Source organism: Rhinolophus sinicus, linkage group LG07 (assembly GCF_036562045.2).
Source record: "Rhinolophus sinicus isolate RSC01 linkage group LG07, ASM3656204v1, whole genome shotgun sequence".
NCBI classification, from domain to species: domain Eukaryota; kingdom Metazoa; phylum Chordata; class Mammalia; order Chiroptera; family Rhinolophidae; genus Rhinolophus; species Rhinolophus sinicus.
This window is the reverse complement of record NC_133757.1, coordinates 80057617-80196546: the sequence shown is the minus strand read 5'-3', so window position 1 is coordinate 80196546 and position 138930 is coordinate 80057617. Positions and strand designations below refer to the sequence as shown.

General features: G+C 50.5%; 6 protein-coding genes and 1 pseudogene across 13 annotated transcripts; 6 read left to right on the top strand and 1 right to left on the bottom strand.

Moving 5' to 3' along the window:
• Positions 1–9964: 9964 nt before the first annotated feature.
• Positions 9965–10906, top strand: LOC109449968 (olfactory receptor 1f45; annotated as a pseudogene).
• Positions 10907–22349: 11443 nt separating this feature from the next.
• Positions 22350–43697, top strand: TPM4 (tropomyosin 4). Of its 4 annotated transcripts, none has more exons than XM_019737003.2 (9): positions 22350–22545; positions 27489–27614; positions 31754–31887; positions 34339–34456; positions 35023–35093; positions 36045–36120; positions 38080–38142; positions 38225–38294; positions 39300–39551. In XM_019737003.2, exons 1-9 carry the CDS (start codon positions 22432–22434, stop codon positions 39380–39382), a joined length of 855 nt encoding a protein of 284 aa, XP_019592562.1. In that variant the 5' UTR covers positions 22350–22431; the 3' UTR covers positions 39383–39551. The 4 variants fall into 4 exon arrangements, with proteins under 4 accessions (XP_019592562.1, XP_019592561.1, XP_019592563.1 ...); XM_019737002.2 differs by lacking the exon at positions 39300–39551 and adding an exon at positions 42374–43697 and having other exon boundaries at positions 22352–22545; XM_019737004.2 differs by lacking the exons at positions 22350–22545; positions 27489–27614; positions 39300–39551 and adding exons at positions 27847–28121; positions 42374–43697.
• Positions 43698–46636: 2939 nt separating this feature from the next.
• RAB8A (RAB8A, member RAS oncogene family) lies at positions 46637–65655 on the top strand. Its single transcript, XM_019737019.2, has 8 exons — positions 46637–46818; positions 51367–51427; positions 53322–53382; positions 56983–57060; positions 58503–58592; positions 59174–59239; positions 60626–60676; positions 64359–65655. Exons 1-8 carry the CDS (start codon positions 46695–46697, stop codon positions 64449–64451), a joined length of 624 nt encoding a protein of 207 aa, XP_019592578.1. The 5' UTR covers positions 46637–46694; the 3' UTR covers positions 64452–65655.
• A 2785-nt stretch (positions 65656–68440) lies between these two features.
• On the top strand, positions 68441–77497 carry HSH2D (hematopoietic SH2 domain containing). Of its 4 annotated transcripts, none has more exons than XM_074337993.1 (8): positions 68441–69240; positions 69697–69807; positions 70192–70260; positions 71524–71670; positions 73659–73748; positions 74750–74915; positions 75463–75597; positions 76805–77497. In XM_074337993.1, exons 4-8 carry the CDS (start codon positions 71546–71548, stop codon positions 77369–77371), a joined length of 1083 nt encoding a protein of 360 aa, XP_074194094.1. In that variant the 5' UTR covers positions 68441–69240; positions 69697–69807; positions 70192–70260; positions 71524–71545; the 3' UTR covers positions 77372–77497. The 4 variants fall into 4 exon arrangements, with proteins under 4 accessions (XP_074194094.1, XP_074194095.1, XP_019592642.2 ...); XM_074337994.1 differs by having other exon boundaries at positions 69697–69824; XM_019737083.2 differs by lacking the exon at positions 69697–69807 and having other exon boundaries at positions 68443–69240.
• Positions 77498–78886: 1389 nt separating this feature from the next.
• CIB3 (calcium and integrin binding family member 3) lies at positions 78887–84473 on the bottom strand. 2 transcript variants are annotated; one of them, XM_019736878.2, is made up of 6 exons: positions 84339–84473; positions 84112–84146; positions 82307–82418; positions 81192–81339; positions 80177–80372; positions 78887–79010 (listed from the first exon to the last, which is right to left on the bottom strand). In XM_019736878.2, exons 1-6 carry the CDS (start codon positions 84387–84389, stop codon positions 78989–78991), a joined length of 564 nt encoding a protein of 187 aa, XP_019592437.1. In that variant the 5' UTR covers positions 84390–84473; the 3' UTR covers positions 78887–78988. The 2 variants fall into 2 exon arrangements, with proteins under 2 accessions (XP_019592437.1, XP_074194097.1); XM_074337996.1 differs by lacking the exon at positions 84112–84146.
• Positions 84474–86369: 1896 nt separating this feature from the next.
• FAM32A (family with sequence similarity 32 member A) lies at positions 86370–91032 on the top strand. The gene is made up of 4 exons (XM_019736879.2): positions 86370–86525; positions 86638–86779; positions 90438–90491; positions 90774–91032. Exons 1-4 carry the CDS (start codon positions 86452–86454, stop codon positions 90840–90842), a joined length of 339 nt encoding a protein of 112 aa, XP_019592438.1. The 5' UTR covers positions 86370–86451; the 3' UTR covers positions 90843–91032.
• A 3556-nt stretch (positions 91033–94588) lies between these two features.
• AP1M1 (adaptor related protein complex 1 subunit mu 1) lies at positions 94589–123121 on the top strand. The gene is made up of 12 exons (XM_019736875.2): positions 94589–94781; positions 100340–100496; positions 101055–101122; positions 102756–102886; positions 103559–103706; positions 112249–112375; positions 113203–113345; positions 113811–113882; positions 114497–114655; positions 121415–121540; positions 122157–122232; positions 122316–123121. The coding sequence occupies exons 1-12, from the start codon at positions 94740–94742 to the stop codon at positions 122336–122338; spliced, it is 1272 nt and encodes a 423-aa protein (XP_019592434.1). The 5' UTR covers positions 94589–94739; the 3' UTR covers positions 122339–123121.
• Positions 123122–138930: the final 15809 nt, after the last annotated feature.

Sequence of the window (138930 nt, the reverse complement as noted above, 5' to 3'; positions counted from 1 at the left end):
ATTGGGCCCTCATTACCCTCTGGCTTAGCATCACATGCTTCATAGACCATGTCACATTATAACTGCGGGGACAGAGCCAGGAGAGCAGTTCCCAGGCTCTCGGCCTCACGTGGAAAGGTGCTGGCTCAGGTAGTAGATAGATGGTCATTAGCTGTGACTAGTTGGCCGTCAGCTGTAACCAATGAGCCATTAACCACTAATATAACTGCTGTGGCTAAGCTAGCAAGCGCGGATTGTGGGTTGCGGATTGCAGAGAGGCGCGGATTGCAGTTAGCACGGCAGATTGCAGTTGGCAAGTGAGGGTGGGTGGCAGAAAAGCGGAGGGCAGGTTGCAGATTGTGTGGCTCCTGCTTCCTGTGTCTCTAACCCAGCCACTAGCGAGAATATAGTGGTATGACTCCCCTATGTATGGCTCTGTGGGTGTTTCCTTTTGGCCTCACCATATCCTGCGTTCTTATGTGGGGAGCGGGAGCTGAGAATCCACATGACACCCTGCATGACAATCATCATAAATTTATGATTTGTGCAAAGATTGGATTTCTGTGTGTCTTCTTCACTCAACTGTGATCTGGGTGAGGGGCGAGATGCTTTCTTCACCTGGCCCAGGGTTTGGCACATAGTAGGTACTCAATAACAATTGCATAAATGAATGAGTGAGTGAGTGAATAAATGAACAGATGCCTGAGCATGTAGACCTGTTCTTGTACAATCTTCCCACTCAATTCAAAATTCATATGATCCCATTACAAAAATGTGAATACTCACAGTCCTCTTTGAAACTCATGCTGGTTGTTTCAGCAACAGTGCCTGTCCTACCAGCCCTCTGTGCCCAGCCCCAATGCTGAGCAGAGAAAGCTCAATACAAGACCCTGCCCTTGAGAAGTTCCAGTGTGGGGTGGAAGCACAGAACTGGACACAGAACTGGACTCCCAGCCCAAAGGTTTCAGGCTGGACCAACGTGAGGTTCCCAGGGTTGGTGAGCAGTGAAGGGAAAACATCCTGGAGAATTGCCTTGGACTTGCCTGGAGAGCAGAGTATGAGGAATCATTAGTCTGGAGGGATGGGAGCATTTCTAGCAGAGAGACTGCATGTGCAAAGGTCCTGAGGCTTGAGAAAGCATGATTTTACGATAGAGAGGGCGTGGGAACTGACTATGGAGGGGACTGGCAAGGCCAACTGAGGCTATGTTATAAATGACCCTGATACCAAGCAAAGGGGTTGGGACTACATTCCACAGCAAGAGACTAGACCAGCATCATCTGTTGTCAAATTGGGGCAGGCAAGTTGTTATAATGGGAGTCAGGGCTGCTAGGAAACCAGTGGAGCAGGCTGTGCAAGGCACTAACCTCAGAGGGGCGCCGTTCACAGACTGCAATGAAAAGGGTGCTTACACGCACACACGCGCACGGGGAAATTATGCCATATAGTGGCGCTTCATGTAAGGAGAAAACTGAAGAACATCCATTCACATTCATTTTTATTTTCCAAAAAAATGTTTTAAAGAATAATAATTAGAGAATGGATAAAAGACTTGTACATTTGAACACTTCATCAAAAAGGGTATACAGATGACAAACAAGTGCATGAAAATATGTTCAACATCATTAGCCATTAGGGAAATGCAAATTAGTGCAACACACCTATTAGAATGGCTAAAATAAAAACACTGACAATACCAAGTGGTGACAAGAGAGCAGCGCAATCAGGACTCTCGTACATTACTACTGGTGGGGATGCAAAATGGTGTGGCCACTCTGAAAACTGGTTTGACAGTTTCTTATAAGTTAAACTTAAACTTCATATAACTCAGCAATCTCATGCCTGGAGAAATGGAAATGTGTGTGCATGAATATTCACTGCAGCTTTATTTATAATAGCTAAAACCTGGAAACAACCCAAATTCCTTCAATAGTTGAATGTCTAAAGAAACAGTAGTCCATCCATACAATGGAATACTACTCAGCAGTTAAAAGGAATGAACTATTGACACATACGACAACCTGGATGGTTCTCGAGGGTCTTGTGCTGAGTATAAAAATCCAATCTCAAAAGGTAGCAAACTATATGATATGATTTACATAACATTCTCACAATGACAGAATCATGGCGGTTATGTTAACCAGATTACAGTCTCCAGGGGTTAAGGAAGTGGGGAATGACTACAAGAGGGCAGCAGGAGGGAGTTTCTTTGGGGTGATGGAACAGTGCTGTGTCCAGATTACGGTGGTTTCATGAATCTACACAAGTGACAAAATTTCATAGAGCATTTCAGAGCAATTGAGTGCATAGAAAAATTGGTGAGCTCCAAATAATGTCATTAGTTAATAGTACTGTGCCAAAGTCAATCCTGGTTTATATAATTATACTATAAATATATAATTATAATATTTTATATAAATATAAAATACTATAAATGTATAATTATATATAATATTTTATATAAATATAAAATACTATAAATATATAATTATATATAATATTTTATATAGATATATAAATATATTATATAATATATAATTATAGCTCTTGTATATATAATTGTAAGTTTTTCTTGGGGGAGGCGGAGTGGAGGATACATAGGATTGCTCCGTACTGTGTTTGCAACATCTATGTGGGTCTAAAATTATTTCAACATTAAATATTTTTTAAAAAATAAAAAGAATGTGTACTTCTCTAACATTTCCTATTTCACTAGGTTGACTCTTCAGCTTTCAGCCTATTTTGATGTGTATAACTCAGTGTCCATGTACCAAGACTAATAGATTTACAGATTTTATTATCCATTTTTTTTCTCAAACCATCATCAGAAATAAACCTGTGACATGAAAGACCACAGGTTGACCCTAATGCCAACCAAAACATGGTGATGGAGACACTTCTACCTCTAAAATGAACTTTGTGTCAGCCACATCGTGAGGGGAAAAAGCGATGACAAAGAAAGCATTGGTGATGAGAAACAACCAAGCATTATTCAACTGTAAAAAACTTATTTGTTATCAGTGTTTCTGTCTGTGACCCTTTACCATGAATTTTGCCCCATGGTACCTTGAAGTATTACTGTGGGGACAAAGCCAGGAGTGCAGTTTCCAGGCTCTCAGCCTCATGTGGCAAGGTGCTGGCTCAGGTAGTAAATGGCCATCAACTGATTGGATGGCCATCAGCTGTGGCTAGTTGGCCATCAGCTGTAACCAGTGAGCCATTGGCCACTAATATAACTGCTGTGGCTATGCTAGCAGCAAATGGGAGCTAGCAAGAAGATGGTGGCTGAGCTAGCAAGAGCAGATTGCAGTTAGCATGGCGGATTGCAGCTAGCAAGTGGAGTTGGTTGGTTGGCAGAGACGTGGACGGCAGGTTGCGGATTATGTGGCTCCTGCTTCCTGTGTCTCCAACTCAGCTGCCAGCGAGACTATAGTGGTATGACTCTCCTATCTATGGCTCCATGGGTGTTCCTTTTTGGCCTCACCATATCCTGCATTCTTATGGGGGAGCGGGACTAGAGACCCTGCATGACAACCCACATGACAATTACCTACTGTTAGGGTGTCGTGCGGAAGACCCTGCTCGCTGCGCCATTTGTCGTGCGGGGCAGCCTGCAGGGTCTCTGGTCCCGCTCCCCACATAAGAACGCAGGATATGGTGAGGCCAAAAAGGAACACCCACGGAGCCATAGATAGGAGAGTCATACCATTATGGTCTCACTGGAGGCTGGGTTGACCGGACGTGCGACCTGCTGTCTGTTTTTCTGCCAACCAACCGACGACTCTCCTCCACTCTCCTCCACTCTCCTCCACTCTCCTCCACTCTCCTCCACTCTCCTCCACTCTCCTCCACTCTCCTCCACTCTCCTCTACTCTCCTCTACTCTCTTCGGCTCTCCTCGGAAATCCTCCGCTCTCCTCCGTAGCCGCAGCAGTTACACCAGCGGCCAATTGGCCAACTGGCCACAGCCGTCGGCCAACCAGCCTCAGCCGACCGCCATCCACTACCCGAGCCAGCACCCCCCTACGTGAGGCTGAGAGCCTGTAAACTACTTTCTGGGGCTCTGTCCCCACATAGGGTTTTTACTGAAACAATCAAGAGTTTATTTCATCCTAATAGCGTCCGTTTTTAAATTTCAATTTGGGAGATCTTTTATAAGCATTTATTACACCATTAAGACAGTGGTGTGATATTTAGCTTTTAAATAAATATAAATGTAGGAGGGGTATGTGCTCAAATATACAGAGGGTGCCAAAAATATATACACATTTCAAGCAAGGAAAAAACTATATTAAAATTGTAATGCTCCATATATATCGATAACAAAAGATAAATACAAGTCATGTGCATACATTTTTTGGCACCCCCAGTATTTACCAGTAGATATTTGAGGTCAAAAAAATTTAGAACATGAAAAGATGCTCAACATCACTAATCATCAGGGAAATGCATATCAAAACACAATGAGATATCACCTCGCACCCAACAGGATGGCTACTGTGGAAAAAACAAATCAGACAACAAGTGTTGCTGAGGATGTGGAGAAACTGGAACCCGTGTGTACTGTTGGTGGGAGTGTAAATTGATACAGCCATTGTGAAAAATAATATGGAGGTTCTTAAAAATATTAAAAATAGAGTGACCATATGACCCAGCAATTTCACTTCTGGGTAGATCCCCAAAAGAATTGAAAGTGAAGTCTTGAAGATATTTTTGTACACCCATGTTCATAACAGCATTATTTATTATAGCTGGAATGTGGGGGCCACCCAGGTGTCCACTGATGGATGATGGGTAAACAAAATGGTCCATCCACACAATGGGATATTATTCAGCCTTAAAAAGGAAAGGAATTCTGCTACAACATATTTCAGGCACTCAAAAAAGCATAGATCATAATTCAAGCTGGAACACAGCTTGTATTCATGACCCAACTCAAGAAATAAAACATTCATGCACATCTCCCTACTCCCGTACTCCGATTCTCCTGTCTCTCTCTTCCTCTCTCCTCCATCCTCCCCCCTTCTCATTCCCTCCCTCCCTGTCTCTGAGATATCAACACCCTACACAACTGTTCATCACTCCCAGGCACAGTTTTCACCTTTCAACATGAGAGGGATCCATGAACAATACATAGAATTGTGTTGAGCGTTTTTAAACTTGACATAAGTGGCATTACTCTGTGCACCTCCTTCTATGGTGGTTTTTCTCCTGTCTAGCATGATGCTTTTAAGATTCATCCAGGTTGATGAGAACAGTTCGACATTTCCTCCATTTCTGTGACTATAGAATTGTTCATGGAGTGGGAGGATCATATTTGATGGATGGACCCCTACGGTGGGTGGACACTTCTCTTTCCAAATGTCCTTGAATGTGCCTCACAGTGCAACTTCAAGAGAGTCCCTCTGTGGAGGAATTGCTGGGTCGGGAAGGGAACCCTGTCTCTGTCACTGTGTCAGAATTCCTATCCCCAGGTTGGGGGATGCATCACTGAAGATGCTTCATGAGTGATCGATGAATTAACAGGGATGTAAAACAGGGTGTATAGACTTCCTGGGCAAAGGAGGAGAGAAACAGGGCAGCAAGCAGAGGGACCCACGGAGAAGGTTCCTTTCCAGGTCAGAAGTCATAGGATAGAGGATTGAGCGGCCACTGTGGACTGAGCGATAGGACAGGGAAAGATTTGAAGTGAAGCTGGAGAGAAGTCCTGAGGGAAGAGCATTAGAAGCAGAGGAAACAGCAGGTGAAAAGGCCCAGAGGTAGAACCAATCTTGGACCAAGGGACCTGTGTGGCTGGGGGACAGCGGTGTGAGTGGAGATTCGGGAGACGAGCAGGGGCTAGACTTTGCAAGATATGGACTTTTTTAAACTTCTTTTTATTTTTTTTTTTAAGTCAAGTTGTTGTCCTTTCAGTCTTAGTTGTGGAGGGCGCAGCTCAGCTCCAGGTCCAGTTGCCGTTGCTAGTTGCAGGGGGCACAGCCCACCATCCCTTGCGGGAGTTGAACCGGCAACCTTGTGGTTCAGAGGACACACTCCAACCAACTGAGCCATCCGGGAGCTCAGTGGCCTCTCAGCTCAAGGTGCTGTGTTCAATTTTAATTGCAGGGGGCGCTGCCCACCATCCCTTGTGGGACTCGAGGAATTGAACTGGCAACCTTGTGGTTGAGAGCCCACTGGCCCATGTGGGAATCGAACCAGCAGCCTTCGGAGTTAGGAGCACGGAGCTCTAACCACCTGAGCCACTGGGCCGGCCCCTAAACTTCTTTTTAAAGATTCCACATACGAGTAGACAATGATATCACGCAGTGTTTGTCTTCCTTTATCTGACTTATCTCACTTAGCGCAAGGCCCTGAAGGCCCATCTGTATTGTCATAAATGGCAGAATTTCCTTCTTTTCATGGCTTAATAATATTCCATTGTGTATATACACCACATTTTCTCAATCCATTCATTCATAGGCAGACACCTTGGTTGTTTCCATGTCTTGGCTATTGTGAATAACGCTGCAATGAACAAGGGGATGATGATATCTCTTTGACATCCTGTTTATTGGATGCATGGTGGCATATATACAGTTTTGAGAAAAATGTTTAAAGTGTTTCATTGGAGTCACATCTTTTTTGAATCATCCAGAAATAACCTAACAAAGAGGCTTGAATGGTACCAAATTAAAACATCCAGCAAGTTTTGCAATTTTTCCAGAAACTCGGAATTACGTGATATCTGTACAACATCCAAGAAAGTCTTCACATAAATATTTTTCGTTGCAATGACATTTCTAACCCACCACCAGAACATCACAAACCTCATTTGATTGTGTTTTAGAGTCAGTAAATTTAATTCTATTTTTTCACTTTTTTCAGATTTTATTTTCGATGTTCTGAAATAAATCACCGCCTCGTGTGACTAACAACAAATCTTGAACTGCTTTCGAAGTCCTGATTTCCACTTTTTAAATAGATTACGGAAACAATTTTAGCAACACCGCTGAAGCTTCGTTGATCATGGTTGAAATTATACCGACTTACAGTCTGACAATTAAGTTCTCAAACTTGTTGCAAACAATGTTGCTAACCTTTTTTGATATCAGAGGGATTATTAATGACAAATTTGTACCAACTGGACAAACAGTTAACCAACTTTACTATTTGGAAGTGCTGAAAAGGCTGCGTGAAAAAGTTAGACGACCTGAACTTTTCGCCAACAATTCATGGCTCTTGCATCACTACAATGTACCAGCTCACAGGGCACTGTCTGTGAGGGAGTTTTTAGCCAGTAAACAAATAACTATATTGGAACACCCTTGCTACTCAGCTGATCTGGTCCCCAATGATGTCTTTCTTTACCCGAAGAGAAAGGAAATATTGAAAGGAAGACATTTTGATGACATTCAGGACATCAAGGGTAATACGATGACAGCTCTGATGGCCATTCCAGAAAAAGAGTTCCAAAATTGCTTTGAAGGGTGGACTAGGTACTGGCATCAGTGCATAGCTTCCCAAAGGGAGTACTTCTAAGGTGACCGTGGTGATAATCAGCAGTGAGGTATGTAGCACTTTTTCTAGGGTGAGTTTGCAAACTTAATTGTCCAACCTCGTATGTAGTTTTCCACAGAGCTGTGCTCTTTTCAGTAAACAGGTTTTGCCATGAGTCTGAGTGGCAACATTAATTCCATATTGATATTACAGTTTTTGAAGTTTTATTAATTATTTCCTATCTGAAAAGTCTCAATTACTTTTAACCATACATTAGAGTATTTTAAAAGTCTTATATTGCTTTCTAAATGCTTTCGGTCTGCTTTGCCAACATTCTTTGACATAAAACAATTTTTTTCTGGAACTTTTTATGATTCAAATGTTGTTGTGTGTTTTTTAAAGATTTTATTGGGGAAGGGGAACAGGACTTTATTGGGGAACAGTGTGTACTTCCAGGCCTTTTTTCCAAGTCAAGTTGTTGTCCTTTCAATCTTAGTTGTGGAGGGTGCCGTTCAGCTTCAAGTTGTTGTCCTTTCCGTCTTAGTTGCAGGGGGCAGCCCACCATCCCTTGCGGGACTCCAGGAATTGAACTGGCAACCTTGTGGTTGAGAGCCAACTGGCCCATGTGGGAATCGAACTGGCAGCCTTCGGAGTTAGGAGCATGGAGCTCTAACCGCCTGAGCCACAGGGCCGGCCCCTTCAAATGTTTTTTAAATGTGACATGGAATTCCTCATTGACTACTACAAATTTCCTTTCTTTGAGCCAAAATGAACAAAACATGATTGCCATTCAGAAGAAATATTTAAGTATCAACAATTCCGACTTTAATGAACGATTTTTGAACAGCATTTGCATCCAGTGTTTATAGCCCCCATTAGCATAAACTACCCACAGTATTACTTTTTAAATTTTGTTTTTTATTCCAAAAAAATATAAATTAATTGCTATATTTTACAGAGAGTCTTGTCCAGCAGGCAAACTGTTCCAAGTTGCTCTGAGTTCTTCAAGTATCATACGTGCCAAGGCTGCAGTTCACTGTAAATATCACTTCTCGTGCTCCCACAAGTACAGCGGAGTGTCAATTGTGATATTTAATAGGATCATTAAAAAGCTTATCCAAGCTTGGTTGCCTTTTCACTCTGGATGTTTTCTTTCGATCAATTATTATAGACTTTTCATTTTATAATTATCAAAGCATTGCACACTTGCCCTCACCTAAAATGTACAATGCACAAACAATAAAAGCCAAAGTAAACCTTAACGATTAACATTTAAAACCAGAACCAATCTTGAAATTTGAGGATAATGACAAACTGGCACCTCCCCGGTGCCAGAGCATTTCATATGCACACAACCACGCTGCTCAGGGATAAGAGCCAAATTGGCAAAAAGTTTTGCAAATGTTTCTCAGATACTCCCAGTTTATCAAAGCTCATTGCAACATTCAACAACAGTTAGCTTGAAATATTGAGCTTACATTACAATTCATATTATTAATTTTGCTGTTCTTTTGGAGGACTATACGTGTATTTTCTAGCCTGTGCCAAGTATTTCTGGATTTTATCAATGGGACAATTGTACTGGTGCATGCTGCATGTATACTAGCCTTGGATTAGCAACAGGAGTCGTGGTTGTTTTTGACAGGCAAGGACAGACAACGTTTTGAGGAATGTTGGGGTCCAATATAGCAGAGCAAGGGGGCAGTAGCTGGAGGGGTATTTGGGACAAAGAAGGGATTCTTTCACAGATGGAAAAGAAATTTTGGAGCCCTGGTGTCTTACTTAGTGTGGGTTCTCACCAAAGCAGGTTTTGAATCAAGGACTTGAGTGCAACGAGTTTATTTAGGAAATAATCCCAGGAGACCCAACGAACATTTGGGGAAGAAATGTGTGAATGAGTAGGTTCCCACTCTGGGCAACTGTGGGGTGATCCTGTTAGGGATCGCTGAGAGAATGTAGAACACGCCTCCCTCAGGAGTGATGAAACTAGGAGAGTCACCCATCAGCGCTGTTCCTCGCTGGGGGTGTCGACTCCCAGCACTTCCATGTAACCCCATCTGTGGGCTGACCCTGCTGCTGGGGCCGTATAAAGCCCTGGGGCATAGAAATACAGGTGGTGGGGTGGCTGGTTAGCTCAGTTGGTTAGAGCATGGTGCTCTTAACACGAAGGCTGCCTGTTCAATCCCCACATGGGTCACTGTGAGCTGTGCCCTCCTTAAAAAAAAAGAAAGAAAGAAATGCAGGTGGTGGAGGTGAGAAACGGTCGGTGTGTCTGGGAGTTGCACCAAACTGCAGGGGACATCCTGCAGGTGGGCTGTGGGCAATGAGTGGTGTGTTCACTGATGGAAATGATGCAGCAGATGGTGGGAGAGTCCTGTTGCAGGAGAGAGTGGGAAAAATCGATGAATATCTGAATGAACGACTTGTGATGAGATTCAGTGTCCAATGAAGGGGCTGCCCTTGGCCAGGACCTCGGACAGCTCCCCCATTTCCTCTCTGATTGATACGGGATGGCCATGGAAGGGGCAAACCTCACCTGGGTCTCTGAGTTCCTCCTCCTGGGCCTCTCAGAAGACCCCAAACACCAGCAGCTGCTGTTCATATTGCTCCTAAGCCTGTACCTGGTCGCAGAGCTAGGAACCCTGCTCATCATCCTGGCCATCGCCACTGACGCCCGGCTCCGCTCTCCCCTGTATTTTTTCCTGGCCAGCCTGGCCTGCATGGATATTTGCTTCACTTCTACCACCATTCCCAAGATGCTGGCCAACCACGTATCAGGGCACAAAGGGATCTCTTATTCCAGCTGCCTCATCAAAATCTTCTTCTTCATCTGGTTTGCTGACATTGACAGCTTCCTGCTCACCATCCTGGCCTATGACCACTATGCAGGCATCTGTCACCCTCTGTACTATGCCGTGTCTGTAACACTGCAGTTCTGTGGCCTCCTGGGGGTGGCATCCTGGGATGCAGGCTTCAGGAATGCCCTGACCCACATGGTATTACCGACCTGCCTCTCATTCTGCACACACCAGGTCCCCCACTTCTTCTGTGACCTCAGCCCTCTGCTGAAACTGGCCTGCTCTGACACCTTTCTCAACAATGCAGTGGGGTACACGGTGGAGCCATGCCCATCATCACCCCCTTTGTGGGAATCTTGGTCCCCTACACACACATCTTTGCTGCTGTGCTGAGGAGCCCGTCCACGACAGGCAAGCGGACGGCTTTCTCCACCTGCGGCTGCATCTCTCTATGGTGTTACTGTTCGGTGGGATGCTCATTGGGGTTTATTTCAGCCCCATGGCCTCCCACACAGCCCGAAGAACATGGCAGCTGCAGTGACGTACGTTGCGCTCACACCCATGTTGAACTCCTTCATCTACAGTCTATGCAACAGCAACGTGAAGGGCACCTTGGGGGCCCTTGTTGGCAGAAAGCCAGTTTTTGTTCGATGACCACAGCACTGGGACGTCTGAGTGTCTGCACAGAGTGCCCGTCTGTCCTGAATCTCCCTCCATGGTCCCGATCTTAGATATTTCCTTCATATCATTCTTGGCTTATTTGCTTATTTCTCCATCCTTCCAATAGCTACTTACTGAGCATCTGTTACATTGTCGGCACTCTTTTAAGGGCTGAGTGTCCAGTAGGAAACAAAATCCCTGGCCTTGTGGTGCTTACACTACAGTGTGAAGAACACATCGTGGAAACCAAAGACACCAGGATTCAACCCCAGTTTGGGTTAAGGTTCAGGGTAAGCACCTAACAAAAAGACCCAAAATGCAAAGGCTCAAAAGTCATAAGATTTTGCTAACTGAACTAGTTATTACTTTGGCAATATAGCTCCTCTGAAAAGCTAAGCAGGCATCTGGTCTAGGTGCTTCTAGTTTTCCATTGCCAGGAACCACATCCAATGTTCTTTTCTAGCCTTAGTTCTTGGGTCTATTTCATTTGCCTCGTTTGCTTCCTTGAACGACCTACATCTTTGTAATTCTCAGCTAATGGGCATCTGAAACCATAGCCTTGTGTGAGAGGTGAGATCTCTGTTTATACTGTTTTTGGGAAGAGGAAGCTGTTGGCTCTTCCAATTTTGTGATGTTTCTAACTGAAAAGTGGCCAATTCTTGTCTAAGGTAATCTTATTCTTGCAATTTCTTGCTACAATCACCAAGGAGCAGCCAACTCACAGTGACATTCTAGCTCTTTCCAATCACGTCTAGAGACACAGGCTCTGTAGATATATGATCTACCTCTCAGGTTATCACAGGTGATGGTATTACCAAATGTTGTTCTTTGGTATAACAAAGGTCACCAGCTTTCTAGCCTGCAATATATGTCCTTACCACCAACCACTAAGCTAATGCAACTAATTTTTCATTTTTGTAATGGCAGCAACCACTTCTGGTTCTAATTTTTGTATTAGAATAAATAAGCAAAGTAGTAGTTTTCTAGGGCTTCTGTAACAAACTACCGCAAACTAGATGGATTAAATAACAGAAACGTGTTCTCTCACAGTTCTGGAGACCAGAAGTCTGAAATTAAGGTGTCAGCAGGTTGGTTCCTTCTGCGGCTATGAGGGAGAATCTGTTCCAGGTGTCTCCCCTAGCTTCTGGTGGTTTGCTAGCCACCTTTGATGTCTGTTGACTTGTAGATATCTGCCTTCATCTTCACAAGGCATCCCCCCTGTGTGCATGTCTGTCTCCAAATGTCCCCTTTTTATAAGGACACCAGTTATCTTTGAATAGAAGCCCACCCTGCTCCAATATGACCTCATCTTAACTATTATATCTGCAACAGTCCTACTTCCAAACAAGGTTACATTCTGAAATACTGGGAATTGGGACTTCAACATATGAATTTGGGAAGGGAACATAATTCAACTCATAACATTTGCTAAAAAGAAAAAAGAAAGACTAAAGGAATAGGACCCAAGCAAGGTGAAAGTTTGTTCCTCGTGTAACAGTCAGAGTTCTAGGTCAGTGGGTGACTGCTCTTTTAAGCCATTTACAGACCCAAGTCCCTATGTCTTATTTCTTGCCTGTCTTCCAGGGCATTATTCTTGTCTATAAGATTGAAATTGTGAACTCTAGATTACAAAAAATATAATCAGAGAGCACAGGGGAGGCAAGTCTGTGATCTTGAAGTGCCACGTTGTGGGGACAGAGCCCCAGAGACATAGAGCTCCAGCACATAGAAAGGTGCTGGCTCAGGTAGTAGATGGCCATCAGCTGTGACTAGTTGGCCATCGGCTGCTACCGGTTAGCCATTAGCCACTGATACAACTGCCGTGGCTAAGTTAGCAAGGTGGTGGTGTAGTGGTATGGCGTCCGGGTGTGGCATGGCATGGCGGAGTGTGGATTATGGATTGCAGAGAGGCGGATTGCAGCTAGCAAGTGAGGTTGGTTGGCAGAGACAAGTGGACAGCGGGTTGCAGATCGTGTGGCTCCTGCTGCCTGTGTCTCAAACCCATCCGCCAGTGAGACTATAGTGGTATGACTCCACTATCTATGGCTCCGTGGGTGTTCCTGTTTGGCCTCACCATGTCCTGCGTTCTTATGTGGGGAGCGGGAGCTGAGACCCCGCCTGTCACCCTGCATGACACACGTACTTCTCACTTTCCACAACAGGTTACACCTAGCTGCAAGAGAGGCCAGGAAACGTGGCATAGGTGGTCAGCTGTGTTGCTAGGCTGTGATTCTGTTATTATAGAAGAAGGAGAGAGCAGATTTTTCTGGAGAGCTAGCAGTCCATGTTCCATCTCTCTAGCTACCAAATACAGGCATACCTCATTTTAACACACTCCACAGATATTGAGTTTTTTACAAATTGAAAGTTTGTGGGAACCCTGTGTCAAGCAAGTCCCTTAGCATCATTTTTCCAAAAGCAATTGCTCACTTCATGTTTCTGTGTCACGTTTTGGTAATGCTTGAAATATTTCAAATGTTTTTATTATTATTATATTTGTTATGGTGATCTGTGATTGGTGATCTTTGAGAAATCATTTATAAGAGAAGAGTCAATCCATGTGGCAAGCTTCATTGTTGTCTTATTTTAAGAAATTGCTAGATTATGTGCACAGAGGAGAAGGTGATATGCACTTAAGAAGAATGTGTGTTCTGTTGTTGTTGGGTGGAATGTTCTACAGATATCTATTAGGTCTAGTGTGTGTTAGAGTTATGCAAGTCTTCCATTCTTGTTGATCTTCTATGTAGGTTTTCTATCCATATTGAAAGTGGGTTGTTGAAGTCTCCAACTATTATTGTTGAATTGTCTTCTCCCTTCAATCTATCAATTTTGGGCTCATTATATATATGTATATATATTTTTTAGTTGCGCTGTCATGGCTGCCTCAATGTCCTGAATCAGTTCAAAACATTTAGCTTTCATGGTTATTTTGACTTTGGGGAAGAGCCAGAAGTCACATGGTGCCAGATCTGGTGAATAAGGTGGGTGAAGACACACCGTAATGTTTTTGTTTGACAGAAATTGCTGTACCAGAAGCGATATGTGACACAGAGTGTTGTCATGATGGACGATGAAGTAAAGACACTCATGAAAGAGGACTTCCAGAACTGCTTCAGAGAGTGGCAAGAACAATGGGATAAGTGTGTTTGAAGTGAGGGGGTGTATTTTGAGGGTGATTAATGGCAATGTGTCTTTTACTATAATACATGTTTTTTATTTAAACATTAAAAAAAAGAAGAAGAAATTGCTACAGCCACCCCAGCCTTCAGCAACCACCACACTGATCAGTCAACAGCCACTAATATTGAGGCAAGACCATCCACCAGCAAAAAGGTTATGACTCTCTGAAGGCTCAGATGATGGTTAGCATTTTTTTCAGTAATACAGTAGTTTTTAATTAAAGTATGGACATTTTTTTTACTCATAATGTTATTGCACACTTAATAGACTAAAGCATAATGTAACATAACTTATATGTACTGGGAAACCAAAAAAATCCGTGTGACTCAGTTTATTGCGATCCTTGTTTTATTGCTGTCGTCCGCAACCAAATCTGCAATAGCTCTAGGGTCTTGTGAATGAAAGCATGCTTCTTTCCACCCATACAATCCACCTATACCCACCTTGAAGGAGACAACCTGAAGTCCCATCCAACCAATGCATTCAGCTTAGAGTCATCAGGGTGGAAAGTTTCTCCCATGATCCAATAATTTATAAATGAAAAGTCCATTTATCTCACACAATATGAGACCAGCTGCTTGTCCTTAATAGAAATCCAATCCCACAGGGCAGGATTTGTTTAAGAATTCCTTGCTACGAAGTGGAATAAATTCTTTGGCTCTCTGGAGGAGAGCCCATTGTCTGTTTTTCACTGTGATCTCTGGTTTTGCCATCTGTAGGGACAGAGTCCCAGAGAGCAGTTTCCAGGCTCTCGGCCTCGCAAGGTGGGGGGGAGGGGTGCTGGCTCAGGTAGTGGATGGCCGTAGGCTGTGATTGGTTGGCCGTTGGCTGTAGCCGGTTGGCCAATTGGCTGATGATGTAATTGCCGTGACTGCGTTGGTTGGTTGGTAGGTTGGTTGGCAGGCAAAAAAGCCGATGGCAGGTTGCGGATCATGTGGCTCCTACTTGGTGTGTCTCACCCAGCCGCCAGCGAGACTATAGTGGTGTGACTCCTCTATCTATGGCTCCGTGGGGGTGCCTTTTTGGCCTCACCATGTCCTGGGTTCTTGTGTGGGGAGTGGGAGCTGACACCCCACGTGACACGCCACGTGACACCCCGCATGACGCCCTGCCTGACACCCCACCTGACACCCCGCGTGGCACCATCGGAGGTGATCTTCCTTGTTATTACCCTCCATGATTATTTCCCTCACATTTGAAGTGAGTATGGTGGTTGAGTCCTGTTTCGGGACTTTACAGCCCTCATAGATTGATTCCTCCATGCAGATTAGAGACCTGGAGAGGATTTTAAGGCTCAAACAGACACAAAGTGGGCTCCTGGTTTCAAGATAATTCTCTAGCACACTTAGTAGGCTATTTGTTTTCATTCCATAACCACGCCCAAAGTTCCTTCATTCCTTGTTACATTCCTTGAATGACTCACGTCTATCACGTTAAGAATGGCTGACTAAGGTAATTTGGTACAAAAGTCTCAGCCTATCCATAGTGATGCCATCCACTGAACTACTTGCAGCAGCCCCCACAGACATTTCCCCATCAGAGCTGAGTCTATGCTGTGGCTGGACCAGTTCTTCATTGTAAGACACACCTCAGCAACAACCATCAGGGAACTTTGAAAAAACAAGGTTTATTACCCACAGGTCCTAGAGGGTACACGGCACACCTGGGGTCCACACAGCAAGGTTGTAGGGGGAGAGAGAAAGAGAGAGAGTAGACCTGGGGCTCCACCTTTATTGGGGTCTGGGTGGGGTGTCTACGGTTTTGTGGGTTTAGTCTTTATTGGCTAATTTAAAGCGTAAGAGAGGGACTTCGGGTGCAGGAAGGGAAAAGCAGGGTCACTTACGCGGTCAGTTATCTAGGTCACCCAGGGCTTTCTGAAAGAGGGATCTTTGTGGGTGGGGGTGGCCTAATTCTTTATCTGGCTGTTCTGCTAGTTAGTATCTGTGTCATACAGCTGGCAAGATGTTTATTCAAGATGGATGAATTATTATTCAGCCATAAAAAAGAAAGAAATCCTGCCATTTGCAATAACGTGGATGGACGTTGAGGGCCTTATACTAAGTGAAATAAGTCAGACAGAGAAAGATAAATACTGTTTGATCTGTTATATGCTTATATGTGTATCTACAGAGAACATATCGGTGGTTGCCAGAGGCAGGGGATGAAAGTTAGGAAAAACGGTAGTCAAAAGGTACAAACTTCCAGTTATGAAATAAGTAAATGATGGGGATATTATGTACAGCATGATGACTTTAGTTAACAATACAGTACTGTATATTGGAGGAGGTCTTAGAAGTTTTTCTCACAAGAAAAAAGTTGTAACTACGTGTGGTGATGGATGTGAAGTAGAGTTATTGTGATGACCATTTGGCAATAGATACAAATGGCGAATCACTGTGTTGTATACCTGAAACTAAAGACAAAGCAAAACAAGTTGAGCTGTTATTTAGGACAGGAGTCAGCCAAATGTGGCCCACCACCAGCTTTTGTAAATAAAGGTTCATTGGAATACAGCAACAATAAAAAAATAATTTAATTTAATTTAGGAATATAGAGGGATTTCTCAGAAAAATAGACTTTTTAATCCAAATAAAGCAGCTTTGTTGGATGCCCAAGATGTGGGTCCTTCCAAAAAGGAGGGGTTCTCAACCAAGAGAATGATTTAACTGCCCCCCTGAGGACATCTGGTAACGTAAGGAAATAGTTTTGGTTGTCATGACTGGGGTGCTATTGGCATCTAGTGGGTAGAGACCAGGGCTGCTGTTCAACATCCTATATGCACAGGACAGCCTGCGACTGTAAAGAATGGCCTGGCCCCAAATGTCAACAGTGCCAAGGTGGAGAAATCAGCCTTAAAGGCTGGCATGCTTTAACTCTTCACCACCCCAATCTGCACTAGGTCAGAAAAGCAGCCGCCGAGATGGGACCTGCACAGGCTACATCCAGAATCCCAGGAGAGACACATGGCTGACAGGTTGCCTCACAGACAGACCAAGTAGATATCAAGAACTAAAGAGGGTCTGGGAGTTCGCCTACTTTCAAGTGGATAATTTAACCTGCCGTGGTTTCCCCAATGCTGACAGAAGATACGAGACTCCTAGGTCAGAGACAAAGGACTTTTATTCGCAGCACAGCAGGCAGCATAAACTTTGTGTTTGCTGGTTCCTCTCAAGTCCCACAGGGACAACGCAAGTGAACCCAGATTGGCAGTGGATGGACGTTGGGTTTGCATCACAGCTGAGGATCTCTGACTTTAGAAACCCCAGTCTTTTCAAGTGGACTGCAAACAAACTCACTCTCCCTTTATCTCAGAGGAGACATTCATCTTTATTATATGGACAGCAAACAAATCTGCCCTCTGTGCCACCGGAAGAAACTCTACTTTCCAAGGCTGTTTGCTATATAAATATCTTTGAAAAGAGAGCTGGAACAAAAGCTGTCCACACCCCTGCTTGTGATGTGAGTTATATGAAAATACTAGAAACTCAGGGAAATTGTCTCCCAGTAGTAATAGCACTGACACCCAATGGGCAGTGGCTGTCATATGCAAGGGTAGTTTGGGCCAGAAGTCACACACATGAGGCTGTTTAGGGTATAATGTAGTGGTTCAGTGTGTAGGCTTGGAGTTAGACAGACTGGGTTCGAGTCCTGGTTCTGCTACTTCTTAGCTGTATGACCTTCAGCAAGTTACTGTACTGTGACCTCTCTGTGCTCCAGCTTCTCCTGCTATAAAATGAAAACAACAATAATCCCCATCTCAGAGTTATTGTGAAAATTAATATATGAACTTATATAAGGTACTTGGAATAGCGCGGGCAGATTGAGGGCCATGTCAGTGTTAATTATAATTATTACTAATTAGCATGATGATGCTGCAAAGCTTGCGGTCCTGCCTGTTTTTCTGCATTTGTGGGCAAGCTGTGTAACCCACACAGTTCCCTTGGAGTCTGTCTCAGAGAATTCGAGGAGGACACCAGAGCCTTTTGCTCACTCCTCCCAACACTGACTTAATAAACAGGGTTGCAGGGCTGGAGCAGTAGTGGTTTCAGGTCCAGGGAATCAGAGGGACTCAGGTTCAAATCCTGCCTTTGCCATGTGCCAGCTGTGTGACTTTGGTGAGCAACTTCCCAGCTGAGGACCTACAAGTACTTCCTGCACATTGTTCTGAGTGAAGGGAAAGTGAATCCCCTATTCCCGCCACTCTACATGCCCCACGTGACCTGCTCAGGTCACACTCTGAGTCATCCTTAACCTGTGTCATTTTGATTGTCATAGTCATATTATTATTCAATGAGCAAGACTCCATTGGGTACAAGCTGAGAACATCGTTGCTCTTTTCCTCGGGCACTCAATAAATTCATTCTGGCCTGGCCGTCTCTCTGAATGCCTCAAACTCCAGGAGAGACGTTGGTGGGGGTGGGCAGGGGCACCCCCATACTCTCCTCTGTCATCTGATCCTTGCAGCCTCATCCAAGGCACACTCAGTCCCTTCCACCTGTGGTCTTCGCATATGTAACACTCATCTCCACCACCCCCACCATCACACCTTTCAGTTCTCCAGGCATACCCCTCAACTGCCACCTCCTCAGGGAAGCCTTCCCTGACTTCCACCCAAGGCTCATTAGGTCCCCTTGTTGCATATTCCATTAACATTTTTATTCAAAACTCTTGGTGCTGCCCAGGTCCCCTCAGCTCCCATTGTTCTCCACTCCACTGCAGTCCTACCCAGGGATTCCTTCTTCCAGCAACGGCAGGTCTTGGGGGGAGGGGGGGATTCTTTTTCTTTTTTTTTTTCCAGCTGTTGAGGAGGGCACAACCACCCAAGCAAAGTCAGGCCAGAAGTGCGGAGGAATCAACAACCGCCGGCCTGCCCAATCAGGGAGCAGCCTTCAAGGAACGAGGATAGGGATTGGTGGATAAATTCCAGCTCCCACACCCCTCAACTCTGAAGACCCTGAAGACCCTGCTCTCTGCTGTCCCCGAGAGGTCCGCGGCGGGACTGCGCCCCAGTTGTCCAGAGTGGTCTGTCTTCATTACTGCGGTTACTGGCCACATTCCCTTGTTTGTCTCACCTCCTACCCCTTACCCGGTGTCTCCTTGAATTACCTCCCAAATAAATTACTTGCCCCCGAATTCTTGTTTCAGCATCTGCTTCGATGGGAGCCCAAACTCAGACACCAGTTTGCCTTATCCTAATGAATTCCGTAATTGTTTGCAGATATTGGGCATCTCTCCCCTCTGGCCTGAGTCATGTCCACCCTAGTGTCTCCAAAACCTGTGCAGTGTCTGGCATGTAGTAGATGCTCAATAAATGACCCTGAGTCTCTTGCCTATGAGGTGGCCAGGATGATAATGAGGAGCTCTGCCCCCACTGGGGTCCTCAGAAGCCCCCAGTTGGAGAGCTACAGTGCAGGAGGGGAGCTTACTGCTCCCAAGCTATAAATGGCAGCCTCCACCTGCCTCTTGCCCCAGGTCACACAGACTGAACAGCTGGGTCAGGGCCCCCAGGGGCCAGGAACCTGAGATGACCTTTCAGGCCTAGCCAGGACTCCTGGTGTGTCCTGAGGCAGGTACACAGAGAGGAGGTAACTCTAGTCCTAAGACTGCAGCAGGGGGGTGGAAGTGGCACAGCTGGTACTAAAGCCATTCCTAGCTCCCCTCTTCCCTCTCAGGCATTAGATTCCTCCTCCGGGAGCTCCCTGAGCAGGAGGCCGGTCCAGGGACAAGGGTCTGCCCTACAAGGCCACAGAGCGAGTGGGCATCTCCTGAGGGAGGGATCCTTTTCGGTGGTGTCAGGCCTGGAATTAGCCACACCACCTGCGATGAGGCAGGTCCCAGGTCCCCCTGGGGGTGTAGGGGTGAGCTGACCTCTGATGACTCAGCCTAAGACAGTCAGGGAATGTTGGGGGGAAGGCATGGTGGGGAGGGATCTTAGGCCCTCTCTCCAGCTCTGTTCTAAAGTCAGCTTGGTCACAGGCTGGGTGACTCTGGGTGGGCCACTCTGGACCTCAGCTTCCTCCTTTATAAAGTGAGAACCAAAACAGTCCCCTGCCCCCTGGGGTTCAGGGAGGCTGAACTGAGATGCTGCAAGTCAAGGGCTCAGAACAGCATCTGGTACATGGTGGGCACTCAGCGAACAGTATTCTATTATCTACCTCTGTACTCCGCACAGCCAGGACATGGGGAGGGGGGTGTAGAACAGAGTTAGGAAGAGTCTGGGCTGGACCTTCTCGGCTCTCCGACATAGAGAGAAGCCAATGTCCTCAGAGCATAAGACAGGTTCCAGAATGTTCTGTTTGCTACCATTTTCACCCCCATGCCTTTGGGTGGGGAGTTCTAACCATGACAAACAGAAGGAAGCTAGCTAGCTTAAGTGGCAGTAAAGGAATCAGGATTGGGCACAGGGAAGCTGAGAACTCTGGATTTTGGCCTGGCCTCCAAGGTCCCCAGTTGCACTGGCCACTGCCCAGTCTCTCTTTATCCCACTCCCTTCCTTGGCTTTGGGCAAGAAACACAGAAACCTCACTACCTCCACCCCATCCCACATAGAAGTCTTGATGCTGGGCTGGGGGTTCAGGGCACTGTCCAGGAAGGCTTCCTGGAGGAGGAGCCACCTGATCTGGGCTTTGAAGGATGAATAGGAGTTTCCTAGTTCAAGAAGTGAGTGTGTGTGTGTGTGTGTGTGTGAGAGAGAGAGAGAGAGAGAGAGAGAGAGAGAGAGAGAGAGAGAGAAAGAGTGACTGTGAGTATTAGGTTGGTGCAAAAGTAATTGCGGTGTTTGCAATTATTTTTAACCTTTTAAACCTCAATTACTTTTACAGCAACCTAATATATAGAGAGGGGGATCGTTCATTTTAATTATCAAGGATTTTCTGATCTTCAGGGGCCCACAGATAAGACCAAGGCACAGTCATGTCCCAAAGCAGCTCCCAGTCTGCAAAAGGCAACCAAATAATAAGAGTAATGGCTCCCACATTCTGAGCATGTGCTGCTGGGCCTCGGCACGGGAAATGCACTCTGTGTTTGTGAAGCGCATGGATGAGCAAACAGATCTTTCGAAAGGCAGTGAATCCTGCCCCAGTTGCTGGAGGAGACAGGGAAGGCACAACGGGCAGAGAGGACCTGGTGCAAAGGCCTAGAGGTGGGAAATGGCAGCCCTGCCTGGGAAGCCGTGGGAGGAACTCTGAGCTCCGAGTGGCGTGAGTAGGAGTCTTGAGTGAGAGGCTGAAGGGCTAAGGCCTCCTGGAGCTGAGGGTGCTGGGGAGTCACAGCAGGATTCTGAGCAGGGGAGAAAGAGGTCGGCATCTGATCTGGGCCTGCCTTGGCCTCTGAGAGTTTCTGAGAGAAAGATGGCTTAAGTCAATATCACCCTAGTGAGCTGGATCCACAGCGGGAAGGGGAGATGGTGACGAGAGAGGGAGACATAAAGACAGAAGGAGCGAGAGGGGAGCCTGGAGAGATAGAGAAGGACAGAGACAAAGAGCTACAGAGAGAGAGAGAGAGGTGGGGAGACAGAGAGAGGGAAATGGAGATAGACACAGAGACATAGAAAGAGACACAGAGACAAAAAAGAGAAATAGAGGCACACAAAGAGAGAAACAGAGAGATGGAGAGAAACACAGATAAAAAGAGAGATGGAGAGAGACATAGAGACAAAAAAGAGATGGAGGGAGACAAATTGAGAAATAGAGACAGAGACAGTTACTGAAAGAGAGATGCAGAGAGACACAGAGACAGAGAGATGGAGAGAGACAGAGACAATCACCAAAACAGACAGAGGGAGAAGATGGTGAGACAGACACTCCAGAAAGAGGTTCCTGTGGCCGTAGCAAGAAATGGGATGGGTCTGACCCCCAGTTCCTGGAAGCAGAGCCCAATGGGGAGGAGTAGGGAGGACAGGAGTCTCGCCAGCTCCCCACACTCCTACTCTGCAGCCCCCTCCTGCCTCCCAAGCAGAGATGGGGAAATCGAGGCCAGCCAGCAGGCAGCAGGGGTCCTCTGGGCCCCACGCTGTGCCGCTCGCTCACTCAGGACCTGTGTCACCAGGTTAAAAATGGAAACGGGTCGGACCTTTTTTTTTTTTCCTTTGAGAAAATCCTAGGCCCAAATAAGGCATGGGCTGTGGGGCCGACGGTGAGCTGGCCAAGTCCTCCTGAGCGAGCGAGTGGCGGCTGGCCCAGCCAGCCTGGGCTTGGGCCTCCTCCAAGACTCGCCCAGGCAGGGCGGCACACCCTTAGGAGGCTATAAGGGCCTCTCCCCCCCGCCCTGCTGCTCACTTGACAAACGCCACTGCAGACCCCACCACAGACCCTGCCACCCGCACCCTTGTCTGCCCAGCCATGGAGGCCATCAAGAAGAAGATGCAAATGCTGAAACTGGACAAGGAGAATGCCATCGACCGGGCCGAGCAGGCTGAGTCGGATAAGAAAGCTGCTGAGGAGAAATGCAAGCAGGTGAGGGGCCACCCATTGGGCCACGCCGTGCAAGGCTCTGGGCTGAGCGTGGGGGTCTCAGAAACCTTGCTACCTGGAAGTTGGCAAGGGGACAGAGGGTGGTAACGCTCCAGCTGAGAAAGAGCGAGGTGGGTCGTTGTTTTCCCTGGGGAGGTCCCTGGGCTGGGAGAGGGAGGGGTGACAGGACCTATCCAACATGGCCAGGGGGAGCCAAGCAAGTGAGAGAGAGATGGGACATGTGTGTGTGCTGGATGTGTGTGTGTGCAAATGTGAGAGTGTGTGTAGGTGTGTTGGAATGAGTGTATCTGTGTGGGGGTGTGTGTACTGGATGGGATGGCAGGGGTATACTGTGGTGTGTGTGTGTGTGTCTACGTGTATTTGTGTGTGTTTGAGCATTTCTGTGTGCACATGTGTTTTGTGTGTGTGTGTGTGTGTGTGTTTCTGCTAGAGAGTGTGGAGGGGTGACAGCGGCTGTGAGAATGAGTGTGTGCAGAGGTATGAGTGTGTGGCTGTTGGAAAGCGGGTGTGAAAGAGTGTGGATGTGTTTGTGAATCCATGTGTGTACATGGTGGTATCAGCGTGGTGTTGTGTGTGTGGGGAGAGGCTGGCTGTGTGCACTTGTGCAAAAGGTGGCATGACTCATGGAATATGCGAGTGTCAGGGTGTTTGTGTGTGTCTTGAGGTGACTATATTGGTGTTGGCCTGTGTGTGCTTGTAGGTGTGTGCTCTTTGGTGTGTGTGTGTGTGCCTGCTGAGGTGAGGGTGGCGGCACAGAGCTGTATGTGTATATGGGTGACCCTGTGCCTATGTGACTGTGAGCCTGTGGGTCCCCACTGGTGACTGCCCTGGGAGGGTGGCCAAGTGTGGGTGTGTGGTGGGGCCAGCTGTGACTGGCTGCAGAGGCAGCTGGGTGAGGGTCTGGAGATTGGGATGAGTGGCGAATCTCATTGAGGCTCTGCCTATCTGGGGTGCTCCTGCTGTCCCTGCCGTAAACCTGGCAGGGCCGCTTGTGGCAGGCAGAGGCCCTGGACACAGAGCTTTAGAGACGAGAGTCTCAGGAGTCTGACAATACGGGGACATTGGGGCGCTAACAGAAGGCCAGTGGCAGAGGTGTGGGCTCGGCATTCCCAAGGCCATGGCTTCGGGCAGAGCAGAAGTCAGTTGTCTGGTTCTGCCAGAGCAGCCAGTGGGAGGAGGGAAGGGGGTCCTGCCCCTTCCATAGTGCCCTGCTCCCCACAGGGCTCATCGATAGCACCCCCCAGGTCAACCATTAAGCCCTTGGTAGCTTTCAGGGTCTCAAATAAGCCCCCGGAGCCGCCCAGGATAGTGACACAATGTGCCCAGCCCTGCCCAGCCTGGGCGCCAGGCCAGCTTGGCAGGTAAAAGCACAAGCTCTGAGCTCAGACTGGCCCCGTTCGCAGCTTGGTCACTGAGCGCCCTGAAACAAACACCTTCACCTCTCTGTGCCTCTGTGGCCTCATGTATGAATTGGGGAAGTGACAGTAGTGCCTCCCTCGCCACCATGAGAGGACTAGAGGTGAATGTGCAGGTGGAGCCCTTGTCCCCACACCTGGCACAAAGTAAGAGCTCCATAAATGACGGGTTTTTTCCTACGCCGTCCTACTTCCCCTTTGGGCTGCCATCCCCCACGTCCTGGGGCTGCCCCGAGTGCCTGTGACACATCCTCATCGGCCAGCTCCACCCCAGTGTTCCCTGGCACATATGCCCCCCCTTCCCTCCCTATGCTCCTCCCTTGCAAACACAGACACCCATCCTATGCTGGCCCTGAGCTGCTGGCTTCCATCCATCATTCAGCCCTCCCCATGAGGGGCTTAGTTAGGGAGTCAGAAAACAGAAACTTGATGGCTCCTATTTTCAGTAAGGTGTGAGTGACTGATGTAGCGTACTCTACCAAGGCAGACACAAGTTCCAAACAGAAGGTTCCCAAAGCCTCCAGCCAACTGGGCAGCCAAGGAAGAAAGGACAGATTCTCGGGGCTTCAGCTGGATTTTCATTCTGTTCTTTTTTTCACACAAAGCCTCCTACTGGGGTGGGTTTCTGCTCAAATCTAGGCTGGATTGTTTTCTAGCTTTGTGACTCAGGGCACGTTGCTGCACAGCCTCTCAGCCCTCAGTGTTCTAATCTGAGGAATGGAGCAAACAATGCCTTCTGATGGCCAGGCATAGGACCCAAGACCCCAGAGGTCCCCAGCAGATGCAGAGCTCCATGGGGCTCATGGCTAGTCCTGCCTGGGAACAGAGGCAGGAGGCGATGAGGGACTGACTCAACTTACCCAGAGTGCCTTGTGCTTCAGAGGAGACCAGAGAGTGTGGGTCTTGGGACCAGCCTGACTCTCAGGGACCCTGTAGCAAGGTCCCGATTCCGGGCCCCATCTGTCCAGTGTGGGAACAGGACTTAGAGATCCACCCTGCCTGTTTCCTGCCCACTCTCCTCCCAGGGCAGTGACATCCGCCACAACTGGTCTTTGACCCCACATCCTGTCTCAGCCCTACCCAAAGCCCCCATTTACAGCGACTAAGTTGTGCAGTCCGTGACCCTCCTAGCTGTTTTACAGGCAGGGAAACTGAGGCCCAGAGAAGGAAGTAGCTTGTCTGAGACACCCCAGAGCCAGGGAAAGGCTCTGCCCACCCAGCAAGGTGTCACACACCAGCACATGCTTCGTGTGTGCAATTCAGAGGGAAAGAAACCAATTTGTGTTAGTCTTATTTATTTTTCATATGGGCTCCAACCACTGAAGGGTTTAGGTTTGTGTCATTGATTCATTCTGAGGACTTCCGTGGTGAGTGTTGGGCCTAGCTCCATGCTGGGCTATGCTGGGGCTTAGCCCCTGGCCCGACTCCCAAGGAGCCCCAGGCTGTGGGAGACAGAGCCAAACATGGAGGGTTACCCCCTGCTATGCCCCCTGCCTCCAGGGTCAGGGCTAGGTGAGGGACGGACAGGGTCTGGAGGGTCCAAGGGGAGTGGCAAGGGCTCTGGCCAGGGCAAACTGCTCAGGGGAGGGGGCACTGGCGGTGGGTGAGGAGGGTCAGTGGGAGGAGGGTATGCTGGGCAGTGGGTATAGCATAGCCAGTGGTCAAGCGAACCAGCTTCAAGTCAGTCTGACAAGGGTTCAAATCTGTATGGCCCGGGGCAAGTCCCTTCCTCATCTGGGGTCTCAGCTTACCCTTCTGTAACATGGGCCTTCAGTAATAGGCTTGGCATGTTCTAAATGCTTCATAGCCCCTGCCCACTTTATTTTAGTCTCCACCCATTGTCCAAACGTTGCCAGAAAATGTTGTCAAAACCCCAATCATCTTTGTACCTCGATGGGGTGCTCATAGACCACTATGTCAAGGCCTCCATTTTGCAGAAGAGGAATTGAGGCTAGGAAAGGGGACAAGGGTCATACAGCTGGGGTTTGGAGTCAGGCTTCTGGGCTCCTTGCCCAGACATCAAGGTCAGGTCCTATAGACCCTGATTTAGGCCTGCTGCTACCCTCTCCCTCCGCAAACCCCCCACCCACTTCGCATTCCCCAGCTCAGTGTGGGACACTCAGGAGCCCCTGGATGGGAGACTGGGTGATATAACCTTGGGACAGGGGCCCTTCTAAGAATTTGCACTTTTAAGAACACACACACACACACACACACACATTTTGCACATCATCTCAGGGGTGACCTAGATCAGATTCCAGCTTGATCTAGAAGCCGTAGGCACAGTCGCTTTTATAACATACCCTCTTTGGGAAGGGAGAGAAGTAAGTCAGAGAGGGATGCAGGAAAGCAGGCCTGGCAGGAGGGCCTGTTTAGAAGTGGGTTCGATTCTGTGCTGTGTGACCTGGGGAAAGTTGGTCTATCTCTCTGGGCTTCCTGCTATGAAGAGGAAACAGGAGGATGAAGCGGGGCCAAGTGGGGGCTGCCTGCCCACCCTGGGAGCATGGACAGGATCAGGGCTCAAACCACCAAAGACATACGAATAAGTCAGATCAAAGCATGAGTTGGACTGACCACCCCAGCCCAGAATGAGAGGCAAGGGAGGGAGGTGCAAACTGTATGTGGCAGAGAAGGCTTCCTGAGCTGACCCTTGACTGATGTGCTGGGGAGCAATAAAGATGGGGAGGTGAAGGGGTGTGTGGTTTGTATCCCATAGACCTGAGCTTCTCAAATTGGGAATGCAAAAAGTGGGGCAAGACTCTCAGGATAAACAAAGATGACTCAAAATTTGGGAAAAGTAGGGGACATTTTTATTAAAATGAATACAAGCCAGATGTCCAAGAATTTAAAAGACTTAACCTGAGCCTCAGAAGAAAGTGGCCTTGGACGGGTAGCTCTCTTTTAGCCAAGCCCCCAAAGTCCAGGAACACTGGGGGTCTGAGTCCTTTAATCTTTCAGGGTATTTTTGTGAGATAGTCTGAGAACTACTCTCTTGGGCAATGGGAAGCCATAGCATGTTCTAGGCAGGGGGAGGACAAACATACACTTGGAAAGGTTCTCTGGCTGCCAGTGTGTGTGTGTGGGGAGGGGCGCAGAACTAGAGGGGGATAGCCTGGGGGCAGAGGGATGGTCTAAGCCTAGAGTATGAGACTCCCCCCTTTTAGTTTAACCCAGATCACCGGGAGGCTGCGCCCCTGAAACTGGGATGCAAAACTGAATGTGTGTTTCTGAGAAACATGTCAGGACTCGTTTCCCCAAAGCTGTGCCCTACTCCCCAAGAGTATTGGGGGACCTTCAGAAAAATAAGCACAGCTCGTCCCAGGACTATGTAAGGATGTGAAAACCATATTAACAGGTAGTAATTGAGTGGTGCAGTGTTGTTATTCCTGTCTTATAGGTGAGGAAACAGGCCGAGAGACAGAGGACCCCTGTGAATGCGGGGGGCGCCCCTGCACCACGAGGACGTGGCCTCCAGACTGACGCGTTCCCCCCCTCCCCCCGTATCCCCAGGTGGAGGAGGAGCTGACGCACCTCCAGAAGAAACTGAAGGGGACGGAGGATGAGCTGGACAAATACTCTGAGGACCTGAAGGACGCGCAGGAGAAGCTAGAGCTGACTGAGAAGAAGGCCTCAGACGTACGTGCGCTGGAATGCGGGAGCCCGCGGCGGGGTCCGGCAGAAGCCTCGGGGAGGGAGGGAGGAAGAGGAGAAGGAGGAGAAGGAGGCGGTGCCTCCCGGCGCTTTCTCCAAATAAGTCCCGAAAAGGGGCACTTTCCAGCAGCTGCGGCCAGCGGTGCCGACGTCAGGCCCTCCCCCAGCGGTGCTGACGTCGGCGGCCGGGCCCGGTGACCTCATCGCCCCGACGGCGGCCGGGCCGGGGGCGGGGAGGGGCGGGGGCGGCCCCGGCGCAGGCAAAGGCTCGGGGGCCGGGGCGCGGCTGCTGCAGCTCTCGCCGGAGCCGAGTCCAGCCGAGCCCAGCGCCCGCTGCGTGCGCCCCCGCGCCTCTGCGCCATGGCCGGCCTCAACTCCCTGGAGGCGGTGAAACGCAAGATCCAGGCGCTGCAGCAGCAGGCGGACGAGGCGGAGGACCGCGCGCAGGGCCTGCAGCGGGAGCTGGACGGCGAGCGCGAGCGGCGCGAGAAAGTGAGAGCCGCGCCCTGGACCCTCGCCCTGGCCCCGCGCGCCCCTCCGGCCTGGCATGACCCCCGGGCCCGCGCGCCCCCGCCCTGCGCGCCCTCCTTTCTTTCCTTCTCTCCGCGCGGGTCGCTTCCCGCGCTCCCGCTCGCCGCCGCCGCTGTCCACCCCCCATTAGCCCGCCTTCGCGCCCTTGGGCCCTACCGCACCCGATCGCGGGCCCGCACCCCCCTCCGGCTCCGGGCCGGTTTCTGAGACCCCTTCCTCCACAGCTCTCCTCCTTCTCGGGTCTGGGACGGGGGAGGGGGTATCGCAGCCGGGTCGGGCGGGGCCAGCTGAGCGGGAAATGGGGGGATGGGGCAGAGGGGTTGGCGATTCCGGAGGGGGTATGGGGTAGGGGGCACCGCACAGCTACCGACTCGAGGCTGGCGCCGGGGTCCGGAGCCGGGAGGACCTGCGGCTGCACCTAGGAGCGGGGAGTGAGAGGTGGAAACGAGCATCCATTGTCTAGGGTTGAACTGGCCGACTTGACTTGGTGCGGGGGAGGGGGGTTGCGTCGCACTTTCTCGCCTCTTCTGCGGCTTCCCGGCTCGCTAAACTTTCCCAGCTGTTCCCAGGGGCGCGGCGGCGACGTGTCTGCTCCCGGCAAGGGGCGGAAGTTCAACCCTGCGCCGCCGGCCTTAAGCTTCCCAGCTGGTCCTACGGGAACCAGGGCCGCGAAAGGGACCCCGCCTTCCTCCAGGAGACCCTCGGAGTGTTAGCACGGGTCCCTCGATCCCCCCGGATCGCTGTGTGCCTTCTCTGCACGTCTCGGGGGCTGAATGAGAAGGGGGCCTCGTTGCCCTCTCTCCATTCCCTGACTGTCCGTGGGGATGGGACAGATGGTGGCAACCTCTGGGGCTGGGGAGAGATCTGGATTGGTACTTAACCCCTAGGAGGAGTCTCCCCATCTGTAAAGTAGGGGTGATAATAATGGCCACTCTAGGATAGCTAGGAGGCTTCCAGGAGTAATACCTCCCGTCATGGCATTTGGCAAATAGTAGTGTTCGATTTTATTTAATGGGGGTAAGGGGGACAAACACATAAGGCTGATTTGCATCCCAGGGGTCTCTGTTCTGGGAGCATGGCAGGGAAGCAGCCATCCAGTGGGGCTTCAAAATGGAGGTTGAGCAGAGTCTTATGGAATAAAGTAGAGTTTTCTAGGACAGGACACTTGGTTGTACGAAGACTCAAAGGCAAGAAAGTTGGGGGAGAGGGTAGGAGCCTAGGGATCCTGAAAGCTGGGTGGGGACCCCAGAAATGAAGAAGATGCCCGGCCAGGTGGAATTGCCATGGGTATGGACAGGTCTGGCCCCACTTTGGGTTTGGCCCAAGTCACAGCCTTTAATTCTGTAAGGGCTGCTCTGACCCCCATGTAAGCCTCCAACAGTAGCTGGTTTGGCCTCTTTCGCGCACGTAACCCTCCCTCTGATCTCATCCCAAGTCATCTCACTGGAGGACAATTACTTCTGCTTAAAAATGGCCCTCAGCCGTGAGCCAAGACAGGAGTGGGATAATCCAGTTGGGAGGAGAGTGTTTTTGGAAAGTTGCAGACTTCTTAAAAAAAAGTTTGCTTTTCAAAGTATGCTTCTCTTGATTAGGAGGGAGAAAGCCTGAAGAAAGTTCCCGGGCAAAGGAATGGAGCCCAGAGGGGAGGAGGGAAACCCTTTCTCAGTCCCTTGTAGAGAAGGCCAAGAGCGGCGTGTGGCAGACTTCTGGGGCTGCCTCCGACAGCTGGTTTCATTTAGATTTTTGTGTGATTAACCGACATCTTCCTGTTCCTTTGCCACATGTATCTAGCAAGCCTCTTTTACCTTATAAGGGAAATCCTTTGTAGAGTGTAGAAGCTTTGATTGCAGGAAGGGGTGGAGCCCAGAATGACTAGCAGTGACTAGCAGTTTTTCAAAAGTATATATATATATATGTCATAGATGAATGCATCTCAGAGCTCTTTCGATTCAAGATAGCTGAAAATGTGCCCAAAGAGTGGTTGTCAGGACTCAGACTCCCCCACATAAAAGCTGCTCACTTTCTTTTTCTTGAAAAAGCTATCTCCTAAATCAAGCACCTCTGTATGGTCTTAAAAATCAATTCCTTGACTGCTGACAGGTGTGGAGTTTCTTGTTGGGGTGATGAAAATATTCTGGAATTGGTGGTGTTGGTTGCACAATTTTGTGAATGTACTTTAAAAACATTGGGGAGAAATTCAGTTCCTGCCCCAGTTGCTGGAGTAGAGTTTAGATTCATGTAATTTAAAAAGAATAAAAGGCACTCATTGGAAGGAGTGGGTGATGTTTCTTAAAAGAGTTCGTCAGTGGTTTTTAGTGGATTTTTTCAAACTGGTGTTTCAGAGGAGGCTGCCATAAGAAACACTTGTGGGAGCTTCCCCATCTGCTGCTAGGATTCAAGCTGAGAAAAGTTGCCTGATTCTCTGTATTTTTCAGCAACTCTGACCTCATTCTATTCTTTTTTTTTTTTTCTGTGTAAAAGAGCAGAAGGAGCAGTTTCCCACTTTTACAGCCTGCTCCCATTCAGAGATTTTTTTTTTTTTGACTTGAAGAAGCCCGTGTAGTTTTACGTGGGCCTTCACTTCTCCCCTTGGTTCACCCATTCTCAATATGAATGTGCCTGGCCTCCAAGCCCTGCAGGATTCAGGGCGCAGGTTCAGCGAGGGAAGAGCCCTGGGCTGGGGCACAAGAGGCCATTCCTTACCAACTCTGACACTGAACAGGACTACTTCGCCTTACTGGGCCTCAGTTTGCCCATCTGTAAATGGGTGGGATATGAGAGGATTAAATGAGGCGAAATCCTGGCCATAAGAGCTGCTCTTTAGTGGGACTTCCACGTGCCAGGTGCAACACCTCACCATTCAATGACAGTCCTCGCAGTGGTGTGGGTGTAAAATAACCAGGACAGGGAAGCTTAGCGTGGTGAAACAACCAGCCCAGCGTCACATGGCTACAAACTGACAAAGCAAGCCAGCTTTGATTCTGGAGTTTTTGCTTTTATGCACCACATTATCGTCCTGGAAAAGCCAGTAACACTGTTCAGACATCTCATGCCTGTAACCAAGATTTGTTTCTTATATCTTTCTGTCTCATCATCTCTTGGCCAAACTTTGTTAAGTATGGGGGTTCCATTTGGGCTGCTTCCTTCCCCCAGTGTACGGCCACCATTTCACTGAAGGTTCCATATTCTTGGCATTTAGCTTGCCAATGAGGTGACTGGGAGGAGACCTCATTATGTGACAGGGTAAGCCGGGTCACCGGTGGCCTTGTTCTCTAGGAATCCATGCAAGGAGAGGTCAGCACCGTCCTTTCAGCATACGGTGTACTTGTCTGTCTTCCATGTTGATTTGACTTCCCATCCTGTACTGGGACACATCATTGAGTGGCAGGTGTTCACTTGACGTTTTGGGGGATGATCATACAGAAATTCACATTCTCCAAAAAAGAGTGTGAATTTTTTACTGCCTAGATTCCTGGGTGGGCTCTGGCAGGGGAGTCGTGTTAGCTGAAGGGGAGGGCAGCGTGTGAATGGGGGACTTCCGCCACTGGCTGGCCTGTTACCTCCTAACCTGGTTTCACCTCTGACCTCCTCAGGCTGAAGGGGATGTGGCAGCTCTCAATCGACGCATCCAGCTTGTTGAGGAGGAGTTGGACAGGGCTCAAGAACGACTGGCCACAGCCCTGCAGAAGCTGGAGGAGGCAGAAAAGGCTGCTGATGAGAGCGAGAGGTAAGGATGCTTCGAACCTAGTGGTATTGGTGATGACTTCTGGGAAATGGGGCTCTAACTGGGTGGCTGACCTCGCATAGCTGTGGTGAGACGACGTGGAATGAACATGTACACATGCAGACAATGTGTGACAGCACCTTATAAACTGTCCCACTGTGTGTAGAGAGGTGTTTGTCGTTGTGGTGGTGATGGAGAAAAACTCCCACCAGGCAGAGGAAGGCAGAAAATATGGGCAAATAAAACTGCAAGTGTGACTTGCAGAGCCTGAAAGCCACTGTGCATCTCATCCATGTTTTCAAGACATCAACTTCCGGGGTGATGTGAGACGGGGGCAGATAAAAACTGGGAATGGGCCATCTGCGTAGATGATTGTTAACAGTGCTGTTGGGCAGGCTTTGGGCAACAGAACAGTGACAGCAGTATGTCAGGGACATGTGCAAACTGACCCCATTGATGTACTTGCAGCTGACGGTGCCCCTTACTTGTGTGGCATGAATGCTGCATTTTGGGCCTCCAGCAAGGTGCTCCATCCTCGGGAGCATGACAGTTCTCTGAAACAGTTCTCTCACATTGTGATTCACAGAAGCAGCCATCTCCATGTGGTGGAAATGGGTTCCTTGTGTGGCAACAGTGTGGGTCAGGCTGGTGGTCATTGCATGTCTGCCACACGATCCCACCGGCAATCTCACTTGACCCATCCCATCATGGTTGTCCAGGATGAACTCCAAAGGATTCATTCCTGATTGTGCTGTGGTGACTGCAAACCAGAGATTAAAAACCAACTGGGAAATCTTGGAGATTGACTCTGGGAGTTGCCCAAGCAGGAAATTTCTTCTCATGCAGTAGAACAGCCTGTGCCGAGGGCACAGACCCCAGGGCAGGCTCTTAGTAGAGGGAGAGAGGGCAGCCACAGGGGAGTGTGAAGGATCCCGTGACACGGTGCTTGTGGCGGGGTTAGCTGCTGCCCCTGTGCACTGTCAGACTAGCCTGGCCAGATGTCTCACTTCCAGGATGGCCCCAGGGCAAACCCCAAAAGCCTGGGAAGGCCCCTCACTGGTATAATGTCACCAGAAGCTTTTGGTGACACTGTTGTTGGCGGCTGATTATTATTATTATTATTTTTTTTTTTTTGGTAAAAGGAATTCTATACCAAGGAGCTGGAGAATCTAGGTTCACGTGCTTCCACGTACTACGTGGCCTTGGGCAGATCACTGATTTCTCCAGGGCCACAGAGGGTTTTCTAAGCTTGCTCACCTGCTGATTTTGAGGCCTTGTACAGGTGCACAGGGTGTTGTGACAGTCAGTTGAGAATGATAGTGACAGCCCGCATGGAAATATTTACTAGACGACAGAAGTATGTGGCCCTCTGCTCTGGGCAGGCACAACACACATCGATACGTTATCCTGGGTCAGCCTCTTCAGAGGTACTGATCCGACCTGGTCCTCTCCAAGCAGTGCAGGCCAGAGTGAGCGCATCTCATGGTCAGCCAGCTGAGTGGTGCCCGACTTCGGATGGATCCACTGCAGGGTCTCCTCCTCCCTCACCTTGTAGGTACCTGTGTCTTACCTGGGCTTTCCACAGCAATTCACATGGTTTTGGTGGTCACTCACTCCTGTTTTTGAAACTTTCCAGTGGTTCCCTGTCCCTTCAGCATAAAACCCTTAGCATGTTATTCAAGTACCTTGCCTGCGGTCTGGCCACCCTGACCTCCTGCCACGTTGTGTCATTCCTCTGGGGCTTTTTTTGTGTAGCTTCCTCACTGAAGAATAACTTTTCCCTTGTTCACTTGTGGCCTCTCTTTTGGAAAGTCTTCCGTGACACATGCACACCCCCTCCCCCACTGCAGCAGAATTCATCTTTCCCATAGCCAAGATGGCCCAGACCTCTAATCACATGGTAGTAACAATTGGAGTACAAGTACACCATTACTACCGTGTTTCCCCGAAAGTAAGACCTAGCCGGACGATTAGCTCTAATGCATCTTTTGGAGCAAAAGTTAACATAAGACCCAGTGTTATGTTATATTAGACCTGGTGTTATATTATAGTAAAATAAGACCGAGTCTTGTATTAATGTTTGCTCCAAAAGACGCATTAGAGCTGATTGTCCGGCTAGGTCTTATTTTCGGGGAAACACGGTCGTTAGAAGTGGTATAGAATGGAAACCGGGCTCTGGAGCCAGACCCCCAGGTTTGGGTCCCAGCTCTGCACTTACTGTGTATGTAACCTTGACCTGCTCACTCAGCCTGTCTGTGAAATGGGGTCCGTGTACCTACTAACTACTTCATGGGGCGTTTGTGAAGTGTGAGGCACTTAGAGCAGTGCATGTGGGCAGCTCCACACTTTCCTCTTTGGAGTCTGGTTCCCGGCAGATGTCCGGGACATTTTTTAGATGCGCAGGTGTGTGATGAGGCGATGCTGTGTACGTAACAACCAGGTTACTCCTTGTAGAGGAATGAAGGTGATAGAAAACCGGGCCATGAAAGATGAGGAGAAGATGGAGATCCAGGAGTTGCAGCTCAAAGAGGCTAAGCACATTGCAGAGGAGGCCGACCGAAAATACGAGGAGGTGAGTGGGGCTGTCAGATGGCGGCAGCAGCAGGAAGTGGGGAGGAAATGGACGTGTGATAGGGAGACCCCAGGGCCGCCCAAAGGAAGCTCCCGGTTAGGTCAGCTGGCCATCTGCATCCACATCTGTTTTTCCAGAGACGCCATTTGGCTGGGAACTTGATCTTCCACAATGCCAAAAGGTCCTGGGGAATTCTGTGACGCTTGTCTGACTTGGTGGGGAAACCAACTGACCAGATCGCTTTTTGTCCTGCAGCTGTGTGTTTCAGCGCAGTTTGGCTAAAATTGGGAATCGTGGTCCCCGGCCGTGGGTCTTGCCAATAAGAGCTCAGTCCCCCGCCTGCCTGCCTCCATAGTCTCAGCTCTTCCTTCCTCTCTCCTGTCTGCCTCACTCCTGGGGCCCAAGAGAGAGAGGTTAGGTGTCGTCCAGGACTGAGGGCAAGCAGCAGCAGAAAGCCCCACGCTGGTAGACAGTCTGAGCACGGCCTTGCTGTCTGTACCGGGAGGGCATCCAACTAGAGGTGGCTGTTGCGGGTCAGTCTCTGACCATCCTTTCTGTCTCTGCAGGTAGCTCGTAAGTTGGTCATCCTGGAGGGCGAGCTGGAGAGGGCGGAGGAGCGTGCCGAGGTGTCTGAACTGTGAGTGGCAGAACAAGACTGAGCGGCCCAGCTCAGCTCCTGGGGCGGGCGGGAGGCAGTTGGTTGACACCAACCAGGGCCTCTGTTCAAGCGGATGGGCATCTGGGACTCATTGCTCGGTCCCTCCTCTTGGCCTCTGGGGCTGACAAAGAGAGATGGTGACTGTCCTTGCTGCGCACATGTTGACTCTTCCCACCAAGGTATTGGGAAGTAAGAGGGAGACAGCTGGTAGCAGAGAAGCCCAGAAGTCTCATTCTCCCAGAGAGGGTATCTCAGGAGGCTGTGCCCTCTTAACAGAAAGCTGACCATGGAAGGCAGACTGCTCCCCACCCACATACCCCTCCCCCCCCAGTGTTTAAATGCTTTGCTCCTGATGTCATTATTTGGCCATGACACGTTTCTGGGGTAGGGGGTGGGGTGAGAAGCCTGACCAGAATCCCACAAGCTCCAGAAAAACAAAACTCCTCTCCCCTGGGCCCTCCAGTGCCATGGAGCATCCCGCATCCCACAGCACTGAGAGGCATCCAGTTTCGCAAATCCATTCGGAGCTTGCTTCCTGGAGTGTCCGGTGTAAACTCTGGTTGCAGTCTCCCAGCCTCCTGCTCTCCATTTCATTGCTGCACCTTCCGGAGTTCAGAGTCGGCCTCATCAATCATAGATTCCGCAAGTCCCTGTTGCCTCAGACTTGGCAGGAGCCCAGGAGCATTCTACAAACCTTCCAAATATCCTCAGCCCGCCTGCCGCGCCTTCGCCTGGCACGATAGGGTTTTGATAAGTACACAGCGCTCAGCTCAGAAAAGGCCATTAACATTCCCCCCCCACCCCACCCCCACCCCCGCATTCCTTGTGGGGGCCCCAGGCAGTGTCGTGCCCTTCTTTGGAAAACTGCTTTTAGGGGAATCGCCTGCTGTAAGGGAGGATAAGACACAAGCATCCTTTGTCTTTGTGCAGAAAATGTGGTGATCTGGAAGAAGAACTCAAGAATGTCACTAACAACCTGAAGTCGCTGGAGGCTGCCTCTGAAAAGGTTGGTTGGCTTGAGTTGGAGGGTGATTGGCTAGACTTGCTTCATTTCTTCCCCCAGGGTACACAGGAGCAGGCTGTGGTGTTCAGCCTCAGTAGCTTTGGTCCCCAGCAGCTGGGTTTTCCCCCACAGAAATAGGTATTCGGTGGATTTCCCTCTTCTGTGGGGTCTTAGCACCGTCTTTGATCTCCACTTCGTATGAGGGTGAAGGTGGAATGTGAGATTGGTGCCTAGTCAGGCTCCTCTTGGGGACATCTGAGCTCAATACTAGAAGTACAGAGCCCTGCTCTCACTTGAATCCCCTGGTTCTGCCAGAAATACCTGCTTGAAGATCATGCAGCAGATATCAGAGGTGGACTCGGGCTTTTTAGTTTGAAACAGTACCCAGAGCAGTCACTACAGGATAGAGTCACATTAGGAGTCTTCCGTGGCTCACCCCGCCGAATTCTCCATCCTCATCGCTTCCTCACGCCCCCCCCCAGTTGCATTGAACTTCGGTTTCCCAAACATTCCGTGTTCTCTCGTCACCTCCAGTTCTTTGAACCTGCTGTCCACTGTAGCCTGGAGTGACCTTTCCTTTTCTCTTTGTTTGATAAACTCCTATTCATGTTTTAGGCCTCAGCGTAACCCTTTTGCTGCAATGCTTGGATGTATCCGAATGAGTATATCTGAAATTTTTATACATAAAAATAATGTCATTTATGTACAAAGCAGCTCAAATCGTTGTTATTAAATGCATAAAATAGTCAAAATATCAACTTTTTGTTTTTTTGTGGATTTCTGACACATTTTGGGGAAAAAACTTTGAAATCAATTAACGCAACAAAATTCAATAGCACTTCTGCTGAGAAGCCTTCCCTGATTGCTCATCTAGGTTAGGCGTTTCTCGGCTGTGTAACCCCACCTATGTCTTTTCCTATCATGATGGTTGATGACATTTATCATGATTACTCAATTGCATGTCTTTCTTGCTAGATAGTACACTTTAAGGACAGGGTCCATATCTGACTGTTAAGAGATGTATCATTAATCCTAGCCTTGTGCCTGGCTTATATTTGATACTAGAATATTTGATGAATAAATACGGTCCAGGTGTTCCCACGGTACCATATGGCCTCTGCTCCTGTGAGAGCTCAGAGCTGAGTGGAAGAGACTGACAAGAGAACAAGGTGCTTTGGGACTTCAACAGGGGGACCTTGGAAAGCTGGGAAAGGTGTCACGAGGCAGTGACCTTTAAAAAGGCCTGATGATGGCCAGGAGCTCAAATTCCAGGGTCAAGTTCCAGCCGAGGCTGGGTCACTTGATAGCCATGTGACCCTAAACACGTTTCCTGACTCTTTACTCATCTGTAAAATGGGATTGAGGGTCTCTCTAGCAACATAGCGAGCAGTTGATAAATGTCAGCTCATATTAATCCAACGTAAGCCTTGAAAGACATACGTAATTTCTTTTTTAAATAACATTTATTAAAACAGTACGAAATCATTTTTTATTTCGTGAAGAAAAATTTTTTTATTAGTTCAGGTGACACGTAATCCTGACAGGGAGTAATGGGGAAAGGAACATTCTGTCTTGGAGGACCCCAACACAGACAAGGGCTGGGAGACCAGAGGGTACACAGAATCTATTGATGTGACTTGGGGAAGTTGGCAGGAAATGGGGTGGAAGCATGGATGGGGAGGACCTTGAGTAGCATGTATTTCCATTCAATCGGCCCACCTACCTCACACTTTTATCTCAAGTTATCCACTCAGGCCTTTGGATCAGTACCGTCTCAGAGGGATCACCCAAAGAGTCTGAGTTTTGCACACATTTCTTCTGCCTGGAAAGGTGCCTGCCTCTACTTTGCTTCTTAGGCGTGTTCAAGCACACGCTTTTCTCCAAGGAGCAGGGAACCGGTGTTCTTTGATGCTTTGCTTTTGTCTCCTTTTTCTAAAAGCAGTGTTTTGGTTTCTCCCACAGTATTCTGAAAAGGAGGATAAATATGAAGAAGAAATTAAACTTCTGTCTGACAAACTGAAAGAGGTGAGTGATCACACCCAGCTGGTCAGGTTTCTCCTGGGGCTGGTCTTGAAGCAATCACAGCGACTCCTGTCTTTTTCTTTAGGCTGAGACCCGTGCTGAATTTGCAGAGAGAACGGTTGCAAAACTGGAAAAGACGATTGACGACCTGGAAGGTATGAAATTACCATGAATTATGTTTGCTCTGCCTCCCCTGTCCGACACATCCACAGAGAGTTGCAGGAGATGTGTGTAGAGGCTGGGTTCGGCTTTGTTTGCCTTAGGATAGTAAAGTGCGTCGTGACGTCATACCTGGAAGTCTGGAGCACTGGAATTGGATAGTGCAAATCAGACTCAGACTTGGGTTGCTATTTTTTGAGAAGTAAACTGACTCTGGTTAATTAGCTCCACGTGTGAGTACAGAGACAAATATGGCTGATTTAAAAAAAAAATCTTTAGAATTGCCTTCTATTTTCCTCATTTCTGAGAGATGCCTTGCATTTTTTAGATGCCTTGCATTTTTTACAGAAGCTCTCTCCCAGAGACCTCAGAGCTTATCACCAGATGAGAAAACGGAAATATAGAGAATGTAGAGACTAAATAAAGACTCCAGTCTGCAAGCCTGGTGCCCACTGAGCCCAGAATTTCTTGTAGAGTTCCAACTTTTTATAAAAATTCTGTCCCGTTTATCTTCATAAAATAATTCGGGAATTGCAGATCTTGGGTTTCATACGGAATCTCTCAAGCTGCCTATTCCACCCAGAAAGGGTGCAAAACTCTCAGATGACTTGTCCCGTGTTTGGTTTGGGAAGTGAGGTTTCCATATAAGGGGAATGCCCCTGGTCCACAGTATGACCTTTGAACCAGGTGACATCATTGAAAATCCGAAACAACGCAGGGTAGGAAACTGGTTAGGAAAAGCTCTGTGCATTTCCTGCCGCCATTCCTAAAGGTTCATTATGGCTAATCCCCTGTAGAACCTCAAACCACTTAGAAATCACTGTCGATCTTTTGTTTTCTCATTTGTTTTCGATAGGATACAGCTTCCTCTTAGTTCATGCTTTGTTTTCTCACTTTCTTTTCTTCCTTTCATTGCTCATCTGTGGCACACCATTCCGACCCTCGTGTTCTGTCCCCTGTACCTCTTCTTCCGAACTCTCCCTGGGACCTCTGCCCTCTAGACGAGCTGTACGCTCAGAAGCTCAAGTACAAGGCTATCAGCGAAGAGCTAGACCATGCTCTCAACGACATGACCTCTCTCTGAGAGGCAGCAGGGGTGCTGCCCTCTGCCCTAGCAATACTGAAGTCTGCCTTCTCACTGTGGTGCCTACGTTCCCTGGGCTTCTAGAAGCTCCTGTTTCCTGCCTCCTGGTTCGATCCTTCCAGCTGCCTTCTGCTGTGTCTGTGACCAAAATAAAAACAGGCGGTCCTCATCTTCATGTCCTCTCATTCTCATTTTCCCCACTTGCCGCTTTTGAGCCCTAGTAGCAATGATGCCCTTGACAGTGGCTGCAATAGAAAGTGGGTGGTTCAAATGGAGAGCTCGTTTCAGAAAGAAAATTATGCCCACGTGATTCTTTTCTGATGATGTGAAAACAAAAGCTAATTTGGCACTAGCTCTCAGACGCAGGGCTAGCTAACTATATATGACACCAGTAGTGGGTTTTCCTTAAATAGGAATTGTTTTGAGTGCATACTCACTCACCTTCTTAAGCAGCTTCATAGCATTGGCAGAACTCGCAGAAACCAGCAGGTTTGTGTCAAAAGAAAGCTACCCTTGAATGGGGTTTGCTCTACGGATTCAAACAGCGGCAGTGGCATTTTGGTCTCTTGAGTCCTCTTTTTCTCCATTTGTTTCTTTGTGTTACACTCTGAGAATGGTGCCTGGGGTTCCCTATGTCTTCACTGTTCATGAAACATCTATCCACCTCTCAGTCCTGAGAGGACGTTCACTCATGAAGCTCATCTCTCTATACCGTGGCCTTAGAAAACTACCCTACACAGAATTAAAGAGCATTAGCTGGAAAGGGAGTGGAAGCTGCTGGAATGCCAGAGAAAGGAGGCGAGGTGATCCTTTCCTGAGTTCCAGTTGCCTGAGACGCTAAACGAACATTTACCTCCCCTCATACTTGAAATTAACTAGTACCGGGAGCCTTGCTTTGGTTGAGAAAAAGCCCATAAAGTTAGCCTGTGGGTGTTTAAAAGTCATGGTTATAGTGACCAAAAGCTCATAGGTTTTTCCAAGAGAGTCCAAATTTTAAACAATCTATCCAGTCTTCCCCTGCGCCCCACCACGGCCACCCCAGATTGTCCCAGAAACACTGACATGTTGATGTCCAAGCCACGCCTTCCAGACTGCCCCTTAAACCTGAAAATGGCATGAAAATCTCCAGTTAGAATCATCAATTTTGGGTCCCTATAGCTTTTCATTCCTTATCCTGTAATTTTTTATTCAGGTGGGGACCTATGTCCCGATTCTTTTTTATATTCATTGCTCCAAAATACACCTCCTCTAAACCACCAAGACCCTTCCACACGCAGCCTCTCCCTGTTCCTAACCGCCACCCACTGGGAACTTTGCACACACCGCTCCCTTCACACATTGCCATGCATCCATCCCTGGAAATATTACAGACTGTGTGGGGGTGGATGTTTTCTGTTCACTCTATGTATTCGTTCCTGGTATTTTTCCAGACATTTGTATAGCCTCCACTCTTTGAAAAATAACTGTAGCCCTGCCGCTCCAGTCATTCTGCGTAACTAAGCACCTAAGTAGAACTTGATTGACAAGAGATTTGGGCAATGGGGATCTACTATGACCTCTTGACAGTCCATGGGTCTGTCACGATTCTCAAGGGCAAATAACACTTTCAGGGCAAGTTATTTTATCTCAGACCTAATAACAAAGTAGATGCCAGGAATCTAGTGGCAAGGTGAGGTCAGGATGTGTGGTTGGGATATCTGAGTTTAGATTCTAGCTCTTCCCCATAAGCTGTGTGTCCTTGAACAAGCCATTTAGCTGCAAAATAAAGGTGGCATCTCAGCTATTGCACAGATTAAATGAGATAGTGGAGAAATTGGCTCACACAGTAGTAGGCACTCAATGACCATATGTCTTTCCAGACTGAACAGGCCTGGGTCACTGTTCTCTCTGATGGAATCCTCCCAGATTAGAGTGGCTTGATTTTCTTTTTTTTTAAGTGCCTCATCAAATAAAAGGTTCAGTAGTTGGAGTCGAAAGGCTGCTCTCTTATGCAGTCACTTTTTTTCTTTCTGAAAATTTCCAAGCTGATCCTATCACATTTTATAAGACAATTTGCTTCCCTCCAGTATTTTAATGAGCCTTGGCCTAGTCTCTTATCGGCCATCACTCATGGCAAACCAGTTCTCCCTTGTGCTCTGTCATGCATAGCTCTGAATGGCATCTTACTTTTTTTGTTTGTTTGTTTCATCAGCTCAATCATTTAATAACATACCTATAGTCTGGCTTAAATCTCAGTCATGTTGCGTTTACCTGGGGTCTGACTACATTGCTATGGACACAGACACGGTAACACAATTACGCCTGAGATTTCAACAGCCATTCCCAGAAGCACCAAAGGAAAGATGGGTTACAGGATTATATTTTCCTCCCCAAAGCTCAGGGACTAATTAGCTGGCACTAAGGAGAAACTATATTAAGTCACCCATATCTAGGACTAAAATCTTATGTTTGTGTAGCACTTCATAAGTCCTGAAGCATTTCTCATTCTCATAATAACCCCCATACCACACGTTGGTATTGTTACTGCCATTTGACAGATGAGGAAACTGAGACCTAGAAAGGTTCAATGGCTTACTTCAGTAGCACAGCTGGGGCTTAAATCTAGGTGTTCTGTCTCTAAAACCAGTATTGCCAGATTTAGCAGATTAAAATATAGGACGCCTGCTTAAATTTGAATTTCAGATAGGCACTGAATAATTTTTTGGCTTATCTCATGCAGCGTTTGGGATATATCTGCCATACTTAAATTTTATTTATCTGAAATTCAAATTTAATGAACACCCTGTATTTTATCCTGCTATCCTATCTGACTCCCAAATTTTATACTTGATCTCTAGTATTCCATCATGTTCTATTACAATTAAGATGCAAAGTACTTTCTCTGCTATGACTTTTGCTCTGGCAGTGAGGAGTTTAGAAAACTTTTTTGCCCTTTAACAAATGTGCTTATTAATTTATTTTTCTCCCACTCTTTTATTTAATTCTCACCAGAAAAACTTGCCCAGGCCAAAGAAGAGAATGTGGGCTTACATCAGACACTGGATCAGACACTAAATGAACTTAATTGTATATAACCAAAACAGAAGAGTTGTTCCAACAGAAGCTCCAGACCTCCGTGTCTTTCTCTTCTCTTGTAAGAAGTTTCTTTTGTTACTGCATCTGCGCTTTGCTGGAAATGTCAAGCAAATTATGAATACGTGACCAAATATTTTGTATCAGAGAAGCTTTGAGCACCAGTTAAATCTAATTCCTTTTTTTTTTTTTTTTCCAAATGGCACCAGCTTTTTCAGCTCTATTTTTATTCTTAAATTGCATTTATCACTAAGGTAGGCAGGGTGTTTCCTATTGAACATAGTCTCTTAAGACTGAGGGCATTTGGTTCCTGGGAGATTAGACAACACCACAGTTTCAAAACACAGACTCCAATATCTGGTCACTGGTCAATTTAAAAGGTTAAAGAATAGAACCTCTGAGCCACCAGTGGACACACTACAGGAGGCCAGGGACCATCACATAAAAATGGGTGGGGGTTTTCCATCCAGAGCAAAAGGAGGGCGGTGCTATTGTGGGAAGTCATAAACCACAGATAGATTAACCTACTCACCCTGGCTTTTTTCCACATTCTACCATGCAGAACATCTGAGCAGTCAGCATGAGAATGCTGGGGAAATAGTCATAATACTCTGATAAGAAGCCACCCACTCAGCAGGAATGAATATGGTAGAATTTAGTCCTGTTCATGGGAGCTATATCAAAAAGACTGGTCACCATCAATAATTTAGCAAAAGCATTTTTCTATTAATAAATATTGGTCAGAAAAGGCCTCTCTGGCAGCAGAGATAAAGTAACTGGCCTAACTTCATCTCCTCTGTACTTTAGGGAATGGTACATTGAAGATTTAGGTGTCTAAGATTTTAATTCCTTCTTAGGACCAAGTTAATAAAAGACCAGGAAACTCCTGATTAAACTGGATATGGAGTATTTTGTAGACAGGGCTGCACATGTTAGCTTTGTTATTTCTCGCTTTCTCGGTTAACATCTCAGAGCTGAAACATTCCATATTCCCCAGCAGTGGGGGGGGGGGGGGGGCCAGTTTACAATTTTGACTAAAAATCACCCTGCTTCTAGCTTATCCGACTCCTCTGCCCCTCACTCCTATTTATTACACATCACACTACCCAGGAGATACACTAGCAAATTGTGCAATTGAATAGAACCCACACTTTTCATTTAGATTCTTGCAGCTGTATCATATGTAATACGTAGTATCACTTTTTCTACATTTTGGTCAAATAAATTTTTACAGAAACTATAATTTGTGTGACTTTTAGAATGCGTGGAGACATAGAAGGCATTTTGGTTCATTGAATGAATGGGATGCGGAGATAACTGTGCCACAAACTTAGCAAATTTTATTTGGCTTTATACCACAACTTCATGATGTGAGGATTATGACCTCTTTATTACAGGTGAGAACACTTTGCCTCAGTAACTCAAAAGCTCCTGTCCTTTGTTATTCCCCGGTCCTGCTGAGCCAGGCTGTGAAGAATGAGTAAGGTTTTAATAGATGAGATAGGAGCAGGAAAGATGGTCCCTGTTGCTTGAGTCAGGAAAGCATAGGCCTGCCTGGGTAAGGTCTTCTGTGTGTTGTGTATATAAAGGAAAGAAATCCACGTTGATGAGAACCTAATTTGGTCAGGAGTAGAAAGCCCCTGACATTGGGAAAACCCACTTAGCATTCATTTTCAGGAAGGGCTCTTCATAGAATGGAGGAAACTAGTGGCAGGAAAACCAGTGAGGAAGATGTTTCCATTAATCCAGGGAAGCGTTGGCTGTGGAATCAGAAGGAAGAAGTGATCTGCAGGAAGTAATCTTAAGATTTAGCTGACTGGATGGTAGAGAACTTAAAAGTGTCAAAGGTGACTGCAGTTTCACTACCTGAATTGCTTTGGTATTTGCCTCAAGATCTGATATTGGGACAGGCGGGTAGGGAATCAAAAAGAGAAATGAAAACATTGATGAGAAATGAAAGCCTTGAAAACATTGCTGCAGTATGCAAACAATTTTTTTGTTACCAAGTACAACTGAAAACATTTCCTGCTATTCAACATTTAGCTGACACTGAGCTCGTTTAGATGGCGGTTGAGAATGTCAAAATATAATTTAAGTGCCTTACCATCATTACTACGGTTGAAGTTCTTTCTCCCTCCTACCCACCTCCTTGGGCTGTAATCTAATCTCAGGAAATTGTTTTAGTCATCCTTGTGCCTCGGCTCTTAACACAAATATTCAGTGTTTATTTAACTGACCTGTCTGGGCTCTTTTGGAGTTCCCAGGCCCATGAAGTGTGGGTGGAACACCAGATGAGGTTAGGACTGGGTTGTGAGGACTTTATCCTGCCCATAGACCATGGATGGATAGTGGGTGTTTTAGAATGGGCACACTGCAGGGTAGAATCTGGATTAGAGAATGATCGGGGAGACCATTGGAGAGATGTGATGATCTCATGGGTGATGGAAATAGAAAAGCAAGATCCAAGAGCTATTTAGAACCTCCTTGAGAACCAGGATGTGAGGGATGAAAGAAAAGGCTCAAACTTATTATATTCAGTAAGAAGGTAATGCGGGACAAGCTAGTGTGAGTAGAAGACGTCAAGCTCAGTTGTGGATATGATGAATTTGAAGTCTCTTTTACAAATCCAAAGGCAGATGTCAAGAAAGTTAGACATTGAAGGATGGCTGGGCGGGCGATGGGTTCTCTAAGAAGTGAAAATCACCAGTGTGGTTTCACTAGAAGCCACAGGAAGTAAGATCACTCAGAAAGTGGGAACAGATAGGAAGAACCATGAGGAACATGAACATCTAGGGGACAAGCAGTAACCCCCCCCCCCCAAAAAAAAAGACTGCAAAGGAATCTGAGAAGCAGCACCCAGAGAAAGGGAAGTGGACGTAGCAGGTAAAGAAACAGGCAATTAAAATGGGGGGGGGGGGGGTGCCAAGAAACAGAATTGCCAGGGAAGGTGGTCAATAGCATCAAATACGGGGGGTGGAGGGGGGGCGCTTACAAGGTGTTCATGGCTCTGGATGAAGCTTTTTGGAAACATTAATAGAATGAGCTGAAATGCAAGGTTGGAGAGCCCCGGGGCCGCTCTGATGGCCCAGAATGAGGGTTTGGCCCATCTCTGAGAAGCAGGAAATCCTAGTGATCAAGAACTTGGCCTCTGAAGCTTCCCGGTCTGAATTCAAAACCCAACTTCCCACTTTGGGGTCCGAGAAAGTCACTTAGCCTCTGTGGCCTCGGTTTTCTCACCACAAATCGTGGTTAAACAGCAATACCTACCCCATAGTGGGTTGGGGTGGCGATGAAATATTTTGGTATTAAAGTGTTGACACCACTGGTGGACACAGAACCAGTGTTCCTCAATATACCTGTAATTCTCATTCTAAATCCCTCGGCGGGTTCTGGACCTCAGAGGGCTGACTGGGTTGGGGTGGGCAGGCTCCAGGGGAAGAACTGAAGGCAAAAAGCGGTCTGGACAACCTCTAATTAGGTCCGAGGGCATGTCGTGAGTTGTCTTAGCGCGCTCAGGTGGCGAAGGCCTGGGGATCTCTAAATAGGTCCCCTGGCCAGAGCCGGGATCCCGGAGCACGTCTCGGGGGCCCTCGCTTCGACTGTGACGATCTCTCTTCAATCCTTTCCTCTTCGGCTCACCCAGGCCTGACGTGGAGGCCCCCAGAAAACACCGCCAAAACCAACGCACCTTCCCCCTCTCGCCCTAGCGCCTACTGAGCCTGTGCGGGGCGAGAGGGCGGGAGCCAGAGACCAACCCCACGAGCGTGCGCCCTCTGCTGGCGCCTAACGGTCTCCCCGGCGCGCGTGCGCGCGAGCCCCAGGCCCCGCCCCCAGGCTGCAGGCGCGGAGAACCGTTGGTGCCGCTCCCCGCGCTTCCCCGCCCCTCGGGGGCGGGACGGGGCCTCCCCAGAATCGGTGAGAGAAGGCGGGGACCCAGGATGCCACGCCCCCTATCTGGTCTTCATTTGAAGCCCCTCGACTCCTCACCGCTGGCCAATCGTAGCCCGCCCTGTCCCGAGCGTCGGCCAATGAGCGGCGCTCTCGGGCTTCTTCCGGCTCCGTGCCCCGCTCGCCCCTTCCCCAGATCTCCCCGCGACGGGCGGAGCACTGTGGCGGGCGTCGGCCGCGGTGACGCGCGGCGGGCCGGGAGCCAATGGGAGGTGGGCTGGGTGCTGATGGACGGGGCCAGCAGCCAGTGGTGAGGCGCTGGCTGCACTTCCCGTCGGGGACAGAGTGTAATATGGCGAAGACCTACGATTACCTGTTCAAGCTGCTGCTGATCGGGGACTCGGGGGTGGGGAAGACCTGTGTCCTGTTCCGCTTCTCCGAGGACGCTTTCAACTCCACTTTCATCTCCACCATAGGTAGCGGGGCTGGGGAGCGGCCGGGGTCTCCGGAGGCCCGGGTTGGGCGCGCCCCTGAGGGGCAGGGGCTGAGGGAGGGGCCGAGCCGGACGGACCCAGGGATCTGAGGTGGTCGATGGGGTCTGAGGGGGGAAAGAGCAGCCGCCTCCGCTAGCATTCGGGCGTTCCCGGGTCATGTGGGGGAAACCAAGTGCCCATTTTGCAGATGAGGAGACTGAGGCCCCGATCCTCAGCCCGCTGTTTAGTGAGTGTATGTCCTGGGCTGGGGTCTTGGCGTGTGTCATTTCGTTCTGTCCTTAAAGCAGCCCTTAAAGCAGTTCTTTTGGGGTCCCCGTCTTGCAGAAGTGAAACTGAGGCATGGGGAGTTGGCTGTGGGTAAAGACCCCTGACATCTGACTTTATTGAGAATTTACTGTGTGCCAGGCACTGTATGTGCATTATCACACTCTTCAGTTCTCTATATTAGGTCTGTTGTGAGCCCATCTCACAGATGGTGAATTTGAAGGCCAGGGAGGCGTGGGACTTACCTAAGGTCATACAGTCTTCAGGTGACAGCGATGGGATTTGAATCCATATGTGCCTGACCCCAAAACTCAAGGCTCAGCCATCCCAGAGAGTGGGAGCACAGGACAAGAACAGCTGATCCACCTTGGAGCCAGGACTCTAACCTAGACCTCTCCTGTTCCTTCTTCAGGAATAATCAGGGATTAAGCCTTTAATCCCTGACCCTATGTCCCGCATAGGTGAATTTCCTCTAGAAGGAATGGTGAGAAGGAGTCCAGAGCCTTTCCCTGCTCTGCCTCCCATCCCACTCAAGGGTCACAGCTTTGGCAGGTGACAGCTGCCTTCCCTGGGACCTGTCATCCCCAAGGAGATACCTGATAAAAAGCTTCAGTGAGAAACCAAAATCAGCCACTGCCACTGCCAGCCCGGACTTCCCTATCGTGAGGCCCAGGACACCGGTTGTCACTTTGCAGATCAGCCTTTCCCACAAAGCCAGCCCACATTGTGGATGAACAGAATTGGCTTGTTGCTTTTCAGTTCTGACGGCCACAAAAATGGAGCTGACTTCTCCTCATGCCACACAAATAGCTATTGCCCACGTGAAAAGGTTTGACCTGGGAGTAAGACTGATCTATACAGCCTTGCTCCGCAGTGGAGAAGCTGGAGACTGTTGCCAAGCCCAGGAGTTGATTCTGAATGGAGAAACTCTAGGGAACAGGCTCTGCCTTACCCCAGTGTAACATGAACCCAATGAACTCATCTCCTGAACCCCATGATGAGCTGCTGATTGCCCTCCTTCAGGAGCTGCATTTTGCAAAACAATCAGGTGCCAGGTGCAAAGTAAAGGAAATTGTTCTGCTTGATTTCCAGCTGCTGTTCACCCTTGAACAATCACTTCACCTTTCTGAGCCTTGTTTCTTTAGTTTAGGAGTAGTGCTCTCTGCAGAGGCCTGGGTGGTTAAGGATCAGAACTGTACAATGAATAGAAGGTTGTCTGCCAGGGTCTGTCTAGAGGAAGCAGAGTGACTCCTGTAGTGATAGCGTCCCTCCTTGGGGCACAGGTGTTTCTGATTCTTCCCCTCCCCTGCTCCAAGCTTGAACCTTGGGATAACCCTTGAACCCCCACCAATCACTTAACACCTGGCAGGCTGTGGGTCGCTCAACACAGATCTCACTTTCCCAGTGTCAGGATCTTCCTGTTCAGCACCAGTGCTACTGCGATCAGTGCCAGGGTGGGTTTTTGTTTGGTTTCTGATTCTTGACCAGAAAATCCAGGCTGGCATGCTAGGGCTCCGAGCAGGCTGGCCTCCACTTGCAGAGGAGCCCATGACTTGGGCAAAGTCACCTAGGTAGGTGGAGGTGGCACTTGAACCCAGGATCCCTGCCACCCACTCTGTATTGGTTTCATGATACTTGTGGCCTTCCTGCAGGCCTCTGTCTTCTAGGAAAGTTTATTTCACCCTGACCTTGAAGTTACGGCCTCATAATTCTTAGGTCTCATAAAGTTTATACTTCCTAATTAAATTTGGTGTGTTAATAAAACACGGGAGGAGGATAGGGCCGAGTCACGTGGGGCTCTGCCAACTGAATGGTGCTTCTTGATTTCATAGGTCCCTTGCATCTATGATGAGGTGGGGGTTGTTCTAGAAAGAGATGACACTGGGCCACTTAGTTTTGAAAGACAACCTAATGCATAAAGGGGATTCTCTATTGGCACTGAGTATACCTCTGGGTTTTCTTTATAGATCAGGAATTAAGTGGCTCTTCATTTTCTGCCCAGGTTATGTTTGCCAAAGTCTGTTTTTGTAAGCTCCATTGATTGTACGTGGTGTGAATTTGGCTCTGTGGCTGCAGGAATTGGTTCTCCCCAGCCTGGCTTGGCCCTCACTACCTCCTCAGGGCCTCATTCATTCATTCCCTCAGGGAGACGGATGATGTTGGTGAAAGTGCTTTTTAAACCATGCAACGCCATGTAGGTCCCGTTTCTCTTAATTCTTTCATTCAACCATCTTTCTCTGATGTCCGCTGTGTGCCTTGGTACGGGGGCTACAGAGATGACTCGGATGAATCAGAGAGAAGCAGAACTGTAACAAGGCCTGTGGTCAAGGTGTGTGTGCAGGACTAGGCAGTTGGCTTCTAGAAAATAGGTATTCAGCCCCTGCCACACTTAGTCACTGGATATGTGGCCATAAAACTTTTTGAGTCCCTGTCCTCATGTATCTTATGGCCTAGTGGGCACAATTCAAGTGCAGGCTTATATTCTTTGTGGTCCCCAGGACAGCTCCTGAGACAGGGAGGGATGAATTAGCATCACCGTCATGGATTCTGAGGGGTCAAACCAGGCCTGAGACTCGGAGCTTCACAGGCATTGATTTAGAACAAACTCCCAGGGCAGAGACTGGGTTTGGCTGTTTCCTCTCCTTGCAGGCCATTCAGATCAGCAGGTTTTGCTTCTAACGTTCACGGAGCAAAGAAGCAAATAGACAATGTCAGGGATAAGCGTGTGAAAAGAAAAAACAGGTAAGAGGACAGAAGAGGATGGTCAGGAAGGGTCCCTGGAGGAGATGCCTGGAATAGGGACCTGAGTAAAGGGAGGGGGGAGCCGGGTGACCGTGGAAGGAAAGAACGTTCCAAGAGAGGGAAGAGCAAGCACAAAAGCACTGAGGCCAGATCCTGCTTGGGATGGTTAGGAAATAGCCACGTGGGCAATGTGGCCAAGGTGTGGCCCGAGAGGAGGGCATAAACCATGGGTACCGAGAGTTGACAAGGTTAGGCTAGACCTTGGAGCACACAGGCAACTGTTTTCACTTTATTCTGGGGCTGAAGGGATGGTGGGAAGCTATGGGAAGAGGTTTGGGTTTTTGTAACAGTTTTATTGAAATAAAATTCACAAACCATATAACTCACCCATTTAAAATGTATGATTTGGTGGCTTTGAGTCTATTCACAGAGTTGTGCAACCATCACCACCATCGATTCCAGAACATTTTTATTATGCCAAAAAGGAACCCCAAGCCCCTTAGTTACACCACCATCCCAGCGCCCCATCTCCTCATTCTTTCTCTAGCCCCTGGCAACTGCTAATTTCATTTCTGTCTCTGGATTTACCTGTTCTGGACATTTCCTATAAATGAAATCATACACTGTGTGGTGTTTTGTGTCTGGCTTCTTCCACTCCACATGATGGCTTCAGGGCTCATCTATGTTGTAGTGTGTGTCAGTGCTTTACTCCTTCTCATGACTGAGTAATATTCCATTGCATGGATGGACCACATTTCGTTTATCCATTCATCCGTTGGGGGACACACTGGAAGGTTTGGAGTTGAGGTTAGCTTTGCGATGTGGTTGAGTTGGTGTTTTTGGAAGCTGGGGAGGGGATTAAGGGAGCAACGGTCATAGCCTGGAGAGGAGCTGAGGACGCTGAGCGGTCACCCTGGTCCTGGAGAAGAGGACTAAAGCCGGTGGGTGGGAGAGAGGAAGGCAGGGTCAGGAAGGCTTCTTTGGCGGTGACCTGTGAGTGGCTCTTAAAGGAGAGAGGTTTGCCAGGCTGACAGGTGGGGAGGGTGGGGACCACCGCAGAGAAGGAACAGTGTGTGCGAAAGCTGGAGGCCCACCTGTATCAGGAGCCTCTTGGGGCTTAGTGCTGGGAGGGCCAGGGGCGCAGGAAGCGTGGGTCTCTGGCCTGCAAAGGGCCCTGTTGGGCCCACTCTGCTAGGTGCCTGTTGGGGGAGGAAAGAGAGCAAGGCTTTGGCACCTGAGCTACCTGGGTTTGCCCGCCAGCTCTGCCAGCTCCCAGCTTCACTCCAGGCAGCTCCTGTCCGCCCTCTGAGCCTCAGTTTCCCCTTCTGTGAGAGGAGAAAGCTCTCCGGATGCGTCCACATTTGTTGTGGGGGATTCCAAGACCCACCCAACGTGCCCAGCGCCAACCAGATGCTCCATCAGCTGTGGCCACTAACACCTGCACAGGTTGGCAGTGCGCGTCTTAGACGCAGCTTGGGAAATGGCCTGACAATGATGTGCCTTTTTTTTTTAATTTTCTTTCAGGAATTGACTTTAAAATTAGGACCATAGAGCTCGATGGCAAGAGAATTAAACTACAGATATGGTAAGTCATTGCTTTCATCAGTGTCTTCCCCTGGCGACGCTTCGAGCAGAGGCCCCGGTGTCCCCACCCCGTGCCCATGCCCTCGGCCTCCCTTTCTCTGTGCCCAACCCAGACACTTTCTTCAGAAGCCCCCGGAGCTGTCCTCTGCTGGCTGCTGGGGCCCAGAGTCTATGTCAGCACCTTCTGGGGACATAGCTGCAAGTCGCCATCAGCTTAGCATTTGGGTTTGGGCACAGCCTGGCTCTGGGCTTCAGAGTGGCCTGCTCCCATTGAATGTGGAGAGAGCCCTCTGTGGCTGCGAGGACGGCGAGATTCCCTGGCCTGGCAGTTCCCTCTGAGCCTGTCAGCTCCCCGAGGAGGCCGCCATCACTTCCTCTTTTCTGTCCTGGGGCCGCCCAGGTCTCACTTCCTAACACTCAGACCTGAAACCCCAGAACCAAATATAAGCTGAGGCTGGGCCTCATGGTGGTACCGGTTTTCATTCCACTCACCTGGGGCCGACTTCTGTACCACAGAAAATGGAGGAAGTATGAGTCCCCGGCACTCATGCTGACTGGTCTGCAGCCCACGGTGCTGGGAGCTCAGGCTGAGTTCAGGTGGTCAGATGTAGGGCCGTCCTGCCCTGTAGCCACATACTTGTGGGAAGCATGAGCCCTGAGCAAAATAAAGAGAAGTCATGTTTGAGAGGGTGGCACCATCCCTGCGGTCCAGATGAGCTCCTGTGGGGGGTGGAAGGGTGCACTGAGTGGGCTGCAAAGCCACCCCCACCTCCCCGCTGCAGCTCAGTCCCCCGCTCAAGTCTCAGAGTGTGAGCGTCACCCCAGCCTGCTTCTCAGCTTCCCTTGACTTCCGTGGTGTTTACCTCTGAGTCTGATTGCAGAACCAGAATTTGGATGAGGCCTAACACCTTGTCATCCTGCAGAGCTCCTAGTCAGTCAGCTCTGGCTGCCTTACAAGTTACCACCTTGTGAGTTATAAGCCAGACAAGTTCCTCCACTTCCAACCGTGGCTCCCCAGCCACCTCAGTGCCCAAGTCCAAAGTGACACTGTACTGGCAAGCAGAGTTTCGCTTTCCTTTCCTCCAGTCTTCCTGCTTCGGCTCTTAGGAATCTCAGTGGGGTTAGTGACTTTCTTAAAACCTTTCTAGACTAGACCACGGTTGAGAATAAAGTGGCTGTAACCATGAATGTCGCCTGCTGTTGGCATCAGAAAGTCAACTGAGCCCCCAGCGAGGCGTTCTGTGCAGGCCAGACATGCAGAACCCTCCCAGGACGGGAGATGAGGTGTGCAGAGTCGCAGGGGAAGCCCTGGGCCCGGAGACAAAAGACATGGCCCTGGCTCTGCCACCCATCTGTTAAGTCACCTTGAAGCCAAACACGGAACACGCTCCATGCTAGGAGCTAGGCTCGCCCGAGCCTGTCTTACCCAGGTGTCGCCTCTATGCCAGTGAGGAAGGACTTGCCTCCTGGCCTCCACTGAGATGGCGTGAAGGTGCTTCCTGAATCTCCCCTGCTGAGGTCACCCAGCAGCTCAGCCCATCAGCGAGAGCTGTGTTCCCAGGCCACACGACCAGTCCCTTCCATACACACAGCCCCGGAATTACACAAATAATAACATCCAACTGTGGCTCTCCTAACCCAGAAACTCTGGGAAGGACCCCCAGGAAGCAGAGGTACGGAAGATGGTGGCTTTGCTGCGTCCCCAGCTGGGAGACATTGGCAGGTCCTCTGAGCCACACTTTTTCTCTGACAGAATAATAGCGTAGGGGGCACTGCCCACAGCAGGATGACAAATCAGAGGTGGCCCGTGAGAAACCTGGGCATCCATCCTGGGTTAATGCCCTTGTTCCCACTGTGACAGCACCACTAATTTCCCTTCTCCTTCTCATCTTTAGGGACACAGCTGGCCAGGAACGGTTTCGGACAATCACAACAGCCTACTACAGGGGCGCAATGGTATGGTTTAGTGTTTTTTGTTTTTTAAAGTCAAAATGGATGTCACTGCTTGGATACCAAAACCTGGCCATTTCTGAAGGAGCCCCAGGCTCTGGCTCCTCAGGGGTCCGTAGTCCCAGGTTAGTTTTAGGAAAAGGCTGTGTGGTGTGCTCCTCCCCCACGTACATACAGCTCCTTCTGGCTCCAGAGACAATGCAGGGTTTAAGGAAACCTAATTCTTTGGGAATGAAGGAAGACACAGGAAGCCGGTTCTTCCAGGTGAGGTCAGTGAAATTGGAGCCGGCATGCCCCAACACTTAGGAGTATTCACACGGCCCGCGTCAGGCTCTGTGGAATTTGCTACTGAAAACTTGACGATGGTCCAGGAGCTGACTTGCTCTGGGCCGTTGGCTGTTAAATTCGTTGCCTGGGCCTGAGGTGGCGTGCTGTGATCAGGAGACTGTCTCATCATCCCGCAAGTATTTTTCCCGAGTGCCTTGTCCAGGCCAGGCTTGAACTGGGTGCAGGGGGAGACCTGGAATGGGCCGGGGTCCTGCCCTTGAGGGCCGAGCAGGTCATGCACATGTGAGGTCTCTACAAAGCGGGTGCTCAGGGGCCAGAGGGAACAGACAGATCCCCAGGACCTGACTGGGCAGCCTGCGTCAGCTTCTGAACTCCGTCTCCTTACTTGGAAAGTGGAACCGAGAACAGGAGGACTATGTCCCAGGCAGCTGAGAGGCCACATGGCCGTCTCTCCATTTCCAGACCCCATCACACCCTGCCCTCTCCATGGCACACCCCATCATTTCACTGTAAAGACACCTGTTTTGTCCATGAAGCCATACACTCCGGGAGGACTGGGCCGCGTCTTGGTCACTCCTGCCACATGCCCTGTGCCTGGGCCTGTGCTGAGAATGTGGTGAGAGCTCAGGAAGTGCTGCTGGATGGCAGACATGAATGGGGACATTAAGTATTTAGAGTGGCCCACGCTGTGTCTGAAACATCATGGAAACTCAGTCACAAGGGTGGCAACCTTAGCACTGCCCATTAAAATTAGTTTACTAATTTTCCCCTCATCTTGCTGTACTCTGGTGGGTCAGGGGCCTCGGGGCACTCGGGTCCTGGGGGAGCTTCTGCTGTGTGGCCTCAGGCAGGCCCCGTCCCTTTATGGTCTGAAATAGAGCCCCCCACCCCCACCCTGCACCCCCTTCCCTGTGCCAGGCACTGGACCCAGGTCTTGCCATAATCCCAACTCCCCTCGCGGCGGTGCTGTGGTTATCCCCACTATACAGATCGGGAAGCTGAGGCTCAGTGCCATTCCATAGCCAGCTTAAGTTCACACAGAGGATACGTGTCGGGGCGGGTCCTAGCGGCTCTCTCTAGCGCCCACATCTTCAGCCCACCCCTGGCCAGGCTGGACTGAGCCATTTGTAAGACCTTGTCCAGCCCCAAGGGGATTGTGGTCTGTGATCCTCCTAGACCGGCACTGCCCGTACAGAAGCCACCAGCTATTTGAATTTAAATTGGTTAAAATAGGAAACCTAGCCCTGCAGTCTCCCCAGCCATCCTCCAGGTGCCCAGAGCCGTGTCTGGCCAGGAGTGATCTCACAGGACAGTCAGAGGACATTGCCAGCACTGCAGCCCCGTCATCAGCTCTGTCCATGTGGTACTGGATGGTGGGGTCTCAAACGGGAACATTGGATGTGTGTTGTCCCTTTGTGAGCCTACAAACAGCTATGGGGAGCTGTCTCCAGACGGGCCAGGAAAACGGTCCCTGGGAGCCCTGCGGGCAGTTTCAGGGAGGACCTGGAATAAGGTGACACTATGTTTTCCAGGTACTTCTGCTCTTTTCCAATAGCTCTATCCACTGCCCTGCCCTCTACCTCCCCATGAGTAAAAATCTGGAACGCTGTAATCTTGGCACATGGTGCCAACTTAATGGTGGCAGCAGGCATCCTAGGCCAGCAGAACAGCCAGTCCCTGGAGAAAGGGGTCTCACAGCCCTGTGGCGTTCCTGCCCCGGCAGCGGGAGGACAGGGGCTAGGCAGAGGCCTGACTGTGGAGTCTGCCCACCAGCATCTTCTGCCTATGCTGGCTTTGGCTGGGGTGACGCAGACATCGTGACCACTGGAACTTCCCAGGCCTCTGTCAGCAGTCTTTATTCAGGCTCGCCAGGAGACCCCTGAATCAGGGCTCCAGATGGCATATTTTTGAGGGGTCGTGGCCGTGGCAGGCTGTAAGGCCACTGTGTATATCCTTAAAGTCACGGGCCGGGGGGTTGGAAGTGCTCTGGCTTTCTTGCCTTGTCTCCATGGTGTTGTCACACACCCTTGCCCCCACAGTTCTCTGCCCAGCACACACGGCCCGTGTTCTTACTCTGCAAACTAAGCGGCCTCAGAGACAAGGGTCTCGGCCACAGCAGAGGTTGTGGATGCAGGGTTGGGGCCTGGGAGCAGGTAGCAGAAGGGAATGGAGTGAGCCGAGCCTGGGCGGCTCAGCTGAGGCCGCGTGCCTTGGAGCCCAGGTACTGGGCTGCACAGGGGGCTTGTGGTAGCGCTACAGGCTGGCTCGCTGTGGGCACCCTTCAAGGCGTCCGGGGCGGCCTGAGGACCATCCAAGGGTCGTCCTAAGGAGGCCCCGACAGCTTCCTCGTGGGAGCTAGCTAACCTCACCTGGGCTTGAATCTTAAAGGTCACCTCTCTGCACCTCAGTTTCCCTTCTAACAAATGGGGATATTTGCCCCTCACAGTAATGAGATCGTGGGCTCAGATGGAGGCAGGGTCCCTCTGCAGCTCTTTCGGGACCTACAGACTGCCCAGGTGTGCACACATTGATTATGGAACCACAGGGGCATCAGTGCTGCCTGGCTCTGAGCTCGAAGCCAGGCCCCGCTCTGGGGGGGTCCCTAGAAGGCGCAAGGGTGTCGGGTCAGGATGCCCAGGGTGCAGACCCCAGCTGTGCCTTTGACTGTCCTGTGGGACCGGAGACAGGACCTGTCCACCCCACCCTCCAGCCTCAGGTTCCCCATCCGCAGAGTGGAGATGACAGGACCATCTGACCTGGCCTGTGAGGTTTCAGGAAGACCCCAGTACAGTGCCTGGCACAAAGTAGGTGCCAGACAAGGGGCCATGCTGAGGCCCCCAGCAGAGGCAGTGCTGGCCGAGCCCAGGAGATGACTTAGGCCAGGCCGGGGGGGTGAGTGAGGGTGGCAGAAGCTGAGCACAGCAGAGGTAGTCGGTGTGGGAGGGGAGAATCGTGGGCGCTGGGGCCGTGGAACATGGTGTTGAGGGAGCTGCAGGGCATGAGGCTGGGAGGTCGGTGGACCTCGGGGGCTGCCGGGGTGAGCAGGCCGTACTTTTCGTGCCTGCAGTCAGGAGCCAGCAAACCCACTTGTGAGCATTCGTGTGGGGTGGTCTGGCCTGTCGGGTGGAGGCTCACCTCCATGGGTGGCTGAGGGGCAGGACCGGAGCGTGGGAGGCCACTGAGAGGCTGGTGCTGGAGCCACCAGAGGAGCCCCAGGGATGGAGAGGAGGGAGCTGTGGGGAGAGAGGTCATGTCGGGGGCCTCCCATTCCGAGAGCTCGCAGCTTGTCCAGAGTGTGTCTCTGTCTCCCCTGCTCAGGGCATCATGCTGGTCTATGACATCACCAATGAGAAATCCTTTGACAACATCCGGAACTGGATTCGGAACATTGAGGAGGTAAGGCTTGTGGGCTCCATCCACGCACGACGACCTTCCCATCTGTCCTCTCCTTGGTCCTCACCCTGGAGCCCCTGGTTTACAGATGAGATCACTGATGCACAAAGACACCCACTGGGAAGTTGTCCAGAGTCCCGTTTGCTAGGAACATAGCCAGAGTGGGGCCTGGAGGAGTGGGGTGGTCGGTCCTGGAGACCACGCTGGCCGGGCCGCTTCACAGAGCGGCTCTGAGAGCCCATTTCCCCAGCTGGGCTGTTGGGTTGGGTGATGTCTTGGTTATGAAAGAGGTGATACTCAAGCTCTTGGTCACCACGAACGTTTGTTGCTTTCTAGAAAAGGAAGGTTCTAGAATTGGCATGACCCCTATATTTGGAGGGTGTGGTGAGAAGCTGTGTCAGGTGTACTTTGAGCCATAGCGGAGCAGGGTGTGAGCTGGTGTGTGAGCTCCTCGTGTTCAGGCCAGCAGCACTCAGACTGTAGCTGGCTGTGAAGGGAGACCTTGAACCGTAGAGCGAGCAGAAGGTGCCAGCCCTGCCTGCCCGTCCCAAAGCCAGTGTCATCACCTTTGTAATCTCCAAAGAACTTCTCACCCCTAAAGCCGTCCTGGATGATGGCGCATGTAGCTTTTGGTGACTCACCAGGTCGGGTGTACGGTCTGAGGCGTGGCCAGAGGACTTTCCCCTCCTGGACTCACTGCCGGCCTGAGGCTTGAGCAGGTGTACAGGGCCGCCTCCCTGATGACAACAGTTTGCTGGTGGGAGGCTGCATGTGGCTGAGGAGCAGGAACTTCATTCTCACGGCAGTCTCTGTGGAAGCGCCATTTCTGGCCAGCAGGCGGGAGGGCCCTTTGGTTGGCAGGAAATCAGGAAGAAAGCCATGCAGGTCATTTCAGTGAGACCAGGTCTGAGCTGCAGCAAGCAGGTCTTGTCTGGTGCTTTCAGGAAGCCAGGGCCACTGCCCTGAGCAGGGGCTCGTACAAAGGTGCCATTTTCAGGCAGAGTTAAGGGACCACCAGGGGCTGGCGAAGCACCAGGGCTGCCCCCCCCCCCCCAGGCACAACCAGAGCCCAAAGAGAGAGCTGGAGCAAGGCAGAAGCTCCCAGGACAGCAGCTGAGGCCCCCAGCAGAGGAGCCTGGGAGGGAAAGAGAGAGGTGAGCAGGGATACCTCCCACAGATCCCGCCAGGACAGACACAGGAGCCTGGTTGGCGCAGCCCATAGAGAAGCCGTCCTCAGCAGCCAGAACCCCGGACTCGGCCCTGGCTTTGGCTGTGTGACATCAGAAAGGCCACTCAGCCTCTCTGAGCTGCAGCATGTCATCTGCACAAGGGTTTGTCTAGCAGTCCTGACCCCACCATTCTGATTTCGGGGGTCAGGCTGCAAGTGGGGCTTGAGCCAGTCTCACCATGCGTCTCCTCTCCACTGTCTGCCCCTCTGCCCCCAGCACGCCTCTGCAGACGTCGAAAAGATGATACTTGGGAACAAGTGCGACGTGAATGACAAGAGACAAGTTTCCAAGGAACGGGGAGAGAAGGTAGGCGTGGCATTGCCAGGCACCCTGGGGCAGAGGGACCTCGGGATTTAAGGGTTCTCTACATGGAGGCCAGCCATGCCCTGCCTCACAGGGCCGCCCGATTGCTTGCTGATGGGAAGGCCGACTTTGGGTTAGAACCCCTCAGAATCTTCATGAGCATAAGGTGACCCACCATCCTGGCTTGTTCAAGACGGCGGGTCCTAGGACAAGGAACTCGACCGGGCAAAAGGAACAAGTCAGCCCCTTCCATGGGGCACATGGCATGGGAAGAATGAGTGGGAAACATGCCCAATCGAGCTTCAGGCTAAAGACTGCCAGCAGTGAGGGCTTTTAGGCTGTGCTCTGCATTGTCCGGCGTGGTGTCTCGGGAACCACAGGAAGCAGAGGGTGGAGCCGTGGTGTGAGCCAGGCCCCCTCCAAACTCCTGCCAGGGACAGTTGCCACCTGCTGTCCCCTGGTGACTCAGAGGAGCAATTCCACAGCCCTGGACCTGTCCCCCTATTGCTGTTCCCTCCTTAGGGTGCTTCCTGGGGGTCAGGGGCTCCTGGCGGCTGACGTGTGCGTGTGTGTCTCCCTCACAGCTAGCTCTGGACTATGGAATCAAGTTCATGGAGACCAGTGCAAAGGCCAACATCAACGTGGAGAATGTGAGTCCTAGGCCCACGGTGCCGGCCCCTTCGGGCTGCGGATCGAGCTGTCCCCTCCAGGGAGGCTCTGCCACAGGGAATGGCCACAGGCTCTGGGCTGTCCTGTCGGCCATCCGTCCAAGAGGCACTTCCTGGGCAGGGCTGTGTGTGAGGCCCAGGTGGCCCTAGGGGGAATTACCCCCGTGTTCTGATGTCAGTAGGTGCAGGCCTTGGCTAGGCACTCAGGACATCATCTCACTGGCTCTTGGGGAGCCCTGGGCAGTAGGCAGGGGTTTACAGATGGGGAAACTGAGGCCCAGAGAGTCCCAGCTGGCTGGTGCCCAGGCCAATTCCGGGTTGGTGCTCTTGGCCATGCCACCCACACAGAACGGTCCCAATCACAGGCCCAGATGAAGCAGGGAATCCAGGCCAACCTCTCTTCTTCACAGTGACGCCAGCCTTGCAGTCGACCTGGTGGGTCCATCCCATCACCCCAGTGATCTTTCCAAAACCGGTCATCCACGGCACTCCCACCCTAACCCCCTACATCTGTCTCAGAAGGCCCTCCCTATCCGGCCCCATCTGGTGTGTGCCGCCCATAGATCAGGCCTTACCCACCCCTCTCCATCCCAGGCCGCCTCCAAGCGTTTGCTTATGGTCCCTTCCCTTGCACCCCCTCTTCTGTCGCCTCTCCCCAAGGAATCCTCTAGCTCTGATAGGGATGGCTCACCGCTTTGGGTCCCCAGCACCCCCAGCCCCCCTCCATGACAGAACTTTCCTCCTCGTGGGGGTTTGCTGAGACTGCCCCTCCCACCAAACTAGGAGGCCCTCAAGTGCAAGTGCCGAGGGTGAGTCATCCCTGTATGAGGCCCAGGGGATGGAGTGGGGTTTGTCAGTATTCACTGATAGAGCAGACAAAGGAAGGGAAGAAAGGGTCAAGAGGCTGCGACAGGGGCAGCAGCCTGGGGTCAGGCCAGCTCGCGCCTTCGCCATCCTTGGAAGATGACTCTTTCACCCCATCCCAGCCCTTCCAGGCCCCTCTCCCGGGCCAGGACCCAAAATGAAACTTGTTTGGACAAAGAGCTGCTTGTCTTTCGCTGCCCTACCCCTGACCATCAGAAAGGGAGCAAAGTGGGCGACAGTGCAGGAGTCAGGCACAGGTTCTCTTCCTGCATTCTTCCAGATTGGTCAGTTAACCGCTGGGTGCTTTGGGCCAAGTCACTTGGCTCCTCCGAGCCCCAGTTTCTTCCCTGACCCCACCTCCCAGGGTCACTGATGGGGCCGAACAGGTGAGACCTGCCCCCCGCGCCGCGCTGTCCTACCACAGCCACTCCACAGTGGTGCCTAGAACCAGCAAGGCCCATTGGCTGCTCATCTCTGGGTGCTAACAACATCCTTATTCCACAGGCATTTTTCACTCTCGCCAGAGACATCAAAGCAAAAATGGACAAAAAATTGGTGAGTGTGTGTCTTTCCTGATCTCCTCATGGCTCCCTGTGGAGCCTGCCATCCTCTGTCTCGAGTATAATGCAGCCCTGGGCACGTCCTGCGTTTCAGGGCCCAGTTGGACCCGGTAAGGCATGGCTGGGAAGGACCAAGACATAGCAGGTGTGGTTGGGACATCAGCCCCTGGACACGCTCATCTGCTCGCTCCTTCCTCATGGCCCAGAGTTACGCAGCTCCAGGCTGTGCCCAGGCAGACGAGGCCCTGCCTACTGAGCTCACAGGCCAGCCGGGGACACACAGACAATGGCCCCCAGCAGCACCCATCCTGATGAGTGTGGCGGTGAAAAGCCGTTTCCCCTCCCCCCAACCCTCCAGCCCCAAATTCTGCAGGTTGTGACAGCTTGACAGCCTTCAATGGGTCCCAGAGTTCTGAAACCCCCAGGAGGTCCTGCCTGAATCCCTCCCATGCACCCTTTCATTTATTTCTGGGGTTTTTTTACTCACCACGGGAGTACTTCATAGTTCCTAGCACTCTGCTTAACTAATGCTTTCTTGGTCAAGTTTGAATGCTCAGCTGTACTTCAGGCACGTTTAGCGCCTAAACGGTATCATGAGTGTTGCTCGGTTCCAGTGGTCATTCTTTCCCGGCCAGGTGACCCTCCCCGGTCTCACAGGAGGATAAAGTGCTGTGTTTGTGGAGCGTTTTACATCTTGTCACACAAGAGTACACATAAAACAAAAAGTGCCAGTCAAGTAGTTCACACCTGATTTAAAAAGTATATTTTCATAATTCTAAGATACCATAAATTGAATCACAAGTAAAAATTGATTTAATAGCAGCTCTTTGGCCAAAACGGGAAACAGCCCACGGAAACCAATGTACTTTTACAAAAACATTTCTTACAACTGATTTTCTTACAGTTCTTTTTCTCTTCAGGCTAATGTTACATTTTTGATTCTTAACGATCCTTCTGACGCACTTGTGTCCACTGGCAGCTACGCTGAGCATCACGGTGCCCTTGGCCTGTGTTTTTGATACTGGCCCGTTGATTGCTCCAGAATGTGCCGTATCCTTCCAGGGCACAGATTTCAATGTACAATGTGCAGCCGTCATCCTTGTGATTTCGCGTTTTCTGAAGTGAATCACAAATCACTGACCATCAAATTCCTACCCATTTCCTACCACCTTTGTTAAATGCAGCCATTTCATATCGATCTTTTTTTAAATTTCTTTAATTGACATATAAGAGACATGCAACGTTCTGTAAGTTTGAGGGGTACAATGTGACTTGATACATTAGTGCAGGGGTGTCCAAACTGTGGCCTGCGGGCCAACTGCGGCCCATAATCCATTGTTAATTGGCCCGCAGCAAATTCCAAAAGTATATTTAGTTTGCTTAAATAAAGCAGGTGAGGCAATACGTACTTCACCTCGAGTGAGTGGCCCGGCTGTTTGTATGTTTTACCACATATGGCCCTTGGTGAAAAACGTTGAAAAAAGTTTGGACACCCCTGCATTAGTGTATTGCCGTGTGATTACCGTGGTCGCGTTAGCTGACACCTCTGTCACGTCACACAATTATCGTTTCCTTTTTGTGTTGAGAACAGTTAAGATCTGGTCTCTTAGCAACTGTGCAGTTGGTAGCACAGTATTGCTGACTGTAATCACAGTCCTCTTCACTGGCTCCCGGGGGTTGTTTATCTACCAGTTGCAAGTTGTGTCTGTCTTTTCCTCCACTGATATGGCCGGCTCTTCCCGCCCACATCGTCTCTCTTGAAAGTGTTGCAGAAAGCCGACCTCTGCCGATGCCCACCCCAGCTCTGGACCTCTGGTGTTCTCCCCCTCAGCACGACCTTGTGCGTCTCACTGCACACCCCGGGCCAGCGTCCCTTTCATGGCCACCTGGCCTCGTGCTCTGGCTGCTGCCACCCACTCTACCTTGTCACCTTGCTGTTACGCTGCCTCCTGTGCTCCAGCCACACTGGTCTTTTCTTGTTCTTGGAGCACCCCAATATTGGTTTGGATTTCCTTTCCCCTCCATCTGGGGTGCCATCCCCTTACTAGTTTCCTAGGCCTCCATAACAAATTCCTGAAACGAACTTCACAGCTTGCACCACATACACTCATTGTCTTCATGTCCTGTAGGTGAGGAGTCTGCTAGGGGCCTCACGGGGCTCAGATCAAAGTGTCGGCCGGGCTGTATTCATTTCTGGAGGCTCCAGGGGAGAACCCATTGCCTTGCTTGTCCAACTTGTAGAGGGCACTGCATCCCTGGCCTTATAACCACTTCCTCCGTCTTCAAAGCCAGCCACTCAGCATCATTCTGACCCTGCTTCCATCATCACCTCTCTTTCTTGGACCGCAGCTGAGAAGGTGTCTCTGCCTTTGAGGATTCGCGGGATTAGAGGGAGCCCCCCGGGGTGATCCAGCCTATTCTCCCCATCTCCCCTGAGTCACATCTGCAGAATCCCTCCTGCCACGCCTGGTACCATAGTCACAGGTTCCGGGGCTTAGGACACATGTCTTTGGGGGCATCTCTGCTGACCCACACCTGGACTGTCTCAGGCGTCGCTCCCTCACTCCCTGAGGTCTCTGTTCACACGTCATCACCATCAAAACACTTCCACCCCTCCCCCTGCCTTTTCCTTACTGCTCCCCACCAGGAAGTCACCGCTTGTTTGTTTACCTGCGTGATTTCCGTCTCCCATACAGTGTGCTTCCCAAGGCAGGGGGCTCTTACCCGCCACTGCATGCCCAGCGACACAAAAGTGCCCGACGCAGCGTGTGCACTCAAGATTCCTGTTAACTAAATTCAGGTTTTACCTAAGAGCTGAAAGGGGAAGGAGTTAGTCAAAGAAGAGAGGCTGAACGTTTTCAAACAGGGTGACATGGGAGGAAATAGGATTTATGTTCCCCGGGTCGGCAGGGGCCAGATCACAGAGGCTCCGAATGCTGGGTGACTGATGCGGACAGTCCTCTGAAACCAGTGTGGGGCACTGGTGTATTCTCAGTGAGGCTTACATGGGCAAGGTTAGGGTTTAGGGTTAAATTAATATCACCCACAGCGGGGTGGCAGGTGCACTGGGGGAGGAGGTGGTAAGCCAGAGCCTCAGCACAGAGACATGGGGACCCGCCAGGTATGCGTGGCTTTAGGACCTTGAACCCCAGCCCCGCCCCCCAAATCCTAAGGAACAGTCTTTCTGCTGCCCCTTGGCTACTTCACTGATAGGTGCTCGGCACATAAGAGGGACAGAAATAAGGAGGGAAGGGTGGGTGAGTGGAGAGAAGGAAGTAGGGAAAAGTGAGATGGGTGAATAAATGGAAAGATGTTGATGGGATGAATGGAAAGGGCTAGTTGGGTAGGTAAATAAGTGATTGAAAGAATGAATGTGGTAGAAAGGGTGGGTGGGTAGTAGATGAAAAGCACATCTGGGTTTGTGAAAGATGAATTGTCAGTTGGAAGGGACAGTTGGATGGGTGATGGAAGGGGATAGCTGGATAAATAATCGTTGGATGGAAGGATATAGACTGATGTATGGTTGGTAGGAAGGGAATGGATGGATGGTTGGTCGATGGAAGGGGATGGATGGATGGTTGGTTGGTTGGTTCCTTAGTTGGCTGGTTGCTTAAAAGACGTAAGAGATGTAGTGCTGATGCTCAGCCGTAATCTCAGGAAACCTTTTGTGACTTCAGGAAGGCAACAGCCCCCAGGGGAGCAACCAGGGAGTGAAAATCACGTCAGACCAGCAGAAGAAGACCAGCTTTTTCCGATGTGTTCTTCTGTGAGGAACGCCGCCTTACGCTGAGCCTCGCTCAGCCGAGCTGACTGTGCCTGCCCTGAGTGAGCCCCTCACTCAGCCGGGGCCCTCCCCCCACAACGTCCCCGCCGTGGCCACCGGGCTCACGGCCACCAGAACACAATTGAGAAATTGTTTATTTTAGTAACTGTCTAATCTTTTTCAACTTTGAAGATGGAATAAGTTAAGGATTTGCTATTTTTCCTGTGACGTCCGCCGACTGGCCCACGCATCGTGTACCTGGAGAGGAAGGTGGAGACGAGGTGAGCCTCCATCTCCGGGGCGTGACGCAACTCAAACCGCAACAGAAAGCCCATCTACATCCCCCACCGCAGAAGTGAGGTCCCCAAAGGCCAGTGATGATTCCCGGACTGCCCCACTCTGCACCATCAGCGAGGTGACCCACACCAGGCGCTGGAAGCATCTGCTGACACAGCTGACTCCCAACTTTCACCTTGTCTCTCAGTTTTGGACAAGTGACAAAATCCGTTGTTTCTTTTTCCCATTCTCTTTGACTCTCAAACCAAAGGGAAGCACAAATTAAGGAAATCCTGTGAAAAGTGTTGAGAAGGAAAGCGGAGTGGAGCGGCCTTTCCTGTGCACAGCCGGCAGCAGTCTGGAGTGCAGCCAGGCCTCGGGCGTGGTCGGCGGGCTCTCGGCAGCCCCCGTCTGGTCACCGAGGGGACCCTGCGTCCCACGGGTAACCCCGAAAGTACGACCATACACTGTCCACCCGCGATTGGGGTGTCTGCCTTCTCAGCCCCCAGACAGCCTCCACTCTTCTTTGTCTTCCCACAGTCTCTAAATTGGACATTCTTTCTAGCTGAGATTTTTATTTTTCCAGATCGGTAGTGCCATGAAGTGATTCTGTCTTTGATTTCCAGTGGCAAACCCAGGTGACTGGGACAGGTGCACACCTATGGCTGGATGTGGCCGAGAGCTCGAAGCGTCCCTGGTGACAGACTGACCGCAGAGCCATCTGGGCTGGTTTTTTTGACTCCCATCACTGGTTTTGTTTTGACAGCTCTGCCTTCCCATAGAGAGTATGCAGTTGGGACCAGGTCACCAGGTCTGAGGGGTGTCACCAGGGAGCCTTTCTTTTTCTTTTTCTTACCCTCCCCCCAAGCTGCTGTCAACCCAAGCCACTGGCGTCATAATTTCTTTTTTGAATTAAAACCAACATACCAGCCATAGTCTGCTCTCCCCTGAAATCTCGTAACATGCTCTGTGTACATCGATAAACGCACTTAAGGAAAACAAACGAGTTAGAGCTCATTTTAAAGTTCACAGATTTTCATGTCCACAGTTTCCCTGTAGGTAGATGTGACCAGGTATTGTGTTGGGGTTCACAGGTTGCCCATTTAAAATACAGCCCAGGCTGGTTGGGGCCTTGGGTCTGGACAGGCTCAAAGTGGAGGCAGTGGGTACCCCAGGCTCTGAGGAGATAACAGTGTTATCAAAAGACTGACTTGGAAAATTAAGCTTCCCACTGCCCCCCCAGCTCTACCCCAGCCCGCAGGTAAACGTGTCCCTACTCCTAGCACCACTTGGGTTTATCATGTGCCCTGCTGAACCCACCCAGTCAACTTCAGGCCACATGATGCCACCAAGATTCTCTCATCTTGTTCCCGCTGACACCCATTTGGCAAGTTACACACTCAGCTATGAGCCCCCTTCCTCACCTCTCGGGAGCACACCCCCCAATTCTCCTGGCTTCTAGCACATGGCTTGGCCACTGCCTCTTCAGACTGGCCCTGCAGCAGGTTTCTTCCACTCTGTTGGGGTCCCCAAGACCACCCCCTGGTCAGTGATTCGCTGGGATTCAGCATATAGCTGATGTATTCCAGCCAAAGGACACAAAAGGAAAATGGGCTCAGGGAAAAAGTGGAAACCAGGTGGAAGACTCCAGGAGTACTCTCCATGTGGGACGCACTTAACTCCTTCATTGCAAAGCTGTGACAACCCATGGGAAGTGTCTGCCAGGGTGCCCAGGGGGCTGGTCATGTGGGCAGCTCTGCCTGGCATGTGCCAAAACTCCAGCAGCCCAGACAGCAGGTGCTTAGTGTAAACCACATCATTTGTACAAACATGTAGGCGCTGTTGTGAGCCACTCTTCACGTAGGGAAGGTTTCATATCAGCGTGGGGAATTTCACCCTACAAGTTCCTGAATGCCAGCCAATGGCCAGTCTGGCCAGCAAGGCCCTTAGCCATGCCAGTGACTTCTACACTGCAGATCTAACCCAGACTCCAGTCTGAGCTCCAGAGACCCACGTCCACCTGCCTGCTGTCTATTCTAATTCAGATAAATGTCATAGCTAAGACAGAGCTCTTATCTTGGCCTCCATGCTCCATCGTGCCCTGTAGCCATCCCTTCCCACACTGGAGCCATTACCCCCTTGACCTCTTTCCCAGCCTCTCCTTTGTCTTTCAGTCTGTTTTCAGGGTATCCTTAAGAAATAGAAATAAGATGGCACCTCTAACTCCCCGTTGTATTCAGATACAACTCATACTCCACCATGGGCCACTAGTCCCTGCATGCTGTAGCCTATCTCACCTTTTCCATTTTCTCTGCCGTCATCCCCTGGCTCACCATCCCAGCCCTCTCCTGCTTTATTCCATGCTTGCTGCTGCCCCAGTGCCTTTGCACCTGCTGCACCCTTAATCTGGCAGTCCTCTGAAATCCGCACAGGCCACTTGTCCATGAGGTCATGACCATCCAGGGCTGCCTCTGCAGAGAGGCCCCCCCAAACCTTCCCCCCTCTCCTCCCACCTCATCATAGCATCTATGGGAACTCACTTCTCATGGCCAACTCTTATTTCCCCTTCATGGAAGCTGCACAGGCCTGACTTCTCCATGCCTGACATCCACGGCGAGATTGCTTTGTAGTCACCTACCCCAAGGGCCATCGCACATAGGGCCGTGGAAGCCCGGATCACCACCTGAGGCCCCAGTGAGAAGTCCTGGTGTCGGAGGGCGGGGGACCTTGCAGTCCCAGCCCCAGATCTCCCTGCTCGTCCCCTTCTGGAAGTTCCTCTGGGGGCTGCCTGTCCATTCTCAGGTTCAAGGACAGGTCACAGAGAAGTGGAGGGGACAATTGTGTTGTGACATTCTCAGGGGTGATGTTAGTTTGTGGGAGACCACATCCCCAAGCAGGTCCGAGGAGTCGGGTGGAGCCCTCTGTAGTGGGGCCTCGGGGCGCCAGGCCAGAGATGGACGGAAAGGCCCCGTGTTCCTGGAGGCTGAACTCGAGGCCAATGAGACCCTGATGGCCAGGCTTTCTCAGTGACAAGGTTGCTTGAGCACTTAGATCCCCTCCCCAGCAGTGTTGCTCCTCGTCATTGAGGCTGGGAGCCGGCCTGTTGGGTTGTGGAGGGCATGGAGGATCAGAGAGGGAAGTGAGTTGCCCAAGGTGGCCCAGCCTGGGAGGTCTGGAGCCCAAGCCTGCGTCTCCCCAGCCAGATGCAAAAGCATCAGATTAAGTCAGTGAAGAGTCCTGATATTACTCTTAACTGAGGCCAGTGCAAGTGCCTGAAGGTTGTCTGGCTTATCATCATCACATGTCTGAGGAGGGCTATGCTCGTGCAACTTCATAGGTGAGGAAACTGAGACCCAGAGAGGTTGAGCAACTCATCCAAGGCCACACAGTGAGTGAGTGACAAACAGGTTCGTTTGTGTCTCCTACTTGGGGCTTATTGCCCCTTAGACTCCAGACAGAACCCCTCCGTAGAGCAGGGGGCGGTGGAGGTTCCCAGCTTGAGGCCTGCAATGAGGTTATCTAGACCTGCTGGGCCAGGGTGATAAGTCTGCAGGGAGGGCCCCCCCCCCCCCCCGCCCAGGGAGGGCCCCCCGCCCCCCCACCCCCAGCTTAGCTATGAGGATCTGGGCCATTCTGCCTGAAAGAGGAGGAGGAAGTGGTTTTGCCCATGTGCTGTAGAAGGAGGGGGGGCAGCCAGCACACATCCGGGGCCAGTTGATCCGTTAGGCGCAGGTTCCTATATTCATGGCCCACAATGTATGTAGGGCCCCCAAAATGTGTTTTAAAATCAGGAGAATAAAACAAATACAGTAATAATGAATATATAATAATGATACCGACACAGTCATAATTTTAAACGGTTTGGGTTTTGTTTTTGTTTTTTTTACAGAAGTCGTAATGTGGACCTGTGTACACAGTGAGTGAGGCCCAGCCTGCCCAGGCTGATGCTGCCTCAGGCCCTTTTTCTGTGCTGCTCCCTCCACCTAAAGCAGTCTGCTGCCCCCTCCCCCCACCCTGCCCCAATCAGGTTGACTCCTACCTGTCCCCAAGTTCCCCTTCCTCAGATAATTAGGTCCCCTCTGGGGCGGTTCTTGCAATTCCAGTCCCCACTTCCTGACCAGTTGTTCACTTTTAAACAAGGGCATTAATAATTTCTTCCTCTTCATTGCTGACTAGTATAGATGCCGGGGTGGGGGTGGGGTGGGGGGCACCTGTGCCTGTCTTGGAGTCTCCTCTCTCCCTGAGGATCTGGCTCACAACAGGTGCTCAATAAAGGCTTGCTGAGGTCTGGGTCGAGCGAGGGTGCCCCTCCACCTGCAGCTAGCTCAGTGGCTTTGTCAAAGTTCACACAGAGGGCCACTGGGCTTGTCCGGTCCCGCCCTGGGGCTCACCTGCTTAAGGAAACAGGAACCGCCCCAGGGCGACACCCCGCCCCGCTGACGTGTGGACCCTGAAATGAAACCTAACCTTGTACAGGCGCAGGGCACAGCCAGAGCGAAGGCCTCCCAGGGGTCTCCCAGGTATGTGCCCCGGGTGGGGACGCCTCAGTCAACCACATGCCCACTCCTGGGCCTGCCCCCACTCCACCCCAGAACCTCAGCCCCATCCTGGCCCTTTAGAAGACAGAGCCTGGGGACCAGGCTGGGCCAGAGGGAGGGACAGGTCTGTGGAGGACCAGAGATACGTGGGGAGTTTTCTGGAAGCACTGAGAGGGGACAATTGGAAAAGAGCCGGAGCTGGGGAAAGGGCATTCCCGGCAGGGAACTGTAAGGGCAAAAGTGTGGAGGGGAGAAAGAGCTTGGTAGTTTTGGGGAGAGCAAGGATGCTGTTAGGGCTGGAGCATGGGCCATGAGGAGGTGGGGGAGACCCTAATACTAGGGTAAGGAGTTTGAAACTTAGTATGGCTTCATCCATCAGTGCACGATCTATTCATCAGCACACACCCTGCACCCTCCTCTGTGCCCGCCCAACTCCAGGTGATGCTGTGGAACCAGAAAAATCCAAAAGAACCGAGCCCTGGTCCCAGACCCTGGGAGCCCCTAATATGGGAGACACAGAACCAGACACAGACACTCCAGCTCCATGAGGCAAGGCTGGGCCTGAGGCAAGAACAGTGGGGAACGTGGGGGACAGAAAATGTCGCCAGGGCTTTGTTTAGGAGAAGAGGAAGGAAAGCTTTTCCCCTAGAGAGGGGGACTTTTTTTTTGCGAGGTCTTGAATGATAAGTAGGAGGTCTCGCAGGTAGAAGAAAGAACAAGCCTGTAAACATTACCCCACGCTGGGTCATTACTGGACTCATGAATATTTATTATATACATAGAGGTGTTTTGTGCTGGTCTCAGCCTATCAATAACCAATGGTGTGGCTGGACCAGCCCTTGTGGTTCTTGTTATGATTTCAAGATGCTCTTCAGCAATAACCATCAGAAAACTTAAAAATAATGATCATAAAGGTTTGTTTATTACTTATAGGACCTGGGAATTATACAACACGTGGGACCGCACAGCGAGATCACAGGTAGAGAGAACAAGCGTACATGGGTAAGTAGCCCAAATGGTCAATTACTGAAATCAACCAAGATCTCCCAAACAAAGGAGCTTCAGTGGGGGAAGGCAGCCTGACTCTTTAGTCATGTGGCTGGCAATGTTTATTCGAGGTTGCTCTCACTGAAGTGGATTGCCTCAGCAATCAAAGCCTAAACCAGATACTCTCATTACAAAAAAGGAAAAGAACACACACTGCCAGGGCTTAACTACACCAGGTAAATATCATCATTATCCCCAAATTGCAGTTGAAAATATAGGCACAGAGAGGTTTAAGTTGACTGGCCCAAGGTCACACAGCAGCTAAGTGGGAAAGCTGGGGTTTGAACCCAGGCTGTCTGGCTCCGATTCCAGGCTCTTAACCACTTTGCCACCCTGCTTTATTAAACATTTCTTAATAGATTTAATTGCACTTGCCCCAGAATTCCTTTGGGCCGCTCCCTGGAGGGTGTGCTTGACATCTGTTTTCTGGCAGGAGAAAGTCAATATTGACTGAGTTGGTCAACAGGCCCTTTTCTGTGGAAACAGCTTGGTAGCAAGAACCTTGTGCAATATTGAAAAATTAGACAGGGACAGTATGGGGGGGTAGTGCAGGGCCAGTTTGGGGACAGAATTAAGGATGAATATGAGGGGTCAACGCAGCAGGGCACAAGGGTTTTGCTAGCTTTCCACTGACTTTGTACTGCTTTGCAAATTGGTGCTGGTTTCTTTCTGTTTTTCTTTACGTCTAGTGGTACCTGAACTTGAAATTGTCGAGAATGAATGTGAATTAACCAGCTACCTGACACATTATAGGTGTGCCATCAGTGTCAATGGCAGAAGCAACTGTTTGGGGGCATATCTCTGTGGTGTTTAAGGAAACCATGGCAACCCTTTCTGGCACCCACTGCATGTCCACTATTTCCTTCATTCACTTACCATTTTGCCATTTCCACATTCCTCTGGGGACATTGGTAGTTACTTAATATTTAAATAAACTCAGTTCTTAAATGTAAATACATATGTTTATAAAGGGAATTTTCCAACACTTGTAGTTATGGCCTAATAAGAATAAAAGGAAAAATCCTTGGAGGATTTTTAGGAGGAATCAATGAATAAATGTGCATAAAGTGCCGGCACATAGTAGCTGCTCAAGAAACACAAGCCGGTTTCAAGCCTGTTCCTCTTTCCAGCTTGGAGGACTTCTCAAAAGAGGAGACAAGGACAGAACAAAGGTGGGAGGTGGACCAAGCTTGATTCTCTCCTTCTTCCTGCTCCCAGGTGACATCATCCCCAGGAAGCCATGACAGAGGCCAGAAAGCTGCCCCCGCCTCTGCCCCCACGACTGGACTGGTTCGTGCAGACACAGGTGGAGCAGCTGGCCCAAGGAGGGGTCCCTGCATGGTTCCACGGTGCCATCTCGAGAGAGTGAGGACCCACACACCATCCACCCTGCCCTTCACCCTCTTTCTTTGTCTGCCTCCACCCTGGGCAGGTTTTCACTGTGGAATTCTGGGTTCAGCTCAGCTAAGTGTGTTAAGAGGGTGAAAAGAGCTCTGGAGTCCTGGGCTTGAATCCTGCCTCTTCTGTGAACTCGCTGTGTGCCCTTGGGCAAGTTACTCTCCCTCTCTGGACCTCAGTTTTCTCTATACAAGTGGCCACCAGACCTGCACTGCCAGGACCTGGCAGGCCCCCACATTCCCCATTGTCCAGGCCAGGAATCATCAGTCAATGACGGCAGGATGCAGCCTCAGAATTCTTAACACAGTGCCCTAAACAGCTGCTCTTAATACATCAGGTGTACAACTAATGTGCATTTTTTATCTCAGACTGAGCTCTGAGGAGATGAACAAACTCACGTAGTTAGTCACCCCCAGGGCCTGGCTCTGTATAAATGGAGTAAAGAACATTTATTGTGACCCATGGCATGTAGGAAATCACGAGAATATTGTAAAAGCTGTGTTCTGCAAAAAGGCATAATGTTGTGTGGTTTCTGAGTTCTAGGGCGTGCCAATAATATATGTGAGCCACACACTGCAATTTTTATATTTTCAGTAGCTCTATGAAAAGAAGCGAAAGGAAACAATTAGAATTAATTTAATCATATATTTTATTAACCTGTTATTATCATGTCAACATGTAATCAGTACTAAAAAACCATTCATAAGACAGTATATATACATATTCCTCTACTTGTACTGTCTTTAAATAATTAATTTTTTATCATAAAAATTTTTTTCAATTACAGTTGACGTACAATATTATTAGTTTCATATGTGCAGCCTAGTGATTAGACATTTATATAACTACCGAAGTGAGAACCGTGATAAGTCAATATAGTTATCACAACATTATTGACTATATTCCCTATTCTGTGTATTCAGTCTTCACAATCTGGTGCGTATTGTACGTTAAAATCACGTCTGGAGATAGACCAGCCACACTTTAAGTGCTCAGTAACCGCGCATTTATAGTGGCCTCTGTACTGGGCAATGTGGGTCCAAATGGTGTGGCTTATCCTATAGAAGGCCACCTTACTCTCTGTGAAACCCAGAAAATAGTAGTACTAGTCATAGTAAATGACAGTAATACAGTTGACGCTTGAACAACGCAGAGTTTAGGGGCACCAATTCCCTGTGCAGTTGAAAATCCCTATAGAACTTTGACTCCCCCAAAACTTAACTACAATTGGCCTTCGGAATCCATGGGGGACTGGTTTCAGGACACCCCATGGATACGAAAGTCTGCGGTGCTCAAGTCCTCTATATAAAATGGCGGAGAACAAGCCATGCAGTCAGCCCTCCACGTCCATGGATTCCCAATCATGGATGGAAAATCCTATACATACGGCCAATTTGTATATTTATTGAAAAAAATCCACCCATAAGTGGCCCTGGCAGTTCAAACCGTGTTGTTCAAGGATCAACTACAATAACAGTGAGCCTTAGGGAGCACGTACCAGCTAGAAGTTCCCACACTCATGTTGTCCCCACATTGGCCCTGGGAGTGAGAGTTTACTGGCCCCTTGAGGAAGCTGAGGTCAGAAAGGGACTGACCCTCGTCAGGGTGTCACACAGTGAATGAACAGCAGAGCTGGGTTTTGATCTCAGATGCATCTGGGAACAACTCCTGCTTTACGTGTCACACCCAAAGGTGCCTTCCTGGGGGTATTCCAGGCGTTGGGAAGGCGGGCAGAGGCTGTGGGAGATGGGAGGTCAGCCCAGGGTCAAGGTCATCAGAGGCCTCTGCCACCTCTGTGGGAACATGTCCCGGAATATCCCAAGGTCTGAAACAACTAAGAAAAAAATGCTTTTCGGTTGTTTGCTTAGTCCTGGGATGTCTGGTGCAGCAGGGGTCTGGGCAGTACGCTGGCTGCCTGGGCCTCAGCCATCTCCCCCCTGTGTGTGCCCTTTCAGGGAGGCAGAGGACTTGCTGGAGTCACAGCCACTGGGATCCTTTCTCATCAGGGTCAGTCATACCCACGTGGGCTACACACTCTCTTACAAGTAAGGCCTGGGCTAGGGGGCAGGGCAGGGGAAGGAGGGCCCTGGGGCTTCCATGGAGGGGGCAAGGGCTGCTTCATACCATAACTTCTCAGAGAGCAACTAGTGTGACGTTCTGGCTGAAGAGTGTGCAGCTGCAGCTGTGGCTGTCACCAGTCCACTCGGGCCTGATGGTAACTGAGACTTTGCGTCTGAGAACAGGGACTGCTGGCGGCCTGAGAGTGAGTGGCTGCTGCCCTTCGCCTAACCACCCCTCTCCCTTCCAGCATCTACTTGGCAACTGTCTGGCTCCACCCAGGAGGACATGTTCGGGAAAGTCAGGGCCTTCCAGCTCCTTGAGTCCTCCAAGTCTGATCTGGCTCCCAGTTAGTGGATTTCATAGTACAAACTACTTTTCAAAAGGATACCAGACCAAAGGAATAAAAGAAAAGAAAAATCCAATGGCAGTGTTACAGTGGGGCGCGGGGGTGGGGGGGGAGCTTGGGCACTGAGTCACACAGCCCCAGGCCAGTCCTGCTACTACACACTGTGTGACCTTGGACAAGTTACTCAGTCTTTTTGTAACTTCCTTAAGTCCTCCTCTCTAACATAGGAATGCTCAAATTAATTCAGTCTTGATGTGAGGATTAAAAGATACGTTAGCACGTAGTAGGCCATTAATAAATGCATCCATTCATTAATGGAGCGCTGGGGCCTGACGCAAATTTTCATTATCATTTCTATTGATCATTTACCCCTAGCCAGGCACTTAGCGAAGCTTTTCCTTTAGTAGTTTGTTTCACCTTCACGAGAACTGCTGAGGTCAGCCTTCGTAGCCCCGTGTGGTAGATGGGGAAACTGAGACGCAGTGTGGTTAGTCAGCTACCAAGTAACATGGCTAATGAGTGGAGAAGGCTGCGTGGGAACCTGGGCAGTTGGGCTGCAGCCATTGAGGGCTGGGGGGTGGAATGAGGGGACTGAGATGTGGGGAGTGAGATGTCCCAGCCCTGGCGGTGTTTCTACAGAGCCCAAAGCTGCTGCCGTCACTTCATGGTGAAGCTCCTGGATGATGGCAGCTTCGTGATCCCTGGGGAGAAGAGCGTCCACGCCTCACTGGATGCACTGGTCACCTTCCACAAGCAGCAGCCCATGAGGCCACACGGGGAGCTGCTGAGGCAGCCCTGTGGGCAGGTAAGCGTTGGGACTCTGGTGGGGTGGGACGTAGCTGTCCTCCCAGGGGTCAAATCCCCCGACTCATATTGCTCCCACCCGTCCCTTTCAGCCTTTTGTGGACTCTGTCCTCCTCACGTCCCTGGCCCCAGCTCCACCCCTCCTGGTCCTTGCCCGCCCCCCAGCTGATTTTTCACAAGGATTCACATGCAGGGTATATCCTTGGCTGATCTATAAGAATAGCACATTTCCTTATAAGCTTCAGTGGGTGGGGTCTAGTCCTCAGAAGCTGCTGTGGGAGGGGCATATTTCCTTATAAGGATCAGTGGGTGGGGTCCTCAGAAGTTACTGTGAGAAAGGCACACTTCCTTATAAGGGTTTGGGGCATGTCCAAGGCCCACATACATCTCTGTGGGCGGGGCCTAGGCCCTGAGAAGCATCTGTTGGGGGGACATGCTTCCTTAGAAGGTTTGTAGGTGGAGCAGCCCTAAATACCAAGGTCTGGGGACGCCAGCCCTGTCCCTGACCCCTCCTTGGGGCTGAGCGGCTGGTCCCCTCTGCCCCACAGAAGGATCCAGCAAACGTGGACTATGAAGAGCTCTTCCTTTACTCCAGTGCCTTGGCTGAGGAAGCTGCCAGCCCAGCCCACGACCCCAGCAAACATCAGAGTCCTTCCTCCCGACCTGTGGCTGCACCCAAGGAGGTACGTGACAGAGAGCTGGCACCTCTTACCTGGGAGAGGGGCAGCGGCAGAGCTGGCCAACAGCTGCCAGAGGAGACTTTCTAGAATGAAGATTATGTCCTGTAGCTCCAAGCTTAAAACCTTCCAGCGATTTCCCAAGGCACCGAGATGAAAATCCTAACTGTGACTTCAGCTCCTCCTCCTGCCCATCACCAGCTCCGCTTCAGCCCCTCCGCCATCCCTTCTGTTGTTCAGACACGTCGAGCTAACCTCAGGGCCTTTGCACATGCCGTGTGCTCTGCCTCTAGATTTCCCATGCTTGGCTTCTTCCATCAGTTCTTCAAGTGTTTCCCTTCCATCTCTAGACCTAAAATTGGTCCCCCTGCCTTCTCCATCACATCACCCTGCTTATCTGTAACAGAGCACACCTTGAAATTTGAAAGCCTTGTTCATTTATGGGTTTTCATGTTTCCTGTCTGCCTATTCCCTCAGTTATCACCCCTTAGGGGTGAGGGACTTGGGGTATTTATCCTTCAACTTCTATCAATCAATGGTCAAGTGCTATTCCTCAGAGATTTTGATTCTTTGGTACTTCTGGTCTGCCATATGGACACAGTGGGCACTGGTGGCCAGAGAAGGCCCTCAGGCAGAGTCCCCAGGGCTAGCATTTGGGAGTAGAGCTGGGAGCACTGATGTGCTCAGGGCAAAGGGGATATGGTTGGGCCATCAACAGCATCTGCCACACATGAAACCCAAGATTTGGCCTGAACAACCAGGTAGATTAGGGGTCAGCAAACTATGGCTTGAGGGCCACATCCGATCTACTGCCTGTTTCTGTATGGCCCATGAGCTAAGCATGGCATTGAAAAAAATCAGAAAAAAAATAATTATTTCACGGCCTGTGAAAATCAGATGAAACTCAGATATCTGTGTCCATAAAACTTTATTAGAATGTGGGCCCACTCGCTTGACAACAGCAGAGCTGAGTAATGAGACAGAGACTGTATGGCCTGCAATGCAGAAAATATTTGCTCCCTGGCCCTTTAGAGACAAGGTGTGCCGTTTACTGAGATGGGAAGGATGGGCCATGAGATTAGTTTTGGGGGTTCACACGGGGATGGTTGTCGGCCCCAGGGCGTATGGGTGGGACCCAGATCCCAATTTCTGGTGCAGATTCAGAGCTCTGGTGGGCGTGTTGGCCTCAGGCCTCATCTGCTCTCGGTTTCAGGCCTCTGCAAAACCAGTCCTGCTTCATTGGCCAAAGGAAAGGAAGCCGTCGGAAGAGATGGGCAGAATGCCCACAGAGGAAGCCACTTCCTCCTGCCCCCCAAAGCCCCCTCTTGAAGAGGCCTGCAACAAACTCTGGAAGAACCTCAAGACGCTCCCTCAGACTGGCAAGAGGGTCCAGCAGCAGTTGAAATCCCACCTAGCAGCCATGAGCTTGTCATCGCTCCGGGACTCCAGGAAACTGGAGGTGACTCATGACTCAGGAGCCGAGGCAGGTGACGTGGCTAGAGACGATAACATCTGCACATACCCCTCTGTGGCCACCTCACTCACAAGCCCCTCACAGCCCCAGGTTCTAAGAGACAAAAAGGACTCCTCCAGGATGGACTCAAGGTCGGCAAGCTGGAGCGAGGAGACCCTGCAGGCCAGAGGTTGGCACAAGGTGGTTGTGAGGGCCCTGTCCTCACAGGTGTGCAAACCTGAGCCGAGGGGGTTTGCAGAACCCCAAGAGGACTGGCTCCCTGAGGAGTACCGTCCACCACCACCCTTTGCCCCTGGGTATGGCTAGAAAAGAAGTTCGCCCTGGCTCTGGGATCCTTGTGGTAAGGGGCTGCTCACACCTGGACCCCTTGTTCTTTGCCCACTAGCCCTCTAGACCCTGAGAAATACAATAAAGACATTGCTTGAGTCTGGTCCTGCGATTGCCAATGGGGTTATCTGGATAATAATAATCAGTTACAGCAAGGGTCTAGGGCACCTATTTCTTTTACACCGCTGAGTAGGCCCATCAGATAGGCTCTTTCTGCACATATTAAAGAAGAGACTGAGGTGCAGAGAGGAGGAGAGGCGTGGCCGGTCACACGGCTATGGGGTGGAGGGTGTCCGAGCCAGGATTGGAAGTCATGTCATTTGGAGCCCTTTCCTCCTGTACTCGGGCTCAACCCCCAGTATGTCCTGGCCATGCCTTCCTCCAGGGTTCTCGTGCAAACAAAGGAGATGAGACACGTGGGAGGCTTAACGCACAGTAGACACTCCCGACACCAACATCCGCTTTAAGAGAAGCATCTGTGTCATTTGCTTTAAAAGGGAGAGAGGGCCCAGGGCCATGATTGGGGAGAGCTCAGGGGGCATCCTGGATCGCAGGGCTGTGTGACCTTTGGAAAGTCACTAGACCTCTCTGGGCCTGTTTCCTCATCTAGAAAATGGGGAGAAGAGTAGTCCCTCTTCCTCAGGATGAAGCAGCAGTATGTGCAGAAAACCTGGAGCTTTGGTGCACAGTAGGCACTTAATAAATGGGGGTTAGGGTGGGAGTGGGTTCTCTAGAAATGATACCCATTGGGAATGTCTGGGAAGGTCCCTGAGGCTGCTCTCAGCTGCAGGAATGACTGTTCTTTGGGGCCATAGATGGGGCCCCGTTGCGTGACCGCTGGTGGAATGGGTGTGGGGCTTCCCAAATCCACAAAGTATAAAGGTCTGGGATCTGGGGTGAGCCGGGCCTGGGGTCTAGTCTGCCTCTGCAGATGGCTTGAGGTGTGGCCTTGGGTAAGTCACTCTGTTCCCTCTGAATGAAGTGTGACTGGTCCTTGGCCAGCCCTGCTGGGATGTCACAGGCAGCCAATGTGATGGCAGAGGGGCAGGTGGTTTAATTAACTGTAAAGTACTATGCCTGCCTCAGTCAATGACATTCCTACCAACCCCTCAGAGGTCTCCCCGGCAGCATGAATGAATCAGCAAGGAGTTAAGCCTTCAGTGCCTTTGAGGAATTCCGGGATTGAGGGGAAAGGGGACTCCGGGATTGAGCAGTTGGGGATAGGGTTTGGTCTTGGTCTTGGGGGGCCGTAGGGTAGGACAGCATGGGCCTCATCTCCACACCTCATCTTTGCCCACTGAGACCCACACCGAAACATCCAGCCCTCACAGTAGAGAGAGATCTAAGTCAGCCTGTTCCTTGTACAAACGGGCCGATAGTGGCCCAGAGAGGGTGCAGCCACACCCAGGGTCACGCAGGGAGGGCAGAGATGAGACCCCAGGCCTCTTCCCTCCCCTCTGCCAGGTTTAAGTGGAAAACATGTCGTCCCAGGAGGTGTGACTCAATGATGTGTGTTTATTCCCAGAGCCCAGATTCCATGGTGGGGAGAGGTGTCACCCTACCCTCCTCTGGCCCGGCTCTTCCTCCATGGTGTCTTCAGATGCGGATGTGGAAGGTGCTGTGTGCAAAGAGGAAGGGAGTCAGTGTCATCAGGCAGAGGGCAACCCCTGCATCCTCCTCCCCTACACTCCAGCCGTGAGTCTCCGAGGCAGGTCAGGAGCCACGTGGGGAGATGGCCTCCCCACCCCCCGCATGAAGCCCCAGGCTGTAGATCTCCTGAGTTCCCCCAGGGGTTGGGAACACATCTCTTTGGATCAAAGTTGATATTCTGGACTTGCTGTGGGACTCTGAGTGAGTGACTGCCCCTCTCTGGGCCTCAGTTTACTCCCTCATGAAATGAGGATAACAGCTGTCTCTCCTTCATTGGGCTATATAGAGGGCGGAGAGTGGGACACACAGAGGGTGCTCCATCATCCTGGTTGTCATTCTTTGTGTCTCCATCTGCTAGGAGACCAGCCTTGCTTATCCAGGCCCTTTGTGCAAGCAAGGACACCACAATAACAGCCACCCCGGCAACCACAACACACAATTATTGAACACCAACTGCATGCCAGGCACTGCTCTAAATTCATTCCATGTACTAACTCAGGGGTCAGTCAACTTTTTTCTGGAAAAGACCAAATAGTTGATATTTCCAACTTGGCACAACTCAACCCTGCCTTGTAGCCCGAAAGCAGCCACAGACAATACAGACACGAATGGGCATGGCTGTGTGCCAGTAAAACTATTGATGGGACTGGAAATATCAATTTCACATCACTTTCAAGTGTTGTGGAGTATTATTATTCTTTGATTTCCCCCCCGCAACCATTTAAAAATATAATTTAAAAACTATTCTTGGGAAGTACAAAAACAGGTGGCGGGCCACCCCCTGTACTAACTCATGTAACCCTCACTATCCAACATACAGTGGGGGGGTCTGATTCTCCCCAGGGTTGCCAAGTACAGTTGTGCAGTCTGTTCACTGCAAAATGTTCAGGCAAGGGAGGGCTGAAGTTCAGCCATGTTCTACTCCTCCAAAGAGCTGTGACCAAGGTGCCCACGGGGTCCCTAATTATCCCCATTTTAAAGATGCAGGCCATTTTAAAGACTGAGGCCAGGGAGGTTGTGCAAGTTCCCCAAGGTCACAAATGAATGAATAAAGGAGCTTTGACAAACCAAGTCTGTGAACTCAGATCCCTTCTCACACGTGGAAGTGGATTGTGCAGGGCGGCGGGGTGTCACCTGAGGAAGTCGGGTGCCCGCAGGATCATGTTCTGGAAGTCCTCCAGGGACAGCCGCCCGTCATGGTCTCCATCGGCCTCATCCAGCACCTTTTCGCACACCAGGCTCACCTCCTCAGCGCTCAGCTCCCCCCGTGTCAGCTTGGTCACCGTCTGCTCCAGGTCCCGCATACAGATGTAGTCGTCGTCGTTAAAGTCTGAGCAGTAGGATAGATGGGGATGTGGGGTGGGCAGACACAGGAGGAAGGGCGGCTGGGCCAGGGGGGGCATACCTTGTATCCATGTCACAGAGGAGGAAACTGAGGCACTGGAGGGAACCCAAGACCCTGGGGGAGAAGCTGGGTCTTCCTTTTGAATTGGGCTGGGACAAGTTCATTCATCCATTTAACAAGTATTTATTGAGTACCTACTATGTGCCAGGCCCCATGACGACCGTTATTCATTCATTCATTCACTCACTCAACAAGTATTCATCGAGTGACTATTGTGTGCCAGGCACTGTGATAAATTTTTATTCATTCATTCAACAAGCATTTATTGAGCACCTATTATGTGCCAGACATAAGAGACAGATGGTGAACCAAACAGACACTTACTGCCCTGGGTCTCCTCAGAGAGAAGGTCGATAAGAAGTGAACAGATCAATGCACAAGAAATTAAGCAGCATTGCTCCATGCTAGGACAGAAATAGGAAGGGGGCGGTGAATGACTGGGGGTGGGGGCCACTTTTGACCTAGACTTCAAGGTAGGAAGGAGCCAGGGGAGAGGTGTTCTGGGCAGATAGAGGCAGAGGTCTGGAGGCAGAAAGAATTTGGTGTGTTGGAGGAAGAGCGTGGCTAGAATGGAGTGACCAAGGAGATGAGATCAGGAGATAGGGGGTAGCGTAGAGAAAAAGGCCAAGCTGGGCCTTGAAGCCCTTGGGGAGACACTGTGACAGCAGAGCAGCCCCTAGCCCCAGGCCTGGTCTTGTTCCCACTCTTTACCCCACAGTCCCCAACCCCGGGTTCTGCACGCACCATAGATTTTAAACGCATAGTAAGCTTTGAGGTCACGGGGAGCCATTTCGCTCATCACAGAAAACATATCCAGGAAGTTGTCCAAGGTCATGTGGCCGTCCCCATCCTCGGAGAAGACCTGGGCGATCCTCTGGCGGAACGGGTTGTCCTGGGAACAGGAAGCAGGGAGGCCATCCCTGGCCAGGGTCTCAGGGGCTCCATGGGGTCTCACTCTCAGCACCCACCTTCCCGGGAACCTCCAAGTAATCCCCACAAAGACTCCCTCCTTCCCGTGGTCCCTGGACAGAACTTCAGACAACTCCACACTCTGTCCCTGTGGTCTGGGTGGGGTTGACCTCACTTCCATCTGCAGCAGCAGCCACATGACCTTGGTGAGGCCAATCAGAGATTTCCATTTACCTGGCAACTGTGATTGGCTCTAGGATAGGCACATGACTCAAACTAGCCAATTGGAGGCTGCCCTGGGAGGTTTTCTGAAGAAATTGGGATGGAGGGACCTGCTTTCTGCTGGTTGTAGAGCTGACAGGAGGAAACCTGGGGCCTCTGAGGGTTCCATTCACTACCTCGAATGCCATACACACTGCCTGAGAATGAGGCCTCTTCCTGGGAGGAGCTGAGAGATGGAAAGAGATTCTCAGAGACCGTGGTTTCAGCCATACCTGATGCTAGGATGCTAGCCCGGCCCCTGGATTTTTTGCTCATGCGATATAATCCATTGCGTCCCTCTTGAATAACCTTTCTGTCCCTTGTGACACAATAATCTCTAGGCACAGTCACTCACTTCACAAGTCCCCTTCAAACCATGTGTTGAACATCCAGTTAAGAAGAACCCGTATTTAGCAGCTCATACTATGAAAAAAACTAACGTTCCCTGAGTACTTGCCATACAACAAACCCTGTGCTAAGTATGATCTCATCTCATCCTCCCAACAACCCAGGGTTTGAATCCTGTCTCTGTCATGTCCTGGCTTCGTGGCCATGAAAAAGTGTCTTGACCTCTCTGTACTTCAGTTTTCTCGTCTGTAAAATGGGAATCATTGCAGCACTCACCTCATTGGAATGCAGCAAAGGAATTGTAGTATTTTTCCCCTGCCTGCGCTATGACCCAGACATACCTTCAGCTCAGGCATGCTGCCGATGAGCTCATAGGGCACCTTCACATCAGGGCAGTTGGTATAGTCGAGGGGGACAAGCTGGGGGGCCAGGTCCTGGTAGCGATAGAAGAGCCTAGTGTAGGGAGGGAAATACCAGGAAGGGCTGGGAGGTGGGAGAGAGGGGACTTGTCCCTCTTCTCTCACTCTTGCAGCTACTCACTCCATACTGAAGGATATTGGGTCCCTAAGAGCCATCAGTCCTAGGCCCAGCCTTCAGGCACACAGAGCAACACACAGGCACCTCTATCTCCCTGGGAACAAAGGCAAGGTCGAGAGACAGTCCCAGAGCTTGGGGAGACCAGACTCGGGGAAGCAAGCCAGGGAGGATGAAGGACTTCCTGGAAGAGGGGTCATTGGTGCTGGGTTTTGAAGCATGACTAGGAGCTCACCAGGTATATGGGCTTGACAGAAGGGAGAGTGCTTAGGGCAAGATCATTTCACAATAAGCATTGAGAGAATCTGAACCAACCTATGAATCTCTGGACGTCATCACTTTATCAGCAAGACCATGCTTTTAAAGACCCTCATCCTCATTTTCCCTCTCCCCCTCCATAATGGGAGGCAGGATTCCCTCAATGAGGCAGAGCAGAGACAAAGGCTAATATTCAGGCTTTTCAAAAGGGTAACTGAAAGGCATTTTGGAAAACACCAAATGCCATACACACTACCTAGACTGGGAGGCCAGCTCTCAACTATGATGCCCTCACCTGGTGATGCCATTCCTTCATAGGGCATGTTGAGCAGCAGCCTTATAGAGATTATCCTGATGAGTCAGAGGTCCCCAAGCTGCTAGAGACTGTCTCAGAAGGGGACAGGAGCCTTTGGGTCATATGGCGACTAGGAACTCAAGGAAGGGAGTATCTGGAATCCGCTCTTGACCACCAGTTCCCTATATGGGTCCCCTCCAGGAACAGCCCGAGTTTGAGTTGCTATATGGCCTCGAGCAAGTCCCTCTTCTCCTTTGAGCCTCAGTTAGTCTGTCTGACAAGCGAGAAGCTTGGGATAGACGAAATATCCGCCCTCAAACTCGTTGGGACTCATCCCATCTGCAGAGTTGGGGTCAGCCTCCCCTGTCTGAGCCTCAGTTTCCCATCAGTAATTCGATCATCATAGCCAGGGTGACCCTGCGAGCTGTCTTTGCCCAGACAATGGGGCTCACTGGTGAAAGGTGTGCCCATCAATAATGGATGTCCGTTGCCCACACAATTGGGCCCTTGGCCCCGATCACTCTGCAGCCGAACCCCGGCCAGCTTGGGTTTCACAGCTCCAAGTTCCTGGGTCAGGGCCTCTGGACAATGGCTCCCTGGGCCAAGTGATGATGTGGGATACCCATTTATGCCTGTCTCGCTCACACCAGGGACCTGAAACAGCCTCAGGGCGCCTCCCTGTACCCTCCCCTTGATGTCAACCCCACAGCCCAGAGCTGCCTCTTGACTCTGCTGCTGTGCTCCCAGCCTCTAGTCTCAGCCTCTTCACACAGGCGTGGGGTGGGGGGGGATTCCTTCTAACATGCTGACCTGTCTCTCCCCTGCTCACACACTCTCCATGACTCCCTGACACCCTTGGGAGAAAATCCAAGCTCATCAGCCTACAGGCGTGACAATAAGATCAGATGTGACTTCTCAGCCTCCCCATCTCTGCCTCTGTCCGGTGACCATTAGCTCTCTAACTGTCATGAAGCATTGGCCCTTGTCAAATTCCAGACATCCTCCAGTACCGTACAGAAAGCTGTTTCCGGGTCTTCCTCCCTTCCTCCCCAGACTGACCTCATGATTTCCTTCCTCGTGAAGAAGGTACAGTCCTGGGGAGAGAGACATTGGCTTGGCCCAGCCGCTACCTAGGCTTCCTCTCCCCGCCTCCCCATGCTCATCTCTGCCAATGCCACACACAGAGCTGCACCAGGAACCCTTGCTGACTGCCCACCCAGGACCAAGGGATGCTGTCCCCATTCCTCAGGCCAGGAAACCAAGGCTGCCCCACACATTACGCCCACCTGATATGCTTCCAGCTGCTCATGAGTAAAGACTGTCTGCTTGTTGCCCATGATGAAGGCCACCGCCAGGAACAGGCTCCTGAAGCCCCCAGGTTCCTCAGGGCCACACGGTTGCCAAGCTGCCACGCACCAGTGTCTAGGCAAATCTCCCTGCCCTGGCTGTCACCCGCCCACCCGCCCCATCACCCCAAGCCTGGGTGAGACTCAAGTTACAGCCAAGCTCTCTGGCCAACAGCCTGAGTATGTCCACGGCCACCAGGGCAAGAAGAAAGGCTGTGGGAGGTCACAGAGCCTCAGACCACATCTGCCATCACCAGGTGGGCTTGGGGGGAGGGGGCACCTTCCAGAGACAGGCATGATGGTGGAGAGGCTTCAAGCATACCCCAACTCAAATACTAGTTCTCTACCCACTAGCTGTGTGGCCTCAGGCAAGTCACCTGACCTCTCTGAGCCTCATTTTGTAAGATGGAAATTATTTTTGTACCTACTTCATAGAGTTGTTCTGAAGATCTAATGAGGGCATTAATGCAACCAAAAAATTGGACTTATTAATCACTGGGCATGAAGTTTCAGTTAAACAAGATGAATAAGTTGTACAACATTGTGCCTGTCGTCAACATTAATGTAGTGTACACTTAACAATTTCTGAAGAGGACAGCTCATGTTAAGTGTTCTTGCCACAATCAAATAAAATTACAAAACATGCAACTATCATATGACCCGGCACTTGCACTCTTGGGCAGTCCCAGAGAAATGAAAATTTATGTTCATACAAAAACCTGTAATGAATGTCTTATTCACAATAGCCCCAAATGGGAAACAACTCATATGTCATTTCCCCTTAGAACATAAATTATCAGTGGAGGCAATATTACCCCAAAGGAGTCAAAAAGATTGGTTCAGGGTGGGGACAAAAAAATCTTAGATATTTGAATGGTTTCTGGCCCTTCCAAGCTCTACCCTCCCTGATAAAATCTTATTCATCAGTATTTAACTTTTCTTATTAAGTGAAATTAAGTTAAAGTGTTCTCTTTAGGTGTTGATAATGAAAAAAAGGTTGAGAAATACTGTCTTAAAGGTTTGTAAAATATTGATACATCTACGATGGATGGCTTCATAGTGTCGTGACAAAAGCAGGGATGGAACAGTCAGCATAGGTTGGATTCCATTTTGTGCCTCAGTTCCTCTAATAAAATCAGGATGGTTTATGTAACAAGGTGGCTGTGAGAGTAAATGAGATGATCCATGTAAATCCATATAAAGTAGTAGCTGTTGTTTTCATCACCCCCATTTTAGGAGGAAAGGGAAACTCAAAGATTTCAAGCCACTTGCTCCAGGGCACACAGTCTTGGAAGCGCTGTAGACGAGCTCCAAAATTGCTGGGTTGGCTGGGGAGAAGAGATTTCTCCAGTTGAGTCTCTCCTGTGTCCCTCTCTGAGGAGTTGATTCTACCATGGACGGACCCACGAGGGAGCTGGCAGAGGCTGGCAGTCCCCGTGGTTCTCTTTTGGCATTCTCATACAATTCTGAAATGCTAAAAGGTGAGACTTTGGCTGGAGAATTGGGCAGCCGCTTGCTACCCCCTGCAGGTAGAACTGGGAAATGCAGGCACCTAGCCCTCCTTTGTCCGGTGTCGTCTAGATTTGGGGATGCTTGCTTTTTCTACCTCCTTCATCGCCTACCTTTCCCACCACCACCCTGCCCAAGTCCCTGGTACAATTTGGGCAACAGTACAAATTAAAAGGCGTATTAACCATTGAACCGTCAAAATATGGCAATAAAAAAGAACAGGCTATCCAAATACATGCAAAACACTCAAAAAGGCGTTGGGTGTTAAGAATTGGAGTTTGTCAAATTGGTTTCAATTGTCTAGAGGAACCCAAAGGCGGAGAAACCGTAAGTGGGCACCAAAGCCGGAAGTGTGGCAGGAGTCAGGGTGCAGAGTGGGCCACAGCGGCTGACTCTGCAGGCTCGGTCCTCAACCCGGAAGTGTGGCCAAACACGCATGCGCAACGCCTAGCTGGGCCACTCAAGACCAAGGGAGGCAGGAGTTCTTCCGGAAACAGTGAACAGGAAGTGTGGCAGTTTACCTGCCGAGCTGCAGACAGGCGCCATGGCGTCCTACGAGCAGGTCCAAAGGGGGCCCTTGAAGCTGAAAGGCGTTGCAGAGGTCGGCGTGACCAAGCGGTGAGTCCCGAAAGCCCGCGGGACTCCATCTTCTGCCCCTTAAGCCTTTTTCCGAGACCCCGGGCTCCTGCTCTCTGACCGCCCTCACTCCATCTCCTGTTTTCCCTCCCAGGAAGAAGAAAAAGAAGGACAAAGACCAGGCGAAACTCCTTGAAGCGATGGGAACGAGCAAAAAGAACGAGGAGGAGAAGCGGCGCGGTCTGGACAAGCGGACCCCGGCCCAGGCGGCCTTCGAGAAGATGCAGGAGAAGCGGGTGAGGCGGGTGGAAAGGCTGGGGGTGCCCCGCGCCGCGGGTCTGGGTCTCCGGGTGGGTGCTTAGGAAAGGCCCGGAGACTCGAAAACGGGAGTCCCGGGATGCTTGGAGGAGGGCGAGCGGTCAGAAATTATCTTAATTCCGGGGAGAAGATGCTGAGCAAGAGGAAGAGTCCGCGTCGGAGGGAGCTCCGACCACGGGAAGGACCTTCAGCCTGAGTGGACAGCAGAGGGGAGAGCTAGAGATGGCGTTGAAAGGAGCCAGAGCTGGAGACCGGGTTTGTCGCTCATTTGCCCTGTGACACTGGGCCAGTGACTCATCTTCTTTCCGTGCCCCCGTTTTCTCATCTGTAGGGGTCAAGACACGTAGGTTTTCCTAAGAGGAGTGGGAGCTTTGTGATGGCATGTAAAGCATTTGTCACTAGGTCTGGTATAAAGTCATTGCTCAGTTGATGTTAGCGGTTGATGTTAAATGGTCGTGCTCCCTGCCGTAAGTCACCACAAACTCTGTTCCCATGACGACTTTGTTGGCAGATTCAAATATGTTGTTTTTAGGTGGCTGTTAAGTTATTTCTCTAAATATTGATAAATGTGGGTGGTGGGGCATAGGAGGGGATAGATGAGCTTGGCCCTTATGCTGGGGGGAGGCAATAATAGGTCTAGGGCAGTGCTTCTCAACTGGGGGCCGTTTTGTCCCCCTACTTCCATTTCCAAGAAGTCATTTGGCAATGTTTGGAGACATTTTTCTTTGTCATAACTCAGGAGGGAAGCTGCTAGCATCTAGTGGGTGGAGGTCAGGATGCTACTCAACATTCTGCAACGCTCAAGATAGTGCCCCTACAGGAAAGAACGCAGTACCCAAAATGTCAAAGCACCAGGCTGAAAACCTCTAATCTTGGTCTGGGTGATTCCATCAAGTGACATGGGGAAAATTTTACTTTTTGCTGTCAGGCTTAATTCAGTAGTACAAAAAAAAAAAAAAGAAAGCGAGGAAAAAAGATGAGATGCACTGTCTTTGGGTTCCGCTCTTGGTGGTGTAACTCTGGGCACATTGGCTAAGCTCCCACACCTCAGTTTCTTCATCAGAAAAGTGGGGCTTAAGTCCCTACATCATAAGTTTTTGGTGAGGATTTAACAAGTGAATGCACTTAAATCCCTTCCCTAAGGTTATAATGAGAGGCAGGCTTGGGATATAACTCCTGGAGCAGGAATGGAGTGGGGAAGAGGCTAATGCAGCCTACAAAGCGATTGATTAATAGTGGCTTCTTAGAGGTGGGCAGTAATAGTGGAAGCTATGGAAGGTATCGAATTTGGGATAGATTTGGAAGGAAGGACAGCAGAATCAGCTGATGGATTGGGTGTGGGCTGGGAAAGAAGAATCAAGGATGACCAAGATTTTTGGCAGGAGAAGCTGGGTGAAGGAAGGTGCCATTTACTGAGATAGGAAGGGCTGTGGGTGAAGCAGGTTTCTAAAGGGAGGGATCAAGACCCTGGTTTTAGAGAAGTCAACTTTGAGGTCCCTTTTAGAAATCCAAGTGGAGAATTCTCGTGGAGGGTTTGACTTCTGAATCTGCAGTTTAGTGGAGAGGTGTGGACCCCAGATAAACATTGGGGACTTGCTGTAGAACTGGATGACCTCCTCTGAGGAGCAACAGTGACAGAGAAAAGGTATAAGGTCTGACCTCTGGTGATTAGAAGGTGGCAGAGAAGAAATTGCAAAGGATCTCGGGAAGGAGGAAAATCAGGAGAGTGTGTATCCTTAGGAGCCGAGTGGAGAAAGTTTTGGGGAGAAGGAATTGACCAGCCATATCATATCCTGCCAAGACGTCTTGTGGGGTAAGCTCTGAGAGCCTTTTGTTGGCATTTGGAATGAGGAGGAAGAAAGGCTGATTAAATGTAATATTGTATGTCAACTATAATTAAAAATAAAATTTAAAAGGAAAGCTGGATTAGAGTGGATCCACGAGAGGGTGGGGAAACGCAGAGGTGGAAACCAGGAATAGAAATGACTCTTAGAAGATTTACTCTCTAAGGGAACAGAAAAATGGGTCCCATGGAACTGGAGGCGGTAGAAGGTCAAGGGAAAATTTTTGTTCTTGGCATTTAAAACGAGCAGTGCTCTTGAAGGTTTTGATTGACCAAGGAGAGAGAGAGAAGGGGCGGATGAGAGAGAAGGGAGAAGGTGTGGGCAAAAGCTAGGTACAGTTGGGCAATGCAGATTCCCTTGTGGAAGGTGTTTCGTCGAGTGCAGGGAGCATGAAGGCTGGATCGAGTGCAGGGCCCTTGGGGTATGGCCCTGGCCTGGAAGAAGGGATCAGGCCATCAGCTATGTGCACTCTGGTCCTTATTTTCTGTGTGTGAAGTGGAGATGGTGACAGCACCCAAGATACCCTGTGAACCTGATTCATGGAGTTAGGGAGAGAGAAGGCAGAGCCCCACCAAGGGCCTGGCATTGGTGACAGCTGGTGAGGTCAGCGCGGCCTCTTATGGGAAGACATGAGCCTCACGTAGCAGGAAGAGAGGCAAGGACAGACACTTGAGAGGGAGGATCAGCCAGGTGGGAACTGACTGGAGGTAGAAGGAGATCAGGCAGCAAAGGAGGTGAGGGACAGGTGGGAGCAGCCAGGTGGCAGCTGACAGTATTATCTTATGTTTGTAGATTGACCGTGCTCAGCTAGGTGGTTCTGCTGACCTTACTTAGAGTTGCTGCAGTCAGCAGCTGGGGCTGGAGGCCCAACTAGACTGAAACATCCAAGATGGCTTTGCTGTCACATGTCTGATGCCTCAGTGTTCCTTCCATGGCCTCTCTCCCCATATGTCATCTCACCCTCCAGGTCCTTTCTTTCCACTAAGGTCATCAGACTTCCTGCATGATGGCTGGCTTCCAGGGGCACAAAGCAAAAGATGCTAGCTTTCCTTACGGCTTCAGCCCAGCATTGACACTACTTTCTGTTAAGTAAACTGAGACACAGGGCCCGCCCAGAGTCAGTGTGGCAGATGACTGCGCAAGGCCATGAAACCAGGCAACGCAGCTTCCGGGTGTACAGGGAGGGCCGGGCCACCAAAGTGAGGGCCACAGTCACCCAGTTACTAAGGGTAGAACCAGGTATAGCCCCAGGTCTGTCTGGCTCTACATCCCACGCTCCTAACTCTTAACCAGGTACATTCGGGTGTTGGGAATGAGGGGTGGGACAGGTTGTGGTGGTGCTGGATGCATATTCCAGAGTCACTTGTGAAGGGGATTTGGATCTTGCAGCCCTCCTGGCAGTGTCACGCAAGCACCTTCTACGTGCCAGGTCCTTTCCTCATTTATCGTCCTTCCTCAAACCCCATCTGGGACTTTTTTTTCCTGCAAGATGAGATTTCTGTCAATTGCCCAAGGAAGCAGGAAGCACTTGTACAGCTCCCAGCAGTGTCTACCCAAGTCAGTGCTAGTACATTTCCTGCCACTCAGACCAAAGGGCAGCTGACCTGGGTTTCTGGGGGGATGTGTTGTAGCCAAGTGTCTGTCGGATCAGCCTGAGTGCAGCGGAGGGAACTGAGACCGCCAGCAGTTTTAGGTGTGAGAACCAGGCCGGCTAGGGCTCCCATCTTCCATCTTGTGCTGGTCTGGGCTGTGTTGAACACGTGACTCACCTGCATTTCTCTCCTCTCTTCAGCAAATGGAAAGGATCCTGAAGAAAGCATCCAAAACCCACAAGCAAAGAGTGGAGGTAAGTCACATGCCCAGTGCAGGAGGCTGAGCCACGTAAGTCCCAGCTGAGCCCAGAGGCAGAGGATCCATTGGAATGTCAGCCGGGAGGGGGTTTACCCAACCTCTTTGTGGTCATTGAAGAGAGATGGCAGCGTTCTGACTGCTGTAGGGCCTGGTAGCGTGGCTCTGAGAGGAGAGGGCTCACTGAGGGGAGGCAGGGTGTGGAGTAGTGCGGGCGGGTAGTGCTACATATCGTTGCATGGTGCTGTGCTGATGTGGGCTTTCTCTTCGGCTTCCCTAGGACTTTAACAGACACTTGGATACACTCACAGAGCACTACGACATTCCCAAAGTCAGCTGGACGAAGTAGCCTCCCCACCTGGGCTATGGAGTGACACCTTGGGGAAACAAGGTCAAGTTGGGTTATATTTGGTGCCTGTGGTATTTTTAAGAAACATTCTTTTATACACACCATGGCGTCTCCTGCTGAGACAGTGCTTTTCAAAGCAGTGTGCCCTCATTCTGGAACTTGATTAAAGTAAGACTATCCTTTTGCTCCATGTTAGTTTCTCAAGAACACATTGAAGATGAAACTTTGTAGTTTGGATTGGAAATTATTGAGAGTTTACCCAGAGATTAAGGTTATTTCTGTTGCATCTAACTCATTTTGACATCCAGCCAGCTATCTTTGTCTGGATGAAACTGACTTCAGAGGAGGAGCTGCAATGTGCAGACACGCATGGAGCCCTGCATGTGGGGCCCTGCATATGCTGCCCTTTTGAGCTCCCTCTAGCTTGGGGCTTATGCTGTTCCCTCCGGGGCCCAGGGAAGCCACTTGCAGCTTGGTGGCCTTCAGATTGCTTCCTCAGCCACCTGGCCAGGGAGAATAACCACCCAAGGCAAGGATGGAACGAATGCCTTGTCCCTTTCTGAGCTGAGCTGGTGGCTGGCATGCAGCCTGTTCCCCCAGTATCCCCGTTCGAGACATGTCCAATGGGTGTTGCCATGGCAGACATTGCCAATCGAGTACCGCATTCTTTGTAATGGAACCCAGACACTGCCTGCCTCACTACCCTCAACCCTGGGCTCCAAGTAGCCCCCTGTGTTTATTCATAGTTGGCACATACATGATACCTATGTGGCATTCCTGGCCTAAGGACACCGCTTGGTGACGGGACCAGGACAGAGCCTTAGCACAGACAGACATGGGTGCATTCAAAGGGGAGGACCCAACTTCCAGTGCTGGAGAGCCAGGATCTGTGAGGGCCTGTATGTCCCCACTGCATGAGAATCAGACTGCATATGCTCCTGGGACAAATGGTCTCTGTTGATAATAGATCTAAAAGAATAACAAAGTCAGAAGAGAAAATCTGAAGTATTGGTTTTGCAGCTCTCACATGTGAACTGCAGAATAAAACAAAAACCAGTTATTAAATATAAGTCTGAGTGTCTTAATTATAGGCTGTTTATCACTAAAAACACTGCCTTTGAATTTATTGCACATGAAAAATATGCGTACTACAAAACTACTGTTTGCCCTCAATTTGGAGAAAATTGGATGACATGTTTCCACCTGTGGTTCGAAACCCACCTAAAAGAGGTGACATACTCTCATTAGCAGTGGGTCCTTTGGGCAGACGCCCCCATTGCCTTGTGGAAAGTCACATTCAGATCTTTTCTGTTCATGAGCCAGCAGTTGGGGTCTGTGAGCATGATGTGCTGTGGAAAGTCAGTATGGTGGAAGATAAATATTCCAATTCTCCCTGCCTAACAAACCGCTCCAAAACGGGTGTCGTTTAAAAACCATAGAATTTCTCTCTTCACTATTCTGTGGGTTGGTTGTGCTCAGCCAGGTGGGTCTTCTGCTCCATGTGGAGTTTAGTTCATTTGTGTAGCTGGGTCGACTTGCCCAGAGCCAGAAAGTCCAAGATGGCATCTCATTCTCCAGAATCTCTCCCCACACAGGCTATTTCATTGCTCAACACAAGTCACATCAAACTCAGTCTGGGCGGGAACTACTCTAGGGCATGAACAACAGGAGACATGGTTTATTGGGAGCCGTCACTGTTACAGCCTACCACAGTGGCTCTCAAATTCTGATATGTTAGACTCGGGGAGCATTAAAAACCACTGACACTGCCTGGAGTGGGGTTCAGTCATTGAGATTTTTCAGAGCTCCCCAGGTGACCCTAATATACGGCAAAGTTTGAGAAACCCTGATCTACCACAGTAAAGTCTTTTCTGAGATGTTGCAGAGGCTAAATCTGGCTTATACTTAAATATAAATGCCAAGGATGAAATTCAGATGTGGCTCTGAATTTCCCCACATAAGGAGCAAAGGACATTACAAATAGTTTATGTGTAAAGTGTTTACTGTGACAGTCCTCTTGGCACTTAGGAGTCTGATTCCTGAAAAAGACGTTTGTCCTCCCAGCCCCTGTGATACTGTATTAAATATCTAAACGCCCAGAGCAAGCTTGAAAATGTTCCATAATGAGAGACATCCCCTCTCCTGGCTGGTTTTTCTTTTTGCCTTATAGGTTTTGGCTTTTTAATTAAAAACAGACATTTTCTAACACTGCCATAAACTGGGCAAAGTATGAGGGTAGGTGCAATAGGGTTTCTTACAAGAAAACTCAAAAAGCCTCTCTTGGCTGCTTTGTGCTAGAATGCTTCCAGCCCAGGATTTACTTAGCAGTGCTCGAATATTCCAGTGTTCTTGTCTGGATTTTCCTGCACTTTCATCTCTATCCTAAGCAGAGGACATATTGCAAAAGCCACCTTTCAAAACCCCAGACAGAGATAGGAGGGAAGCTCAAAAGAGAGTAAATGGTTCTGATATTGCAGGGTTGGGATCCCCAAGGCATTGTGATGGCTTATTGGCACAGAATGCAGGCATTGCTCCACAGCCCAAAAGTTCATGAAAGCAAATGAGATACCATTCAATAGATTAATCGGGTCACGATTTGCATTACCTACAATTGAAGCTGGGCCTGATTGGGACCTCTGTAATAGAGGCCTTGCAACGTCCCACCTTTCCTTGACCAATATATAGCTTAAAAATAGATCATCCCCCTGCGGCTTGAGCTCAGAAAGTACCCTGTCCCACCCAGTTCCCTCCCTGTTTTAGAAAATTACCCTGAAATTTAGGATTAATACCCTTAGGCTTATTGATAACATTCTCATTGGTCTACTGGGCTACTCCCATTTTTTTCCTAGGTTACTGAGTCCACCACCAGAGATTCATGTTGCCAGAGGGAAGGCTTCTTGCAGACCCCCAGAACTTTCACGTAATCTCTAGAGGAACGCCCAGATTTTCTCTTAAATACCCCAAGCTGGTCTGAGAATATTAAGCAATTTTTGGAGGTGTTAACCCGCTGCCTTCTCAGACCACCGGTGCTCTGATAATAAATGATTATTCCAGAACCCAACTCCTGTGTAGGTCTATTGGTTGAGCTAGCCGTGCACGCAGGTGGAGTCCTGGACTCGGTTGGCCCTGGGTCTGGGAGGCACTCTGAGTTCAAGCCGCAGAGGGAAGGCAGCCAGGATGGGGGCAGGGCATCCCGGAGGCATTCTGAGTTCTGGGGGCCCAGCCGGGCCCTGCTTCATCCCCAGTGGCCACTAATTAAAGAACTAAAACCCGTGGTTTTCAGATCATTCCAGGCAATAAACAGGCACACTTGCTCACGAAAGTTGACAGTGACAGGCGACGCTGTCCACCTAGCTCCTGTTGATAAGGGTTGATTGCTATTCAGAGTTGTTTGCCCTCTTTCCAAGTAACCACCACCTTACTCCTCCCCATAAACCGCATCACAATTGGTGACTGCATATTTTTTTCATACACTCTACCAAAATAGGAGTTTCACAGGGCTGGGCCCCATGTAGGATCAACCACTGGGACCTCTCACCTAACTTGGTTCACACGAGAGGGTTTCCAGCTATCAAGGCTTCGTCGCCCATCTGGGTAGTTAGAGGGTGCCCTGTATCAGTGAGCTCCAACAGCCCCGACCCTATGCGCCTTACTTCCGGGATGCTTTCCGAACAGAAAATAACGTCACATAGGGCGTACTACGCCTGCGCACATTCCGCCCTGCGCCTGCGCATTCCTAGTAGCTCCTCCCCCGACCGGACATAACGGTCCGCGCGCGGCTCCCCGGACCGGAAGTGGAGGCGAACCGTCGCGGGGCGTGCCTGGCCTTCCTCAACGCGCGGCAGTCCCCGCTGTCGCCGCCGCCCTCGGCTATTGCCGAGGCTTCCCGCAGCCGCCATGTCCGCCAGTGCTGTCTACGTGCTGGACCTGAAGGGCAAGGTACGGAGGGCTCCCCACCCTCCCCGTTGCCAGGCTGCCGGCGGGGACCTCGCCCTTGGGGACCCACCCTGTTGCTAGGCAGCCGGTCAGTGGGACCCACCCTGGTCCTAGGCAAAGAGACCGTTAGGTCTCACCTGAGGGTCCCATCCTTTTGCTGGGTTACCAGGCTGCCGTCTCTGGTCTGCGAGACCTGCCTTGTTGCTAGGTAACCGGCCGCACGACCCCGCTCCCCCAGTGGGCCGGAAGCTCAGGCCTTCTTGGGGGCTGCGGAGGCGGCGGGCAGCATCTAGCTTCTAAGCCAGGCCTTCCGGAGGCAGCGGCTTCCCGACCCTTGGCCGGACGGAGGTGGCAAGGCGTGTCGGGGCCAATGTGCCTTCTGGGAGCACAACCGCTTCTGTTTATCTGGCTATTTCTCTGTGCTGGTCTGTATGAATTTCTTAATGTTCGTTGTGACATTAAGTTACAAAGGTTAGGTGAGGTGGGTGGTGGGCGAGCCATTTTACAGGAGTGAGAAACTGAGGCATGAAGAGGTTCCATAACCCGCCTAAGGTCGTACCCCTCACAGAGATGTGGCAGGTTTAGGAGTCGAACCCAGAATCATTTGTTCATTCAGCTGTTAATTTGAGGAGCACCTCCTGGGTGCCAGGCAGGGTGCTAACCCTTAGGCCATCTTGAGCAAAGTCCGAGTCAGGTGCTGTCCCTCTGGAGCTCACAGTCTGGTGAGGGAGGGCACAGTGATCTCAGAAAGCACAAATAAATGTAGATTGCAATGGTTTTGCAGTGAAGAGACAATAGGGAGAGTCAGCCTCAGCTGGTGTTCAGGGAGGGCTTCCTGGAGGGAGTGATAAATCAGACTGAGACATGAAGGAGCAGTTGAACATAACTAGGGCTCTTGAAGCCTTTCAAAAATGGGTTGCTGCCTTTCCTGGATGGAAGGCAAGTGAATCTCTGGCCTCTTACAACTGGGAGCAATGAGAACAGGTCCAACAACATTAAACTTTAAGTCCCACATCGATCAGTGAGATCCGTGAGAGAACACCTAAGCCCAGTGGGTGTTGGGCTTAGGTGGGGCAGGCAGGAGTTAGCTCAGAAGCAGGGGAGAGTGAAGTTGGAAGTGGCTGCCCCTTCCTGCCCAACTCCCCACCCCCGGTACTTTCCCAGAGTCCCTTGAGTGGGTTGCCTGCCTTGGATGCCACCCAGAGTCAACAGCCTGTGAGTCCCAGTGTTGGGCTTCCGTCCATAGCCTTAGAGGTAAAGAATGATACAAGGTACGCAAGGTGGGTGCAGTGTTTCCTGAGTCCTGGTAGCACATGTTCTTGCTTCCACTGTGGCCACCATGTCCCAAGAGGTCCCACAGGCTTCCTGGCACAGCTCACTTGTTCCTTCAACAAACGTTTCAGCAGCACCCAGCATGCACCAAGCCCTGTGCTGACTATCTCACTGTTACTGTGGTGTTAGGGCTGAGGTCAAAACTCATCTCTGCTGCTCAGTGGTGTACTTGGGCAAGTGCCTTCACCCCTCTGAGCCCACTGTCCTTGCTAGTTCCCCTGGGCCTGGAGGTCTGGCAGGGGGGTACATGGATCCAGATGGTCAGATCCAATTAGCCACATGGGCATGAACAAAACCCCAGGTAATGGAATTACCTAAACTCAGTTTTGGTTGAAGAAGTGGTTACAAAATGCTTCCTGGAAAAGCTGGAAAGGTGATCAGGTGGCAGTCAGGTGAACAGGTAGGCGTTGCAATGGGCCCAAGGGGTGAGGAGCAGCCGAAGTCCTGGGTAACACGAGCCTGGAGGGTGGTGCCAGGAGGACTGTGGCCGTTGAAGATGTCCAGGCAGGAGTGAGGTCCATAAGGGGCCATTTTGATCCCAGGAAGGAGGAGCCACCAAAAGAAGATTATAGCCCAGGAGAAGCATGGCCAGTCGGCCTTGAGGGACGCTCCCGAGCAGTCACGGGCTTCCCTCCCATTTTCAGCAACCATCACGTCATTTATTATTCCACTCCCCATTCCCCACGGAGCTCGTGATTTGCAAGTTTGCCTCTAGCGCAGACTGCATTTAATCCAAAATAAGGTCATGGCACATGAAGAAATACATGATCACGTGTCTGTCTGCCAACCAGAGCCTCTGATCGCCAGGGAATCCAGTGTGGCCACACTTAGCTGATAGTAAGCTCTCCCCTTACCTTCCTTGCTTCTCTGCAGCTTCTGACACCACTCCCACTGTCAGCGGGCTTCCGCTGGCTCCAGGTGGCTGCACTCTGTTTGCCTCCTGTTTCTCTCAGTGGTTGCAGGTCCCTCCTCCCCTGGAGATGTTGGCCCATCAGGCTTGGGCCTACGTATGCCTCCTGTCTGTCTTTTCCTCAGGCTGGCTTTGATTCATGTCAGTGTGCCAGTGACTCAAATTTGTACCATAGTCCAGAGCACTTATCTGGAGACCCACTGGCCTCTGGGACACAGTGGAGGTCCCACAACCACTGCAAACTTGGCATTTCCCAAAATGAACTCCCGCCATCCCCAAAGCTGCTCTCTCTCCATTTCAGTGAGTGATGCTGCCATCCCTGGGACTGCCTGCATTAGAGACCTGACCATTAGCCTGGCCTCCTTTTTAATCACCTTTTTTTTAAAGATTTTATTGAGGAAGGGGAACAGTACTTTATTGGGGAACAGTGTGTACTTCCAGGATTTTTTCCAAGTCAAGTTGTTGTCCTTTCAGTCTTAGTTGTGGAGGGCGCAGCTCAGCTCCAGGTCCAGTTGCCGTTGCTAGTTGCAGGGGGTGCAGCCCACCATCCCTTGCGGGAGTCGAACCGGCAACCTTGTGGTTGAGAGGATGCAATGGTTGCGTCCAACCAGCTGAACCATCCGGGAGGCAGCTCAGCTCAAGGTGCTGTGATCAATCTTAGTTGCAGAGGGCGCTGCCCACCATCCCTTGCAGGAGTCGAGGAATCGAACTGGCAACCTTGTGTTTGAGAGCCCACTGGCCCATGTGGGAATCGAACTGAGCACCAACCGCCTGAGCCACTGGGCCGGCCTTTTTATCACCTTTTTATCCACGTTCACTGCACAGACATTTCCTGAGCAGCTACCATGGGCCAGGCTCTGTTCTGGATGGTGGGACATAGCCGTGAACAAAACAGTAGTGATCACTGTTCACAGGGAGTGTTAGACTCTGATAGAAGTGACAGGAGGTAAATGAGGATACAAATAAATGTACAATGTAGCCATGGCGTGGGCAGTGAGCGAAAGGTCGGGTCGAGGACAGATCTCTCAGCTACATCAAGCAGGAAAGATTTCTTGGAGGAGGTGCCATTTGAGCCGAGTCTTGAGAAATGAGAAGAGCCAGGCCAGGGCATTCTGGGCAGAGGGAACTGCATGTACAAAGGCCCTGAGGCAGGAGCAGATGTGGATTGCTCAGAGACCAGTAAGGGAGCCAGGATGGCTGGACTGGGGTGAGCCGGGGAAGCATGGATGGAGAGGCACTGTCATGGCCGTGAAGAGCCGGACGGCCATGGGGACAGACTTGCAGTTTGTTCTCTGAGGGGAGGCAGGGGCAGACAGCAGTTTCATGGGAGAAACTGATCTGACTTTTGTGTAAGAAGACTCTTCTTGCTCTTTGTGGGGAAGGAATTGTGGGTCAAGAGCAACACCTCAATGTTGCCTGCCTCCTCCAGCCTTTGTCCTCTCATCTGGGACCCAGCTCCAAGGCCATCCTCACTTCACCCAACCAGTGCTCCCCCCTCCCGCCGTGCCCTCAGCCATGCTGGCCCCTCTGCCTATATCCTGCCTGTCCCCTCAGGCCTCAGTTTGAAGGTCATGCCTCCAAGGAGACCCTCAGTTCCTCCCAAGCAAGTGTAGAGATCTTATTTGTCTTGGTCACCTGTGTGTCCCCAGGCCCAGCACAGTGCCACCTTAGAGGGACACATGGTGCATGCGTGTTGAGTGAGTGGACCTCTGTGCATTCCTGGGGAGAGCAAATAAATTGCTCCCTGCTCTTGGAGCACTCTGGGGGTCCAGGGGCTCCATGTCAGTGGCAGCCCCCAAAAGTGGATACCTGGGGAAGAAGGTGGGCCTTGGGAAGCCCAGGAAAACAAGGTGTGCGGCAAGCAGAAGTGGCCCTGCAGGGGTGAGAAGTGGAACTAGAATCCTGACTCAGCTTTGCTCACTTGTGAGGCAGGCACGTGGCACCACCTCTCTGGACGTCACAGTCCATCTCTGTGAAAATAACAGTCATATCCTCCTGGCAAGGAGTGCATGGAGCACATGTGAGTCCTTCAGCCGGGGCCTGCTCCAGGTGCCAGAGAGCTTTCCTACTGGGTGCTGGGTCCCTAAGAGGCCTGAGTCTCAGCAGGAAGAGGGCACAAGGTCCCTTGCCCACAGCCTACGAAAGAGAAACTAGGAAGGGAAGATGTTCACTCACTCTCATTTTCATTCTCACTCCCACTCCCGGCTAGAAACAAAGACAGTGATGTGTTTTCTGAAACTGCAGGTTCTGAGGCAGGCGGTTCCCAGGTTGGCCAGCTCAGTGATGGTCTCAGTGCGTTGCTAAGTCCTGCAGCTGGCTGTCCACGTGGGCCCATGAGAGTGGCAGCAGCTGCAGGCAGCTTAGGCTGCCAAAGCCTCAACCCTCCTTTTGATTCCTTCAGGGAGGGGTAACTTACATGTGACAAACTGGCTTATTTAAACCGTTGAGTTTGAGGAGTCAGTCATTGTATATATCCAGGAAGCCATAAGCACACATCTGTCATTCCCGAAAGGTTCCTCATATCCCTTGTGTCCAGCCCATCCTTGGGCAACACTAATGTGTTTTCTGTCACCATTTCCCAAGATTTTATAAAAGGGGACTCCTGCAGCATACGCTGTCCATGGTCTGGTTTCTTTCACGCGGCCTAGTCATCCTTCTTGGTGCCGCGTGTGACGGGTCGCTCCTCTCCATGGCTGAGGGGTGACCCATGGTGTGGATGCGCACGGTTTGTCTATTCACCTGTTGAAGGACATTAGCATTCTCTCCAGCCTGGGTCCATTTAAAATAAAGTTGTGAACATTTCACATCTGAGTCTTTGGACGTGTGGTTTCATTTCTCTTGTAAATACCTAACAGAGAAATGGCTGAGTCATAAGCTGGTTTAGCTGTGTGAGAACCTGCCAAACTTTACGAAAGTGGTTGTCCCATCCTGCGTTCCCATCGGCGGTGGACAAATGTTCCGGATGCTGTGTTTCCAAACCCACAGGCTGTGAAAGAGAGAGACCAGGAGAAGGGCTTGTCTTCAGGCCACAGGGGGTTCTAGCAGATGTGGGCACTGAGCAGCATCCCCTGAACAGGCGCCCGGTCACAGGCAGAGGAGCAGGGGGAGTCAGCACAGGAAAGGCTCTGAGAAGGTCTGCAGTGAGAGCCTACGGGACGTTGTTGCTCTTGGTGTCTCCTGAGCAGTTCAGTCCTGGGCCCTGGGCCCACATCCCTTCCCAGCTTCCCCTGCAGAGAACCCCGCTGCCCCTGGCATGTCTCACCCCCCACCCTAGGCACTGAAAATGAAAGCTGCTTCCCACCCTTCCGCCCCCACCCAGGTGCTCATCTGCCGGAACTACCGCGGCGATGTGGACATGTCGGAAGTGGAGCACTTCATGCCCATCCTGATGGAGAAGGAGGAGGAAGGCATGCTGTCGCCCATCCTGGCTCACGGTGGGGTCCGCTTCATGTGGATCAAGCACAACAACCTGTATCGTATCCCAGGGGAGCTCCCAGGGGACCCCTTTGTGGGCATGTACGTGGGCACCCACACATGCAACCAAGAGCTGCCAGCACCTGCCCTGGCCTGGCCCAGAGCTGCCTTGGGCACAGCGGGGCCAAGAGGCCCAGCCCTGCCATCCTGGAGCTCCTTGCCACCTGAGGAGATGGGCGGAGAACCCATGATGACAAGGGTGGTGGGTGTTAGGAGAGGGAGGTGTGTGATGGGGACGGCCTCTGGTCTGGGGATCCATTAAGGTTTCCCTGAGGAGGTGACATCCTGGAGGAGACCTGCAGGAAGGCAAGAGGTCTGCCAGCCAGAGGAGTGGGTGGGCCCCAGGAGCGCTGGGCCTGGGCGAAGGCTCTGCAGGCGAGAGGGAGGCTCAGTCCAGAAGCTGCAGTGGGGGAGGCACGGAGAAGTGGTGCACGGTGGGAGTGACTCACCAGGGTCTCGTGGGACCTCACCTTAAGTGATAGGAAGTGAACAGCTGGGTGGGGCTGGGGAAGGTGGTGACCCAGGCCTCTGAATGCTCCTTAACTGTGGCTGCCATGCAGTGGTTGCCACCTCCAAGAAGAATGCATGTGTGTCACTTGTGTTCTCCTTCCTCTATAAGGTGGTGCAGGTGAGTCAAGCCACAGGGGCCCCGGAAGGGTGTTGGTCACCCTGGCTCTGCTGTGTGCCTTCCCTTACCATCCACCCAAGGGCTGCAGCATTCCCAGGGAGTTCTGAGACTGAAACCCCAGGAAGTGGGATAGGGGGGCTCCAGCTGCCCTGTGTGTGGGCTTCTGTGGCCTTGTTTGCCCCCCACTGTCCTGGTGAGGGGAGGAAAGTGAACAGGAGAAGGTGGGGCTCAGAGCAGGGGTGTCCCCTGACCCTGGGAGGAGCAGGTATGCCCCCCAGCTGACTGTGGAAGGGTGGAGGTTGGCCAGCTGAGAGTCAGGTGTTGGGGAGGTGAGGTAACCAGGAAGAGGGCCGAGCCACGCTCTGCTCAGAATCTCCCAGGGGCTCTCAAAGCATTGGCCTGCTGGGGCATGCCGTGGAGAGAGCTCGCACACAGCAGGCCCAGGCTGGCAGCACGTGCAAAGGCCCTGGGGCAGGAGTACATGTGGTGTAGTCAGGGGACATGGGGCAGGCCAGTGTGCCCAGGACAGGGAGTGAGGGGCAGAGTGGGACAGCTCAGTAAGGTGGGTGAGACTGGACCACAGGTGGGGGTGTGGAGAGGCACGTGAGGCCTAGTGAGGAGTTCAGATTTTATTCCAAGTATAATGAGCAATGGTGGAGGGCTTTAAGCAGGAGACTGCCAAGACCTGATCTGAGTTAAGATAGTCTCTGGCTGCCGAGCAGAGAAAGAATACGAGGGCAGCAGGGAGGCCGGTGAGGCTGCTGAAGCTTCCAGAAGAGAAATGGAGGGCCTGGCTGAAGTGGAGGCTGTAAGGTTGACAAAAGTGGAAAATTGGACCGCGGAGGTCTGGAGTGGGCCCAGGAAAGCTTTCGTACCTGAGGAGCACCTGTGCTGAACCTTGGGGAGTGGGCTGTCTGGCAGAGGGTGTGCGGGGAGGAGAGCAGTACGTGAGCCTTCAGTGTGGAACGGCGGTGCTTTCCGAGGCAGGGCCTGGGAGCGGGGAAGTGGGAGGAGGAGGTTCTTCTCCCTGGAGTGTCTGGCAGCTCCTCGCTGCTTTGGTGCGCTTCCTTTGGTATCAGTGCTAATGAAACGTTTCTTCCTTGGCATGCCTTCCTTGAGCCGGTTGAAATGGGAAAGATGCGTCTGCCTGCACAGCTATACAGACGGGCAGCTCAGGGGGGCCGGCGAGTCTGAGAGACCACTTATCCTGTCCCCAGTGGCTCTTGCTCCTCACCCGAGTCGCTTCTGACTCAGGCCAAGGGTGACAGTTACCCTGGGGATTCAAGAGAAGCTGGGAAGGGGCCCAGGCCTGGGCGCGTCTGTCAGGGAGGGGAGGAGAGCAGGCCACAGGAATGGCGAGGCTTCTGACCAGGCCTCAGAGGACGCCTGCGCAGCCCCCAGCCTGGTTCCCAGGTCTCAGGCAGCCACACTGCTGCCCTCGTTGCCTGAAGTCAAAGGCCTAGTCCCTCCGTAGCAGTTGCCACACCTGGACATGGGCAGATGCAGCTTGTGGGCAAAAGGGCTGTTGTCTGTGGGCTGCGGGGTGAGAAGGGCAAATGGATTTGTGCAAGTGTTCACCCCTTGCCCCTCCTTCCTCGCCCCCGTCCGCCTGCCCCCGCCGCCAACCCCACAGGTGTTTTCAGAGTACTTCAAGGAGCTGGAGGAGGAGAGCATCCGCGACAACTTCGTCATCATCTATGAGCTGCTGGATGAGCTCATGGACTTCGGCTACCCCCAGACCACCGACAGCAAGATTCTGCAGGAGTGAGTGTGCAGGCTGGGGGCGCGGGGGCCATGGCAGTGGGCCATTTGGGATCCTTTCCCACACAGCTTCCCTGCGTGGCACGAGCACTTTCCTGTTACTAGGTCTTTATATTTCATCCATGAAGGCGCACGAAATGCCTGGTGGTTAGGAGTCACCTGCCTTTCTTTTTACTGTCACAAAGGAGGCTGTTATTTAAAAAAAATCTTCCTTCTCCGGAATCCTGCCCTTCAAAATAAAGGCCACCGTGGATTAAGCACTTCTTATGCCCTGGGCCCTCTGTGAGCCTCCTACAGTCACTTGAGTGACACTCTGAGTTGCTGTCTCCCGTTGTACAGGGGAGCAAAGGAACTCTCAGGGAAGCCATGGGACTTGCCCCTGTCTCATGCCTAGTGCTCCCCAAGTGGGAGCGGGGTCACCAAGTTACTTTCCAAGGGGGCCAGTCTCCTCTGCATGCCAACACTGGTTTTCCTCACTACCAGTGACCCCCGAAATGAATGCTCCATGCTCATTGTAACTTGAGTTTGTTGGGTTTTTGGAAATCGTAAGATGTCCTTGAATCACACAGCCCCAGGTGAAACCAGAGCCTGCCTTTTCTGGAGCCTTCTACAGTGTGGGGCTGTCTTCAGGAATGTCACTGTCTGAGCTCCTTAACTCTGAGCGTGGTCCCCCAGGTACATCACTCAGGAAGGCCACAAGCTGGAAACGGGGGCCCCACGGCCTCCAGCCACCGTCACCAATGCCGTTTCCTGGCGGTCCGAGGGCATCAAATACCGGAAGAATGAGGTCTTCTTAGACGTCATCGAGTCAGTCAACCTCTTGGTAGGTTCCCTTTTCTTTGTTTTTAAAAAATGTTGTCTTCTCCATGATTGTTGTAAAGGCAAGTAGACTTTTAAAAGTAGCAAAGCCCTGAGAACTATTCAGGTCCCGTGTGGTAGCACATCAGCAAGATTCAGTTTGGACCACTCACTGCAACGCGAGCTTGTTTTATCTTCATTAGCTTTTGTTCTTATTTAGAATCAACACATGCGCATTATTTTAAAAAGACAACAGTATATACAGTTAGAAAGTGAAGGGCTCCGCGATCAGAAAGACCACCACGCTGAGAATTCATTGTCGTCCTTTGGGACTTTATTCTATAGACACACAAACCTAACGTTTCTGTAAAACTGAGAGCATAAGATGTTCTCCTGCAACTTGGTTTTGTTTTGTTGTTGTTGCTTTGCTGTTTTGTATGTCTTCTTTTTTTTCCTTTACTTTTATTTTTTAAATTATGACCAGGTAAAATTGACCTATGAATTTTAGAGTATGTCCAGACTTGTGTACCCATTACATTCTCAGGATACTGAACGGCTCCATTACCTCACAGACTTCCCCTGTGCTGCCTCATGGCGGTCACACCTTCCCGCCTGTCCCCAAACCCTGGCAACCACAGATCTGCTCTCCGACAGTATAGTTTTGTTTTTTTGAGGTTGTCAAATGAGTGAAATCCTACCGATGTGACCTTTGGAGTCTGGTTTCTTGCTCTCAGCATATTGCCTTTGAGAGTCATCCATGTTGCTCCATTTTATCGAAAGTTGGTTCTTCATATATTTATTTATATTTTCTATTCTGAACCACAGTGTGTTTATCTGTTCACCCACCGAAGGACATTGGGTTGTTTTCCAGTGTTCAGCAATTGTGAATAGCGTTGCTATGAACATTTCGTGTACAAGTTAATGTGTGGACAGAAGTTTTCATTTTTCTAGGGCAAATACCCAGGGGGATTGCTGGGTCATATGGTTAAGTGTATATTTAACTTCATGCGACACTGCCAAGCTGGTTTCCATTGTGGCCACACCATGTTGCATCCCCACCGGTAACATCTGAGAGTTCTGGTTGCTCCACATCCGTGATGAGTATTTTTATTGTTGTCATTCTAATATGTATGTAGTGGTATCTCATCTTGGCTTTAATTTGCATTTCCCTAGTGGCTCATGACGTTTAACATCTTTTCATGTGCTTCTTTGTCACCCATAGGTCCTCTTTGGAGAAGTGTCTCTGTGTCTTTGGAGCATTTTTAAATTGGGTTGTTTGTTTTCTGATTGTTGAGTTTTGGAAGTTCTTTATATATTCTGTATGTAAGTCTTTTGTCAGGTATGTGATTTGAAAATATTTTCCCCCCATCTGTCATTTGTCTTTTCATTCTCTTGGCAGTGTCTTTCACAGAGCAAACATTTTTAATTTTGAGAACGTCCAATTGATTGTGTTTTGGTGCGATGGCTGAAAAATTCATTGCCAAACCCAAGGTCATATAGATTTTCTCCTAAATTTTCTTCTAAAACTTCTATAGTTTTACTTTTAGGTCTGTGATCAATTTCAAGTTAAATTTTACATAAGGTATGAGGTCTAGATCCATCTTTTGCATATGGAATAATATTTTGTAGTTGTTTTATTATCACTTTTTTGAAGACTGTCCTTTCTCCGTTGAATTATTTTTGCATTTTTGTCAAAAATCAATGGGCCATATTTGTGTGAGTCTATTTCTGGGCTCTCTATTGTGTTCCATTGACCTATGTACCTATTCCTTCGCTAATACTGCACTGTCTTGATAACTAACTTTGTAGTAAATCTGAAAATCAGATAATGTGATTCTCCCAACATTTTTCTCTTTCAAAATTGTTTTAACTATTCAGTTCCTTTGTGTAGAACTTGAGAATCAGCCTGTCTATATCTATAAAAAATTCCTCCAGGATTTTGATTGGTATTGTATTAAGTAACTATTAATCAATTTTGAGGGGAAATTGATATCTTTAGTATATTAAGACTCATAACCCATGAAACAGTATATCTTTTTATATTTAGGTCATCTTTTATTTCTTTCATAAGTGTTTTGTAGTTTTTACTATGTACATGTTTTGTTAGATTTATACTTAAGTATTTCATTTTTTTGAAGCTATTATAGATTATATATTTTAAATTTTATGTAGAATTCACCAGTGAAATTATCTGAGCCTGGAGATTTCTTTTTAAGAATATTTTTAACTACAAATTTCAATTCTTTAAGTTATAGGACTATTCAGGTTTTCTGTTTCATCTTGGGTGAGTTTTGGTAGTTTGCTGTTTTCTTAAGAAGTTGGTCCATTCATCTAAGACATTGAGTTTATATGCGTAGTATTGTTTATAGTATTCCCTTATTATCTTTTTAATGTCTGCCGGCTCTGTACTGATATCCTCTCTTTCATTCCTGATATTGGTAATTTATGTCATGTTTCTTATTTTTTGTCAGTCTTGTGAGAGTTTCATCTATTTTATTAACGTTTACAAAGAATCAGGTTTATATTTCATTGATGTTTCTCTATTTTTGTTTTTAATTTCATTGATTTCTGCTCTTTAGTATTTCCTTCTCCATGATTTGGTTTTATTTTGCTCTTTTTTTTCCTAGTTTCTTAAGGTAGAAACTGAAGATATTGATTTGAAACCTTGTTTTCTAATATAAACGTTTAATGCTATAAATTACTCTCTAAGCACTGCTTTAACTGCATCCCACAATTGGTATGTTGGGTTTTCATTTTTGTTCAACATATTTTCAAATTTGTCTTGAGACTTCCTTTTTGATCCATCGATTATTTAATAAAAGTGTATTTGTTAATTTGTAAATGTTTGCAAATTTTTTTTAACATTGATTTTTAATTCCGTTATTATTTGAGAATATACTTTGTATAATGTCAACTCTTAAAAGTTTGTTAAAGTTTGTTTTGTTGTTTACAGTGAAAAATTTTTAGTTTTGGAATTAGCCAGCTGGACTCAATGTAGATGCTCCCAATTTTGTTGGCAACATCCAAAGCACCATAATCAGGAGCCAGTCGAACATATGCCCTCTTCTCTCCATCAGGCCTGATCAGGATGTTGACCTTGGCCATGTCAATGTCATAGAGCCTCTTCACAGCCTGTTTGATCTGGTGCCTGTGGGCCTTGACATCCACAGTGAACACACGTGTGTTGTTGTCTTCTATCTTCTTCATGGCTAACTCGTAGTTAGGGGGAATTTGATGATGGCGTAGTGGTCAAGCTTGTTTCTCCCGGGGGTGCTCCTCTGAGAATATTTGGGCTGCCTTCGGAGCCGCAGTGCCTTGGGCCTTTGGAAGGGGGTGATGTGCAGATCTTCTCTTATTTTTCATTTATTTATTTATTTTTGTGTGGCTGTGGATGCCTTCAGGACTGCTTTCTTTGCCTTCAAAAGCCTTTGCTTTGGCTTCTGCTTTGGGAGGGGCAGGGGCTTCCTTCTTCGCTTGTGGCGCCATCTTTCTGGAAAAGTTGTTAAGGTTTGTTCTCATGGCCCAAAATATCTCTCTTGGTGAATGTTCCGTGTACACTTGAGTAAAAAAGTGTATATTCTGCTGTTGTTGGGTGGAGTGTTCTTTAAATGCCAGTTAAATCCATTTGGTTGAAGGGCATTATTCAATTCTAGCAAGTCTTGCTAATTTTCTGTCTACTAGTTTTGCCCATTACTGACAGAGGAGTGTTAAAATCTCTAACTGTCACTGTGAATTTGTCTGTCTTTGCCTCACATGTTTTGAAGCTCTGCTATTAAGTGCAGACACATTTAATATCCTTATGTTTTCTTGGTGAACTCAGCCTTTTTTCATTATGTAATGGCCCTCTTTATTCCTGGTATTTTTTTTGCTGTGAAGTCTATTTTGCTATTAATATTGTCACTCTAGAGTTCTTTTGATTAGTGTTTACACGGTATATGTCTTTCTACCCTTTTACTTCTCTTTTTTAAATCCTCTTACTTTTAACTTCCCTACATATTTGAAATGAGTTTCTTATTGATAACATATAATAGGGTCATTTTTTAAAATCCATTTTGACAGTCTCTGTCTTTTAATTGATATGTTTAAAACATTTATACTTACTGTCACTATAAATTTTTTGGATTAAAGTCTGCTATTTTATTTGTTTTCTGCTTGTTCCCTCTGTTTTTCATCCCTTTGTTTTCCTATCTTTCTGTGGGTTACTTGAACATTTTTAGTATTCTATTTTGCTTGTTGTGGTTTTTACTGTATTTCTTTGTATAGTTTTTTTAGTGGTTTCTATAAAATACTTACCTTCTCACAGTCGACTTAGGACAGCATTTTACCACTTCGATTAAAATTTAGAATCTTTACTACCCATTTATGTTACAGTTGTCCTATGTATTCATCTATAGGCATTGAAACTCCATCAGACAATGTTAAAGTTTTTTGCTTTCGGTTGTTAAACATACTTTAAAGAACTCATGAAGAGGAGAAGAATAGTCTACCTTATTTACCCAGATATTTACCATTTCTGTTGTTCTTCCTTCATTCCTGATTTTCCAGGTTCCCTTCTGGTATCATTTCTCTTCCATCTAAACCTTATTTTAGCAATTCTTCTAGAAGAGGTCTACTAGCTACACATTCCCTTAGTTTTCCTTCCTCTAAGAATGACTTTATTTCACCTTCATTCCTAAAGGAGATTTTCACTGGATGTGAAATTCTGGGTTGACAGTTTTCTCTAAGCACCTTAAAAATGTTCTACTTCCTTCTGGGCTCCATGGTTTGTAATGAGAAGTCTAGTCACTAGTCTAGTTAGGGGAAAATCCTTCTTCCCCTATTGGCAACTCATTGTCTCTGGCTGCTTTCCAGATATTTTTTTTTCTTTTTTCTTTTTTTTTTTTTTTTGCTTTAGTTTTCAGCAGTTAGATTATGATGTGTCTAGGTATGCATATATTTGTGTTTTTAACATTTGGAATTTGTTTGACTTTTTGAATCTATAGGCTTATGTCTTTCACCAAACTTGGGATATTTTCATTATCTCCTCAAATTTGTTCTAATCAGTTCTCTTTTTTTCCTTCTGGACTCCAGTGATGTGAATGTTAAACATTCTGTTATTGTCCCATGAGTCCCCGAGCTCTGTTCATTTTATTCCATCTTTTCTTCTCTCTGTTGTTTTAGATTGAATAGTTTCCATTGATCTGTCTTCAAGTTCACTGAGTCTTTGCCATTCTGCTACTGAGTCCCTCCAGCAAGTTTTTAATTTCAGTTACTGTATTTCTCAGTATAAAATTTCCATTTGGCTCTTTTTCCTGTCATGTTTCTTTATGAGATTTTTTATTTTAACATTTGTTGCAAGAGTGTTTGCAAGTTTTACCATAGCTATTTAAAGTCTTTGTCAGTTAATCCCAAATATCTATGTCATTGTTGGTGTCTGTTGATTGTATTTTCCATGTGAGCTGAATTTTCATTCTGTTTGTGCTGAATAAGTTTAGATTCTATCCTGGACTTTTTTTTAACATTACATTTTAAGATTCTAGGTCTTATATAAATTATATGGAGAATGTTGATATTTTTGTTTTAGCTGACGTTTGACTTGGTTTGGTTCAGGCCACAAGTTCCAATCCCCACTTTGGGCCGTGAGTGTCAGTTCAGTTTTCAAAGCCTTTGTGCCATTTGCAATTTGAATCTCCCCGAAGTATGCACTGCCTGGTGGTCAGTCAGGAACTGGGCAGTTTGTTTCTCAAAGTCTTTGGTATGCTAATTATGACCCTATCGCTGCATGCCCAGTTCTAGAGAGATCTAAAGACATAAGCAATGTCATGGGGCTGCTTTCCTGAACTCCTCACCCTCTGCTATCTGCCTGGTACTTTCCGGCTGCCTGGGGCTCCCCTTTGGTTCTGTGGCCAAGCACTGGGGACTCTAGATCCCCACTCTGTCATACTGGGCTACACTTGGGCCTGAACACTGGGCTTGCCCCATCCTCTCGGAACAGCGGTCAGATTGCCTGGGGCCTTGGGGAGCAGAGAAGGGGGAAAAAGAGGGATTTCTTTACTCCTCTGACTGGCAGGAGTTCCCCTTCTGGGCCTGGAGCCAGAGCTAGGTGCTTCTGAGAGCTCTGTCTGCACCCAGTACTCACTTCCGCTTCCAGGTTCCTCTGCGCTTTCGCATGGGGGAGAGGGTGCTGCTTATTCTTGGCTCCTCCTGGATTCGCTTGCTGTGCTTTTGAATCTTCCCATAGTTGCCTGTGCCTAAAGTCAGTGGCAGAGAAAGGATGTAAGCCAACCCCACGTCACCCATAGCTGGCCTGTCTCCACATCAGATATTGCCCCACCTCCACTGTGTGTGTGGCCCACGAGGACTAGGCCAGTGCCATCACGGGGCTCACTTAGGGACGCCCATCCTGACTGTGACACACAGTGCAGAAATGAGCATGCTCGTGCATCCTCAGACGTGTTTTGGGCATCTCGCTTACCTGGGCAGGATTTCTGGAGGCGGACTTCCCAGACGTGGCATTGTTGAGATGCTTCCCAGAGAGAGGCTCCTAATGGACTTCACGTAACTGAATTTGCCTTCTTACTTTTAAAGTCGAGGGGCGAGACGGTGGCTTCACTAGCTGCATTCCCCTCCTACCTGAGGACCTTGGTCTGAATTGTTTGTTGAGCCCAAAACATGGTCCATCTGGCTCTGGGGTGTCCTGGATGGAAAAGCAAATCCCAAGAGCAGGAAAACAGTTGTGTGGGAAAACACAGAGTTCAGGGGTTTGGGGGCGTCCCTGCATGAGGCTGTACCTAAAGGACTCTGTTCCTCCATACTTGAGGCACGTGAGGACATCCAGGCGTGTTGGGACGCCGCCTTCCTAAGGGTGTTTGCAGAGCCGGTGGCTGAGTCAACATCAGCCTTCAGAGCCCAGAAATCTGGATGGCGTAGTACACTTAAGCAGCCGATCCCTCGGCAGACATCTCCGTGCCTGCCCTGGGGGAAGCACCGGCTTTGGGCCTCTGGTCCCGCCTCAGCTGAGAAGGGCAACCCTGCTGCCTGCAGGGCCAAGATTCGCTTTGTGGGCTGTGTGGTTTTCTGTCTCCACTTCCTGGGCCTGCCTTCCCAGCATTCATGACCTCCCACGTTCAGTTACAGAAGACTGTGCAGTCCCGACTCCCCAAGGGGGAGACAGCCCCCAGAGAAGGGGACCGAGGGGCAGTCACAGTGCAGGGGGAAGCACGGAGGGCCCGTGGAGTAAGGCAGGTGGGAGTGGCAGCCAGCCAGAGCCCAAACAGGAGAACCCACGCCCGGTCTACCATTGCTGCTGACTTCCGCCTGCCTTCAGGCGTGTCCCTGTGCTGACCCAACGGCGAACAGCTTGGCACAACCCCCTCACTAGGAGGGAGACGAGACAGGCAGCCAGGCTGGGGAGGCAGAGCAGGCAGCAGCTGACGTGCGCCATGGGTCAGGGAGCTGCTTGCTGGGGTGAGGACAGCGAGAGGTCAGTGTGGCCAGAGTCTAGCGAGCGACGGAAGTGACAGAGCCAGAGCCTGCAGGGCCTTCTGTCCTGTTTTGTACCCACCTTGGGGTCATCGCCCACTCAGCGCCTCAGTTCTCCGCTCCCCTCAGAAGAAAAGGGCTTTCATGTGGACATGTGGACAGAATTTCCTGCTTCTTTGCATAAATTGGAAGTTCGGGCCCTCTACCATGTGTGTGGCTATGTGCCCGAGGAGTGGCCTGGGTGGTCCTAGTCTTGCTTGCTGGTGTGGATGTGGCCTCATACAGGGTGGCTCTCTGGGGTGGTGGTCAGGGTGGTGGCCCCAGCGCCTCTGTTATCTGCTCTGTGCCTTTGGAGGGTGGCTCCCCCCTCTGTACCTCAGTGTTCTTATCTCTAAAATGGACACAAGGAGAGTAGCTCCAGCAGTCTCTAAGACAGTTTCAGGGTTTGCCCATCAGCCAGTTGTGAGTTTTAATCGCACTCTCAGATGCCTCCAGTTGGCACATGAGATACAGGGTTGCCCAAGTCATAGCCCTGACCCACAGACTGTTGAGGGGTGCCGAGAGGGCCCCTGGCACAGAGGGATGTGTGCGCTGTGCCTGCATCTGTTTAAGTGCGTTGTTATTTTGTATCCGTGGTTATCAGACTCAGGGTAGCCCTGGGGAGCGAGGAGGGCTCAGGGCCAGGAAGCTCCATCTTTAACAGGCCCTCGGGGATGTGGGCCCGGTGGCCTCCCCAAACCCCACATGGAGAAACAGGAATCTGGAGAAAAGTAAGTGTGGCCTGCTCCGAGAGAGAGGTCTGGCACAGGGACGAGTCACCAGGTCTTCCCCCCGGCATTTAGGGCTCCTCAGAGGGCGCGACGGTTGAGAGAGCCCTCAGACAGGATTCCTGGCCCAGGTCACCAGGCCTGTCCCTGAGGGAGGAGCCTACAAGTACCTGCCTTGCTGGCTCTGGCAGGAAGGCTGAATGGGATGGGTGAGGCGCCCCCAGCTCGGGACAGTGAGAAGGGAGTTGAGAATGGGGGTGGCTGAGAGGGTCATGCAGCATGGCGGGGGACAGTGGCTGGCAAGCTGGGCCTCCCTTCATATCCCTCCCCTCCCCCCAGGTCAGTGCCAATGGCAACGTCCTACGCAGTGAGATCGTGGGCTCCATCAAGATGCGAGTCTTCCTGTCGGGCATGCCCGAGCTGCGCCTGGGCCTCAACGACAAGGTTCTCTTCGACAACACGGGCCGTGAGTACCCAGGCCTGGGGCCCTGTGCACACAGCAGGCCTTGCCCTTGAGGCAACTGCATCCTGAGCTCAGATTAGACCTGAGGGAACACTTAACTCAGTGAAAGAATGTTGATCTCAAGCACTTGGTTTAAGAACATTTTCATGTTGTTTACAAGACAACTGTGAAAACTAATACCTAGAAGTGATACCTAAAATTAACACCTGATAAATTAATAGAAGGGACCTGGCCTGGAGGTAGCACGTCCTGTTGTGGGCCAGGGCTAGAGCAGCCTCCGGGGTCCGGATTGCTGGGGCTCCGTGTTTACAAACTGGACCACCTGCCTCCCAGCCTGCCACAGGCCAAGCATGGCGGGCGCAGTGGCCAGCGTGGTCAGAGTCACCTCCGCAGTGGCAGCGCAGCTCCCTTCCTAGGGCTGGGTTCAACCCACACAGCCCCTCTGTGGGTGGGAAACCAAGACAGGACCCTAGGACTCAAGGGACGGTGGGGCCAGGGCCCTCGGGAGCCCCGAGCTAGCACCACAAACCCCCCAGCTGGCTTTGTTAGTCATTCAGCAAACGTGTCCCGAGCAGCCACCCTGCTTGGAGATTTGGCGTGAACCAAGCTGAGCATGAGCCCAGCGTCGGGAGGTGAAGGGGTCTTTAGGAGGCTGAGGAGGGCTGGGAGGGTGGAGTGTGGGGACCCAGGGTTATCTCAGAACCCGGCCCCTTTGGTGTTCGGGGCCCAAGATGCTGTCACAGATTTGGACGGCCCAGGCAGTGGAAACATTGCTGAGAGTGACCGGAGGCCTCGGGTCTGTCCCGCCCTCACCCCTACCTCCTCTTCAGGTGGCAAAAGCAAGTCAGTGGAACTGGAAGACGTGAAGTTCCACCAGTGCGTGCGGCTCTCCCGCTTCGAGAACGACCGCACCATCTCCTTTATCCCACCTGATGGCGAGTTCGAGCTTATGTCCTACCGTCTCAACACCCACGTGAGTGCGCCCAGGGCCCCCCACCCTGGGGCCAGCTCTCACCGCCAGGCAGCCATGGAGGCTCCGGGCGGGCTCCTGTCCCCTTCCCACGGGTGGGACAGTCCCCATCCAGGGTGAGGCTCATGTCTGTGACGTCACCCCCAGGGCGGGTACTGGGGCTGCCCCGGCTCCAAAGAGCCTGTGTTTGAAGACGTGGGGCTCTGAGCTTTGTGAGGGGCCAGGCCCCTTCCTGGGCAGCCCCAGCAGCAGCCCTGGTGATGTTGTCCGCGTTTTCATGGAGGCCCTTGGCAGCTCTCTGCTGCCGGGGCTCTGTGCTCGGGCCTTTCCTAGTGCAGCTGTGGACTCGTCCAAAAGCCCTGGGCTCATACCTGGACAAAGGGCCCCTCGCCCTGGGCCTTGGTCTCCCTCTGAAATGGGGCTTTGTGCTACGACCATGTGTGAGTGTCATCTCTACTCCCCCGGCAGGTCAAGCCCTTGATATGGATCGAGTCAGTGATTGAAAAGCATTCGCACAGCCGCATCGAGTATATGATCAAGGTGTGTGTCTGTCCTGGGGACAGCGTCAGCCTGGGGACAGGACGGCGAGGGTGTGCAGGGGACAGCACTTCCAGGGGAGGGGCTTCCTGTGGGGCTCTGTGACTCCCATCCTAGAGGGTGAGGCCTGTGGCTGTCATTCTTACGGCATCCCTATGAGCTCAGATTCGGGAGTGGGCCCGGGGCACAGAGGGGAGACACACCGCCCAGGGCCTGGGTGTGGCCATCATAGCAGTGGCCTCTGGCCACGCAGCCAGGAAGGTCGCTGCCTGTCAGGTAGAGCACTCCTGCTACTCAGTACACCCTGTCTAGCCTCGGCCAGCCTTGAGGACACAGACCTTGAAGTCCCAGGAGGCCAGGGCTGGACTGGAGGGAGGAGTGGGGAGGCCGGAAGGTCAAAGGATTGAATAGGAAGGAAGAGACGGAACTTTCAAAGTCAGGCGTAGGGGAGATCTCGGGGCGTGAGAGAGGGATGGGCTGTGCCTGAGAATGGGTGGGGTTCAGCTCGGTGGAGGGTCCCACAGGCCAAGCTGAGGGGCATGTGGTCAACGTGGGGACAGGCTGGCGGGGCTGGGCCATCTCGCCTTCACCCTTTACCGTGTGGGCCTCCTCTCCAGGCCAAGAGCCAGTTCAAGCGACGGTCGACGGCCAACAATGTGGAGATCCACATCCCGGTGCCCAATGACGCTGACTCGCCCAAGTTCAAGACGACGGTGGGGAGTGTCAAGTGGGTCCCGGAAAACAGCGAGATCGTGTGGTCCATCAAGTCCTTCCCGGTGAGCGCTGTTCTCGGCGGGCGCCCCCGCCAGACGTCCCCCGTGCCTGTCATGTGGCCGGTGCCTGCGGGCTCTCCCCGAGCCTCAGGATGGCACAGGGCCAGGATCCTCAGCTGGGACTTCCGGGAGGGCCAGGAGGAAGGGTGGATGGAGAGCTGAGGAGCTGGCAGGCAGGGAGGGAAAGCTGGAGCCTTCTGGGGGTGCAGAGGGTGACTCCGCCTTGTGGGCCCCTCCCACCTTCCTCCTCAGCGTCAGGGCAGCGTCCCCTCCCCCTTCCCTCCTTCCTTCTTTCCCTCTGTCTGACACCCTGGTTTAAACTCAGCTTCCCCGAGGGGAACAGATTGCCCTGAAGCCAGAGTAGCACGGGTTTTGGGAATCCTCCTCCAGCTCCGGGAACATGTACTTTGTGCCCCGTGCCAGCCCTGCCTGCTGGCCTGGCTGCCTGGCTTGTGTTCAGGACTCTGAGCACTTGAGTCTGGGTTTGCAGGAGTCGCTCCCGGAGCACCTGGAAGGCGGGTGTGTGCCCGAGCTGATTCCACTGTCCTCATCTTCTGTAAGGCAGGCTCTCAGCCAGTCGCTGCTTTCTCACGTTCTCCTTTCTGTCTGGACCCTGCAGAGCTTGGGAACAATCCCAACTGAGTTAAAGAAGCTGGACATGCAGCCATTCAAGTGCCTTGATTTTTTTTTTATGTTAGTCCTTTCCCTCAAAACCATGATATAATCACGTTACAGAAAATGTAGGAAATAGAGGAAGGAGAGAAAAAAAACTAATCCCACCACCATAGTGCAATTGCTATTAGACTTTTGATGTATTTCATTCTAATGTTTCTTTCTTTGTGTTTTTGTCTGACATTGTTCTGAACAGGAATAGAGCCGATCTGGTCTTGTTCACTTGCCTTGCTCCTATCAGGCATTTTCCAGGTCACTGACTGTCTTCTCGGTTTGGGCAGCAATAGAGTATTCCACAGAGGGGGTGACAACCATCCTGGATTGTCGACTCTTTCCACTGTTTAAAATAGCATTTATTTCTTTAAAAATAGAAAAATCAGAAGATAAATTGCATGGTTAGCTATAGGGGAGGAAGAGACATGGCCACAGGCTAGATCCATCCAACCAGTGTGGACTGTACCTTACTTTATATCCTGTGGTGTGTTTCAGTCTAATCTTTGAAATTTTCATTTGACTTTGAAACCATCAAAGTATTTTTCGTGAGCGTAAAACAAAAGTAAATCAAAATGGAAAAAAAACGAAAGGTAAGGATTTCTAAAAATCAAAAACCAAATGAATTGACCAGTGTATCAAGTTGAGACAACCACACAGAGACAAACTACAAATGATGTGCCCAGGAACAAAAACAACTGCAAAAAAACAATTACATACATACTTGTATACAAACCCTTCCCCCGTCTTAGATTTTCTCCACATCACTGATTCAGTGTACAGTTTGAGTTAGGGTTGGCCTTTTTTATTCCATTTTTAAATGTATAAATCCCTTATGTGGTTCAAAAGTCTATTTAAAAAAGAGAGACCCAGAAGTCTCACTTCCACCCCTGATCCCTGAATCCCTCTTTCCATTGTGTTCATTTGTGTCTTAACCTTCTGAAGTGTCTTGATAAAAAGAAACAAATGTAAGTGAGTATCTTACTATTGCTCCCCCTTTGTTACCAAAAGGAAGAGAAATGCTGGTCTGTCCTTTGCATTTTTCTCGTAACCATTTAGGAGAAATGGGTATATAAGGAGATCTCCTTGTTCTTTTTTCCCGCTACATAGTATTCCACTGTGTGGCATTTATTCCATCTTTGTTCAGCTACCCACCAGGGCATTTATGTTGTTTGTAATGTTTGGCTTTAGCGAGACCACTCTGGTGATTGACCTTGGGCCTATGTCATTCTGTTTACTTGGAGACGTAGCTTCAGAGTCGATGCCAGAAGTGGAATTGCTGGGTCAAAGGGACACATGGCTGAGATTTCGTTGGACTGTTTCCAATTCCCTATGTGGGGCTTGTGCTGTTTTATGTTCCACCAGCTCAATTTCCCAAGCTTCACCAGCAGAGTTGCCATGGAGCTTTCAGACTTCTGCCAACTTGATGGCGGAGACACGGCTTCTGTGCCATTTCTCATTATAAACAAGCTAGAGCCCTTTCCTTATGCCTGAGGGCCATTTGCATTTCTCTCTTTGGAAACTGTAGTAGCTGTCTCTTGCTCATTTTTCTGTCAAGTTTGGTCATTTTCTTCTTAGTTCCCAAGAGCTCTTTATATATGAGGTGTGATAAAAAAATATGGTGAATGTGTAAGTTTAAAAAAATTTATTACAATAAAAGACACATTGCTATTAATCCCCCTAAAAATACTCCCCCTCGCTTCGAACACACTTATCCCGTCATTCTTGCCACTTTCTGAAGCAGTTCTGGAAGTCCTTTCATGAGTATCTTTAGTTGTGCTGTCATGGCTGCCTCCATGTCCTGAATCAATTCAAAACATTTTCCTTTCATGGTCATTTTGATTTTAGGGAAGAGCCAGAAGTCTCACAGTGCCTGATATGGTGAATAAGTGGATAAAGACACACTGTAATGTTTTTATTTGACAGAAATTGCCATACCAAAAGCAGTGTGTGACAACGTGACACAGAGCGTTGGCATGATGGAGGATGATTTACAGCACACTTTAAAACACACCTTCTTTCACTGCACCAAATAAGTTGAAATTTGTTACACAGTGTTACTAAGGTTCCACACACTGCTTCCTGTATTGAAGATCCCTGCCTTTCCCTTGGATGGCATTCGGCAGCGGCATCCACCATACTTTTTTTATCACACCTCATAGGGGCAATATTAGTACTTTTTCTTTGATACAAGTTGCAAATGGTTTTCCCCAGTGTGATGTTTATCTTTGACTTTGCTTCTGGTGTTTTTTGCTCTGCAACCTTTTTGGATTGCTTCTTTGTTTCATTATTGTTGTTTAATGTACTCAGATTTCTCAGCCTTTTCATTTTATCATGTCTGGATTTTAAACCATGCTTTGAAAGGCTCCCCATTCCCAGTTATAAAGGAATTCACCCCTGTTTGCGTCTAGAGCCTACCCAGTGGCATTTTTAACCTTAGATTTGAGGTCCTTTCAGGGCATGGACTGGTAAATGGGGTGAAGTACAGATCCAATTTGATCTTTTTCCAAATGGCTATCCAGTTCCCAAACAGCATTTACTAGAAAGTTCATCGTTTCCCCAGTGGTTTGAAGCACCATCTTGGTCACATATCAAATTTTCAGGCAGCATTGTGTCTCTTTCTGAACATCTTGCGTGTCTATCCCTGCAGCAAGGCCACAGTTTAACCTGGAGCTGTATTCTGTGTTTCAGCATCCGATAGGGCCGCCCCACCCTAACTCCCTCACCCCCATCACTTGTCTGTTTCCTGGCAATTCTTGCTTGTTCCATTTTCCTTACGAATTTTAGAATCAGTTTGTTGTACTAAATTAATAAGTTAATTGGGAAGAATTAACACCTTTATGAGGCTGAGTTGTCCTGTCCAATGGCTTTGTCCCAGTGTCATCTTTATGCTTTTTGGGAATGTTTTAACGTTTACCTCATGTGGACTTTCCCATACTTAAAAAAAAAAATAACTTTTATTGAAGTACAGCATGCATAACAGTACACAAATGAATTGTGATGAATTTTCTCAGCGTGAACACATCCGCGTATCTGGAACCAGGTAACAGCCAGAAAACACTCCACCCAGGATCCCCAAGGCTCACCATCAGTTTTTTGTGCATTTCTCATTAAGATGATTTTTAAGCTGATGTTTTGGTAAATGGGGCCTTCTCTTCCATTCTCGCTTCCAACAGGTCATTACTGTTTGTATGGCAATTTTATATCCTGGTACCGTACTGGATTTTTTGTTTGCAGTAGTTTTTCTTTTGATTCTCATGGATTTTCAGATATTCTTTCATATCATTTGCAGCCAGGTCAATTTTCCCCTCCTTTTCTCTCCTATTCTTGGGCATTTGATGGCTTCTGGCATCTCATTGCTTCTGTCTCCAGGGCCCTCCCATGGTGGTGGAGAGAACAGCCTCTGGCATTGTCCTCGACTGGAGCCACCAGGGTTTCCCCTGCAAGTTCAATGCTGCTTTGACTGTGAACAAAATCCAGCCCTTCTTTGCTGTGTTTTTAGCACAAATGGGTAACAGACTTAGCTAACTGCTTCTTCAGTGCCCTTTTCAGTTTAGATCTAATAATGGGATGAGTCTCAAACCATCAGTGCATTCTGACAAGCTCCACCTGATCGCGGTGTATGTTCTTTCTAATGTGCCTTTGAATTCTGTTGGTGACACTGTTGTGTTTAGGATTTTTGCATTGCTATTCATAACTTTCTAGAACCAGAGAGAGATTGAGTTTTGTTGGTCCAGTCTCTATCGGATATCAGTGTTATACCCATTTCATAATTTTTTTGTCTCCCTTTTCCATGTGGCAGAACAGTTTAACCTTGAGATTGTCTGGTCTTGAGATGGTGGATAGAATTCAGCTGTGTAACCATCTAATCTCTGCTACTTTCTCTGTCTCTTGGAATGGAAATTGGGCCATTTAGAGTTTCTATTTCTGTTCGAGTCGTGTGAGTAAATTATCTTTTCCTACAAAATTATCCATCCTAAGCAGTTTTTCAACTTTGTCTACACAGTTATAGGAAGTGTTTTTCCCCCGTCTCTTACAAAAGTTACTTCTCTCGTATTTCTTATTTTGTATATTTGTGTCTTCTTTTTTCTTGATAAGGTTATCTAGTGGTTTGTCTGTTTTTTCATATTCACTTTTGATTTGTTGTAATATTTTCCCATTTTTTAAGTCTTTAATTTCTTAGTCTTTTTTTTGTTCTAATTCTAACTTTTTGAGTTAGATATTGTAGTTCGATTATTTTGTCGTTAAATTTGTGTGGAGTAAGTACTTACAACACAGATGTTCCTCTTGAGCCCTGTCTCAGGTGTAGGACCCAGAGTCTGACATGTAATGTTTGATATCATCACTAGCCAGAAATTCTGTGATCAAATAGAGAGTTGTGTTGTTTAGTTTTGTTTTTAATTTCCTGGTGGAAGGGCCTTTGTTCCCATTTTCTCCTCAATCTATAGATTTGGTACCTGAAAGTCAGAGAATGTTATTTGTATTTGTCTTACTACTTCTAGAATTTATTGAAGTGTTCATTGTGGGCCAACAGAAGGTCAGAGTTTGTCAATATCCCACATGACTTTGAGAAGAAGGTAAGGGCTCTGTTACTGGGGTAGAGAGTTTGACACACATGCCCATGAGGTTCACTGTGCTGTGATGACACCCGCCAGGCACAGCCGGGTCAGCGCTGCCTCCTCTGGTTCCCTTTGCATCTCTCGCAGCATCTGCTTTACAAAAGTTGCTGCCGTGTTACTTGGTGCAAAGATACTCATAACTGTTATATCTTCCCTGTGGCCTGTAGGACTGTGGCCTGTAATTCTTGCCCTGAACTCTCCCTGTGACAGCAGCCCCTGCTCTGTTTTGTTTGCCCTCACCTGTTCTCCTGCTGGTTTAGCCTTCCTCTGCTTTGGCAGCATAGAGTTGGGTTTTGGTCTGTGAGCCAACCTGTAATTCTTTCCCATTAATAGAAGAATTAAACCCACGTATGTCAACATGACTGATTTGAGGTGGGTGTGCAGACTCCCCCCACCCCAGAAGGGCTGCTGCTTTGCACATTCTTTTGCTTTCAGTTTTCCTTGTCTTTATTATAAGTCTCGGATTTTTGGTCCTGTTATTGTTTCCTACACAAGCTGATGGAGCTGATTTTATTTCTTTGCCACTTGCTTTGTCTGTTGCTGAGACCACATTATTCTCCCCTCATTGTCCCAGAGTCTTTACTCAGCATGTGTCAGAGTCAGGCAGAGTCCCTGTTCTGTCATCGGCCCTGGAGGCCATGAATAAAGAGTGACCACTCCATCCCAGCAAGGGAAGCATGAGCCCAGCGCTGGGAGCTACGGCTCTGCCCAGTGTGCGAGCACAGCCCCCACTCTGGGCAGAAGCAGCCCTGGTTGGCAGCCCCTCCTGCTGCGAGAGCCCTGGGGATCCAAGACAGCAGTGTCCCACGCGTGGCAGGACCTGTGCTCTGCCCTGCTCGCCCTGCTCTGGGCGAGACGCACTGGGAGCTTGGACAGCCAGGCCAAGAGAGCTTACTCCTTGTGGCCAGGACTTGGCTTCCGGTCATTCCTGGCCCTGCTCCGAGACTCATTGCTTAGCTTCCGGGCCCAGAGCCACACCTTACTCCCCCTCAGGTGCGGGACCTGGGGCCAGCTTCTCAGTCAGCCCCCAGCCTCAGCCTCTTTTGTCACCGCTCCCCATTCCGTTCCGCATTTTGACAGTAGCCTGTTGCTCTCACATGTCGCCAGGACTGGGCATGTGGGGGTTCTCTCAGACTTTTCTGCTGTTCTCCCTCTCTTCTTCCTTCCCAAGGCCTGTTGGTCTCATTTTCCTTGAAGCAATTAGTCTCTCTCTCTATGGGAGCTTGTGAGACTTTCACTTGATCCTTAGAATTCAACGATTTTCCCCAGTATGGCCTCCGATCTGCCCGTGGGGCAGGAGGGGGAAGTTTGTAAGGCCTGGAGGATACGTGTTAGAGGAGCTGGGGTGCTGGGTGACTGCTGGTCACACAGGAAAGGGCTCCGTGGCCGGGCTGACAGCCTGCAGTCTCCAGGGGCAGCTGTTGGCCAGGCTGGGCCAGGGCCTTGGCCTGACCATCCCCACTCTTGTCTGCTCCACCAGGGCGGCAAGGAGTACCTGATGCGGGCCCACTTCGGCCTGCCCAGCGTGGAGGCCGAGGACAAGGAGGGCAAGCCCCCAATCAGCGTCAAATTCGAGATCCCCTACTTCACTACCTCTGGCATCCAGGTACGTGCCAGGGCTGCTGGGCGCAGAGCAGCCATGGACAGGCCCCATGAGCCTCACAGGGACCCAGAGTCAGTCCAGGCCCAGAGGGTTGTAGGTGACACACAGCAATGCAGCCAGCTTAGAAAAGGGTTCTCGTCGGCTTGTCGCAGGCGCCGTGGTGCTGCCCCAGCTCTGCCTCTCCCCATGAGCAGCCTGCGCTCCAACAGAAAGAGGCCCACACTTGTCTGCTCAGACCCAACCCTGTGCTTCAGCTCCGAGCCCAGAGACATATTCAGCCCCCAAAACTTAGAGTTTGAGCCTCTAGTGTTCACACGCTTGTCTCATTGGGGCCTGTCTTCCTGGGTCCTTCCATGAAAAACCTGCTAGGGGAAGAAAACCCTGGACTTCTCTGGGAATCTGCTGGAGGCCGGGTCTGTGAGCACACACACATCCTGGCTCTTTGCTGCACCTAGAGGCAGCTCTGCCCTCCCACGGCCTTAGCGTGGTGCAGACAGGCCTCCATGGCCTGTGCTCACCCACTCATCACAGCGCCCCCCGCCCCAGGCCCTGGGGGGATGGTTAGGGCGGATGGGGGGGGCAGCGTGGCATGCTCAGGGCCCTGGTCCCTGTGCCCCAGGTGCGTTACCTGAAGATCATCGAGAAGAGTGGCTACCAGGCCCTGCCGTGGGTCCGTTACATCACTCAGAACGGAGGTGCGTGCAGCCTACTCGGGGGGCAGGGGGTGGGGGTCTTGCGGCTGCCCCCAGGGTGGCGCTCACAGATACCTCCCTCCTAGATTACCAGCTCCGGACCCAGTGAGAGGACAACGCCCCACCTCTGGTGTGGGGGCTCCTGCTGGAGGCTCTGGGAGGAAGGCCTGCCAAGCCCGCCTGAAGGAGGAGGGCACCCCAACACTGGCCACCCTGGGAGACTCCTCCTCCTCCAGGTGCACCTGCTCTGCCATCACCACTCACTTCCAAAGCCCCTTCTACCAGGAGAGGCTCATCTTCCAGACGTCCTGTCTGTTTGCCCCCCCTACCACCCCCCTGAGTCAGTCGGGGGGGAAGGAAGTGAAGCCTTTCCCCCCAGAAGTCACATGCTGTTCAACTCCCTGGCGCCCAGAAGATCGGGAAACAACTTGCCAGGCTGCAAGGCCGCGCTGTCTGTTCCCACGTTGTGGTTTGGGAGTGTCTGGGGTTTTGTCTTCTCCCTTCCTTGCCGCTTGGGAACCTTGTCTGCGCCCCCTGCTCCTCGTCCTGAGACTCATGGACAGCACTTAGTGAGGACAGGACACCCGTCCCCTGCCCTCCTCCCTCCCATGGTGGGTCTCCCTCCATGTAGGGCCCGAACCCAGCACTTTGGCCTCTGGTGGCTCCTGGCCTGGACCCACTGGCTTCAACGAGTCACCTCCCCAGGGCCAGCCTGTGCCACACGATGCTGTCATGCAGCCACATCAGTGTTTGTCCCATTCGGGGAGGTGGGTGTAGCAAGGGCCGCTGGCCTTGGCAGGTGGGGGGCACGGGTCATCCACAGCTGTGCTTGGTTACCTCCCCCATCTGTGTTTGTGTCATAATTACATTAAATTTCATTAATGAAACCTGCCTTTCCTTGGGTGCGGTGTGGTGCAGACTCCTCCTGGGCGACCTGGCAGGTGCAAGGCTCACGCCAACCTGTGTGTGGCCTGCATATGTCACCGGCCCCCAGAGCCTCTGCCCCCCAAGTGAAGTGGGAACAGGCAGAGCCACTGCACTGGCCCACCCAGACCACCCCTCCCGGGGGGCGCGCAGACTAATCCTTTCCCTCTCCTCCGGGGTAACTGGTAGCGCCCACGCCTCAGATGCCAGCAGCTTGCCCCCATCCTGACGGTCTTCCTCAGAGTGTGGGCCTTGCTCCAGCAGCAGCAGTGTCTCCTGCGAGCTCATAGAAATGCATGTTCATGGGCCCCCCCCACCTTCCAAGGCAGTGAGGATGGGGCCCGAGAGACCTGTTAGGCTGTGCACGTGATTTGTGGGCGCACTGGAGTCAGAACCACTGTCTGGTCCACAGAGGAGAACGCAGCAGGCACATGGAAGAAGTGCCTCGTCTTCCCACCCCAGGGACCTGCCCTCACGCTCGCTGCTCGCTGTCCTTCCACCTTTCCACTGCGGGTGGCCCCCCACTGCCTTCAAAGGCTGTGCTCCCTTCTCTCCCTATCCCATATCACCCAGCTCCCCTCCCCCTTGGAGGTGTAGTGGGTGTCAGCCCAAGTGGAATCTTGGCTTTCTTCACACATGGACTAAACGATGCTGTGCTAGCCCAGGGCTCAGGCCAAGCCCTTGGAGGCACCCATGGTGCCCCGCCCCTCACTGCCCACTCCCACTTTTGCCGCAAGCCTGATGGCCCCCTCCAGAGGCCTTGGGTCCAACCCCATTTTCCCTTCTCACTGCTGTTTCTGGAGGCCAAGCTGCAGCATGGAGTCCCTGAGGGACAGAGAGACGTCTCTGGTCATCCAGTCAGAGTGGTAGCCTTTGCTTAGAGATGTTTGGGACAGTGTTACAGTGGTACCTTGGTTTTCAAACTCTGTTGATGAACATTTCGGTTTACAAACTCCATAAATTTTATGTATCTATGGTATTAGATAGCAAAATTCATGCTAAATTTGCAGTTTTAGGGGTTGATTTTAAAGGTCTGGAACGGATTAATCTATTTTGCATTACTTTCTGTGGGGAAACTGCCTCGGTTTTCAAATGTTTCAGAACTCGGTCTTCTGGAACAGATTACTTTAGAAAAACCGAGGTACCACTGTACCTTGCAGGCCCACTATAAACACACAGAAATGCGTAAAATAAAGTGAACGTGCACAGCTGAGCCCACAGGAAAACGAAGGGCCTAAAACAAAGGAACCAGGCACCAAAGAAATAGGATGAGGTGGTGCTGGGCTGCTCTCAGGAGCCTAGGGCTTTGGGTTTAAGGCCAGGCAGTTGGTGGGACTTGTGGCCTGTGGAGGTTGGTGAAATGCCATGGAGACCCCTGCATGCAGCTGAGACCCTTGGAGGTCGTAGTTACAGTCGCAGTAGGAAGATAGACTGACTAGAGAAGCTGCGTGCCCTCTGGCCCTGGGAGTCAGGAAGCGCTATGGACCGTCGTGGCAGGAAAGCTGGTAGAGAAAAGGCCTCCCCTGAAGTCTTACAACCACCAGTTTGGAGCTGAAATGTACGCTGCCCGGATGGTCTGAAGACACCTAAGCCAGACTTGTATGAAACAGATGTCCCTGGAGGGGTGCGACGCCAAGGTGCTCACCCTACACAGAGTGCACATTCTGAAAATTACAAAATGTGTGCGAGTCGGTCGGCAGACTAAGCAGCTGGATCAAATCCTCAAGACCTTTGTAAGGATTATCAGACATGCAGTAAATACACTCTTAAGTGATTAAAGGCAAAAGGGCTCAAATTTAGAAAAGAACAGTGCAGGTAAGACTTGCAACATCTAACAAGATAAATAATCTGTTTACAAATGGTACAACTTCTACAAGTCAGACAAAAGGAAACCCAATAGAAAAATGGGCAAAATGTGTGCACAAACAATTCTGAAAAGACAAAACACAAATGGCAATCGTGAAAAGCTGTTCAACGTCATAATTAAGGAAATAAATGATCACAATTAGATGCTATTTCACACTGATCAGATTGGTGGGAAAAAACTAAAATGTCTGACAAAACTATTAGTGAACAAGTGGAGTGTCAGGACGTATAAATTGATAAATTCATTTTTTAAATTGGCAAGACCAGCAAAGTTAAAGTGCTCCTGCTTGTGTGCACGCAGTAGGTAACACGTGGAGCCGTACACTGAAGACGTGCACTTGATACACTTTATATGTGCGTGTTATCTCTGAGCTTTCAAAGCTTAAAGATTAAAAATACAGCTAAAAAAATAGAAACCATGTTAATGAAATGGGAAAATTGCAGGAGGATGTTGTCTCATTATTCTTTTTTTAAAAAACATATACTATGTGTTTATTTTTTAAGATTTTATTGGGGAAGGGGAACAGGACTTTATTGGGGAACAGTGTATACTTCCAAGATTTTTTCAAAGTCAAGTTGTTGAACTTTCAATCCTAGTTGTGGAGGGCGCAGCTCAGCTCCAGGCCCAGTTGCTGTTGTTAGTTGCAGGGGGCACAGCCCACCATCCCTTGCGGGACACGAGGAATTGAACCGGCAACCTTGTGGTTGAGGACTCGCTCCAACCAACTGAGCCATCCGGGAGGCAGCTCAGCTCAAGGTGCCATGTTCAATCTTAGTTGCAGGGGGCAGAGCCCACCATCCCTGCGGGAGTCGAGGAATCAGTTCTCAACCTTGTGGTTGTGAGCCCCCTGGCCCATGTGGGAATCGAACCAGCAACCCTTGGCATTAGGAGCACGGAGCTCCAACCGCCTGAGCCACCGGGCTGGCCCCTTGCCTTATTATTTATGCAAAGTTTAAAATCATACAAAACAACACTTTGTATTTTGTATGGCCACATAGTATGTCATAAAATATAAAATCACAGAAGAGAAAGACCAACTCCAAACCAGACAGTGGTGCCCTCTGAGCCAGGAGAGGATTGGGGCTGAGCCAGGAACTATGGGCTTCAGTTGCAGCTGGCAAGTCGTATGGTCTGTGATACATACTTGGACATTTGTTAAGTGATCACCAGTGTTTTCGTAAGGGCCTAAGACTGCTCTTAATTAAGATTGTAATTCAGGTCATGTCCCTCCCCTGTTCAAAATCCTACCATAGCTCCCCAGTGCCCTCAGAGTAAAACCTTCACTCCCTGCTCTGTAGTCTGACCCTGGCCCCTCTCTGGCCGCCGCTCTCACCCTTTCTCCCTCTGCTCCAGCCATTCTCACCTCTTTCCCCCCCCAAGCTGCATCTCACCTTGGAGACTTGGCACTTGCACGTCCCCCTGCCTGGTGCGACCTTCTCTTGGCTGCCTCCTTGACACCCACAGCTCAACTCAAATGTCACCTTCTCGTGGCCACTCCAGTTTGTCCCTACATGCATTGTCCTTTGTTCCACATTTTCATGTGCCCCATCTGCCTAGAAGCCTCAAGGGCAGGGTCCTTTGGTTTGTCAGTGCTATGTCCCCAGGGTCCAGGGCAGTGCCAGGCTGGGTCTGGGACCTGAGGATACACCCGTGTGGCTCTGCCAGTTGTGGCCACCAGGGGACGCCCACGGGTCAGAAATCAATGCTTGGGAGCCACTGGGCCAGGACCAAGACCACAGGGAGAAGTGGACCAGACAGGCCGTCTGGGGGGGAGGCTCGAGCCCTCTCTGAGCACAAGGGTGTCCCAGACCCCTGCTATCCCTCCTGGGGGTTCTCACTGCCACCTGACCTGACAGATGTGGAAACTGAGGCTTGAAAAGATCATAGGTCACAGGTTTTGAACGCTCCCTCAGCCCTCTCAGCCCCGTGGAAGAAGCTAAGGAAGCTACAGGCGGAGACACTGGGGTCCTGGTCTCAGGGTGTTGCCTGTGATCCCCACCAATTAGACTAAGGACCAAGTCAGGGCCAGCAAGGGGGCAGGCTGACCCTCCCAAACTCAGGGAAGCTTAGCTCATGGCAGGTTGCCCAGCCCCTGCCTGAGCCCCACAGCCCCCACATTGTACACACAGAGAAACTGAGGTCCAAAGACAGGCCAGAACAGTCCTCAGGGCACCAGGACCAGCAAGGCCCCGATGCCCAGCTGCCCTCGGAGGAGGGGGTGGGTGCCTAGTGAAGCAGATAGGCAGGGCACCCCTCACCCACTTCCTTCCAGCTCTCTATTCAACAGATGGAGAACGGGGTCAGGCCTCTTCCAGGCTCACAAGGGGACCCCTGTCCAAAGCTGAGCCCCACAGACAGGCTCTCCTTGCTGTGTGACCTTGTGCAGGCTCCTTAACCTCTCTGGGTCTATTTCTATGACCACATAGGGCTTCTGCATGCCATTTTGTTAGGAAAGAGTCTCTTGAAAAAGGAAGTTCTAGGTTGTTGTCAACCAGTTACCCTCTCTAGGGGCCAAGGATCCCTTTAGAAGATGCAAAGGCCCTTGTGCCAATTCACTGTTGTTTTTTTAATTGAAGTGAAATTCACATGACATATAGTTAACCTTTTTAACGCAAGCCAATCCATGGCATTTAGGGCATTCACAAAATTATGCAACCATCACCTCCATCTAATTCTAGAACACTTTATCACACAAAGAGGAAACCCATATGCATGAGCAATCACTCCCCACCCCGCAGCCCCTGGCAACCACCAGTCTGCTTTCTGTGTCTATGGATTTGCTAATTCTGGATACTTCATATAAATGGAATCACACACTGTGTGGTCTTTTGTGTCTGGCTTCTCTCACTCAGCATCGTGTTTTTGAGGTTCATCCATGTTGTAGCATGTGTCGATGCTTTATTCCTTTTCATGGCTGAGTAATATTCCATTGTGTGAAAGTATCATATTTTGTTTATCCATTCATCTATGGATGGACCTCTGGGCTGTTTCCACCTTTTGGCTGTTGTGAATGATGCTGCTGTGAACATCGGTGGGAAAATGTTTGTGCGAGTCCCTGCTTTCAGTTCTTTGGAGTTTATACCTAGGGGGAAATTGGTGGTTCATATGGTAATTCCATGTTTAACTTTTTGAGGAATTTCACTGATTTTTATAAGACTAAAAGACCATGGCTCCTGGCCAAATTGGGAATACCGTGCCCGGAAATTTCTGGCAAGTTCTTTTTGATGAGCACCTTCCTCTGTGCCAACCTGGCCCTCTCATCAGCCCTGCTCTATCCTGACCGACCACAGCCCCCTCCCCACAGAGACCCACAGAGACCCCAGCCGGCCCAGCCTCCCTGCCCTGCCACAGGCCAGAGAGCCTCTACACTCCATTTATACTCTCATCACCCACACTTTTTTTTTTTAAAGGAAGGGGAACAGGACTTTATTGGGGAACAGTGTGTACTTCCAGGACTTTTTCCAAGTCAAGTTGTCCTTTCAATCTTAGTTGTGGAGGGCGCTGCTCAGCTCCAGGTCCAGTTGCCGTTGTTAGTTGCAGGGGGTGCTGCCCACCATCCCTTGCGGGAGTCGAGGAATCGCAATGGCAACCTTGTGGTTGAGAGCCCACTGGCCCATGTGGGAATCGAACCGGCAGCCTTTGGCATTAGGAGCACGGAGCTCCAACCGCCTGAGCCGCCAGGCTGGCCCCAACCACACATATTTAATGCTGCCGATAGTTCATGTATTTAAAGTGTTACTCAATTTTGTTAGTTTGTTTGTTTTAGTAACTGCATAGATTCATTTTGGGGTTGAGATATAACATGCAACAGAATGTGCCAAGCACTCAGATCTGAAGTGTGTACCATGATGCATTTCTCCCTCTGTGTGCACTCAGATCAATACCTAATGCCCCTCCACCTCCTGGGCTGGCTCACTGGTGTTGCCTCCCAGAAGGAACCAGGATCCTGTCGGCTAACAGTATTGGTTTGTCTCCCCTGTTCTTGAACTTCAGATAAATAGAATCACAGTGGGCATTGTTTAGGATCTGGCTGCTTTTGCTCAGATCATGATCATGCCATTTAAGAGTCACCCATGGTTTTCATTCCTTTTCCTTGCTGTATACTATTCCACAGTGCGACTTGAATGCAATCCGTTTGCTCAGTTCTCCTGCTGATGGATGACTGTACTGTGTCCTGGGCTATTAGGAAGAAAGCTGCTCTGAGCATATATGGCCGCTGCATGTTTTCATCTCTCGGGTAAATGCTCAGGGGCAAGATGTCTGAGTTATAGGGGAAGGGAGACCTGTGTCTAGCTTTAGTACACACTGCCAAACAGTCTTCCAAAGTGGTGGTACCATCTTAGCTCCCACAGCAGCAGCGAGTGAGCGTTCCGTTTGCTCCACATCCTCACCAGCACTTGGTGTTACCAGAGTCTCATTTCAGCCCTGCTGGTGGGGCAATAGTTCATGCATGTCTCAGCCCTACTGTGGTCCAGACCCTGTGCCCACTGCCAGGCTCCCTTCCAGGGAAACTGCACCCTTCTGTGTTTTCCTCCCACCTGCTCCCTCTTCATCCCCTCAGCTGAATCCTCTTTCTCGTTTTGATCTTGAACCAAGGATGCCTCCAGGTCTTCCTGCCCCCCAGGTAATGACCACAGATTCCAGGGGTCCCAACAGAACCTGATACTCTGCTTCTCCTCCCCTGGGGTGGGGGTGGGGGGGCTCTCCTGCCTTGGTGAGCGTGGCCCAGCTGTTCCACAGCACAAAAGGTAAACCAAGGCTCTCCTCCCCTACATCGATCAACGAGACTCCTGCCCTTTCCACCTTTTTAATCTCACCTCCCCCTTCTCGCCTCCCTTCCTGCTTCCACCTAGTTTAAGCCACTGTGTCCACTGCACTGGATGGGCCCAGCTCCTGACAGGTCCCACCCCCCATTTGGCATGTGCCATCCAACTCACACCAAAGTGACGCTCCTAAGACCACGTGGTACCAGCTTATGGCTTTGGGTAACTTCCTAGCATTTGTGCCCTGACCAGGCCAGCAGGTAAGTCACTGCCCGGTCTGGCTCCTCTCACCTCTCCAGCCCCTGCCCCGCCCTCAATCATTCCCACATTCATTCATTTGGGTATTTATTGCACACCTACTGTGCAGAGGGCTCTGTTCTCATGCAGACAGGCAACTGAACCAAACAATCAAGCCCCTCCCCTGGGGGGCAGAGGGGTGAGGGCGATAGGTGATTTTTGGGCTTATGGCATGTGGGGGACTGGATGGAGGGAGGGATGGGCAGACAGAGCCAGCCCAGGGTGGCAGGGGAGGGTGAAGACCTGGGCCCCCAAAGGAATGGGGAGCCATGGAGGGTTTTGGGTTTTCACAGTTTCCTCTGGGGGCTGATGGGAGAGGGGTGAGCCAGGAAGGAGGGAAGTTCGGGGAAGGGTGGTGGGCTATGGAGAGAAGAGGCCGGATTTGGGGGGATGGCCAGAGAAAGCCGAGGAGGCTTGGAGACAGTGGGCTGTGGGTGGGAAGGTCACCGGGTGAGGGTGGTGTGGAGAGGCCTCCCACACCCTCTGGGCAACAAACACATCCGACCCCGGGACTCAGTTCCTCAAAAATGCCACACGCACACGTGCACACACATGGGTGCAACTTGCACACAGACACACACAAACCCACATATAGCACACAAACACAAGCTCCCTCTCAAGCCTGGCGTTTGAAGGGACAGTCTTTTCTGTCCCTCCCCCTTCTCCCCACAGGGCCCCCAATGCCCCCTCCCCACCCCCAGGCCCAGATCAGGTTCAGGCGTCATTGAGCCAGGGTCAGAAGTCCCTTCTGCCCCTTAGCTCATGCCCAGTCCTGACCACGTGATGATGTGTCCTGCTCTGTCCCCCACGCTGGGGACTCCTCACGGCACATGCAGGTGTGGGAGGAGGGGTCAGCAACACTTATGAGCAAAGGGGTCTTGGTCCCCTAAGCCTTCCTTCCCCTGCTGCTGCCCCCACTCTCCTCCCACCCTCAAAGCAGGACTCCCTACTACCCGACCCCTCATCCAGCTCAGCCTCACCCCTTGATGGAGCTGGGTACAGACACCCCAGCTCTGAGGGGTCAGGGATGAGCCAGAAGAAGGGCTAGGGGGCCCAATGGCAGAGCTACCATATTTCCCCGAAAATAAGCCCTAGCATGATTTTTCAGGATGACATCCCCTGAACATAAGCCCTAATGCATCTTTTGGAGCAAACATTAATATAAAACCTGGTCTTATTTTTGGGGAAACACAGTAGGATCTACCCTGGAAATCAAGGAGGGCTGCCTGAAGGAGAGGCATTAAAGCTGGGTTCTGTAGGGTGAGTTGGAGCTTGCCAGGCAGATGGGGTGGGAGAGTTCTCTAGTCAGAGGGACCCACCCAGTAAATCCCTCTAATGCAGTCTGAGTTCAAAACAGCTCCAATGGGAGGGATCATTGGATCATTTGCATTAAAAAAAAATTGTGGTAAAATACACATAACAAAATTCACCTTCTTAACCATTTTAAGTTGACAGTCCACAGTGGCATTAAGTACATTCACATGGCTGTGCAGCCATCCCCACCATCCATCTCCAGACTGAAACTCTGTCCTCAGTAAACACTAACTCCCATCCCTCCCCTAACCCCTAGCCCCCCCGGCACCGACCATCTACTTTCTGTCTCTATGCATCTGACTCCTCTAGGGACCTCACATAAGTGGAATCACACAGTATTTGTCCCTTTGTGTCTGGCTTATTTCACTCAGCATAATGTCCTCAAGGTTCATCCATGTTGTAGCAGGTGTCAGAGTTTCCTTCCTTTTTAAGGCTGAATAATATTCCGTTGTATGGATGGACCACATTTTGTTTATTCATTCACCTCTCATGATTCTGTTTTCAGTTTTTTAAGGAACTGCTGTACTGTTGGTTGTTTGCTTTTAACCCAGGGCGTTCTCAGTCGTCCCTCTAGGACGGGAACGGCGCTCCCTGTCGCCACTTCCATACGACAAGCAGGGCTCCCCCACGGCTGCAACTCAATTGTTCCATTCATCCCTCAGATCTGCTCTGAGAGGCAGTGACTGTTATAAAGCCCATTTCACAGAAGAAAACTGAGGTTGGAAAGCAGAAGAGACATGCCCAATGTCAGCCAGCATGTCCCAGCTCCCAAGACCACAGGCTGGGAGCCCTTCCTCACCCCATCCCCTGCCCAGAGTGTTCCCAGCCCCTCAGCAGTTCCTGCCCAGCCTGTCCGCTGCCCCACCTGCACTCAGACACTGAGAGCGTTTCCCATCCCACTCCTGGCTCTGCTCCCTTCCAAGAGAAACAGGTTGCACCTGGAACTGCTTCCCAGAAGGCCACGGGTGGCAGGAGCCCAGCCACGTGAGTGGGTGTGTGTGGGAGCCTGCAGTCACATGGCAGCCCCCACCATGCTACCCCTCAGGATGGGAGGGCCACGGGTTCCAGACCTAAGAGAGCTGGTCTGGGAGGTGCTGAGCACACAGCGCTGGAGCCAGCCAGACCTGAGTGCCGCCTGGGCTTGGCTGATTGGGTGCCTGCTGGGTGACCAGGACATCTGAGCTCCCGTCCATCATCTGAAAAGTGAACTCACAATGACCCTGGCCTCTCAAGGAAGACTCGGGGAATGTGTGCAGGCTGGGAGAGCTGATGTCCGCTGAGCGTTGTCATTACAGCAGGGGCGGGACCCCTGCAGCTCCAGCCACGGGTCTTCCTATCGAGTGCAGAGTGTCTGAGGGGGAAGCCAATCCCTCCCACAGCCAAGAAAATCAGAAAACAGAGGGTGCAAAGGTCCATCATTTGAAAATTTAAAAACGATCTCCAGGAAACTGCCACACACACGTAAAAAATCGTATTTTTTTGATGGACGTGAAATTCACATATCATTAAAATGAACCATCTGAATGTGAACAAGTCAGGGGCATTTTGCACATTCACACATTTGGGCAACCACTCCCAATATCTAATTCTAGAATATTTCCATCCTCCTAAAAGGAGACCCTGTCCCCATGAGCAGTCACTCCCCGTCCCCCTCCCCACCCCTGGGACAACCATTAATCTGCTTTCTGTCTCTATGGATTTGCCTGTTCTGGACGTTTTATATCGATGTAATCATATACCCTGTGGGCTTTTGTGTCTGGCTTCTTTCACTCGTCATGATGTTCTTGAGGTTCATCTGTGTTGTGGCACGTGCCAGTGCTTCATTCTCTTTTACGGCTGAGTATTACTGCTCTGTGTGGATGGACCACGTTTTGTTCATCCTTCATCCATTGGTGGGCATTTGGGCTGTTTCCAGTTTTTGGCTACAATGAAGCACGCTGCTAGGAATATTGATAGACAGTATTTGTTTGAGTCCCTCTGCACACATTTTGTGTTCTATGAGCAGGAGATCCAAGTGGCTAAGGCCGGCTGGAAACAGCACTGATTTATTGAACAAAGTTCCACATTTTGCTCACATCCCTTGGAAAGCACTAATGAGATCATCTGTGTCCAGCTCTGTCTCCTCCAAACTTGGAGCTCCTTGAGGGCTAGGCTGGGGGGCTAGGGGTGGGGGTGTTGAAGAAAACAGATGCCGCCATCCCCACTTGATGGATGAAAGTGACTTGGAGAGGGTCACACAGCCATTTCACCGTAGAGCCACAACTCAACTCTGGGGCAGTTGGACTCCTAGTACAGTGCTCGTCCCCAAAACTCATGTGTTCACCAAATGACCAACCACCCACCTCGGGATGCCCGCCCTGTCCCTCTCCTGGATCCCTGCAGCCCCTGCCCGGGGCCAGAACAGCCTGTCCCCTGTGGGGGGGCAGGTGCTGTCCTCCCAGTGGCCCTGGGATCACAGATAAGGCCACTAGGACCGGCTATCGGGAGGAAACAGCTTGGCAGGACAGGAAGCCACAGCACTGGCCAGCCGCGCCCTCCTGTGCCTTAGCCTATCAGCGGTGAGATATTTTGGGAGCCACTATATAAACCCCAACTCAGCTCCAAGTTGTTCCCGGGGGAAGCCTGAGGCTTCACGCTCCCCAGCAGCCCCACAGGCCTTGAGGCTGCTGTGGCCGGGGCACCTGAGTGCTCTGAGTAAGGCAGAGCAGCAGGGGCACCAGCTTGGTATCAAGCTGACCCCCTTCAACCCTTGAGCACCCACTTGCTTGCTGAGTGACCCCGGGCAAAGTGTCTTCACCTCACTGTGCCTCAGTTTCCCCCTCCCCACAATCCTTCCCTGGTCCTGTCCCAGGAAAGACAGACTCAATTTCAAATACTCATATGTTCCAGAGCCTTTCCTGAAGTTTCTGGGCCTGATGTGGCACCTGCTGACATGTGTGGGCCCACTCGCCCCCTCCCCACACCCCGGGCTGAGCCCAGGAATCTCCATTTTAAATCAGCCTCATGATGAGATCATTATACAAGTTCAAGTTTCTCAAATTCAAGAATGTACAACTGGTCCAGGCCTCTCCAGGACTCCTCACCTCCCCCAGACTGACAAAGCCCCCTGGACCCGCACCCAGACAGACCCCACACAAGTGCTAGATCACAGAAACAATGTTACAAGAATGTGGTTGTGATTATTCCCAGTGTACAGTGGAGGTAATTGGGGCCCAGAGAGGGAGAGGGAATTGCCTCAGGCCACACAGCAGGCCAGAGGCAGGCTGCATTAGAACCTAGGCCCGGGGTCTCCTCCTGCACCCCCTGCACCTTTCACAGGGTTCAGAGGGGCCGAGTGTGGCTCCAGAGGTCACATGACTAGCCAGGGGCAAGATTGGGATTCAAACCAGTCCCGCCTGCTCCCCATGCCCCCCCATCCCCCCGGAGCTACCAAGGCCCAATAACTACAGCTTGGGGCCGGACTAACAGGCGCATTTCACCCAGCACCAGTAAAAGTGAAACGCAGAAGTGAAATAAAAATACTCAAGAGCTCACTGGGGCTCGGAGTCAGCTCCCGCTCTCAGCCCCTTGGCCTTTTCTTGGTGAGAGGTGAGGGGGCAGGACAGCAGGCCAAGCGGGGAGGCCAAGCGTGGTTATGTAAATGGCAGGCCCAGCACCTGCGGGCCGCTCGCCAGGGCGGGTGATGGAGCATGCCCTGCAGTCCCCACCCCGGGCAGCTGCAGCTGCCGAGAGGGAACGGCAGTGCCAGATATAACCAGACCTGAACTCCACCCAAAGCCAGAGCTCCCAACCAGGCCTGTGCCTGGAAAGCTGGTTTTGGCCAAATGACCCTGGGCCGGTCATTGTCCAGGTCTGGGTTTCCATCTCCCCATCAGTTCCATCTCAGCATGTCCACATGTCCCCTGTAGTCCTCTCTGCAAGGCTGGAGGGGGCTGAGAGGCTAGACCACTCAGCCCTGGTCATCCTGCAGTCCTGAGCTCCTACTCAGCTTGCTGTCAAGGGGGCATCAGGCTGGGATTGCTCTCCTGATGGGATTCTCACGACCATTCGAAGCAGTCAGTAGCTTAGAAACTGCCTGGTGAAAGTTGGTGCCTCTCTCAGGGCCCATCCTGCCCTGCTCTGCCATCTGGCCATCTGGAGCAGGTGACAAGGACCTGGGTCTGTCCTTCTCTAGGTTAAATGCCTTAAAGCCACCAGTACCTTCTCCCAGGGTACCACTCAAAAGTGTACACACCCACCTATCCACACACACATGCACACACACACACACACACACACAATGGTCTTCCCCAAACCTGTTGCCATCTGTCTGCTCCATTTCAAAGTGGCAGAGGCAGCTGCTTGCCTGCTCTGACCAACCCAGAATGGGGTTTGTCAGATGAGATATCACCGCTTCATCCTGGAATCTATACCTCTATTAATGCAACCCATGGTCCCATCAGCTTGGTGGGAAACTTTGTCACAGGCAGAGGGCCCCTCATATAATCATTAATCATCAATTCAAAATATTGAGTCCACATGCACGCTTTGGCAGGAGGTAGGCTGGGAATGTTCTGTTTCTTGATCTGGGTGCTGGTTACATGGGTATATTCACTTTATAAAAATTTATCAAGCTGTAGACTTAGGATTTAGGCACTTCTATGTCTATATGTTATGCTTGAATAAAATGCTCAAAAAGAAGAAAAGGAAAGGAGGCAGTTTGCCGGCAGGCTGAGGCTGACGGGTAAGTAGGCAGTAACTAGGTGAGGTTCGGAGGCATGGAGGGATCAGGAAGAGCATTCCAGGAAGGCACAGCAGGTGCAGACCTGGGGTCCTGAGGGAGCCTGATGTGTCTGAAGCCTGTGTGGCTGGGGTGGAGGACTGGACCTGGCCACATGGAATCTCAAAAGCGATGCCACCAAGTGGAGGCTGACATCGTGTGGACACATGCAAAGGCCACCAAAGCCACAGAGCCACAGACAGGGGTGTTTATTATGATTGAGTGAGTGAAGAGCCCTCAGCCCATTTGCCAGAGGGGAAAACTGAGGTCCAGCAAGGCCCAGTTGCTTGACCACAGGTAGAGGTGGAGGTGCCACATGAGCCTGGCCTGACTCTCTAGGCTTCTTTCTTTCCAGTCCGACACCCCATGAGCCTGGAGGGTGAGAAGGCTCCTTATACCCAAGAAGAAGCGCGGTGTCCTGGGTGAGAGTCCCAGACTGAACTCACTGGCCTCGGTGTCCTCATCTGTAAAATGGGGGCCTGGGAGGGCTGCAGGGAGTGCTTGACAGGTGGTGGTAAGTCCAGTGGTGTCCTCCCTGTGACTCTAGTCTGAGGGCACCTGGCCAGCCCAGGGGGCATTTCATAACTGGGAACCAGAGACATGGCTCTTCTGAGAAGCCCAAAGCTGAGGAGGAAATCTTTACCTGTGGGGGACCATGGGGTAAGCGTGCCCCACCCCCCACAGCCTGCACCAAAAGAGACCTTGCAGAGATGGCAGAAGGTGGGAGCTAAAAAGAAAAAGATGTCCCAGTAATGCAAATTCAAGCCCACAAGGTTGAAACTGAAGAAAGAGAGAGCGACGGAAGAAATGCCTGTCAAGGGACACCCATCTGGTGCCACGCAGGGGCCAGTCACCACTGAACTCCCTCACCCCACCTCCCTAGCTTGGCCCTTCATTGAAGATGAGACCCTGCCACCACCCCACCCTATCACCCTATTGAATTTCTGGCTCCCAGCCTGGCCCCTGGCACTGGGAGGGGCTCAGGAAGTGTTTTTTGCCTGAATAAACAATTGTAGGTGCCCCCCCCACCTTATCACAAGGGGAGCTTTATTAGCCTGGGTTCAAACCCCAGCCTGGGTTCAGTCTGGCCATCACATGAATCCCAGTGTTCTCGGCTGAACTACAGCTTTGGAGGCGCATGTCTTAGGGGAGTCCCAGGAGATAACCCGTGGCACATGGAAAGCCAGTGACACAGGAAGTTCTCGACAGTCACTCACTGCCGTCTCCCCCTTACCCCTATCCCTGCCTTGTACCCCTGAGATGGGGATCCAGTCTGCACCTCCCCTCCACAAGAGGCAGAGGCAGTCCCCAGGACTTGCCAGGGGCTGGCAGGCTCCCCTATCTCGGCTCTTTCTAAGAAGGCAGCTGAGATGCTATTCCTCTAAAAAGGGAACCAGCGGGTTGGGCCAGGTATTGCAGAACCCTCCTCCTGCCAGGCCGCCCCCAGTACGGCCTGGGCCTGACCCCTCGCCAGCTTCAGGGCCCCCTGGGCCTAGCTGGGAAAGATTTTTATGTAAAAGTGGCCAATGCAAATCCAGGGGCCCAGGGACCATGAAAGGCCCCACTTCCCCCTTTACTATCCTGGCCTGGGTGGCGGCCACATGTGGTGGCGAGCGGGAAGGCCAGTGGACACCCAGCTGTCCCAACTGGACTGGCTTCAAGCACCCACCCTGCTCTGAGCTGCTTTGAGGGTCTAGGCCCCCAGACCTGGGCCAGAGGGAGGGGGAGGGGAACCACAGAGGCTAGTTCTGATTTTTTTTTAACTGAGGTAAAATTAACATAACACAAACTTGACCATTTTAACCATTTTGAAGAGTGCAATTCAGTGGCATTTAGTACATTCACAATGTTGTGCAACCATCGCCTCTATCTAGTTCCGGAACATTTCTATCACCCCCAAAGGAAACCCGACCCTCATGAGCAATCACTCCCCATCCTCCCTCCCCCAGCCCCTGACAACCACGAATCTGCTTTCTGTCTATGGATTTGCCTGTTCTGGACATTTTATATAAATAGAATCACACACTATGTGGCCTTTTGCGTCTGGCTTCCTTCACTCCGCAGCATGTTTCTGGGGTTCACCCACGTTGCAGCAGGTGTCAGCGCTTCATTCCTTTTTATGGCTGAGTACTATTCCATTGTGCGGAAGGACCACGTTTTGTGTATCCTTCATCCGTGGATGGATGTTTGGTTTCCTCCACTTTTTGGTGACTGTGACTAGTGCTACGATGAACGTTGTGTACAGGTTTTTGTGTAGACGCTTATTCTCACTTCCTTGTGTCTTAGGAGTGGAGTTGCTGGGTCATATGGTCTTTTGAGGAACTGCCAAACTCTTTTCCACGGCAACTGAATCATTTTACGTTCTTACCGGCAATGTAGGCGGGTTCCAACTCCACATCCTCACCAACATTTGTCCATTTTTGTATTTTTGATGATAGCCATCCTTATAGGAAGGAAGTGGAAGCCCCTGTTTTACAGACAGGAAAACAGAGGCTCAGCGAGGGGGACCCACTTGCTAAGGGTGAAAACTCAGCTCCTCAGACTTGAAGGCAGAGAGGGACGTGGGTGGGTCACTGGGAGAATGGAGCAGACGAGCTCTAAGAAATTCTCCCCAAATGGGAATCAGAGACCTGGATGGAAAATTTTGGGTTAGAGAAGCATCCTGTCCAGCCTCCTGGTGCCGGCCGAGGCCCCCATGGAATCTCCTCTAGGAACCCAAACAGAACCTCCTTACATGCCCCCATAATGGGCTACTCAGTACCTACAGGGCAGTCTGT

What these genes read in the sequence shown, in the direction of transcription:
- CIB3 (XM_019736878.2), bottom strand. Translation starts at nt 84,389, where the DNA reads ATGGGCAACAAGCAGACAGTCTTTACTCATGAGCAGCTGGAAGCATAT. An exon ending in ACGAGGAAGGAAATCATGAG is followed by an intron (nt 82,419 to 84,111) that starts GTCAGTCTGGGG and finishes TCCCTACACTAG; the next exon opens with GCTCTTCTATCGCTACCAGG. An exon ending in CGGGCACCCGACTTCCTCAG is followed by an intron (nt 79,011 to 80,176) that starts GTGACACCCCGC and finishes CTTTGCACACAG; the next exon opens with CACCTTCCACATCCGCATCT.
- RAB8A (XM_019737019.2), top strand. Translation starts at nt 46,695, where the DNA reads ATGGCGAAGACCTACGATTACCTGTTCAAGCTGCTGCTGATCGGGGAC. An exon ending in GGATTCGGAACATTGAGGAG is followed by an intron (nt 57,061 to 58,502) that starts GTAAGGCTTGTG and finishes CTCTGCCCCCAG; the next exon opens with CACGCCTCTGCAGACGTCGA. An exon ending in CAAAAATGGACAAAAAATTG is followed by an intron (nt 60,677 to 64,358) that starts GTGAGTGTGTGT and finishes TTGTGACTTCAG; the next exon opens with GAAGGCAACAGCCCCCAGGG.
- TPM4 (XM_019737002.2), top strand. Translation starts at nt 22,432, where the DNA reads ATGGAGGCCATCAAGAAGAAGATGCAAATGCTGAAACTGGACAAGGAG. An exon ending in CTGAGGAGAAATGCAAGCAG is followed by an intron (nt 22,546 to 27,488) that starts GTGAGGGGCCAC and finishes CCGTATCCCCAG; the next exon opens with GTGGAGGAGGAGCTGACGCA. An exon ending in TGGAGGCTGCCTCTGAAAAG is followed by an intron (nt 36,121 to 38,079) that starts GTTGGTTGGCTT and finishes TTTCTCCCACAG; the next exon opens with TATTCTGAAAAGGAGGATAA.
- HSH2D (XM_074337993.1), top strand. Translation starts at nt 71,546, where the DNA reads ATGACAGAGGCCAGAAAGCTGCCCCCGCCTCTGCCCCCACGACTGGAC. An exon ending in CACGGTGCCATCTCGAGAGA is followed by an intron (nt 71,671 to 73,658) that starts GTGAGGACCCAC and finishes GTGCCCTTTCAG; the next exon opens with GGAGGCAGAGGACTTGCTGG. An exon ending in CTGTGGCTGCACCCAAGGAG is followed by an intron (nt 75,598 to 76,804) that starts GTACGTGACAGA and finishes TCTCGGTTTCAG; the next exon opens with GCCTCTGCAAAACCAGTCCT.
- FAM32A (XM_019736879.2), top strand. Translation starts at nt 86,452, where the DNA reads ATGGCGTCCTACGAGCAGGTCCAAAGGGGGCCCTTGAAGCTGAAAGGC. An exon ending in GAGGTCGGCGTGACCAAGCG is followed by an intron (nt 86,526 to 86,637) that starts GTGAGTCCCGAA and finishes TTTCCCTCCCAG; the next exon opens with GAAGAAGAAAAAGAAGGACA. An exon ending in CCCACAAGCAAAGAGTGGAG is followed by an intron (nt 90,492 to 90,773) that starts GTAAGTCACATG and finishes CGGCTTCCCTAG; the next exon opens with GACTTTAACAGACACTTGGA.
- AP1M1 (XM_019736875.2), top strand. Translation starts at nt 94,740, where the DNA reads ATGTCCGCCAGTGCTGTCTACGTGCTGGACCTGAAGGGCAAG. An exon ending in CCTACCGTCTCAACACCCAC is followed by an intron (nt 113,346 to 113,810) that starts GTGAGTGCGCCC and finishes CTCCCCCGGCAG; the next exon opens with GTCAAGCCCTTGATATGGAT. An exon ending in TTACATCACTCAGAACGGAG is followed by an intron (nt 122,233 to 122,315) that starts GTGCGTGCAGCC and finishes CCTCCCTCCTAG; the next exon opens with ATTACCAGCTCCGGACCCAG.